Here is a 137,747-nt window from a genome sequence, read left to right on the forward strand (position 1 = left end):
TTAGGGCAATTCTGGATGAAGGTGGCAGAGGGAAAGGAAGGTAAAGATTAGAATTTTGATTGGAATTCTAAGGAGAAAGACATCAAAGAAATTATGACTTCCAAATGACACAACTTCTTTTAGTCTGCCTTAGAGACAGAAGGAATATTTTCACAAAACCAGTCCAGGGTGCCTTCCAAAAGACAAGGTCACCAGGCAGTTTGCCAGAATTTCACTTTGTCTATGGTATGTTTTGATGTGAGAGTCAGATACAGTATTCTCATGCTCTGAATCATGTGATTCACATCCAGAAATTCTGGAAGATTCTAATGACTTGGAGGAAAACCTAGTTACTTGTTTAGCTGTATAGTTAAGATTGTATTTCAGTGGGTCACCTTAGAGCCTCCCCCATCTTTGCAAAGGAAAAAGGTATCTCCTACGGTTCTATAGAGCCCATGTTGCGTGGGCTATTCCAACCTCCACAGCAAGTAAGGAAGGGCAAAAATGACTTCAAGGTTCTCACCCCAAGCAATTGTGTTATGCTTTTAAACTGCAAAATAGAATCAAGGAAGAGAAGCAGGTTTGTGGGGAAGATGAAGGTAAGATCATTAAATTGGGTTTGGGCAAACTGAATCCGAGGTATTTCTAAGACATTTTATCCATTAGGAGCCTTTTGGTTGTGGGTGGCAGAATCCATCTGAAACCGACGTAAGTAGAAGGAATGTCTGGGCTTACATAACTGAAAACTCGAGAGGTTCTGCTGTAGGCATGGCTGTATCAGGTTCTCACATGATGTTATCAGACATCTGTCTCTCCCCATCTCTTGCCTTCTTGTTCCTTATTATGTTTCCAGTTTAGGCTGATTCTCCTCTCCACGAGGCAGTGGTTATGACCAACAGCAGTTTCCAGCTTACCCTCTTCTGCCAGCAAAACTATACCAGCAATTCCACTCTCTCCAAAGTTCTGGCAAACATCTCAGGTCTAATTCTTTTTTTTTTTTTTTTTTTAACGCGTGCATGCTTTTGGTTTTTTTTTTAAATTAATATTAATTAATTAGGCTGTGTTGGGTCTTCATGTTGCTGCACACGGGCTTTCTCTAGTTGCGGCGAGCGGGGGCTACTCTTCGTTGTGGTGCGTGGGCTTTTCACTGCAGTGGCTTCTCTTGTTGCAGAGCAAGGCTCTAGGTGCGCGGGCTTCAGTAGTTGTGGCTCGTGGGCTCTAGAGCGCAGGCTCAGTAGTTGTGGCGCACGGGCTTAGTTGCTCCGCTGCATGTGGGATCTTCCCGGACCAGGGCTCGAACCTGTGTCCCCTGTATTGGCAGGCAGATTCTTAACCACTGAGCCGCCAGGGAAGCCCCTCAGGTCTAATTCTGATTGACTTTGATCAGATACCCATCCTTGAATCAATTATTGTTGTTTAATCAGCTCAGTCTTCTGTGGTTAACAGCCTCAGTTATGTCCCCCAGTGATCCTGCTTCCTAGATTCATACCCTTGTTTTATCTTCTCCTCTTGAGTAACTTACTTCTAAACAACAGAATATGGCAATGTTGAGGGGTCGTCACTTCTGTGATTAGGTTACAAAGACTTTGACTTCCATCTTGCTAGCAGACTCTCTCTTGCTGGCTTTGCTGAAGCAAGCTGCCATGTTGGAGACACCCACATTGCAAGGAACTGAGGGTGGCCAACAGCCACCAAGGAACCGAGACCCTCAGTCCAACAGCACTTGAGGAACTGAATCCTGCCAACAACTCTGAAAGTTAACGTGGAAGCAGCTCCTTCCCCTTTGAGCCTTCAGATGAGAACCCAGCCCTGATACTTTGACTGCAGCCTCATGAGAGACCATGATCAGAGGACCCAACCAAACCCTGCCCAGATTCCTGACCCACAGAAACTGTGAGAAGATAAATGTGTGTTGTCTTAAGCCACTAAATTTTGGACTAATTTGTTATACAGCCATAGACCTAATACACGTGGGTTGTGGGACTGCCCCTGAAGGGGTAGGTGAGGTCAGCCTCGTGTGAACCATGCGGAATGAAAGTAGAGAACAGCTGTCTCCCCAGAGGAAAGCTAAGGTGTAGTTACTAGAAGCAGGATGGAATTCAGGCAGGCAAGAGCACCTGATACCCACCTCATATATCTACTTGCGAATGTAAGGAAGCGGCTACAAACACACCTGGAGATATATTAGGTTGGCCAAAAAGTTTGTTTGGGTTTTTTCATGTTATGGGAAAACCCAAACGAACTTTTTTGCCAACCCCAATAGACTTGGGCAGCGATTCATGCACAGGTGATTGTTGAAACTGTAAAAATGGATGAAGTTGCCCTCAAAGAGAGAAGGGCCAAGGGCAGATCTCTTAGGAAGAGCAACAATGAAGGGGTAGATGGAAGAAGAGGCAAAGGTGAGTAGGTGAGGAGCAGAGGTATAGGATGATGTGCTCGATAGGGAACAAATTCAGCTTGTCTGGTCAGCAAGACAAGCATCTGAGGAGCTGCAGCACACTTAGAAGTCTGGGCTTTCAGTTCGGAAGCTGTACATTGGGAAGTCATCAACGTAAGTGAGAGTGTTAAGATCAGGTATGTGGATGATTCTGTCCAGTGAGAAGGCTTGAGGGGAGAAGAGGTCATGGACAAATCCTTGCAGAATGTGTATTTAAGCAGCAGGGGAGGGAAGAACACCCATGGGAAGGGACCTGAGGAGGAATAGTTGGAGACATAAGAGGCAGTTCAAGACTGGTCTAGTCTCCCAGAAACCATGAGCATTTCAAGACTGATACAGTCAAGAGAGGCAGAAGCTAAAGAGAGGTTGTGTGTGATGAGAATCGAGAAAAGAATGATGGGCCAGGGATGGGGAGGTCCGTGGTGGCCCTAGTGGGAAACATTCCAGGGGAAAGTAGGGGCAAAAGCCAGACTGCATAGGTTTAAGAGTGGGTGGGACATGAAGGGGAGACGTGGCAAACGGACCAGCGTTGTGAGAAGTTTCACGGTGGGTTATGGGAAGATTTGAGCACATGTGTAGGCTGAGGGGGAAAGTCTGGGCTGTGCCTTTCCACTCCCATCTCAGGGTAATTTCAGTTGACTTCCTTGAGTTCTGTTACAGCTTTCTGAGATGACAGGGTCCAAAACTGTCCACAAACCTTTGTTGTAAAGAGCCAGCTAGTAAATATACTAAGCTTTGCCAGCCGTAGGGTGGTCTCTGTGGTGACCACTCAACCCTGCCATTGTAGTGTGAAAGCAGCCATAGGCAATGTGTCACCAAGTGAGCAGGGCTGTGTTTCAATGGACCTTATCTACCAAAAAAAAAAAAAAAAAAAAAAAGCCACACGCACCGAAAACACAAAAAAACCCCCAACAGGCAAAGGGCAAGATTTCATCCGTGGGCTACAGTTTGCTGAACCTTGCTCTAGGCTCATGGAAGGGGATTGGAGATGCAATAAATGGGGCAACTGATGAAGCAAGGATAGCATCAAGACCTCGGGGAAATGGGTTTGCCTCCAAAAGAAGGTTCTTCCGTCTATTTGGACACCTGTCGTTCTCTGACTTTCCTCTTTATGTGTCTGCCTTGTAACCCTCAACTACGAGCACCTTGGGGCTAGGAATGTTTCCCAGCAATGATTCCAGAGGCTTCCACACAGGAAGCCCTCAGACACATAAGCAGCTGAGAGGAGACACAAAGGCGCCTTATTGTGGAAGAAGGGGAAAGGAGAGAGACACATATGGAAAGGCCTGTGTCACCTCTGAGTTAGAAGCCATGAAGCCAAGTTCCCTCCACTGATGTTTAAGCAGAGAGGGAACATGTCTCTAATATTAGTTTCAGACTGCGTCCTTCCGAGAGGCAGAGGACTGAGGTAGAAGGTCTTGCTGTCTCACAAGTGGTATACTGGAATCTGGGGAGGACTCCGGAGATTAGGGAGGAGGGCAAAGGGCCACCTCCAGAAAGATCCTGGACATACTGTGGGATGGTGAGGAAGAAAGGGTACTGCAAAGCCCAGAAGTGCTCTGGAAGTCCCGAGGGGGGAAGGGGGAGAAAAGAATATAAGAAGGGCTGGGGCCAAATAGCTCCTGGGTACCTGTGCATCATCTTAGTTCCCTGACCAGGGTTCGAACCTGTGCACCCTGCTGTGGAAGCACGGAGTCTTAACCACTGGACCACCAGGGAAGTCCCTTGGCCTCCATTTTAAACTCCTGAGATGGGATGGGGCTGTACAGAGGTTTAAAAGGTGGTAAGTGAAAAAGGAAGCCTTCTTTATGCAGCTCACACCTGGGCACAGGGAATCCAGAGACTGGAGACTGAGCTGAGAGGGACCAAAGAGAGTCCATCCCCTCGCAGGGAACCGGAGTCCACTCTGCCTTGGGAAGGGTGTTTGTGGAACACAAATGGCGGCCTTCAGACTACGGTAGAAGCTGCAGAAAGCTGAGGGTGGAGGCACTGGGGTAGCTTGATGAATAGGTAGGAGGCATCTCTTGGTAGGGGAAAAGGGTAAGGGCACCTTCAAGAAAAATGATGTCATTGGAGTTGAGCCGAGGCTAGAGGGAAGTGTTCAAGCCCTCCACAACCTTTCTCAGCCTGACTTTCCATCCTCGCTATTCTCCTTCCTATACCCTAGGTTCCTGCTGAATTTACAACCCATTCTAAGCACATACCACCATTTCCCCACCTTCCAGCCTTTGTGTTGTTTCCTCTTCTTGCCATTTCCTGGTCTTCCTTCCTCCCATCTTCTTGTCTTTAAATCCTTTCTGGTCTTCAAGTCTTAGATGCTACTTCCTCCAGGAAGCCTTCTTAGATTCCATTCCTAACTGGGAGCAATCGTTTCCTCCTCCGAACTCTTTATCTGTCTGTCACCGGAGAAGTCATTTAGCAATTTTCACCTGTAATAAAGAAGTGCTGAGGACAGAAGCCATTTTCCAGGCAGCTCTGTGCCTTCCCCTTACCCAGCACACATTACCCAAGCAGACGCCCTCCACAAGTGGGGACTGGACAAGGGTCTGTACAAGCTCAGGCAGGTGCTACAGTCCCTTTTACCAGCTCCTGGGGCTGTTCTGTCTGCTGGGTTAGGGCCCTGTATGCACCAAGCCTGTAGCTACCAGAATCCTGGACACCCTGCACCCCTCCTCCTACAGAAGCCCCAGCTGCTTGCTAATTCTGCTTCCTGCTTTTAACCCAAGGATAAACCCAGGCTCACTCTTCTGTCTCACGGCTGGCTTTCTCTCCTCATGGTGGGGAATGCCACAATGGGGTCTCTTAAGCACACTGATTTAGGAAACAGGCTCTGAGCTACCTATGTTCTTACAACCCAGGAGCTCTGGGTATTCACGTGCTGGTTGGACAGCCTGTCTGCCTCTCCCATGGAGCTGGCTATCCCTCGGTATCAGCCATATTGGCTGATTTCAACCCCAGTTCACTTTTGGCCTGGGCTAGGGAAGTGCATTTAGTGAATTAACTTAATAAAGTATGCGTGGTGGGCGTATAAGAGCTCCAAAGAGAGGCACTAAGTTTATTGTGTTAAATTGCTGTGTGCCCTTGGGCAAGTGACACCCCCCACCCTAACTCCTGTGGATATCTTGGCTTCTATCTTTGAAAAAACAAGAAGGTTGGGCAAACTTGCAAATCCTGCGAGCCCTAATCTTCCGTGTGTGTCGTGGGTGTGTGTATCTCAGCTCCCACAGAGCAGATCGACAATCACAAGAAAAGCGTTCCTGACAAAGGTGACAGGGATTCGGAAAAGCGTTCCTGACAAAGGTGACAGGGATTCGAACATTTCCTAGGCGTTGATGCCCTTGGTGATTCGCAATTTGCATCTGGGAGATTTTGCACCTGAAGACAAAGAGAAAGGATTATTTTTTTTTAAGAAGATGTTGGGGGTAGGAGTTTACTAATTAATTAATTTATTTTTGCTGTGTTGGGTCTTCGTTTCTGTGCGAGGGCTTTCTCTAGTTGTGGCAAGCGGAGCCGCTCTTCATCGCGGTGCGCGGGCCTCTCACTATGGCGGCCTCTCTTGTTGCGGAGCACAGGCTCCAGACGCGCAGGCTCAGTAATTGTGGCTCACGGGCCTAGTTGCTCCACGGCATGTGGGATCCTCCCAGACCGGGGCTCGAACCCGTGTCCCCTGCATTAGCAGGCAGATTCTCAACCACTGCGTCACCAGGGAAGCCCCAGGAATTTTTTCTTTTTTTTTTTTTTTCCCCCAGCAAGATTCCTGGGATGTTGTTCTCCAGCAGGACCACAGGGATTCTGGGCCTGCACTGTCCAGTATGGTGGCCACTGGCTACATGTGGCCATTTAAAAGTGATTAAAATTAAATAAAATTAGCCGTTTCCTCAGTCATAGCAGCCACATTTCAAATGCTCAGTAGCCACGTGTGGCTAGTGGCTACCATATTGGATGATGCAGTATAGGGCATTTCCATCTTCACACAGAAACTTCTATAGGAAGTTCTGGGTCAAACTTTTGTAAATCAGGAAACTGAGGCCCAGAGAGGCGACATGACCTGGCGAAGCATGTTATGGCAGATCTGGGCCTAGAACAAAGGTACCCCATACCCAGGCCTGACTCATTGCCCTACCCCCTCCTGCCTCCTTCCTCTCTGCCCCTCTGGGCTCCCAGCTCAGAGCCCCTAGTGGGTCCAGCACTGGGCCAGGCGGCTGCGCTGGTTGGTCCCAGGGGATGTTTGTGACTGAGCAGAGCTCCAGATGCTGCACATTCCTGGTAGGGTCAGACCTGCCCTGCGGCAATCAGGGAATTAGCCTCTCAGAAGAGCCTCAGATATTCCTTCCGGAGCTGCCCTCTTCCTGCCCGGCCCGGGGGGCTGGTTGGTTCAGGAGCGCTCTCGGATCGTCTTGGGTGAAGCTGAAAGGCTGCGTGGATTCCCTGTTGGAGAGGTACTTCTGCTCAAGGAGGGTTCGGAGACAGGCAGGAAATCGCACCTCTTGCATCTTCTAAGGTCTCCAGGTCCAGCACGAGGGGCATCTGGGAACAGGGTTTCTGCCAGTCCACCCTTGGGGCCGCATTTGGCGGGAACCGGATCTGCCCTCACCTGCAGCCCTGTGGCGGGTGTGATGTTAAGGGCAGGGAGACCGGCGTCCGGGGGTGGAGGTACGGGGGGCCGAGAGGCCAGGGGAGGGGGCGCCCGGGAGCGCCCTGACCTCGCCGGCTGCTGGGAGGCGGAGGGGATGGGGGTTGGGGGAGAAGAGGGGAGCCTGGCAGCCAATGAGAGGGAGGATCTCGTTTCAAAAGGGTTAACCCACAGCCAATGGGAGCCTGGGGGAGCGGATCCTGCTCCCTCCATTCAAGAATCCCAAGTATTCAAGATGGACGGCAGGGAGTGTGGAAGGAGAAAGGGGGCGAGGGGGGAAGAGCGAGATCGGCAGAGGCCAGGGCGCGGCGGCCGCTTGGTCCCCGGACCTACCTTGGTCCCGGCCGGCGGGCGGAGGGGCGGCCGCCGGGGATCCGAGCCCGGCCCGGGAGAGGAGCCGGCGGGGCGCGAGAGGGCGTGAGAGAGGGGGTGCGAGGCCAGGGAGGGAAGCCAAGAGGGAGGGAAGGGCAGAGAAAGAGCCCGGGAAGAAGGAGGTGGCAGGCAGAGGAACGTAAGGAAGCGCACTGTGTAGGTATCTGAGCGCCCTGAGGGGTAACGCCACCGATTTTCGGTTTTATTCTCTCGGTGAGGGGAGGGGGCTGGTCTGGGCTCTTCCCCTCGTCTACCTTCCCCCTCTTCGTCCTCCTCCCCTCGTGGGCATCTCTTCCATTTGTTCCTTTCGCAGCGCTCGTAACTGGCGAGCAGCAGGCACGTCGTGCTGGGGCGGCTTCGCGGTCCTTTTCCCGCGGGGCGGTGGTGCGCAGGGGAGGGCGGCTGCTGCCGGGCTGAGGCCGGGCCGTCTGGGGCCGGGCGTGCCGGGGACTTGGCGGGTGTGCGCAGAGGGAAGCGCCGTGGCCGAAGGGCTGCAGCCGGGCGGGGAGTTGTGCATCTTGAGAAGTTGTGGATGAGCCAAGGGGCTGTGTGTGCGTGTGAGGCCCGCTCTTGGGCTGAGAGTTGTGGGGTTTTGAGGGGTGTGTTCTGTGGAGCAGCCGTGGCTTCGCACTCCGGGGCTTCGCTGTTTGGGTAAGTGTGTAGTGAGGGCTGAGTTGTGCAGCGAGTGTGGCTGGGAGTTTGCGTGTGTGCGCGTGTGTGGTCCAGCCTCTAGGTGTGTGTGTGTGTGCCCTGGTGGGGGGGGCACCGTTGGGCGTAGAGGGCGAGCGCGCCCCCCTCCCCCTCCTCCCCCTGCCCCTTTCAGCCCATTCACGGAACGGGGCTTTCAGGACCCTCCCGGGCCCCTCCCCCTCCAGTCGCCATGGCTGCGGGGGGGGGGGAGGAGACAGTCGGGGCCAGCCCCTGCCCCTGGCGCTCCAGCTAACCCTCCACCTGCCCTTTCTCTCCCTTCCGCAGGCTGGGCCCCATCCCCCGCTGCTCCGGGGAGCAGGGCCCGGAAGATGGTGGCCAATGAGGAGGGGGAGTGGAGAGAACTTGAGCCGGGGCCTCCCCTCCCCCATTTCCTCCTCGGTCTCCACACCCGCCTCTGGAAGGAGCTGGGGGATGGCTCCTGGGCCCACGCTGGGGGACGGGCCCCGCTGGCTGCTGAATCGCAGGCCCCGCTCTGCAGTGAGTTGGGTGTGAGAGCCGAAGGGACCTTGGCCCCAGCCCCGTCTCCCTTCTCTCCCCCGGGAGAGCTCTGGGAACTCCTTGGTGAGGAATCTTCCCCTCACCTCCAGGAACTTGCTGGGCAGGCCTGCCTTTGCCCCTCTGCCCCCTGTTGGCATGATCCAGTTCCCTGCTGGGACTGCTTTGCTCAACCCAAGAGCAGAGGCCTGGCGACTGGCCCTAGTGGGGCCTGGGTCCCCGTTAGAACGTTTTGCAGATTACAGGAACAAACTCTGCCTAGGAAGGCGGGAGAGAGGCTCTCCTGCTTCCTGAGGGGGTGGGAGGGGGCCGGAGGGGAAGCCCAGAGGAAGAGCTCCCAACTGGGAGTCTGTCCGCCATTCCTCCGGCTGCCGGCTGTGGAAGGCGGAGGTTATCTCTCCTGGAGGCCTTCCCTGTTCGGTGCACCGGGGAGTTACCCCACAGCCCCCGACCCTCCGGGATGCACACGGTTCACCAGGTCAGAACTGGAGCTGAGCTTCCGTGGCCACAGCTCTAGCCAGGAACGTGCCACCCTAGAGCTCTGCCTGGCTCTGAACCTTTGGCCGGTGTCAGGCTTGTTTATCCAGGGTTTAAGCCCGTTAGAGCAGGCAGGATGGGGAAGTTCTGGGTGAGCTGAAAGCTCCCTAACTGGAGTCCCTGGATAAACAAGAAACAACTCGGATTCTGATCCCACTGCCAATGAAAGCCTATGTCTAATGGTGAGGGAATCAACCGCACCGTTTCGTTTAATGCTGAACCCATAAAGTGGATTTAATGACCTCCAGGAGGAGATGCAGAGGTGGGACTTTACCTGCAGCTTCTACCTCCAGAAGCACCTCCCCTTCCTGTGCAGCCTGGGGACCCTGCACCTTTTCTCCACCATCCCTCTGGTCCTGAAGGTTCATCTGAGGCTGTCCCCTTAAGGCCTAGAACTTCCCTTTATCTAAACTAAAAAGGAGAGCGAGCTTTGGCGTAGGGAGGAAGAGAGGGTTCTCTGGTCCTGGTCAGCCAGCTCCTCTCTGGAGGGAAGCTGCCGGAGATACAAATCCAGATGAACACAGCTTCATGTCACCTCCAAATCTGGGGGGTTTCTACTGCTCATTTCCTGTGAAGATTGAGTGCCAAGCTGCCTCCTTGGACTCTGTTCCCCCAGCCCCAAAACCTCAGGGAAAAGGTGGTCTCGATGCTAGGAAGGGCGTGAGGAAGAAGGCCAGAGGAGTGGAGGGAAAATAGAGGATCTACGCGGAGAACGGAAGAGAAGGGAGGAAAGCTGTACTGAAGATGAGAAAGGGCAGAGGGAGGCCAAGAGAGCTGAGTGGCCCGGGGACTGGGAGAAGGGGCGAGGAGGCAGGGCCGGCATGCCTCTGCTGCGGGCCGGAGCTCTTTTCACATTGTGCTACTGTCTGCGCCTATCACTAGCAGTGCAATGTTAAAAGGGCATTGGCCGCGTAGTGCTACCCAGCGCCAGCTGCCTCCTCAGCGTTGAGACTTCCTCACCCAGAATCCGCCCTACGAGTAGTCCTACGAATAGCTCACATTTATGGAAGCGCTTCCATGTGCAGTCCACGTGCTCGACACTAAGTACATTATGGTGGACCTCTAATGACTTTGGCAAGTAACACCCCCATTTTACAGATGAAAAAACTGAGAGTCAGAAAGGTTTCAGCAGAGCTGCCAAAGTTTTACAGCTCTTAAATTGCAGAGCCTAGATCTAATCGTAAGTCTGACAGCTCACCAGTCTCTTTGGAGAGGCTTTGAGTAGATTCTCAACTGAGATTGCCGGAGCTGAGGGCTAGAGGGTTTTGATGCTACCTGCTGGTTGTATGAGAGTATCTTCCAAAGGTTCAAGCCTTTAAGGATACAAGTAGTGGCTTGTTGGCTTAGAAGGAGGAGTTCCCAGACTCAGTTTGGGATTGGAGCGTGGGTGGATAAGATTGGGAGAAACACTGTTAGGACCAGAATAGACCTCCATGAGAAAAAGGGGATGCCCAGGAAAGGAAAAAGGGCTAACCTGAAAGGACTGCTCCCTGGGGACAGGAACTCGTGTGCCCCTGGCATTCCACACCTGCAGCTCCTTCCCTGGCTCTTGGGCAGGAAAAGGAGACCTCATCTCCACCTGCAATTCCCAGCATGACCCCTCTTAGTCACAGGGTATTTGACAGTGGTGCTTCTCCAGGGCACACCTGTCTGGGCATCCAAGATTCGGACAGCACTGCCCACGGCCTGATCTTGAAGATTAAATAGGATCCATTGAACCCAACTCGCAGAATGATTCTTCCAGGAGAGACTACAAAGAACGTGAGGGCAATGACTGCCAGTCACTTCCCTGTTTCCCACCGTGTCTAGTTGGCTTAATAAGTAAATTCAGAGAGAGGCAGATTTGGGGAGCTTTAAGAAGGTGGCTAGTTTGTGTCTGACATTCAAAGTCAGAGATTTTCAAGGACAAGCCTTCCTGAACTTCGGTGCAGGAAGTGGAACTGAGAGGGGCAGCGTTTCTGGGTCGCTTGCTGGAACCTGAGAGAAGGCTTTAGGCATCACCAGGCATGTGGGAACTGAATGATGGGACAGACCCCCATCAGGCTTCTCAGATGGGGGTGCTGGACATCATTCCTTCATGGCTTATTTGCCTTCATCTAGCACCTGTGTCTTCCAGGTCTCTTCCTCCCTTCTGCCCAGACAGCCTCTCCATCCTGACGCTGACAACAGTATTTGAGACGGTACAGTTAGCTTCATGTTCCTTTGTTTTCATTCTTAACATTTCTATTTGAGCCTCTTCTCTGGGCACAAAACAGCCATTTGGTGATGTGGCTCCACTTATTAAGAAACAAGAAAATTTCAGTGTTTCCTCAATGCCCTTGAGATGAAATTCCTAAGTGTATTATGGCCTCTGCCTATCTTTCCTGTGCTATCTCGTCTCACCCACTTGCATCTGGGCTCCAGCTTTGGAAACTTTCATTTCATCTAAACTTGAGCCACTTAAAACACAGTTCTCTCGGCCTGAAATATCCCCCTCCCTTCAATCTTCCTCTCTGCCCATGTAACTTCTTTTTTTTTTTAACTATAAATTTATTTATCTTTGGCTGCGTTGGGTCTTCCTGCCTGCGCGCAGGCTGTCTCTAGTCGCGGCGAGCAGGGGCTATTCTTCGCTGCAGTGCGCGGGCTTCTCTTGTGGAGCACGGGCTCTAGGTGCACGGGCTCAGTAGTTGTGGCGCACGGGCTTAGTTGCTCCGTGGCATGTGGGATCTTCCTGCACCAGGGCTGAACCCTTCCTGAACCCGTGTCCCCTGCGTTGGCAGGCGGATTCTTAACCACTGCGCCACCAGGGAAGCCCTGCCCACCCAACTTCTCATCCTTCAAGTGCCATCATAGTCATCACTCTGCAAAGCCTTCCTTGACTCCTTAAGTCTAGGCTAAGCCCCTCCTACAAGCTCCCGAGCTTACTCCCCCATCCCCGCTCAGAGCCCTTGTCACCTACTGGAATTGCCTGGTTCTTGTTTGTCCTCGCGCTAGACCGAAAGCTCCATGAAGTCAGGCCGTGGCTGCCTTGTTCTCCACTGCATCCCCAGTGCTGAACAAGGCCTGGCAAGTAAGAGGTGCGCTTACAAATAGTTGCAGTATCAATAAATGAAGCTGTAAATAACAAGCTAGCTTACAAAAACAAAGATTTTCATGATGCGTCCAATCCTCCCTGCAGATGTCGGTGACCTCACAAAAATAAGATCATGTCACTGCCAAAAATTGCACTTGCATCACATGGTTGCATTGATGCTGCAGTTTTGAGCTATTTTGTTCCACTTTGTATCAGCTGCCAAGGCAGCACCTTGGCTGATCGATTTTCCTTTTAGCTTTAAGTGTGGCCATGAGCCGACCAAAACATTCCAGAGCCAGGCTGAGAGGCAATGGGACCCAAGAAAACCCTTGTTCTGGAATAAACCTCTTCCAGGTGCCCGAACCAGGCACAAGCAGATTCACTGTCAAGGGCTCCAAAAGACAGGAGCTGTTTTGGATACTCCAGCTGGAATACCACTCACAAAAGCCATCTCTTATAAGCAAAACCTCACCTGAATCTCTGTCCCCTGGTGTCTTGCCATTGACGAAGCAACTGCTGCCCCCTAGTGGTGTGAAGGGACAGGCCTGGGAAGGGGGGTGTTATGTGACTGGTACGGTACTTGCACGAGGAAGAAAAGTCAGAGGACCGAGTGCCTCACAGTTGCTTTCCCCTTTTTATTAAAAATAGACTCAAACACTTTATGTATCATACAAAAGTTTCGTTCGCTGGTGGCAGCCACGAGGAAGCCTGGCCCCGTAGCACTGATTTCCCGCCTTCCCCCCAAGGGACTGGGTGCCAGGGAGCAGTGGCTGGGCCTCAGAGAACGCCCACAACGCCTGCTTGCTCTGGAATCTACCAGCTGGGGGTGAGGCTGTTCCAGGGCAACTCTCCCTACCCGACGCAAGGGTCAGATACTTGAAAGTGCCTCTTTAGTGCCAAGATAAACAAGTGGAGTGAAATGGAAACCCCTGTGATTCTTTTATTATTACCCAGGGCCTGGGATTTGGGATGTCCACCCCCAACGAATCCTTGCTTCTACAAACAGGGGTGGGAAACTTCACCCTTAGAGACTCCTGGTATCTCCCGGTGTCTGAGGCCAAAATTTCACTCCATCTCGAGCCTTTTCCCACCTGCTATTCTGTGGCCTAGGGTCTACCAGCCCCGTGACTCAAAGCTGGTCCTCTTCATTCACAGAGGTGGAGCAAACACCGATTCCTCCGGTGGTCCTCTCTGCCTGAGTCTACGCCCCGCCATCCCCTCAATTTTCAGGACCTTGGGGCTAGAAGGCCCCACAGCCAGCCCTTTCCCCCAGTCTGTCTCCCTGGCTGCTGCCCACTCCTGAGCCTTCAACACCCCTGGGGTACCCCAGGGCCCCGTTCCAAAGGGGCCTGGGAGTGGCGAGGTGGAGGCGGGGGAGGGGTTGGTGGGAGCCGGGTTCTCCCCAGGGGTGGGGCAGTACTCATGCTGGTATGGACGCTTGGCGGGGCCAGGGGACAGGGGTGGGGAGGGTGGGGCATGCGGAGGAAGGGCACAGCCTGCCGGAGCCCCTCAGTCCCAGCCGTTGTCCTTCACCATGTGTGACATTTCAATGATGTACTTCCCTTCTTTGTACTTCTGGCTCGTCTCAAAAGCTTGTTCCTGACGGAGGGGAAGCCGTGAACGCAGGACAGAGCAGTTCCCTCCCAGGCACTCCTGCTGCCACCTGTGTTACCCCTGATCCCCAACCCCGCTACCCCCCACCCAGTCCAACCCACTACTAGCTCCCTCTCCCCTCTGGATCATGCAAAGACCTAACATGTGGGCACTGGGGCTTGGAGGGCCATGGAGACTCCACTTCAGAGGGTGGCCCTGTCCCCCCGGTACTTACATATTTCCAGCCGAGGGTGGTTTTGCAGCTCTCGCAGAAGATATCAGCTACCGAGTGGAGCCCCGTGAGCAGGAGACGCTGCTCAGCTGGCCCGCAGCCCACGTTGACCCTGTCTCAGGAAACAGTAAGGACCCAGGACCCGGTGGGGTCGCTCTGTCAGCCTAGACCCCGAACAGCCCAAAGGACCTTCCATCTGGAGAGAGCTTAACCCTCCAAATGGAAGCCCCTGCCCTCAGCAATCCACCCTTTTCTGGCTAGTGCCTGGGCCTTTTTCTTCCGGTGCTGGGATTCCCCGCAGAAGAACTGTAGACCGAGTTCCTGAACCACTTCGCAAAAGGAGAGGCAAAGGCAGCAGGTGCAAAGCCCCCTTCAGATGGCTCACCCTGTTTCTCCCAGAGGAAAATTATTCACAACACAAGCACACATGCACAAGGAGAGAGGTAGACTCACACGGAGTTAAACAGGTAGGCTCGGCCGTGGCTCCCCTGGAAGGACTGTGGAGACATAGGACAGACAGTGACCACTGGGTAGCCCTTGACCCCAGGGTTACCCTTGCCCTGAGTCACCCCGGGGCGTGGAGGAGGGAGGCTGGACTTCGTTGCCTCACCCCTAGGTGATGTTTGGACTACCCTGGGGGGAGAGCGGAGGGGAGTGGCAGGCCCCCACTTGGCGTACCTTGGAAATAAGCTCATCGTGTTTGGCCAGGTGTGCACGGCAGTGGACGCAGCTGTAGGTGCGGTGGCAGCGGGGCAGGTAGCTGCGGAAAGTCTTGGTGGGGAGGCAGGCAGGGGCCGGGCCAGGGTCGCAGCTGGGCATGACGGGCTGGAGGACGATGCCCTGGCGGGCAGGAGGGGCTGGTGCCGTGCAGCTCCCACACAGACGGTCGCAGGTGAAGCAGCGGAGCAGGTTGGCTAGAGCCGTGTTTCAGGGCAGGAGAGATGTGGGGGGGCTGCCCGGCCAGGGCCCCCCCAGACGTGAACCAGATAGAAATGGAAGTCACCTGGGAAGAGGGGAAGGTGCATCAGGAGAGCCGAGACCACGTGAGGAGCCCCTCCTGCGGGGATGGAGAAGATGGGGCTCCGCTCACCTCCACCCCTACTTCCCCCCGCATCGCCAGCAACCCTCCTCAGCGTCCGGTCGCACCGTGTCTCCCTGTCCCCTGGATGACAGTCTGCTCTGGCAAGCCTGGCAGCGGATCCAGGCCTCTAGCCCTGGAGGTGGTGTCTCTCCCTCCTGGGGCGGGAGCAGCCTCCACCATTTTCCACCGAGAGCAGCCCGCCGGCACCAGCGCTGCCATGGGAGCAACGTCATTTGCAAGCGTTCTTTCCTTGGTTTTCAGTTCTTTTTTGAGGATCTGCGTCCCACGTGCACTGGTAGGCGCTGTGTCTCTGGAGCTCAGAGCCTTTAAAAAGTTGGGGGTGCCTGGCAGTTCTTCTTTCTCATGGCCTCCGTTTGCAATATAATTGGTCCATCACACATTTTGTGTGGGAGGGAGGGGCGTGATGAGAAAGGGAAGGAGAGCAGGCAGGCAGGTGCATACACTCTGCTCCAGCCCTCTTCTGGGGCTGGAGTCCTGCGTTCTGGGAACTAGAACTTGATGGATGTCTCATCGGGTACCAAAGACCTCAGACGTGGCTGCTGCCCGGTCTTGCACCTTGGTCCACTCATTCTGGCCCAGAAGAAACACTGGGCTTGTCTTCTCAGCCTCTGAGGCCCTCGGTCTCTCTTTCCTGCCCTCTGTAATTGCTGCCTCAGCCCTCGGTTAAGGACTTGGGCACCCAGCCTAGGAGAGAAACTCTCTTTCCTTCGGGCGCATCTGACAGCTGGAACCAATGGGCAACGGGGACTGTGTCGGGGAGGCCAGCGCTCCTGAGCTGTGTCTGTAGGGTGGAGCAGCGTCTAAGATGGGCAGCAAAAGTGGAGGCTCTTATTTTCAAAACCCGTGCTTTGGGGCCCAAGGCAGAGGGTGTTTCTCTTCACCTTCTCCCAAGGGCAGGACAAGCAGCAGTGACTCTGTGGGTGACGTGAGATAAAATAATTGCTGGGTCCTGATTAAGAATTTTGAGGAAGATGCCCAGACTCCAGACCCAGAATGGCTGAGGGTGCTGGATAACGAGGGAGGTGTCCCCTGTTGGTTCTGATAAGCAAGTGAGCGGCTGTCTTCTCCCTCCTTCATGGGGCCTTCAAGCCCGTGGTGGACGGTTCAGCCCAAGTCTGGTTCCGAGATGCCAGCTGGGTGCTTTGGCAATGCTAGGCCACTAGGCAGAGCAGAGGCAGTGGGACTGAGCAAGCCAGGGCGACGGGCTCTCATCCTGTCCTCTGCGGTGGCCGCCAGCACCCCTGCTGTTCCAGTGCTTCCTGGGGCCGCCAGGCACTCTCTCTACAAAGACCCCCTGGCAGAGACCATCTTCAGATTCAGGTCTTCTTCCCCTGCTGGGGCCCAGGAAGACACCGTGGGCTGTGTTGAGGGTGACACTGGGCTCTGGCTCTAGGAAACGGGCCTTCCTCACCAGCAGAACGCTCTTCAGCCTCCACTTCACAGGTCTGCCTTCAACTTTGCCTGCAGGCTCCCCTCTGACGCGCTCCAACGAACACACCTTCGAGGGGCCTGGGGAGGGGGCCGGGTCCTAGCTCTCAGACTCCTTCCCCAGCCTCCAGCACGCCTCCCTCCCTCTCTCTCCCCTGCTTCCCCATCCAGCCCGGGAGAGGCTGCACAGAAGGCCGGAGAGTCACTCACGGGAGGGGAGGAGGGGTCACTTCTCTCCCCATCTCAGATTACCGAGAGAAGCGAGTAGAGCAAATGACTGGGAAAAAAACAAAGGCAAGCGGAGTGCGGTGGAGAGGATGCTCCCCCAAGTGAGATGGGGCTGGACCGTGGGAGGTGGGGGTGAGGGAGGGCTGGGGGAGGGGGATGCCGAGCAACCAGCGCTGACGGCAGAGACGCCGAGGCGGAGGCTCCAGGAAACAGGTGCGAATCCCGTGCCTCTTAGGGGAACAAAAAGGGAGGGGGACACCTGCTCACAAAGGATTTTCTCATCTGCTCTGAGGCTTCGGCCCCCTCCGGGCTGGCATTCCTTAGTAGGGTAGGGTCCGAATAATTAGCGGCGCAGCCGGCTCCCAGGGCGGGCTTTGGGGGTCCGCACCAGCAGCAAAACAATAAACAGTGATGTCTGATGCTGCAGCCAGAGTTACCGGGAAATAAGTGCGGGAACCGTCAGAGCTTGGAGAGGGATGAAGGAGCTGAGAGAGGCGCGGAGGCAGCGGGGAGGGGGAAGGGAGGACAAAGGGTGGATGAATAATGCTTTTGCAAAGGGGAGAAAGCAACACGCAGCAGAAGGAGGAAATTTGCAAAGGGAAAAAGATTCATTTGGAGAAGGGCTGCCCCCTCACCTTGAGGTCTGCTCCAGAGATCTCCGTCTATCTCTCTCTCTCTCTCTCTCTATCTCTCTGCTCACTCTTCTCTCTTCTCCTTCCGCTCCTTCAATGGGGAAGGGGATGGGGGCGGGGGGAGGGTAGTTAGGGGCTCAAGACTGGGGCTGCAAAGCTGGCCAGCTGCTAAGGGGCCAGAGGTTGTCTCCCGTCTGTACCTCGGGCTGTGGGTGAATGTAGCTGTATGTTGTGGAACTGCATCATAACACTGTGAGTCATCCATCCCCCACCCCCCTCACCTCCCACGTCAGAGCAGGGCTGGGAGACACAGGAGGAGGGTTGGGAGGAAGGGAGCGCGCAGGCATTGAGGGATGGGGCTGGGGGAGTGATGCAGAGGGATGGGAGCAGAGGGGCGGGGCGGGAGGGGCGGGTGCAAGAGGAGAGGCTGGCTGCTCAGGAGGAAGGCGGTGTGGCCAAGGAGACTGCAAGAACCTGGGGGAAGGGCAGGACTGGGCAAGGATGGCGTACAGTACGGGTGGCAGGACTGGAGGAAAGGTGGTGGCTAGGCGGGTGACAGTGAGAGACGGGTGCAGAGTCAGGAGCGTGCGCGCACTTTCAAGATGATACATCTCCCATTTCAGCTCTGGTACCAGCCTTGACGCAGGGAAAAGAAAGACACAGTAATTGTCACATGTGGCATAGAGTGCCCCCAAGCTTGTACCGGGCACTTCCAAGCCTCAAAGCCTCCAGCTGAATACCCCCGAAGGAGTCATAGACCAAATATGACATCTCACATGAAGGAACCTCTTATCATCTACCTCCAAAATGACTTGTGCTACACCCACGTTACATAAGATTCTCTACTGGGCTATAAACTTTCTGAGACAGGTCCTCTGGGAAACTCCTCTCTGCATCCCAGGACTGCGATGCCTAGCGCAGAACTCTGCATACAGAAGATGCTCACAGAACAGCCGTTGAGTTGCATCTTCAGATGTTGTCCAAGTGTCTGGCTTTGGTCTCAGAGAGACCTGAGCTGGAATCCCGGCTCTGCCAATACACTTACCAGACACCACTGGGTGAGCTACTGATAAACTTCGTGACCCTGTTTTGCTCTTCTGCTAAATGAAGCTAATAATGTTTACCCCACGGAGACGTGAAGTAAAGCGAGACAACGTGTAAACACCTAAAATATGCCTGGCACGTGATAGGCACTTAGTAAACCATAGTTACTGTCATTTCAAAACAGTGTTCTCAACTTAATACCCCTAAACCCAGAGCAGATTTACTATTAAATTCTGATAGCTCAAGAGACACATGCCAGATTTATGTCTGATGAAGAATTTAACGTCTTTCTTGCTATTTTTGTATCGGTTTCCAGTTATATTTCAGTTGACCCAGAATATTTCTCATGGAGTGTTGCCCTGTGCAAGCTGCTAAAGCAGGTGGACACAGAATATAACCCTCTAAGATAAAAACTCCCATTTCTAACCAAGGCTAACATTCAGAAAACAAAGTACTTTTCACAAGCAAGGAGGGGGAAAAGTTAAGGTAGGGAAGTAAGGTTAATGGGAGGCAGTGCTAGCTGGGTCTGAAAAAGTGAAAGGAATTCTGAATATTTAATCAGGGAAGATTCTGGGGTTTAAGGTAAATTCTGAAAACACAGTGTGGGTATCTTGAGTGATGTTACCAGAGGTTTGGAATTGAGAGGTAGAACTGAGTAAAGACAGAGGGAAATATTCTTGCCTGGGCAACAGACGAGAAGGGAAATGTAAGTGGAGGAGGCATTTGTTGAGGAAAACAGTGGGAAGTGGGAAAAGGAAGGTGAGTAGTTTTTTAGGGCAAGGTTTGAAAGTGTGGAAGCAGAAAAGGAGGCCACTTAATTTAAATGAACTCAGGAAGAAAATTATCAAGGATTTAGCCGGAGAGGAGGATGAACAAGACATGTGAGGACAGTATTATTTGGGGGTGGGGTGGAGATGACAGGAGTGCTTGGGGAAAGATTGAAAGTGAGGAAGGAGAGTGTAGGGAAGCACAGATGCTTTCAATGTTCTGCCCTGACTCTGTGTTTAAGAAGCAAAATGGAGAGCAGTCCAAAGGAGGGGGAGGGGTTTCTTCTCCCTAAAGTCAGCTTGAGACGGCTGTACGATACCCAAATTAAGGCGACCTTCAGATAACTGGGAGAAATTGCCTCAAGGGAGAGGCAAAGGAACAAATCTGGGAGATAGACTGCCTGGAAACGGGAGAGGATGAGCTCACTAAGGGAGAGAATTTTGCAAACGGAAGACTAGAATTGAATTTTTGAAGAATGGTGAAAGATTAGGGGGTGCCTGGTAGTTCCCTGGAGAACTAATAGAGGCGCGGTGAATGAATTAAATACATGAGGCAAATCACCAAAGGAAAAGTACTGTGAGAAGTGAGGGACTTCCCTGGTGGTCCAGTGGGTAGGGCCCTGTGCTCCCAGTGCAGGGGGCCTGGTTTGGTCCACGGTCGGGGAACTAGATCCTGCACGCATGCCCCAGCTAAGAGCCCGCATGTCGCAACGAAGATCCCGCGTGCTGTAACTGAGACCCGGTGCTGCCAAAATAATTAAAAGGAGTGAGACGTGAGGAAGGCACTCTTAGGAAGGGAATGGTAAAATGGGGCCGGCCGGAAAAAGGCAACCCAGAAAATCTTACCAGGCTTTTCTACTCAGATTAACCCTGTGAGCTGGACTGAAAAAAGTACTCATCTCTCAAGCAGGGATGACAATTCCAGTGTGTACTTCACAGGCTTCTTGTGAGGATTAGATGGATTTATACCTGTAATGCCCATAGAACAGTGTGTGGCATCTGGCACTATGCATTTGCTATAGCGGCACTCAAACTCCAAAATCTTGGGTTTGAGTACTAGCTTGGGCAAATCGCTTCACCTACCTTAGTCTCCTACCTCACCTGAAATTGAAGATGATAACGCTGACTTTACTGGTGGCTGTGAAAGAGGATACCTGAAAGGGCTTTGGAAAATGTAGACTACAAATAGATGGCATCGTTATAGCTTCCCCTCCCCAACTTACAATAACTTAAGAGCTAACATCAGATGCTTTCTATGTTACAGGCATTGGGCTTAGCACTTTACATACATCATCTGCATACAGTCTTCAAAACGACTTGAAGAGGTTGGGTACTGTTATCGCTAGTTCACAGTCAAAAAACTGGGTCTCAGAGAGTTTAAGTCTGTGATTTGCCCAAAGAATACAAGATTCCAAAGTCCAAACGCATCAGAAGCTTAAAGACGTGGCCTAACCTGTTGCTTGTGGGGTTAAATGACTGACCTTTTATAACTGTCAGGGATTTAGGGCGGGAAATAGAGTCCCCAACAAAACTCCCCGCTCAATAGGACAGAGGTTGTTGGGTAATGATTGACTTGCAGAGTAACTGGAAGAAATTCTTGGACTTCTGTTCGTTTATTAAAAAAGATTTTTTTTAATGCTCTCTAGGGGGCAAACATTGTGTCGGGTTGGGGATGACAGTCCAGGTTACTCTCTGATAAGCTCTTTTCCTCCACTTTCCCTACCCCTTGGTTTCCTCGTATCCAAATGCGGTTCTGCTAATTTCCCCGTTTCCAGGCGATCGTGGGACCTAGACTAGCGAGTCCTCTTCCCATCCCGCCGCCCTACCCCTTCCCGGATGGCAGGTGAGCGGGAGAGAGCACCGCGGCGAGAGGCCCTGACCGCCGCGTCTCAGCGACCATTGGCCCCCTCTGCTGGTCCCCGCCCCGCGCGGGGGCGTAACCGCCACTCCTCCTACTCCGCCCGCCCCCGGGCTTCGCGAACAATGACGGCCGCCGCCCGCCCACCTTTGACGTCACGATCAAAAACAATCCATTAACTACAAGTCCCAGAAAGCCGAGCGGCTGCGCGAGCTCGATCGCTCGCGGCTGTTCCGGCACAACTACATATCACAGGGGGCACCGCGCGGCCGCGGCTTCTCCACTACGCAAGTGCGGAAACTCCTGAGTTTCCGGCGTGGGTCTAGGCGAGCGAGGCAAGCTGTTAGGCTGAGGTCTTAGTTAGTGAGGGCTTTTTGGTTTACAAGTTTGGACTCTTGGCAGTACAGGTAAGATAATAAGCTCAGGAACGCAATCGTCGCTTCCTTGGAGCCTGGGCAGATTTCGGTGCCTGGGGAGGCTGGGACAGATACTGGACCTAGAGCTGCGATCCGGGATCGGAGATGATTCTTCGCTGTTCCTCGGCGTTTTCTAGTTTATGTAGTGATTTTTTCCCCCACTCCAGCAATCGCTGTTAATCCCCAGAGCAACACTTTGTGTGAGGAAGTGTAAGTTCCTCCAGTTGACAACTGAGGAAAAGGTACAGAGAAGTTAAGTGATTTATTTGTCTAAAGACACTACCAGTGGTTGCTGAGCTGTTTTCTTATTGCTGTTTTGAGTCCGAAGCCGGTATTCTCTGCTTTGCATCCGGATTGCTGGTTCCCTTTCTTGTTGACTGAGAGGGTTAGGGATTGGGCATCTGTAGCCTTTTTAAGTCTGGAGTATCCCAGTAGGGCGATGAAGGTGATGTAATCAAGTCTTTCAATCTGTAGATACCGTTTTCTTACTCCGAGTCATGTATTCACTGGGTGTTTTTCTAGAGGTGCCTTTGGGTTGTCAGGCTGTATTCTAGGTACTAGAGTTACAGCAGCAAACAAAAATACCCCCCCCCCCTTACGTCCTAGTGAGGATAGACAGACAATAAACAAATACATAGTGAGACAGATGGTGATCGGAGGTAAGAAGAAGTATGAAGCAAGGTAAGGAGAAACGTCCACTGGAGGATTTAGAAGTGAGTCCTGACTTCTGTTTTGATCTGATATTTGTGTTCTAGGCACAGCAGCCACACAAAAAAGATGGGAGAGGAGGCCAATGATGACAAGAAGCCAACCACTAAATTTGAACTAGAGCGAGAAACAGAACTTCGCTTTGAGGTGGAGGCATCTCAGTCAGTTCAGTTGGAGCTGCTCGCTGGCATGGCAGAAATCTTTGGCACAGAGCTGACCCGAAACAAGAAATTCACCTTTGATGCTGGTGCCAAGGTGGCTGTTTTCACTTGGCACGGCTGTTCTCTACAGCTCAGTGGCCGCACCGAGGTGGCTTATGTCTCCAAGGACACCCCTATGTTGCTTTATCTCAACACTCATACAGCCTTGGAGCAGATGCGGAGGCAGGCGGAGAAGGAAGAAGAGCGAGGGCCCCGGGTGATGGTAGTGGGCCCCACTGACGTGGGCAAGTCCACAGTGTGCCGTCTGCTGCTCAACTATGCAGTGCGTTTGGGCCGCCGGCCCACTTACGTGGAGTTGGATGTGGGCCAGGGCTCTGTGTCCATCCCTGGTACCATGGGGGCCCTCTACATTGAGCGGCCAGCAGATGTTGAAGAGGGATTCTCTATCCAGGCCCCTCTGGTGTATCATTTTGGCTCCACCACTCCTGGCACCAACATCAAGCTTTATAATAAGGTCAGAGCCAGGGCCAGGGTGGGGTGGAGGGAAGGGCTGCTGTCAGGGTTGGAAGCTGTGCAGAAGTTTGCCAGTTAAAATTCTTTGCTCCCTCTCAGCTGGTATTATTGCCACGTGATTTGGAAAAGACGGTTTCAAAAATAAGTCAACGTCAGATTAGTACACGTTTCTATGGACCTGTCCTTAAGTGATTTATTAAATTTCTACCTAGGACATGAAACACAAGAGACAGAAGAAGCAACATAACATAAAAATTAAATCCACGTTATGGGGTCACAACCACAGCCATTAAGAATGTCCATTTTTTGGGCTTCCCTGGTGGCGCAGTGATTGAGAGTCTGCCTGCCGATGCAGGGGACACGGGTTCGTGCCCCGGTCCAAGAAGATCCCACATGCTTGCGTACCGCAAAAAAAAAAAAAAAAGAATGTCCATTTTTTTATAACTAATTCCACTTATTCTAAAGAAGGCTAAAAGAGCTGTGGGTTGGTTTGTTTCTGTGGGTTTTTTTTTCTTTTTTTCCCTCACCTCGATCCTTTCTTCTGCAGATTACATCTCGTTTAGCAGATGTGTTCAACCAAAGGTGTGAAGTGAACCGAAGGGCCTCTGTGAGTGGCTGTGTCATTAACACCTGTGGCTGGGTCAAGGGCTCTGGTTACCAAGCACTGGTGCATGCAGCCTCCGCCTTTGAGGTGGACGTAGTTGTGGTTCTGGATCAAGAACGACTGTACAATGAACTGAAACGGGACCTACCTCACTTTGTACGCACCGTGCTGCTCCCTAAATCCGGGGGCGTGGTTGAGCGCTCCAAGGACTTCCGGCGGGAATGTAGGGATGAGCGTATCCGCGAGTATTTCTATGGATTCCGGGGCTGTTTCTATCCCCACGCCTTCAATGTCAAATTTTCAGATGTGAAAATCTACAAAGTTGGGGCACCCACCATCCCAGACTCCTGTCTGCCTTTGGGCATGTCTCAGGAGGACAATCAGCTCAAGCTAGTGCCCGTCAGCCCTGGCCGAGACATGGTGCACCACCTCCTGAGTGTCAGCTCTGCTGAGGGCACAGAGGAGAACCTTTCAGAGACCAGTGTGGCCGGCTTCATCGTGGTGACCAGTGTGGACCTAGAGCATCAGGTGTTTACTGTTCTCTCTCCAGCCCCCCGCCCACTGCCTAAGAACTTCCTTCTCATCATGGATATCCGGTTCATGGATCTTAAGTAGAGACGAGCAGGAAGCCTTGCTGCCTGGGGCATAGAGATCTTCTGGCCATCACCTAAGGCAGATGGGCTGAGGTATGAGAATCTCCCGAGGCCAGGCTGCCTGGTAAATGGTGGACTACTCGAAAGTTTATATTCTACCTCTTAAAACAGGTGGTGGTAACCTAACTCTTCAGATCTTGAGCCAGAAGGAAAACCATGAGAATATAATTGGTTTCTTAGGTCACCTGAGTTGCCGCTTTGAATGATCTGAGTTCCAGAGAAGTCCCATTTTTTTCACTGTGCTTCCATGTGGACTAACTTACTACCGCTCTGTATTCTGTACATAGTACTTGTTAGCTTGTTTGTCCAGGATGAGAGAGTGAATTCAAAGGACTCCTTCCAATAAAGTTCACACTTGGGGAAAAAAAAAAAGATTTTAATAAACATTTTTGCCATATCACAGAAGTTGGTGTCATTTTTAAAATTTTTGTTTTTCCCCTAAGCATTATAGAAACATTATTGGCATGATTTATTGCTGAATGCCTAGAGGAGAAGAAAGCCAAGAACACCTGTGGGCTAAGCAGGTGAATTTTTATGATGAGTCCCCTTTCCTTGGCACTTAGGTAAATAGATGCTAAATCTGTTGTTTAATTGGAACCAGACCATAAGTCAAAATGTAAATTGAGCTTTCAGGTGGTAAGCTGGGAGAGCCCATTCTCTTTGATCTCTTGTAAATGATTGTCATTCCTGGTTTGGACTTGCATTATTGAATAAGTATGATGCCTTTCATCCATTCATTCTTTTTTTTTAAAATAAATTTATTTATTATATTTTATTTATTTTTGGCCGTGTTGCGTCTTCGTTGCCGCACACGGGCTTTCTCTAGTTGTGGCGAGCGGGGGCTACTCTTCATTGCAGTGGCTTCTCGTTGCGGAGCACGGGCCCTAGGTGCTCAGGCTTCAGTATTTGCAGCATGCTGGCTCCGTAGTCGTGGCTCACGGGCTCTAGAACGCAGGCTCAGTAGTTGTGGCACGCGGGCTTAGTTGCTCTGCAGCATGAGGGGTCTTCCTGGACCAGGGCTCGAACCCGTGTCCCCTGCATTGGCAGGTGGATTCTTAACCACCCATTCATTCTTCCCACACATTTTTATCATGCACCTATTATATGACAGGGACCATTCTAGATGGGGCAACAGGATAGATGAAGGCTTGCAGAGCTTACACTAAACATAAAAAGGTAAGTGCTATGCAGAGACTTACGGTTGGGTGATAGGAGAGAGTGGCTGGGAGGCTTTTTAGATTGGATGGTCAGGAAAGGCCTCTTCTGAGCACACATTTTGAGTTAGGACCTGAATGGCTGTGTGAAATTGGGGCAAAATCTTCCTGGTGGAGGAAACAGTGCAAAACCCTAAGAAAGGAAAAAAAAACTTCATGTGTTGGATGAAGGGAAAGGCCAGTGTGGTTGGAGTGTAGTGAATCTGGGGGAGAGTGGTAAAAGTTGAGGCTGGGGTTGGGGGAGGGGGGCAGCAAAGACCAGATAATGTAGGGCTTTTGTAATCCAAGAGCAGTGGGAAATGATGGGAGAGGGGTAATGTCTTAGTCCCTTCGGGCCGCTGTGAAAAGATACCACAGACTGGGTAGCTTACAAACGTCAGAAATTTTTCACATTTTTGGAGGCTGGAATGGCCAAAATCAAGGCACCAAGCATGGTCACGTTCTGCTAAGGGCTGTCTTCCAAGTTGCAGATTGCCTGTCTCAACTGTGTCCTCACATAGTGGAAGGGGCAGGAAGCTCTCTGGAGCCTCTTTTATAAAGGCACTAATCCCATTCATGAAGGCTCTACATTCATGACGTAAGCATCTTTCAAAGATTCCATCCCCTAATACCATCATCTTTGGAGATTTCAGCATAAGAATTGGGTGGGGGCACAAAAATTCAGGCCATAGCAGGTGGCTGGACAGACAAATGACATGATTTATCAATAATTTACATAGAAGAGATCGCTGCTGTGTGGAAAATGGGTTATAGAGGCAAGAGAAGAAGCAAGGACACAAGTTAGGAAACCTGTGGTAGCTTCAATGTGACAATGGATTAGAAGAGAGCAGCAGAGGTAGAGTTGGTGAGTAGATTGCCTTGGGATATTTTGGAGGTAAAATTGATAGGACTTGCTGATGGGAGAGGTGAGGAAAAGCAAGTGGAATCAAAGATGATTCCTACATTTTTTACTTGAGCAACTAGATCCGATCTGAGATGGGGGAAACTCTGGGAGAGGGGAAAAGGAAACCGCAGGAGTTCTACTTCGGCAGCGTTAAGTTTGAGCTATTAGTCATCTATAGGGGATGCCATGTAGACAGTTGGAAACATGAGTGTGGAGGGTTGAGGAGAGTTAGGGTTGTTGAAGGTTCGTGGGAGCTTTTGGCCTACAGAGGGCATTTAAAGCAATGGTAATGGATGAAGTCACTTAGGGACTGTGTAAGTGGAAATCAGAAGGAGGCAGAATAATGGGCTTTCAGGGCATTCCAAACATAAAAGGTAAATTATAATGGGAGCTAGCAAAGGAGACCTGACTATTGATCTGGAAGCATGGATGTCGGTGTTGACCTTGAAGGGTGTTGTCTTGGAATGGTGGGGATGAAATCCTGTGGAAATATATTGAGATAGATAAACAGAAGTGGAGATGACAACTGTAGAGAACTCTCAAGAAGCTTTGCTTAGAAAGGAAGTGGGGGTGGGGTTATGGAGTCAAGGGAGAGTTCATTGTTAGGTTTTTAGATAGGATGCCTCTCAGCATATCAACAGATTCTAGAGGGAGAGAATTTAATGATGGGTATGGGTGTGTTCTTTACATGGGTGTGTTTTTCATTTTTCAAATAAAATGTCAGAAAATTCAGAAGAAAATGAAGGGTGTGGGATCCAGAGCACAAGAGGGGAAACTGTGCCTTAACACAAGCAAAGACATTTCAGAAGGACAGGAGGGAAGGCAGCAGTATTTAAACATAAAAAGGTCTCTGGTGGTTTTGGTTCTGAAAGGGCATTCTTCTTTGCACCTAAATCCAAGCCTAGCATTTTGTTCCTGACTTCCTGTAAATACCAGAGAGTTGAACTAAAAAAAAAAAGACCCTGTAGTTTGCCATCTATAGACATGAGGAAATGCAAGTGGAGAGGATTTGAAGAAGTACAGATAAACTACACTAGAAAAAAAAACAAACTATAAGGTATTACTTGACATATATAGCAAAGTAATTTATTTGAAGTTCAGTGGTCTGGATATCTCATTGTTTTAGTCTAGATCAGTGGTCCCCAACCTTTTTGGCACCAGGGACCGGTTTCGTGGAAGACAATTTTTCCACAGAACGGAGGGAGGGGGTTGGATGGTGTTAGGCGGTGATGCTAGCGATGGGGAGCGGGGAGCGGCAGATGAAGCTTTGCTCGCTTGCCTGCCGCTCTCACCTCCTGCTGTGCGGCCCGGTTCCTAACAGGGGGTTGGGGACCCCTGGTCTAGTTTTTACTGTGCAGTACTTTTCAGAAGTGGCTGTCAGTTTAAACCTTATGTTCTATTAAACATCCTTTCCAGGAAATATCTTGCACGATCCTAAGGAAAACTGGATAAGAAAATGGAATCTCTCTCTAAACCTTGGGATAGTGATTATGCCACCATTAGTGCTCACCTATCTAAGAGCTTGGCATACAGTAATCCAGTGTCCTAGGGGAGTTTAGTATATGTGGTTGGTTGGCAGAATGTAGGATACTCATTCCTATTTAGCACTGTCTAGCCAAGAGACAAAACAATTTACAGGTTCTTAGACTGTTGAAAGTGGGAAGAGAAAGATCCCTAATCCGTGAAGTTGGGTAAATGAAGTCTTAAAATCCAAGAAAAATATACAATAGGAAAATGACATTTGATTTCTTCCTAAGGAAACAACCTGATTTACAAATAGAAAATCCTCTATAAATAAAACAAATATTGTATCTCCAATACCTTACCTTTACCTTCTATAAGTTCTAAAGTTTTTAAATTTTTCATTTTTTAAATGAACACTGTCATTAAAAGAGAACTCTCCAGTGTGATGCAATAAATGGCAGATTGAAGCCCTTTGCAAGAATGAACTAGAACCTGTTACATATGCCATGTCAGAGAAGGAACTAGACTAGACCTCAGAAAACAGAAGGTAGACTTTCTCCTTTCCCTTCCTGCTTAGTGCTAACTTATCAGAGCACAGTCAAACCATCAACATTTGACACCAAAGCCAAGAACAGACCACAGGATTTAGAATCACACTTTACAGGTGAGACACCGTGGCTTCAGAGAAGTGGCTGGTGGAACACTTTTTTGAAAGACTATTATGTAATAGCCAGAGCAGCTTTCAAAAGAGAAATGGCCTTGAGCGAAATGAGAGAACACCGGGCCTCGTTCTTGGGTTCACAGCTGTGTTGGGCTAATTAGGGCAAAATGTGGCGCTGTGAGCTAAGTAGAGCTGGCCAGCAGCTCGCCAGGGACTGGAGCTTCTAGAGAACCTTTTCCTTCCTGTCTGTATTCCCGGATTGGGAGAGGTTAGGCTTGGGGGCGTCCAGCCTTTGTGTTGCGGTGAAACACAGGGAAATAAGCGGAGCCAAGAGCCGGCTCTCATTCCAGGGGGCTGCCACCGCCTACAGCGCGTATTCCCTGCGCCTCCTTCCACGGTTGGCACTACGGCTCCAAGGCTCGCGGCCGCTCTCCTTCCTCTTCCTCCCGTGCCTTAGGCAGGAGCTTCGGCCCCCACTGACTCTTCCAGTCCCTGCGGCCCTTCCCTGCGGAAGCCACAGCCCAGACTTTTCCATCATCCTGGGATTCTGCTGGTACCAAGGAACTCGTCGGAGTTCCATAAAGATGCTCCATAAAGATGGTTTTAAATAAAGTTTTCGCCATCCAAAAAGGGGGGAGGGATTGGGGGAGGGCTATTTAGTGGCCAAACCGCATTGGCCAATGCATGAAGGGGCTGAAGCAGGAAGACGAAGGGGCCAGTGGATGATTGGTTACGTCAGAAGCCTGTCTAGACTGTACCATACTTATTGGAGGGGGGGGTTTGGCGAATTCGGGAGGGTAGCTGCTTGTTCTTGAGTACTTTCAGTAAACACGTATAATTATTTTTTACTTCTGAGGATTTCTGCTTCGATTCAGGAGGGGTAGAAAGCAGGACAAAGGAAAAAGGAATATTCGCTCGGCCATTTCCCCAGTTCCAACTCCTGCGCAGTACGCCCACCCTCCTCTCCCCGTTGCCTGCGGAGCCTGACGGCCCTGCGCGCGCGTTCTCGTTTTCTCGCGTGGTACGGCGCTGTGCTCCTGCAGCCAATCAGGCCGCGAGGTCGCCGCGGTCGCCAGGGTGCGCGCGCACGCCCTAGAGCGGAGTTGGGGTGGGGGCTATGGGTGAATGGGAGAGTGAGCGGGGGCGGGCACGGCGGCGCGAGCCGCATGAATGAGAGAAAAGTGCCCCGCGCGAGATGTCGCGCGCACCCGGGACAGGGAGCCAATGAGAACGCTGGGAGGGCTCGCGACCCGGCACTGAGGGCAACGGCCGCGCGCCGGCTCGAAGACGAGCGTCGCCGGGCGGGAGCGCGCGGAGCGGGGCGGGCGTGGAGCGTGCGGGGGCCGCGCGCTGCCTCTCAGAGGCCGGACGGCGCTGCTGAGAGGCGGCGGCGACTACGACGGCAGCGGTAACGGGAACCGCGCCGGGGGTGAGTACTGGGGACACGGGTCCTTGCGGAACCGGAAGTGCCGGGCCAGGAAGGTGGGAGGGGAGAGTGACCTCTAGGGAAGGGGGACCAAGGAGGGGGAGGTGGCTTGAGGCCCCATTCCTCCCCCGGGCCGGGTCATCCAACTGCGGCGGGACCCTTGGGCCCCGGAAACGGACGACGAATAGAGGCCGGGGATCCACGGCTGCCGGGGCTCAGAACGGGTTAGTGTCGGGCCGCCGGGTCCTAGCTCGGGACCCCGGTCCCTCCGCTCCCGGCGCCCAGCCGCCGCCCCTTCCGCCCCCGGCCCTGCGTCCCGAGGCTCTGTCGCCTCCCGCAGCCTGCTCCCGCAGCCCCAGTGGGCCCTGCTGCCGCGGATTCCGTCTTCTCTGTCTCGGCCAGCCCTGCCCCATACGGTGTTTCTCAGTGCCCCGGCTCCGCGCTGGGGACTGGATGCTGTTCCCTCCCTGCGTTTCACGTCCCCTCGCCCCATTCTTCTGATACTTATTTTGGCTCAAGCCTCATCCTGTTACCTGTTCTTTCGCATCCGTCCGCTTCCTCCCCTACCCCCACCAGCCGGGAGCTCCACGCTTTTAGTACTTTGTACTTTTTACAAGTGGGAACTCGAATATATTTGCCATTTTTTTACGTATAGGAATCTGTTATGGGACAGGGCAGGAAGTGTTTTACCCACTTGGCCGCATGAAAACATTGAAATGAGAACAAGAAAGTGACAGCGTTATGAAAGGAGGTGTAGGATCACTTATATGTTATACTCTAGACCATTTTTCTGCCTTGCATTTTTCACTTACTGGTTAATGCCATCTTGTCTAGGTTGACCTTATATTCTCATCTCTATCCTTTTATCCCAGTATCCCTTTGTACTATATTAAATCTCTTCAGAATATTCATTATCACCCGTTCTTTAAATGCTTACAAGATTTATATTGCCATGTACTTTGGTACCTCGGTATAAGATGATAATACCCATATTAAACTTCTGTTTGACTCTTCAGCCAGTATCTTGACATGTGCATTATTCCATGAAACGTTGATAACTGTGTTCAGATTTACTGTATTATACTATTATACCACTTTATTTCCACAAACAGTACTTTTGCTCTCAGTCATGCTGCCATGTCCATTTACCCCTTTAAGGAGGTACTTGTATTAAACGTTTGTTAAAGCCTTGAAATCACATATTCTATAGTTTGTGTTATATATACACATTACTATTGCATAGACTAAGCCTGAAATGTGTCATACACATTCTCGTACACCTTTCTTACACTGGTACGGATCCAGACTGCTGGCTCTGATGAGCCACACTCACCCTGCAGTCTCATCCCTACTGCCCACAGTACATCCTTCTGCTAAGCCTTGGTGCATCTTTATTATACCCAATACATTCTTAGGTTTTGTCTTGTCACTTCTAATGCATATGCCCTAAACATCTGAGACACGTATCTTTTGTTTCCCAGTAATGTACTCCCTAGATGCCGTGGCCTTTTATGTCTCTGAATTACTTTGGCAGTATTAGCCCATGTGACTTTTCTCCTGTCAGAAAATATCTGAAATAATATATGGTGTTTAAATGATATCCTACCCTAGATAAAATATAAGCAGTGCAATTTTCCATCTTCTCTAATCTTTGGGCTTTTGAGGGGCAAGTTTACTTTAATAGTACGTCTGTAAAGCAAGAATTTGCTTCTCATTGTTAACAAAGTTACTTAAGCCTAAATTCAGAAAGTTGGGTTTTGATTCCTGTAGGAATCAATCTATTCTAATAATGCTGTTTGGCCCTCTAAAACTCTTTTTTTTTTTTTTTTTTTTGAGAGAGAGAATGAATGAATCTTGAAGGAAGGCACCTTAGCCTTTCATGCCACAGAAAAGAGAGGAAGTGCTAAGTTCCAGGGTACATTGATATTTCACTATTCAAAACTTCTGGTATTTTAATTTCAGCCTTTGGAATTAAGGAAGCTATTACTCCTCTTAGGTGGAAAAAAACCTTAAGTAAATTTTTGGTCTGCAGATTCCAAGTTGTCATCACTGAGCAGGTAGTGTAGTGGATGAGAAAGAGGTAGAAAGGGTTTGTGTCGGCAAAGGGGCCTGTGGACTCTTGGGTTCTGAACCTGACTGCTCAAGTCATTCAGTGGAATGGCCTCAGGCGTTCTCTAGACTTCAGTTTTACCGAGTGGGATAAGGAACTGTGTCACCAGATAATGAGTTAAATGCTTTGCGATCACTAGATGAAAAGCATCCTATAAAATCCAAAGTGCTAATGTTATTTTGCTACTACCATCAACAGAAATAATTGTTATTTTTAATCATATAAGGGAAGGTGGGGCTCACTTGACTTCCTAATAGGCCAATGTAGGAATAAAAACTGTTGAATTGGGAAGAAAAAGACCAGCCCCCCCCCCACCTTGTTGACTCAGTTTCTCATCGAGGGCATCTCACCTTTCAGTGCAGGGACATTTCTCATCCAGCTCCTTTCATGAGTTATTTCAGAAGACCAGAAATTCAGCTTTTGCCTCTTTAAGTTTATAACTAAAAAGTATAGAAGGGTAAGAGTGAGAGAGACATACACAGAAAGGAAATGAGACTGTCCTAATTTCGTCCTACTTTTTTCTTTTTTCATTGTAGCAATAAATATTCTCTTTGTTCAAAGACAAGTCTCTTTTCTAGGACTGCCCTTCACTGCTGTGCCTTTGTTTGTTTTTAGACTTTGATATTCTTGGTATTTGTTACTGCCCATATGTGTCAGGTGAGATGGGCCCCATCTGTGTCAAGAGCTAGTTCTTTGATGACCTTAGGCCAGCTGAAGCCATGTTTTTCTTTTTTCAATATGAAGAGGACTTAGAAGAGTGAAGAATTCTGAACCCATTGTCCTCCCAGTTCTCAGTCCTTTCCCACATACCCATAGTGAAGTAGAAAGTAGAAAATCATCTTTCTTTCAGAAGGCACTTTTTAACAGAGTAGCTTGTGGGGTTTTAGCCTTGCTGGTCTTCAGAAATGCCATGAAAATGCCATGAAAAAACTTCTCTGATGAAGATACTTGTTTTTCTCCAGGTGAGGCACTGTAACAGTTGAAGTCTGCGTCCAGGAAGCCCAGGATTGAAGAGGAGACATCAGGCATTGACTAACCTGGGGACCGGGGCCTATTTGGAACTTTGCTTTCATCCACAGTAGCTTTTAAAAGTATCATCGAGTGGAATTGATTTCTTCATCTTATTTTGCTTACTGGGAAGAACATGGCTTCAGGGATTATATGTTTCCCTTTAGTTTTGCATGAACTCCATAGGAAGAGGAGCCCTTAAAGGGTTTGGGAGTAACAAGAGACTGAAGACAGGCAAGCTTGCACGAGCTCGGGCTCTCTCTCTGTTTTCCCTCCCCCTTCAAAGAAAAGGATTTACAACTCAACCTTGTAACAGCTGCTGCCCAGCTTTAACCATCAAGAGAAAGTAAATAAAATTAAACCACCATTGCCAGACTACAGGTCCTGAAGTCAAGGTGTGGGAGTGGTGGCATTGAGAAAGCTGCCTGAAAGGGACAAAGACTGCAGTAAAAACGGCTTCTCTTTAAAGCTGGAAGGGGCGCCAGGTTCCTTCTTGGATCGAAATAGAAACAGCTCTTTTGGGTGCTGCTCACATCTTGTGGAAGTGTGGTAGTCGTGGAGGTTCTGTAGTATCTCCTCCAAAGAATTTTTCCTTGCTTGAAGTGTTCCGTCCTACCCTGGTATCCTCCCCTTCTTTCCTTCGGAAGACTCGCCTCCCTCCATGAGCTGTTCCGTGATCTGTCTGACTGCCCATGTTCTCTACCTGCAGCCATTTTCATGTGTACAGCCTACTGTTTGTCTCCAGTTTTTAAGCTGTACAAGTTGTGTTTCTTAGTCTCTCCTTCTGCCTTGTTCTGGGGAGGTGGTTATTCATCATTTGGAATCACCTTTCCCCCTCCCATGTGCTTTCCTTCCTTTGAGATCTTTTGACCTTTGGTTTTATTTGGGAGGGGGAAGGGTGATAATTCTAAATTTTCTGCTTCCCTGGTTTCCTTCTGTACTCCTCTGGCCGTTGTCTCCCTCATCCCATTTTCTTGTCTGTTCTGCCGCTGTGTGGGCCTGGGCTATGCGGCAGGGCAGATCTTCCATCAGAGCTCCAACATGCCCGCGGAGTCTGGAAAGAGATTCAAACCCAGCAAGTATGTTCCAGTCTCGGCAGCCGCCATCTTCTTAGTGGGAGCTACGACCCTCTTCTTTGCCTTTACGTGAGTTTTCTCGCAGTGGTGGTATGGGCGGGGGTGGGGGAGCTCCATGGGAGGCGGGCGAGGGGGTATTTTTCCTCTGGAGTTTGGCTACTTACTTGCAAAGGCAAGTGACTGGGAGAGTTTGAGGTCTGATACAGGTAAATCCAGATCCCAGAGATGCGGCAAGAAGAGTAAGAACAGGCCTACCCTCTCGACCTTGTTAGGAATTTTACTCTGCTGACTCCTCTACTTTCCCCTGCCTCCCTTCCTTTGAAATCACAGATGTCGTCGTATTTTCCTACCCAGTTTCATCGTTAGATGATTCTGCACTAGGAAGGAAATGGGAGGGAATCACCAGAGTCTTGAAGCAGCCTAAGCAGTCAGTTCTGTGAGAGAACTGGACCAGATGAAAGGCTTTTCAAAAAGTGGTGGCTTTTCCCCAGGATATCTGAAGCTTAGATTTGAGACTGTGGGAACTGGGAGTACTAGAGAACTTCAGAGTTGATTTCGAAGGTATACCAGTAAGATGGTCTTGGCTCTTAGTGTTATCAGATGGTTTTCTCTGTATTCTTAAGAGCCGAAGGCTGGAGAAGTGAAGGCCACTGGGAAAGGGCAAGTTTTACTTAGGAAGAGAGTTCTAGAAGGCTTCCTTTACGTTAGTTCCTGCTGAAGGGAATGACAGTCATTTCTCCCATTCCCTGGTCCTATTAGGAAAAACAGTTGGTGTCGAAAGATTTCCCACTTAGGATATTCGGCCTTTGTTCGTCTGCTTGTTACTGGAGGAGACGTGAGTGATTTACATCTTTTTCCTTTTCCCTGGTATTTCAGCTGTCGACTACCTGGCAAGCGTCTTTGCCGTTACCTGTTTATAAATTAACAAGTACCAGGCTTCTGAGCCTTAAACTGTTGAGTCATTGAGTTAGTGTTCCGGTTGTAGCTCTTGGAACAATCAGAGCATGCTAGATTTTCTGGGGAGTTCACTTTGCTGTGATTCAGGCTCAGACCTAATGGTGGGGTGCTGTTTAGAGCCAGTGTGAGGTTGCTGGCAAGAAGAAGAGAATGAATTGACGTGGTAGGGAATAAAAGCAGTTTGGAGTCATTGAAGGATGAGTGAGCAGGAGTTGCTGGGGTACAGACAGAAATTAAATCTGAGATAGGAGGGAAGGGGCACCCGCCACCTCCACCCAAACAGAGCTTCTGATGCCAGAAGGAATTCTAAAAACTATGGGTCGTTTGGCCAAAAGAGTAATAATGCAAAAGTAAAGTAAATACGGTGTTTTCCCATTTAGTTTTTAAACAAGGAAAGAATGAATCTCTTATCTAAGGTGTGGGCATCCTCCTGCTTCCCACCTCTTCCTCTAAAGAGTAGAAGTCCTAGATTCTTCGGCCCCCAGCTCTTCAGCCTGAGCGTACCTGTTGAAACCCTCAAGGATTCCACTCCCACCCATAAGGAGTGAGTCTTCAGTGTCAGACTTGTTTTGGTTTCTGCTCTTATGACCACTGAGTGGAATCAGCATTTTAACCAAGGGACATTTATATGGGATCTTAGTATCTTTGTAGCTGTTGTGGTGCTGTGTCAGGAGGGATAAGTACAACACCAATTTGACACCCTTAGACCTGCTTGATTGGGGAGGGTCTGTTTTCCTTTAAGAGGCAAAGCCTTCGGGAAGTTAGGAAATTTGGGGAACTGGCTAAGTGGTTTCTCTTTCAACCCATCCATTCTTGAGTTTGGACAAGCAGAAACCTTGTTCTTAATTTGCTAATCTGGAACCATTGAAGTGTTTGGCTGGTTATACCAGTTCTGCCACAAAGAGTTGTCCTGACATAGACATTTTCTCAACTGAGAGTTGAAGCTGTTTAACCTACTTCCCCGTTGCCTGATGTTAGAAGAGTAGGGGGCCCTCCTTATTGCATGGTCTCTCAGCCCTAGGACAAAGAATTTTGGAGGACAGTATTGATTCTTATTTGGAATTACTGCCTCTAACCCAAAGTTAGAAGAGCCTTAAGTCTTAGCTAGGGTTCTCCCTGGCAGTTTCCTCAGGACACGTTTCTGGGCTGTCTTTTCCTCCCTAGGCTTTCCCCTGTCCACTTTGGGGAGACATAAGTACCCTGTTTATCTTACCTAGCTCTTGGTACCTCTGAAATTCTCATCTCTTCCTCGCCATCTGACCATAGCAGTTCCTCTGCAAGTCTACACCTGGGCTGAGGTGCCGCTGTTCTCCAGAGCTGTTCTGTCCCTTTTGATGTTCAGTTCTATGTTTAAAACCATATACCACCTAAAAAAGAATTACTGGTTTCAAATAGAGACAAGAGGAAGGCTCTTTTTGAACCAGCTCCTATTTGGGGCCTTAAACCTGTAGCTACTTTGTCATCCTCCTGTTCTCTTCTCTAGGCTACAGCTGTCTGTTCTTACATCAGTATAAACCCCAGGTGAGAATTACTTTAGGACCTATAGGACTGGAGTAGGAGGAAGAGCCCTTTCAGTTGGCAGACATAATTAGTGGAGGCCTGTGGGCTTCCACTAATTAGGAACAGTTTACCCTCCGAGTGTCTGTCAGGTAGGGAAGGCTATGAGCTGAAATTATCAGTTGGGCTTCGTCATCAAAAAAATGGTGATCCTCTTCTGCCCCAGAGAACCTCGAATAGAACAGTTGAGGTCTCCCCCTTTGTCCCCGTCCCTCTCATTTATAGGGTTTGTCCAGTACTAAAACTAGGCAGGAGTTATTGGGGAACCTGTGTTAATTCTTTTCCCTTTTCACTATTTGGGAAGGAGAGTGTCTGCTAAAGTAACCCTCCTGGTCCCCATTAGGTAACAGACACTGCATTTAAGATAATGGGCCTGGACCCTCATCTGGCTTAGTTTAGTCTCCTTTTGTGATTGGCAGGGGGCAGTGCCAGGTGAGAGGAATAAGCACTGTTTGGGGCAAGCTGATTTTGGTAGAGTCTGTTAACCTTTGTGGACCTCTTTCTTCTGTGTATAATGAGGAAGTTGACCTAGAGCAGTTTATTTAAGCAATATGACCTTTTTTTTCTCAAATGAGATCTTTTGGGGGAACCCCAGTATTTAAAATGTCAGAGTAGGGCTGCTCTGGTTCACGTGAGGCTGGCGCATAGAGGCCCAGACACTGCATCTCTCCTCTTTGCCTTCCTGGGGACCCCTGAGGCCTTCTTAGGGCTCCTGGCAATACCATTTGAAATAAATCGCAGACTTGTATCCCCTCAGGTCTCTTTGAGCTGTGAGTTAAGTCAGCTAGTTTCCCATATATCTGTTTCTAAAACTGATGAGGTGGGGACTTCCCTGGTGGTCCAGTGGTCAAGACTTTGCCTTCCAATGCAGGGGGTGCGGGTTCGATCCCTGGTTGGGGAGCTAAGATCCCACATGCCTCGTGACCAAAAAACTAAAACATAAAACAGAAACAATATTGTAACAAATTCAATAAAGACTTCAAAAATGGTCCACATCAAAAAAACAAATCTTAAAATAAAATAAAATTGATGGGGAGGACATGGGGGTAAAGTCTCCGCTGCAAGTGATCCTCTGTGGGAAGGCTGAGTCAGGGTTGTCCAGAAATCCGTGATGGTCTTTCCAGTGTCCCGTCCATGAAAGAGCTTTCTCCATTACAGTTTCTGCTTCTATCCCCTCTCAAGCATTTCATCCACAGAGTTGGGCAACCTCAGTGACTCTCCCTTCTGGCCCTTTTTTTCCATGACTGCAGAGGCGCTAGCACCTGATTTGAGTGGGAGCAGCCTCGTGATTTAGGGCATTAATTGAGCAGTGGTTGTTCTTTTCGTCCCCACGTTGTTTTCTCAACTAGGAATAAGCGCCCAAGTCCTATATCTTGTACTCAGCTGCTTGAAAGTCTGGTAAGACAGGACAAATCAAGTCTCTTACGAGAAATTTATCCACTAGAAGGGGAGAGATTGTTTTCCTGTGGAATCTTGAGGATCCCCAGGGGCAAGAAGTGGGATATTCATTCTAGCCTTGTCTCATCACCAAAGAACACTAGTCACAGTGTTCGTACACATAGTCAGAGTATGTGCTGGGCATGGGAGGAATGCATGGATCTGTTCTTGAGGAGCGAAGTGCCTCTGCTGTTAAATGTTCTTGGATCTAGTAGTTCAGAGGAGAGGAAGTGGAGTTAGCGATGAAGGTGGAGCTGGAATGATAATTGATGATGATGGAGATAGTTAATAATGTGGTTTTTTTTGTTTCTTCTATCCCATGAATGCTCAGTATTAAACCAGCTGGTTTAAAAAGAATTCTAGGCTCATTTAAGACACTGTTTCCTTCATTCTCGTACCTGTATTAGGTAGCTGACCTAACAAGCTTGGAGACTTTCCTGTGAATTACCTAAGGCTACAATAGCAAAGCATTGATCAAGACAGGGTTAAAATCCACAGCTTCTTGACTCCTACTTTATTTTTCTTACCAGGAACTTATCCATTTTTTATAATGGGCAGAGTTAGAGAGGGCTAGGAAACAGATTTGCAGGAGTGTGGGTATTGAAACCCACTCTCCCAATTTTATTTGGCCTTGAAAACCGGAGTGCTAAAGGGATGGGCAGAAGAGCCTGTTCTCCCTGGGATGGTGTAGGTTTGGGAGTCTCATCGGTGAGTCAGCCAGCCTTCTGGGCTACGGCCACTCCCTCTGCTTTGGAGCTCTGTGATTATTGCCATCGGCTAAGGACGAGCCCAGCAGCTCCTCAGCCCAGCCCTCCTCTCCATCCATCAAAGGCAACAGATTCAGATGGGCCACTTGGGGTGGTCACTTAGGAATCTGGCGAAGTTCTGTAGCAATGGCAAGCCTCTCCCGGAGCCAGGCAGAATGTGGGATACAGTGGGAGCAGGCTTTGATCTCACAGGCCTCTCCTTGGTGTGATGTTTCCTCAGAGTGCTCAGGTTGGAAGCAATGGTCTTTGACTTGAATCTAGGAGCGGCTGTTGCCTGTGAAGTTGAGTTATTTGCATCATTTCCAGATACTGCCACTGTGAGGGTAGGCTTTATTTTGGCAACAGATATTGGAACTTGATTCTAGAGTTACACACTTCAGCTGGGATGGGTTGATATCAAGAAGGTTGTAGGGGTAAAGTTCATTATCTAGGGGCAGGTCATTGGCAGGCTGTCCAAGAAATGGAGTGATTTGCTTTGTTTGGAAATGCAGAAACTGGAGGAAGAATGGGGTCAGAAAGACTGACATCTGGGCCTGCAAGGGGACTGATGTCTCATTCTCATTCACCTTAGTTTCCCTCAGAGATGGAGAATACCCTTATTTTTTCAGAAGCTCAAGAGGCCACGTAGCCAGTTCTAGGAATGAGACATTTAAATCACGGACACCTCAGTGTTCTAAGGATTTCATTTCTTTTTCCCTTCTAATTATCTTCCCAGGCTGTAGGAGTCAAGTGAGTCACCCTTTCTCCTCTTCCCTGGGTGGAAATTGAAGTGACAGCTAAGTACTAGGGAGGTGCTCTGACCTGGACGACTGGTTTTCAGTTTCTCTCCCTCCCTCTTAAAGAGCCTAGGAGGTCAGGCTTTGGGTGGGGCTGTGTAAAGACTCTTGCCTTCTTGCTTGTATTCCACCCCAGATCCTGCCAAGGTATGGGGACATCTTTTTTGAATGAAAGAACCCCCAGAGGAGGAGGCTTCCATAGGAGACTTTGGTAGAATAAAACTGGAGCTGTGACTGAAGGTCTGTTTTTTCCTTGAAATCACTGCCTGCGCTCTAGCTTCATTATTTTGTCTCCCAATTATGTACTGACCCATAAAGAGAAGCAGAGTTAATTGATAATTACTATCTAAAAAGCCTGGCACATCATAAATACTTACTTAAATTTTTTTTTTTTAATGAATGGCTAAATGGAATTTGAATAAATAGACGGTGCTGGTAAAGACTTGTGAGATGCTTTGTGACAATCAGTTTTACTTCTTATCATTAGTTTATTTTTCATTGAGGAGCTCAGTTCTTTTGCATTGTCCTGAATCACTATTCAGGGCTGTGCTTTTTATTATTTAAAATTTATTTATTTTTGGCTGCACTGTGTCTTCGTGGCTGCGTGTGGGCTTTTTCTGGTTCCGGCGAGCAGGGGCTGCGGGCTCTAGAGCACAGGCTCGGTAGCTGTGGCGCACGGGCTTAGTTGCTCCACGGCATGTGGGATCTTCCCGGACCAGGGCTCAAACCCGTGTCCCCTGCATTGGCAGGTGGATTCTTAACCACTGTGCCACCAGGGAAGCCCTGTGCTTTTTATTTTAATGGAGACAGATAACCTCTCAACAGAATCCAGGACTGCTGTGGATTAATTCTCCGGAGTCAGTTGCTGTCTTGTTCTCCTGGCCCCTTCTTCCTTTCCTTCACTGAACTCTTCGTTTCCTTCCGCTGGTCTAGATAAAGGGAACAAGGACAGATGCTGGCCTAATTCTGGAGATTAAGTTCTCAGCCACAAAGCAGATTAGGGTATTTAGCCACTGTCTTGTTATGGGAAGTTCTTCCTGAGCTGAGACAGGAGAGAGGGTGTTTGATACCACTGACCAAGCAAGCAGCACATCACATGTTCTTTTGACACTTCCAGCTCCCAGGAGCCATCTTCAGAGAAAGGGAGAGCTCTTGCAGCATTCCTGAGACATATATCCTGACAGAAACTGAGCTTAATCCTGGACTAGGTCACTATTTTGTCAAGGAAAAGTTACCTAAAGCATATCTCTTGATTTGAACCCTGTGGAATATTGGATATGTGTGGCCAGTTTCTTTTTCCTGCAGGATTTGGGGCTGCTTTGGTCTGATAGCTTCCCTTTTTTTTCTCCTCCACTCTTCTGCTTCATTTATTCATCTCGGGGTCTAGTCCTGTGTCTTGGTATCCTTCCTTACCTGTGAGTGGTTTCCTTTTCTTTACCTTGAGAACTAGCCTCTAGTTGAATAAAATTCTCAGGAATATCTGATGTATAATGTGTCTGGAGAGACTTTAGGCAGTTGAGAGTAGTTCAGAGCCAGCTGGGAGGAGGGAAGAGAAGCCAGAGAGGCAGGTGGTGTCCCATGCTTTGGGTGAATGTGCAGGTCAGTGGGGCATGGCTGGGGTCCAGAAGCCTCAGGCTGTTCCAGAGAAGGGAATGCAGCTGGTGTCAGTTACATACTTAGTCCCTAGCTCTTGTGCCTGGTTAAAAGGAGGTAAGGACAGAGTCCAAAACATGTGCAAAGATCCACGAGGTAAGAACACAGACTTTAGTGCAAAGGGTTATGAGTCTTGTACCTTGATCAAAAATGAGTATTTACTTATTTATTTTGGGCTGCGCTGGGTCTTTGTAGCTGCGCGCAGGCTTCCTCTAGTTGCAGTGAGTGGGGTCTACTTTTCATTGTAGTGCATGGGCTTCTCGTTGCGGTGGCTTCTCTAGTTGCGGAGCACAGGCTCTAGGCACGCGGGCTTCAGTAGTTGTGGTGCGTGGGCTCAGTAGTTGCAGCTTGTGGGCCCCAGAGTGCATGGGCTTCAGTAGTTGCGGTGCGTGGGCTCTAGAGCGGGCGGGCTTCCGTAGTTGTGCGTGGGCTCTGGAGCGCGGGCTCAGTAGTTGTGGCACACGGGCTTAGTTGCTCCACGGCATGTGGGATCTTCCCAGACCAGGGATCGAACCCGTGTGTCCCCTGCATTGGCAGGCGGATTTTTAACCACCGGACCACTACGGAAGTCCTAAAATGAGTATTTCTGTGGGAAACTAGACCCACTTGTTGGGAAGGATAAAGATAATTTGAGACTTAAAAGGTGAACCACACAAGATTTATATGTAGGTATGGGGACTGAATCTTTTTTTTTTTTTTTTTAATATTTATTTATTTATTTGGTTGCACTGGGCCTTTAGTTGCAGCTTGCCGGCTCCTTAGTTGTGGCACGCGAACTCTCAGTTGCGGCGTGCATGTGGGATCTAGTTCCCTGACCAGGGATTGAACCCAGGCCCCCTGCATTGGGAGTGTGAGTCTTAACCACTGCGCCACCAGGGAAGTCCCTGAATCTTTATAGGTTTTTTTTATGTGGTTGATGTCCAAAGTGTTAGAGACAGCCCCTCACTTTCTTTATTATCTGTGCAGCTGTCCAGGACTAAGCCTCTACGTGTCACCTGCAGTGCCCATCTACAATGCGATTGTTTTTCTCTTTGTGCTGGCCAACTTCAGCATGGCCACCTTCATGGACCCAGGGATTTTCCCTCGAGGTAAGATCTCCCTCCTCTCTCTTGGAAGTATCTTACTGCCTTTGAAAAAGAATGATTTTTGGACATTTATACATTTGGTCTGGGGCCTTAGGAGTCTTGGGTTTTGGGATACTTTTATAGTCTAATGATGAAAAGCAAGTCAGGATCTTAGGAATATATGTCATAACTTCTAGGCATCTGATCCACTTTGGGTCAACTCTTTGACTTTCAGTTACTCATTCAGCAGAAATTTATTTCGAGCACATGGGTTGGGCATTGTTGCTAGTTTTGATACTATCTAAGATGAATTAGAGAGTGACAGTGTGATAACAAACTGTAACGGAAGCATGAGAAAGGTTCTCTGAGACCTTAGAAAAGGGCACTTATATCTGCCCAGATAAATTGGGGAAATGCTGCTGAAGGTAGGGCAGAAGGACCTTTACCGAGTAGAGGATGGAAGGGAAAGGCATTCTAGGAAGAGGAAGCGGCATATACAGAATTGTAGCTGTGAAATGCAGAATTCAGTGGGTGGAAGTTAGAATGCGTGGTGGGGCCAGAAGGGGCAAGAGGTAAACCAGAGCCAAGTGTAAAAGACTTTATGTGCTAAATTAAATAGATTATAATTCTTCCTTTGGACAGCAAGACGTCTTTAATTGGGGGAATCACAGGATCACATTTTCTTTTACAATAATAATTCTTATAAGAATGTACAGATACCTTTTGGGAGGCTATTGCAATAATGCAGACCAGATGAGAACTTGAATTCAAAGCTGGATTTACAGATTTTTTATTAGTAGACCCAGCAGAATTTTTCATTACTAATTGCTTACTAGGGGAGAGTGAGAGGGTGAAGGAATTGTCTAGGGTAGTTCCAAGTTTCCTAACCTGAAAGATAGGTTGTATGCTGGTTCTTTATAAACCAAGACCCAAGTTATAGGACTGTTGAGTGGGTTTGGAGGGAAGACAGAGCATCTTAGACATGTTGAATTTGAGATACTTAATGGATCATTCAGGTAGGTACCCAGCGGGCAGTTGAGTAGTCAGACTCATGGCAGAGTCCTCAGCCACGTAGTATTTGAAGCAACAGGAGTAAGATCGTCTAGAGAAAGTAGAATGAGATTAGGAAGGAACGAAAGTCAGCCTGACCAGCACTGACATTTTAATAATGAGGAGAAGGAGGAGCCGCTGAAGAGCCACTGAAGAGGGACTGAGCAAGGAAAGTTAGGAAGAGGACAAACCGGACACAGTGGGAACTGAGGAAAGTTCATGAAGTAGCTGATGGTTGGCAGTATCAGAAATTAGGTCCAATAGTATGGAAACTCAAAGCTGCCCATTGTTTTAGTGTCTGAGAAATTAGTGAACTTAACAAGAATAGTTTGAGACATCCCTGGTGTTCCAGTGGTTAAGACTCTGAGCTTCCACTGCAGGGGGCATGGGTTCGTCCCTGGTTGGAGAACTAATATTAGATCCCGCGTGCTGCGTGGTGTGGCCAAAAAAACAAAACCAAACCAAAACAAAAAACCACACACACACAAGACTAGTTGTTTTTTGGTTTTGTTTTCATTGTTGTTTTTTTTTGGCCACATGGCTTGTAGGATCTTAGTCCCCGACCAGGGATTGAACCCAGGCCCCAGCAGTGAAAGCACTGAGTCCTAACCAGTGGACTGCCAGGGAATTCCCAACAAGAATAGTTTTAATAGTGTGTTTATGTATGTATGCGGGAGAGAGACAGTTAAATTACCAAAACTATAATGGTTTGGAAGGCAGTGAATAGGAAATGAGGAAGCAGAGTCAATGAGTATTAAGATTATTCTTTCAGGAAGTTAAGCAGAGAAGGCAGAAGATGGAATATCTTAGGGCAGAGGGAGGAGTTTTGTTTGTTTAATGATACAGAAGACTTCAGCATGTTGATAGCATGAGGAGGTGGAACCAGAAAAGAGAGAAGCAGGAGGTGATGAAAGAGGGTAATTGAAGAGTGGCCATCTGGAAGAAGGAGATGCTTTCCTCTGCATGTTGGAAGGGTTATGCTTACAGAAGTAGGCTGTTTCTGGAATAGGAGGTGAGAGTGAGGACCAACCAGCATTAGTGGAATAAGAGATAGAAAGAGAATTGATGATGGTTGTTACTGATGACATCTCATTTTTCTCTCAAATGTGAAGTTACCTTGTAAGAGTGAGGCAGGTGGGATTGCGATAGCAACTTCAGTGAGAAGAGGTTTTTCTGAAATTCACTGTGCTCACAAAGCCTGTGTCACTGTGCATGGTGACTTTTGTTTCAAAGCGTAGATTAACAAAAGGTGCTTTGAGTCCCTAAAGCCAAGGAAGGCTATTTTAATGAGTGTTTAATGTTCATTTATCAAATATTTATTGATTATTATGATATGGTCATTTGGAATGATTATTATGATGGTCAAATAGCTCGGTCTTGAAGGGAAGATAGAGAAGACGTTTACATAAATAAATACACTGTGGTAACTTTAAAGAGTAATCAAAGAACTGTAGTACTTTAAGAAGAGAAAGCTCACTTCTGATACATGATAGTGTGGAAGAATCAGGTATTTCAATGTAAGTAGCACTTGAATTTTTTTCCTTTAAAAAACTTTTTTTTAAAAAAGATTTTAATAAGTAGTGAATATTCATTATATAGAAAGTATAAAAAAGATAAATATCACCTATAATTTCCCAGCCCGGAGATAACTACTGTTAGTTACATTGTGGTATATTTCCTTCCAATCAATATTGTGAAGACTTATACATACAGTATTTATTTGTATATACCATAAATCTGTAGCATATATATGTGTGTTTTTATTTGTTTTCAAAATGGGATCTTTTTGTTTGTACAGTTCTTTACCTTGTACTTTTTCACTCAGTTACATTGTTAGCATTTCCCTAAGTCAGTACATGTGAAAACTTCTAATTCCTATACCATCACTTAGTTAATTTTTCCTTCTCACGGGTATTTTTTTTAGATTAATAATAAAAAATGAAAATTGCACACTATAGATGAGAAGGCAAATGATGTCCTTTAAGTTTTGAAGTGGGGTGGTGAGTTTCTGATAGCTGAAAATTGAAAGGGCATTCAGGTAAAGAGAATGTCTGCAACCAAGAAACAGTCCTGAAATGTATATAGGGAACTAGGGGAAGATCTTTTGGGCAAGGGTGTCTGTGTGTGGAAAAAAGGTTGATGTTAGTTTGTCCCTTCCTCTTTCGGATTGTTGTAGTTCAGTCGTGTACTTGTAGATACTGAACTGTTACACAAACTCATTATAGATGTACTTTGATATATAAAGTGTCTCTTTCTTTTGAAATATAGTATGTAAACCAAGAATAGCAGCATATGCATATCAGAGCCACCTCTGAGTCATATTCTTAAACCTCGTTTCCCAGTGTAGGATAAATTGCTTCCTCATCTGCGTTTCCATAGTGTTGTATATAGAGCTGATCTCACCGTATTAGTTACTAGTTCCTAGTCTCTCTCACCATTAGACTGTGAATTCCTCGAAGGCAGAGGCCATATTTTAAATACCACTGCATCCCTAGTGCCTAATACACAGTTCTAGCATAGTCATTTTTTCATTAACTTTTACTCTCTACAGCTGAAGAGGATGAAGACAAGGAAGATGACTTCAGAGCTCCCCTTTACAAAACAGTGGAGATCAAGGGCATCCAGGTGCGCATGAAATGGTGTGCCACCTGCCGCTTCTACCGTCCTCCTCGATGTTCCCACTGCAGCGTCTGTGACAACTGTGTGGAGGTAAGAACTCTGGGTGGGGTTAGCTGAACCTAAGTTATCTTCTTCCTACCCACAGAATAAGAATTGAATCCAGTGGATTCTTGGCCATGGATGAAAATGCAGCCCTGTCTGACTGCCTGGGCTGTGTTCTAGCTCTGGCAGAAAGTGTTAGCAACGATGTACACATGAGAGGTAGAGCATAAATACTCTGTTACAGGAGGGAGCCCAAGTGGGTAGGCATAGGCTTTCCCGGCACCATTAGTCATAGCTCCAGCCTTCCATCCCTCGGCTCATCTTTTCAGTTATTTGACCTGCTTAGTGTTCTCCATTCCTTCCACTTCATCATGCTCTTGCATTCAAACTTTACAATATATTTCTTTCTTCTGCATTCCTTGTCTTTTATTTTTAACCCTTTTTTCAGTGCGTTTTTACTTAGCTGTAAGCAGTTGCCTGCCAGATTTTTCTTCCGGGCCTCTTTTTTCATGAATCTTAATGTTTCTGTAAAGCCTCTGACATTTGTACCTCTCAGAGTTCCTTGGTCACATAGGATAAACTGAGAGGTGGCCTTGGCCTTTGATCAACCTCTGGAACATCTTCCTTATAGATTGATGGAGCAAGATAAACTGCATGAACTGTTTTTAAATTTTGTAACTAAATGGTGAACATGATGACAGATTATTAAAAGAAACACTTAAGTTCTGCTGTTTGTTCTGCTTGACAGAAATGATCTAGTGCCGTGGTCCAAGGATGCCGCTCAGTCTGTCTCATTTTGCTCCTAGGAATTCGATCATCACTGCCCCTGGGTGAACAACTGTATTGGCCGCCGGAACTACCGTTATTTCTTCCTCTTCCTTCTCTCCCTGACAGCCCACATTATGGGCGTGTTTGGCTTTGGCCTCCTTTATGTCCTCTACCACGTGGAGGAACTCTCAGGGGTCCGCACGGCTGTCACGTATCCTTCAAGGCCTGTGGGTTGCAGGAGTGGGAGGGGGAAGAATGTAGAAAGTTGAGTCCTGTGGCAGTGAGGGTCAAAGGGAAGATGGCTACAGCACGGGCTGGGGAAGGCGAGATCACGTTGCTCTGCTCTCCTTGATTGTCTGGCTTCAGAATGGCAGTGATGTGTGTGGCTGGCTTATTCTTCATCCCTGTAGCTGGCCTCACGGGATTTCACGTGGTGCTGGTGGCTAGGGGACGCACAACCAATGAACAGGTATGGGGAGAAGTGATGGGAGATCCCTGAAGAGCAGGGCACGTGTCTCTGGACCCTCTCGTTAGTGTATACTTTTTATGATGAGGTGTCCAGGTCCTCATGTAAGCATGAGAATGGGCCATTTCTTAGTTAACAAACATTATAGAATGTCTGCTGTATACTGGTCGATTTAGGCTCTGAGGTAATAGAAACAGTAAAAGACCTGGGCCAGCCCTCAAGAAGCTTATAGTCCTGCTTAAAGGAAAACAATTATTTTTGTGCCCATAACAATAGCTAACCGTACTTGTTCATTCTTACGTTATGTTATCTTAGTTTTCAATATTTAGAGAGCTATTTATCCCCATTTTACATAAGAAAACTGATGATTAGGGTCAGATAGCTACCATGAAGTGGACCCAGAATTTGAACTGATGACCCTGACTCTGGAGTTCCCATTCTCAGCTTATGCTTCTTCATGGTAGGACTGTATTTTACTCATTTTTATATCTCCCAGATAGTGGGTGCAAAATAATTTGTCATTGATTTGTGTTTTGGCTTTTGGAGGTCAAGGTCGCATTTTTTGACTGATCTGGTCCTTCTTCCCTCCCTCTAGGTTACGGGTAAATTCCGGGGAGGTGTGAACCCCTTCACTAATGGCTGCTGTAACAATGTCAGCCGTGTACTCTGCAGTTCCCCAGCACCCAGGTACACCTACCCCTTTGCTCTAGTGTTCACCCTTGGTCAACACTTTTGTCTTCTTTGGGTTTGTTCTGGCTGCCTTTTAGGGAGGGTTCTCTTAGAATGAGAAGTGCCTACAAGGGAGAGGCATACCATCCTTTAATGGACCCTGTGAGTTCAGTTGTATTCTTCAGATATTATGTTACTCTCTTTGGAGAACTGAGGATGAGATTTACTTGAGTGCCTTGAGCTAGGCGTATCTGCCCATAGGCCTGGTCTTGCTGTTGTTCTTGTTCTTCATAGAATCAAAGAACTCAGTTCAATGCTGATCTTTTCCCTGGCCTGGTAGGACTGTTTCTTGTATTTGTAAAACTGCTCTACACAAGGTAGGCAACCATTAGATATTTTGGAATGAATGAATGAATGAAAGCCCTCTCACTCTTGACACTCAGGTATTTGGGGAGACCAAAGAAAGAGAAGACAATTGTAATCAGACCACCCTTCCTTCGGCCAGAAGTGTCAGATGGGCAGATAACTGTGAAGATCATGGACAATGGCATCCAGGGAGAGCTGAGGAGAACTAAGGTGAGGAATTTAGGGAAGTAAAGCTAGGTAATTTGGGGGGTCTCACCCATGGCAAAGAGATGGAAACTTGCTTTGTTTACATCTCTCTTATAGTATTTATCGCTTTCTGATTTGTGTTAAAGTTACTTAAACACATATCTTCTTTTTCCCATTAGATTGTAAGTTCACTGACAGTAGAAATTTAGTCCATTCATTTGCATGTCTTCATAGGACTTAACACAGCAGTTTATAGATGGTAGGAGCTCAACAAGTAGATGTTGGTGAAAATAAATAAGTGACAGAATGAAACCCTTGTTGAAAGCTTTTCTTTCTCCAAAACCATCCCCAAACTGATCTTGTGTCCTGTCTTCCATTTCCAGTTCAGAAGTATGTGATGACTCCCCAGTGCCCCTCTTACACCAGTTTCATACTTTGAGTTGCCCTAACGCTCAGTTCTCCAAATCTGATTTTCCCTCATGTATCCAGTCTAAAGGAAGCTTGGAGATAACAGAAAGCCAGTCTGCAGATGCTGAACCTCCACCCCCTCCTAAGCCGGACCTGAGCCGTTACACGGGGCTACGGACACACCTCAGCCTGGCTACTAATGAGGGTAAGGGCAGAAGCAGGAGTGAGAATGTTATTATTTGTTAGCTGTGGAGATGACACAGGCAAGGGCTGGGAGATAATGCTTGTGTTGTGACTGAGAAAACCCAGCAAGTGGTACTTGAGCCACTTCTTTGGACAGCCGGGAGAAAGGGGATGACATAACAGTTAGCTATTGGCAGTGAGTTGGACATCTCTGTGTGTCTGTGTGTACTCTCAGCATCCGCACAGACCAGAGAACATTCTGGGATCTGTTTGGTACATTCACTCACTCTGTGTTCTGGGCTGGTATGAGTCTGTAGTCTTGGTTTCAGCAAAATCATTATGTTCCTTTGCTTGGTATATCTTTTCCTACCTTGTTCTCCCCCTGTACTTTAAGGAACTCTAGCCAGGTTAAGAGAACAGCTTGTAAAGTGGTGCCCCCTGGGCCTTTTTTTTCCTACAGAGAGCAGCCTCTTGGGCAAGGACAGCCCCCCCACCCCTACCATGTACAAGTACCGGCCGGGCTACAGTAGCAGCAGTACATCGGCCGCCATGCCTCATTCTTCCAGCGCCAAGGTACTGAGTACTCTCTGAGAAGTAGGGTTGTCATGTATGCCAGCTGTTCTGGGAAAAAGAAGACTGGGAGAAGGGGAGGAAGAAGCAGAGGGAAGAGAAGAAAACCAAAGGCATTTTACTAATTGTTGGCTTAGTAATAGCGTTGACAGTTTGTCCTTCATCCAGGAGAGGTCACGGTAGCATAATAGATAAAAGCATTGATTACAGCATCAGATCTGAGTTCAAAACCCAGTTGTGCCATCACAGAGAAGTTCCTTAAACTCTCTAAGCCCCATTTCCTGCATCTTAAAATGAGATATTATTTGTTCCTACTTACAGATTTACTTTAGGGGTTAAACAGGATAATGCATGTGAAAATTCTAAGCATATTGCTGGCACATAGCAAATACTGTTTTTGACTGCCTCCTTGGGCTCTGGGGCCTACTGTCCCAAGAGGGGACAAGAGGGGGAGCACTAAGAACCTGCTTTGCTTTTCTCCCTCAGTTGAGTCGCGGGGACAGCTTGAAGGAGCCAACCTCAATTGCGGAGAGCAGCCGTCATCCCAGCTACCGTTCAGAGCCGAGCTTGGAGCCAGAGAGCTTCCGTTCTCCCACCTTTGGCAAAAGTTTTCACTTTGATCCACTGTCCAGTGGCTCACGCTCCTCCAGCCTCAAGTCAGCCCAGGGCACAGGCTTTGAGCTGGGCCAGTTGCAGTCCATTCGTTCAGAGGGCACAACCTCCACCTCCTATAAGAGCTTGGCCAACCAGACACGTAATGGAAGCCTATCTTACGACAGTCTGCTCACTCCTTCAGACAGCCCTGATTTTGAGTCCGTGCAGGCAGGGCCTGAGCCAGACCCACCTTTAGGCTACACCTCTCCCTTCCTGTCAGCCCGGCTGGCCCAGCAGCGGGAAGCCGAGAGGCACCCACGTTTGGTGCCAACCGGCCCAACGCACCGAGAGCCCTCACCAGTCCGGTACGACAATCTGTCGCGCCATATCGTGGCCTCCCTCCAGGAACGAGAGAAGCTGCTACGCCAGTCACCCCCACTCCCAGGCCGTGAGGAAGAACCAGGCTTGGGGGACTCAGGCATCCAGTCAACACCAGGCTCAGGCCACGCCCCTCGTACTAGTTCCTCCTCAGATGATTCGAAGAGATCACCCTTGGGCAAGACTCCACTGGGACGCCCAGCTGTCCCCCGTTTTGGCAAGCCAGATGGGCTAAGGGGCCGGGGACTAGGGTCCCCTGAACCAGGCCCAACTGCCCCCTACGTGGGCCGATCTATGTCTTACAGCAGCCAAAAAGCCCCATCTGGTGTCTCTGAGACAGAGGAAGTGGCCTTGCAGCCATTACTGACACCCAAGTAAGTATTAGTCCATCCTGGCCCCCAATGGACTTAAAAGTAGCGTAGTGCCCTGCAGAAGGTATCAGGGCTTCACCTGTACATTTTAGTACAAGTGGACCCAGGGTTATCGTGCTTGTAAGATAGCCCTTCATTTTCACTCTTACTCCAGCTGCCTTCATGGGCTATTCCTGTTAAGAGACTGAGGATTAATACTTTTTTCTTAGTCCTGTCTTCCTAAAAAGTAATTTATTTGCCTGAGAGTGAAAGGAGTAAGTAGAGGAGAGAGGGAATCAGGCTGCTTGTAAGCAGGGCAGTAAAATAAAAGGGAATCTTTGTGTAAGAAAGTATATATGTAGAAAGCATATTTTTTTTTCTCTTAACTTTTTAAACTACCTCCCTTTTCGGTGCTGTGTGTCCCACTTCTGACACCTCTCTCTTCTTTTCTTCCCAGAGATGAAGTACAGCTCAAGACCGCCTACAGCAAAACCAACGGGCAGCCCAAGAATATAGGCTCAGCCTCCCCTGGCCCAGGCCAGCCACCTCTCAGTAGCCCCACAAGGGGAGGAGTCAAGAAGGTGTCAGGGGTGGGTGGCACCACCTATGAGATTTCGGTGTGAGCTTTGGGCAGCTCCCCTCCCCCACACCTCTGCGCCTACACCAAAGGGCCCCAGGTGGCCACCTTCCTTTCCTCAAGGGGCTCCCCTCCCCTGCATGGACATTTTTTAAACAACCGATTCCAAGAGGATGAGGACATTTTATAAAATGCAGTGGGGTTGGGGAGTTGGAGAGTTGGGGCCCTGAGACTGGGGTAGCAACCCCCTTCACCTTTTAAGACCTTCCCCTTCCTTAAGCCCTGGACCAGACTCAGTGGACATTTGTGCAATTGCTCGCCTGGAGGGAACCAGATCATTTTTAAACCAGAAATAATTTTTTTTATTATTGTTACGGATTCTATTTTTTTCCTCTTCTGCGTTACCAGGTGTGTGTGTACACTATATATATATATATATATATATATATATATATATATATATATATAAAATAAATATCAAAGAAATTATATATCTATCCTGGGATGGGAAAATGAGGGAGGGATATGTATAAGGAGGGGGATTTTACTCTTCTTATTCCTCAGACCAGCAGGAAAAGAGGGGAGACATGGATTGAAGTCTTCCTTTCCCCCGTGGTTCCCTCTCTTTGTTCCAGTTACCATCTAAGGAAATAGCACCCCCTGTTGTTGGTGCTAAGTGACCAGGAAAGAAACCCAGGGAGAGGCGCGTCTGGGTGGGGTTCTGGTCAGAGGAGGGAAGGACCTGGAGAGGAGAGTTTGTTTTCTAGGCTCACTGGCACTTAGTTTCCCCCAGGGAAGGGGTCGCAGCCCCATGACTTTGGTGGTGGTGGTGGGGAGATCAGGACAAGAGCTTGGCTGAGCTCCAGAAACAATACTGGATAATCCCCCCTTCTTGGGGGAGAGGGATTATGGTGGGCTTCTTCAACTGGCCCCTCAAAGCCTTCCCCCAACTCACACGGTTGACATTATTTTTAAATTCAAGGCCGGGAGAGAAGAATCCAAAAAGCAATATTTCTCATCACATGCCAAAAACGGGATAGAGAGAAGGAGTGGCAGGCCTAGGCCCCTCCAGTTGTCCCTTGGGGGTTACCCCTCAGCCCACCTCAGTATGGTGCTGGGTAGAGGGGATACCTGGGTTCTAACCTTTAAGTAGGGGAGACCCCAGCCTCTAAACAGAAGCCCTTTTATTTTTTATTCTGATTAGCCATTTTAAACCAACAAGGAATAAAAAGAAATCCTGATCTAACCAGCTCCCCCTGACTTGTGTTATTTTGTGTGGTTAAGGCAGGGTGAATGATCTCTGATGGGAAGTTAGTTACAAGGAAAACCGCATAAGCGTCTCTAGAGGTCCTGGTCCAACTTTAAGCAGGACTGTAGTGAAAATAACCACTTAAAACGAGAGGTCCTGTTTTTATTTCAGTGATTTAGATGTTTCAGAAAAAGGTCTTCTGGAACCACCAAAACTTGTCATTCCAAAGCTTAAGAGAGCTCTTGACTTTTGCCACAGTTGTTCCTTAATACAGAATTTTGTCTCTGGAAAATAAAGCTCATTTTGGATGTAGTCAGAGGTGAGCCAGTGGATGATCACAGTATGGAAGCCTGTTAAAGGCAGATAGGCTAGAGGGATATATGGGTGGCAGTCTGACATCTCATACTGTCTCTTCCGTTGGTCAAAAGCAAAAGGCTGTGCCCTAATCTTAAAAAGGCACCATCAGATACTAAATCTCAGAAAACTGGCCAGAACCCTTTATTTTCACTGTCCATAACTTAAGTATTTAAACTCTTGCTCTGAGATCCTAGTTAAAACGAGCTGAATGAGTGGTTTTCCACCTGCTGATCAAGGTGAACAGTCTTGGCTCACTGCAGCAGATTTTAACTGTTCTGTGTCAAATTGAGCTTAAAGTCAGATTACATTAGCTTGTTTTCTCATGGATGTTTCTGGTTATCTGGCCTGCTGCAAAGACTGAAGGGATTTATTTTACATTTTGCTAGTTTAGGCTACCTTTTTTTTTTTTTTTTTTCTGTCTTAGAAATGTTTTCACATCGGCCAAGTAGTTTCATTGTCTTAAGGAATGAGGCAGGTCAAAAGTTCTTATTATAAAGAGAAGCATTTACCTTTGCTTGCCAGAGGTTTATTTCAAAAAATGATAGGCTTGACCAAGAAGCAACCCTGCTGAAATATGTTGGTGACTGGGGGTGCTTTTTCCGTTGGCTACTCTGTTTCAACACAAAACTGACCCAGAACACAGCTGAGACCTAAGCGAATCCACTCCTTGAGACAGAGCCTGAAGATCATCCAGGTTACTGGTTCTCAACATTACAGGCAGAGTGCTATGTGCCTGCTGTGGAAAGGTATTAGCAAGCTCTGCCTCGCCTTTGGACCATGTTCCCCAATCTCATTTTGGTTGTTTCCCTGCCTGCTGATGAGATAATGTAATACAAGACCCAAATCCCCTCAGATCTTAGCATGCCTTGGCTTAAACCCTGACTCTCATAGAAAGGCACTTACCTCTTAACAGGCAGCCACACTTCAGCCAGTTTGATAAATGCAATTTTAAGAAAATAAAAATCCTAAAAAATCAGATAAAGTCCTAAATCAGACAAATGGCACAAAAGAGATGAAAAGGAAGCTTCCTGGGAGAGGAAGAGATGTCCATGAGAAAGCAAACTGGGCTGAGGCTTACGAAAGCAGAGCCCTTCTCTCTTACAGTGCGTTCATCTTAACTGAGCACAGCAGGAGCTGGCTTCTGTCCCAGCGGCAGGGGATGCTCCCAAGGCGGTGGCCAAGAGCCTGCAAGGCAGCTTTGTCAGCGGGTTCAGTACAGCAGGAAGGTCCTCCTGGCAGAGTCCCCTGGTCCTGCTAGCGGAGGCTGCTGCTGCTGCTGGCCTGAGAGCTGCCCACGCCTGGGTGGTCGGGGCTGTGCCGGTTCTGGGGAAGAAAAGTGAGCAAGAGTAAGAGAGCCGGACTCCACCTAGGATGAGTAAGACGGGAAAACTCACCGGGCTGCAGACACCAGCCGCTCCCATACCTTCTTTTTCTTCTTCTCTTTCTTCTTCCGTTTCCGTTCAGGATCCTCTTCTTTTTTCTTTTTCTTCTTCTTGTGATCTGAATCAGATGGTGTTTCTGTAGGAGAGACGAGGAGCCTATCACCTGTCGAGCTCAAAATTCTCCACCGCCGTTTTGGAGGCACTGCTTAAGCTCCTGCCCCAAGGTCCTACTTGCCCAGGAGACCCACATTATGTCAATTTCTTCTTTAAGGAGCATCTGGGAGTCCAGGGCTCATAAGGAATTTGACTGGGTTTTTAACTGAGGAAGGTCAAAACAGATTCAGAATGTCCGGTTTTCCGGCTTTGAAGAGAACCACTTCTTACCTGGGGGGACCGGATCCTGGGTACGGCTCTGTTTGTGCTTCTGCTTATTCTTCTTCTTGGGAGGCTGAATATGCATCAGACGACACTGCTCTGGCAACTGAAGGAACCAAAGGAAGGTCCAGGTGAGTAGAGGGAGGGAATCCCCTGCTCCCATCATCTGTTCTGCTCAGTAAGTTATGAAGGAACAGAGGTAGACAGAAAAACCACCTCCGTGCCTCTCAGGCCTCCCCATGAGGGGACTCACCGGGCCTGTGTGGAGGCGGAAGCCAGCCAGCATGGTCCCTGTGATAGGATTAAAGGAGCCACCAAGAATAGGGGGCTTCTCAATGAGGGAGCGGAGGCTGCTGTTGTCATGGGAACCAGGCAGATCAATCATCCCTGGCAGGTCAGGCAGGAAGTTACTTAGCTTCTCCTTCACTTTCTTCCCACAGAATTTGTTATAGGCATGTTCCAGGTTGTAGTGTGTGATCAGATTAGTGCTGCCTGTCAGCTCTGTGCTGCCTAGAAGATACAGGGAGAATAATAAGAAGAAAAATTAGTACCAAGAGGAGAGAATTTTTTTTTAAGTCATTGCCCCAGAAGGGAAAGTAATCTTTTAAGTGAGAATTACCAAAAAAATAATAATAATTTAAAAAGTTATTTTTAAAGTAAGAAATAGCAAAAGTAGGGCTTCCCTGGTGGCGCAGTAGTTAAGAATCCGCCTGCTAATGAGCAGGAGACATGGGTTCGATCCCTGGTCCAGGAAGATCCCACATGCTGCGGAGCAACTAAACCCATGCACCACAACTACTGAAGCCCACGGGCCTAGAGCCCGTACTCCGCGACAAGCCACTGCAATGAGAAGCCTGCGCACCGCAACGAAGAGTAGCCCCGCTCACCGCAACTAGAGAAAAGCCCACGCGCAGTAACAAAGACCCAACGCAGCCAAAAATAAATAAATAAATAACTTTATTTTAAAAGTAAGAAATAGCAAAAGTAAATAACATACAATAAACACTAAAAATACAATACTATAGAATGGTAGGTTGGAATGAGAAGGAGAAAAAATAGGCAAAGATCCAAATAGGGCAGCAGTGGAAACTGCTTTAACCCAATGAAGGATACACTCGGACTAACCAGAGTAATAACTTACACGGTGCTTATACTCTGTGTTAAGCACTGTGCACTGTTCTGTGTTTCATAAATGTACTAATGAGAAATTATACTTTTGGCCATGACCAGAATAATACAACCTCACAGCTCTGCTACAACCGAACTTAGGGTCAAATATGACCCAGTGGCTTGAGTGTCTTGCTTCCTTTTTTTTTTTTTTTTTTTTTTAAACTAGCAAGAAACACTAATCACCTTCACAGAGAAGACCAGGAGATTTTTCTAGCTACTGCTACATAACTTTTGTTACCACCATCTTTAGTCTCCTAATAATACCAAATATGATAGCTTTGCCTAGAAGAAAGAAATGTTTGATTAGAAGCTGGGCAACTAGACTTCTAATCCTAGCCGTCCTCTATGTCTCAGTTTCCGCTTATCTATGGAACGGAGTAAAAGCTACCTTAATTACACAATTTTTTTAAAGGTTCAAATGAAATATTGAAAAGTATAAAGTATTATATAAATGGAAGGCTTTATTAGCATAAATATTTCACGGCTGGCTTTTTTGAAAGAATACAAACTTATGAGTAATTTAACTAGGGTCCAGTGGCGAGGGTAGAAATATCTAGCCTACAATTTCATGTATAGTTACGATGAACACTCAGGGTACAAATGACAAAAGTGACTTGTTTATAATCATTCACTTGATAAAACTCAGGTTCTGAGCTATGAGCCCACTGAGGGCAGAGAAAATGCCTTGTTCATTCGTACCACTGCTGCTCAGCACACATTAAATGAACAATGTATTTTTCCTCCCCACCTTCAAGCCTTACGTTATTCCTTTCCTTTGTCTTCCCAAGCCAAATATCTCAGAAGAGTGGTCCATGGTAATGGAAGGAGACTCAGTGCCCCCGTACTTCTCATAACTCAGCACTGCTTCCTGCCATTAAGAGTATCCTGATTTTTTTGCCCTCTGTCAGCTCTCCTTCCAGATGATTACTCTCAAGGCTCAGGTGAAAAGGCACTCTGTGCTTTTTTGTAAATTCTTTAAGAGTCCATCCAACTTTCTGTTTTGCCCATCAGTTCTATGAAGATGACTTATAAATCTCTCTTCTTCAGTTTCCTCTCCCGACAACTAACCTTCCTTTTCCAACATTGTCTTAGTTAATTCACTGCAGATTTAATTTTTTTTAACTCCAAATCTTCCCCACCTCACTCACGGTTCCTTTATTCTAGTACATGGCACCCACATTCTCCAGATATCTTTAGAAGCAGTACTCAGTTCAAATATCTCAATGGTTTCCTATTCCCTCAGGAAAAAGCTCAAATCCTTTTGACTGTCACTCACGGTTAAACACATCTTACTGTAACTTAGCTTTGGGGCCTGACCAACTGCTACTCCCCTATGTAAAATTTCTGATCCATCCAAACGGGTATCCATCATCTCCTGAAAAAAAAAATACCCCTCGTATTGTTTCCTTTTAGAAAATTTCTTTTAGAAAAATTGACCTAATTAGAGGAAAATTCTTCCTAATTTTCCTCACCAGTATGAATTCTTCAAAGTCCAGCTAAAGTGACAACTTATTCTTGCTGTCATGTTGAACAAGAAACACATTTTGAAAACCATTATGCAGTTCTTAGTAGTTGTATGTGAGGTATGACCAGAAAATAATGACATTGATCCTGACAAGAAATAACAGTCGCTACTTTATCTTTAAACAACATACTTTTCATCCTTAAGTAAAATTAGCTGCTTAAAAGCAAGGACCAGGCTTACTGATCTCTCTTCCCTTCTCATCACATGCTCCCTTTTTACACACCCAGTGTTTGCCCAGAACGGAGAGTCAATATCTATCAAGTGATTGATGTAAATAGGTACAATCAGAACAGGTTGAGGTTAAAGAAACTGCTGGTAGACATCAACCACTAATTAACTAAAGTCAAGTCAACCTCGCTATGCTTCAGGGTTTTTTTTTTAAGATTTAAAAAATATTTGGCTGCGTCGGGTCTTAGTTGCGGCAGGCGGGATCTTCGTTGAGGTGCGCGGGGCCTCAGTAATTGCGGCGCGTGGACTTAGTTGCCCTGCAGCATGTGGGATCTTAGTTCCCCGACCAGGGATTGAACCTGCATCCCCTGCATTGGAAGGCAGATTCTTAACCACTGGACCAGCAGGGAAGTCCTTGCTTCAGTTTTTTCAACTATAAAATGCAGATAACAATGCCTATCTCAAGAGACTATTTAAGTATTAAATACTATAATATAAATAACTGCACTGTGAACCTCAAAGTCTGTAACAATATTCATTATTATTTCCCTCAGCTCTTGATGTAGCAGTAGGACTTGGGATGAACTAAAAGGCATCCTGGAGACTTAACACATCCAGAATGACTTTTGAGGATCTCCCTGGTGGTCCAGTGGTTAAGAATCCGCCTGCCAACGCAGGGGATATGGGTTCGAGCCCTGGTCCGGGAAGATCCCACATGCTGCGGAGCAACTAAGCCCGTGCGCCACAACTACTGAGCCTGAGCTCTAAAGCCCGCGAGCCACAACTACTGAAGCCCACGCACCTAGAGCCCGTGCTCCGCAACCAGAGAAACCACCGCAATGAGAAGCCCGCGCACCGCAACGAAGAGTAGCCCTCGCTCGCCGCAACTAGAGAAAGCCCGCGCGCAGCAACGAAAACCCAACGCAGCCCAAAATAATTAAAATAAATCAATTAAATAAATGAATTTATTAGAAAAAATTCTAATCACTTCCAACAGATGAGGAAACGCCGAGGCCCAGATTAGGAAGGAAGGCAACACGCCCCAAACCAACAGGAAGTTTGAGGCAGATTTGAAACTAAGTTCGCAAGGATATTAAATCTGAACTCTCAAGTTGCAAACTCAAACTCTGGATAATTTTTAGGGAGCCATAAACCACTGTCAGGGACAGGGGCACGATAGAGCGTGAAAGGTGGTCACGGATATCCACTCTTCTCATTCCCAATCCATCCCAAGAATTCATATCATCCCTCTGCTTGTGAATCCTCAGAGTCTCAGAGTCCGCTCCGACATACAGCTCTGGAATCCCCACATGCGTTGCCTACTTTACCCCTCACCTCCGCCAGCCGGCTGAGAGGCACGCCCACTCCCTCCTCGTTATGATCTGACTGGCTAGCTTTGGCCAGGCCTCGAACTCACCTGGCAGTTCCCGCATTAGGTAGAAGGGGCCACAACCTGCCGCTGACTTGTCAGCGCCGGAAGGGGCCGAGGCCGCGGTTGGAGGCGGGGCGGGGCCGGGCCCTCCACCCGGAGGAGGAGGCGGTGGGGGTGGAGGTTTTCCAGCTCCGAAGCCGAGTGCGGTTGGGGGCGGCGGTGGGTCAGCCTGAGCCCCGAACAGCGCCGTGAAATTCTCCATCGTCCCCTCTGCCCCGGCGCTGTCCCGGTGTCTGGCGTTAACGACTTTCATTGGTCAATCTTTTCCCGGGGTACTGCCCCCTTCCTCCAGGAGCCTCTTACCATTGGATTGCCTCGGGCCCTGCCTACCCGCTTCCGGTAACTACTTCCGGCGCCTTCTGAGAACTTTCCGGAAGTATTACCTACCTTTATTAAATTCTCCTCCTACCTCCGTTCACCACAGTCGTATATTCAATAATATGACACATAGAAAAAGCGACAGCTAGGTTAGCCAATAAAGTATCAAATCCCTTTCTCAGTTTTTAACCTGCCGTAGAGGCCAATCAGATATCTAATTCCGGGTCCAGAGGTGGTGCATCCGACACTGGGCCCAATGGAAGCCTCAATGGTGGGAGAGGCGGGACCAGACCTACGGACGCCGAAGAGCGGTCGGCGCCCCAAGGGCCGGAAAGATGGCGGTCCTGGCACCTTTAATTGCTCTAGTGTATTCAGTGCCGCGACTTTCACGATGGCTGGCCCGACCTTACTACCTTCTGTCAGCCCTGCTCTCTGCTGCCTTTGTACTCGTGAGGAAGCTGCCCCCTGTCTGCCACAGTCTCCCTACGCAACGCGAAGACGGTAACCCGTGTGACTTTGACTGGGTGAGCGACCCCCGCCTTAGGACCCCGCGACCTTGACTGTCCCTGCCCCTGCCCCTGTGATTGCATCCGGGAGCCCCGAGGTTTACCTTTTTGAGAACATCTGAGGTTCCGAGCCTCTAGCGGACTTAACAGACTATTAGGAGTGTAGGGCGTGGATCGTCATCGAGCCTAAACCTCTTGTTTAGAATGGGAAAACATCCGGTTAGCCTGCACAACAGCCCGTCTTCTCCCTTTTGAGTCCAAGCTCCTTTCTGTCTCACAGTTCACAGTCGACAACAGACCTACCCAAACTAGGCAAGTACACTGTTTGCCAGAGCTGCTCATTATGTAAAGCCTTTTGAGGAACCAGTGAGTTAAACAAGGCAAATAGTATACTTGTTTTATTGATGAAGAAATTGATCTAGGCGTGGTTAGGCGACTTGTCCAAGGTCACACAACTAGTGAGTGACTAGGACTTGAAACCACTCTTCGGCTATGGTATCAGCACGCTCTGTCAGCCATTGCTTAATTCAGTTAACAATTACTGAGTGAGGATTGTTAATGCTACGCACTGTGCTGCATCCTGGGGATGTAAAAATGAATAAAACTGTTAGGGCTATTGAAATGGAATTGTAAAAAATACATTGCAGAGAAATCTATCTCACGCCTCTTGCAGTATTCCCTGAGCTGGAGTGGAGAGACCACTCAGAAAAATAAGTTGAAGCTCTCTGACCTCTGCTGTGTAGCCGCATCTGTGTTCTGGGAAAGGAGGATCACCTGAGTTTTTGTCCTTTTTTCAAAGCCCCAAAATGAGCCTTGACCTTTAACAGAGCCCACTTCCTTACTTTTATTGTCCATCCCTTGTTTACTTTTTCATACTTCCTCTGTCCTTTCCCAGTGTTATTAATTAGCTCAAATGTAGCCATGCTACTTCAAAAGATTCTATTTTTAAAAAAAAAAAAAAAAAAAAAGATTCTATTTTTATCTATACCACTTTAACCAAAATGAGACTCAAACATATAAGTGGATAGTAATAAAGATTTTAATAAAAGGAGGGACCTTTTATACAATAAATTTCTCTGTATTCTCTTGTCTTAATTATGTGCAAAATACTGTGTAAGGTTTTATATTTTCATATTACTCTGTTTTGTTTTTAAACTATGTAGGGTTTATGGCCAGTGTTTGTTTTCCTGGAAAATCTGTGTTTTGCTGATTTACCTTGGTGATTTGTAAATTAGAATATAAGGTAAATAATGTTAGCAATAACAGGTAAACTTCAAAATTTCAGTGGCTTAACAGAATAAAAGTTTATTTCTATTTTATTAAATAAAAAGAAAGAATCAAGTATTTTGCTTTTCCTCTACATACTGTCAGAGTAACCAAATAATTGATACAGAAAAATTTGAGCTAATGCAGAAGGAGTGATAGCATTTACAAGTCATGTAGCATTCTCGAATGCAATAATACATGTAGACAATGATCATCTAAAGCCATCAGATGAAAGGTTGCTATGTCCTCTGAAGTGATTCAGTAGGGAGTACCTAGTACCTCCTATGATATATTTTTGGCAAAAGATTTGGATTTCATCGTATTCACATCTCTAGATTTCGTTACCATTTTACAAGAATTATGGGAAATAGAGGATCATCATCGTCAGAACGCACACCATGAGTATTGCCAGCAGCCAAATCCAAGAAAGTCAGACAGTTGACAGTGCAAATGACTCAAGGTCTTCAACAGATAAATAGCCTGGGATAGAAAGGAAGAACAGGTATCCTTTCGAGATTAAAGAAGACCAAAGAAACACATTGGCCAAATGCAATTTGTGGTTCTTGCTTGCTTGTTCCTGATTTGAACAAACAACTGTACAAAGTTGTACAAAATCTAATACTTTGTTCTTTGAATTTGAATAAGGGCCAGGTATTAGATAACAATAAGTAATTATTGTTAATTTTGTCAGGTATGATAATGGTGTTTTGGTTTGTTTTAAAAAAGAAGTCCTTGGGACTTACCTGGTGGCGCAGTGGTTAAGAATCCACGAGCCAGTGCAGGGGACACGGGTTCAAGCCCTGGTCTGGGAAGATCCCACATGCCGTGGAGCAGCTAAGCCCATGCACCACAACTACTGAGCCCACACGCCACAACTGCTGAAGCCCATGTGCCGCAACTACTGAAGCCCGTGTGCCTAGAGCCTGTGCTCCACAACAAGGGAAGCCACTGCAATGAGAAGCCCACGCACCGCAACAAAGAGTGGCCCGCCACTTGCTGCAACTAGAGAAAGCGCGTGCGCAGCAATGAAAACCCAGTGCAGCCAAAAATAAATAAATGAATAAAAATTTTTTTAAAAAGTTCTTATCTGTAAGCAATACATACTGAAGTATTTACAGGTGAAATGATGTAGTTGGAATTTGCTTTAAGTTCCTCCAGCAAAAGAAATGGGTAGCATAGATGAAATTGAACCATATTGGCAAGATATTACTATTGAAGCTGAGTAATAGGGGTTTATTAAGGTATTGTAGGGGTCAGAAAAGAGTTTTCCCTTTACCCTTCTGAGGTCTTGCCTGAGACCCCCTAATAAAAGACAGATTAAAGACAAATACAAACAAGTTTATTAACATGTATAACTTGTATACAGGGGAATACCCAGGGAAAAATCAGTAACTCAAAGAGGTGGCTTCCAGCTTATATGGCATCTTCAACAAAGAATAATAAGTTTGTGGAGAAATGACAGGATGAAGGAAAGAGTTTTAGGCTTGCAAGAGCAGAAAACTGTGGAAAGGTAAACTAATGGTAGATAAAGGCTAGTTTGTTATGTAGATTCCTGTGGTGCCGTCTCCAGGTTGATAGGGTCTAAAGTTATCTCCCCTGATTAGTTTTGTCCTTGGTAAAGGTTGGAGGGACAGCTTTGAGAATTTACGTCCTACCTTTCGACAGATAGGTAGAGGGCAGGGAGCTTTTCTTTATTCTACTTCTGAATTGCCTTTAGGCTCAAAATAATCCTTATGTCAAAGTGGCATATTTTGCTACCCTCAGTATCCTCTTTGCTTTTGTGTATTGTTTGAAAATTTCCTTAATAAAAAGCTTGAAAACAATGAATAAACAAGTGAACAACCAAGGGGGCTCAGGTTTATATAGTTATTCTGGAACCCTGTATCATGCTGTCTTCAACTGATGGCCTTAAGATCATCCCAGCATCATCAAGTCAGCAGATGAAGAAAGAAAGCTGGACTGCAAGGGCATACATACCCTTTCTTATTTTATTTATTTATTTTTTGGTACACGGGCCTCTCACTGCTGTGGTCTCTCCCGTTGCGGAGCACAGGCTCCGGACGCGCAGGCTCAGCGGCCGTGGCTCACGGGCCCAGCTGCTCCGCGGCATGTGGGATCTTCCCGGACCGGGGCACGAACCCGTGTCCCCTGCATCGGCAGGTGGACTCTCAACCACTGGGCCACCAAGGAAGCCCTACATACCCTTTCTTAACCACCTGGGCACAGAAGAGGCACATCACTTCCATTCACATTCCATTTAGGAGTACTAGTCACACGGTTCTCCCTAGATCCAAGGAGGGAGTCTACCTGCAGTATGCCCAGGAGAAGAAGGAAATAAGGTTTGGAGTATACGTGGCCAGTCCTTACCACAGACCCATTCTCTCTCTTAAGAGTATATTCCTTTTAGTCCTATCTCTGGTCTCCTGATTGGCCATACTTCCCTTTTTAAATTCATCTTTCCATAATTATAACTGCCAATTCGAATCCAGCTTCATTCTTGAAAACTCTTCCTAATTTCTACTCGGATGTAATATTTAGTAAGGTCTGTCACATTCCCTACCCCCCACTTTACATGTTCATTTCTAAATCGAGTCAGTTGCTTTTTGTTGGAGATTGGGGCTAAAAACCTAAGTCCCTGATTGCTAGCTGTAAATCTCAGTTAATTGGTTCTGTCTGAAGTAAAGATTTGGATCCCTGTATTATAAACAGAAAGGTATGGAAAGCCTCAGACGCTCCCCCTATACTTTCTCTCACAAAGTCCTTGTTATTCTTTTTTTTTTTTTTTTTTTTGCGGTACGCGGACCTCTCACTGTTGTGGCCTCTCCCGTTGAGGAGCACAAGCTCTGGACGCGCAGGCTCAGCGGCCATGCCTCACGGGCCCAGCCGCTCCACGGCATGTGGGATCTTCCCGGACCGGGGCACGAACCCGTGTCCCCTGCATCGGCAGGCAGCCTCTCAACCGCTGCGCCACCAGGGAAGCCCTGTTATTCTTCATTGCAGTCTTTACTCTTTGAAATTATGTCATGTTTATCGTCTGTCTCACTCATTCACACGGAGCTTACATTCTAGAAAGAGAAAGAACAGTAAGCCAAGGGTACTGAAAACGATCTTTGAGAGCTTTGAAAGGCCTCCTTCAGCTCTCAAATTATATTAAAGGTGCATGGATTATCACTATGAATATTAGGTGGAGAGGAATGATTTAACTTAAAAAAAATGGAATAACCATATGTTGTATGAATGGAATATTACTGAGAAAGTTTACCTGGAAAAGTTTTATTTTACCAGGGTCACACTGAGTTGATTGTAATATCTACAGTTTTATACCATATACTTTATATTAACTCTTTCATACTCATCTTATTTAATCCTCACAGCACCACTTTGAAATATTCAATCAAAGAAACCAAAGCTCAGAGGTTAAGTGCTTTGCTGAAGGGCACCAGCCAGTTTGTGGCAGGGATAGAACTGGAATGTAGATCTTCTGACTGGTGTTTTCCCCACTACACCTTAGCTGACTCCAGTTATTTCGCTATGGTTACCATTCCCAGTGTGGATCTCTGTTGGTTTTTATTACATATTTGGCTCCCTTACTCACCCAAATCATTTCTGTTCATGGCATTCCTGTCACTCTGATTCTGTTCCAGAGAGAAGTAGAGATCCTGATGTTCCTCAGTGCCATTGTAATGATGAAGAACCGCAGATCCAGTAAGTGTAGCCTGCTTCTCTGTCTCTCAAGATTAGGACTAGTGACCTCTGAGGTGCTTTCATCCATGTTATGAGAGGGGCGTTATTTGGTGAACTTGTCAATCATTCCGTGCCAAGGCTGAATTTGATCTTGGACTTTCTTTTTTTTTTTTTTTGCGGTACGCGGGCCTCTCACCATTGTGGCCTCTCCCGTTGCGGAGCACAGGCTCCGGATGTGCAGGCTCAGTGGCCACGGCTCATGGGCCCAGCCACTCCACGGGATGTGGGATCTTCCCGGACCGGGGCACGAACCCGTGTCCGCTGCATCGGCAGGCAGACTCAACCACTGCGCCACCAGGGAAGCCTGATCTTGGACTTTTATCCTCTTCCCCCTCTCCCATTTCAAAATACTCCAGGAACAGGGGCAAATAATAGGTCAAAGGAGCGTGCAGCCCAACCTGACCTGTGACATCTCTGTGTTTCAGTCACCGTGGAGCAACATATCGGCAACATCTTCATGTTTAGTAAAGTGGCCAATGCGATTCTTTTCTTCCGCCTGGATATTCGCGTGGGCCTGCTTTATCTCACGCTCTGCATAGGTAAGGAGACCGCAAGACTTGGTTGTGGGAACCAAATTCCATCCCCAAATCAGGTTCTCCATAACCTTCTGCCATATCTTATACCTAATTAATTATGTGTGAGCCTCAGATGATAAGAATCTACAGAGATTTTAAGAGGAAGGGAATGTGTCTGTGTATGTCCACAAAATGCACTCTTTGGTGCTTGAAATCTTTGAGTTGCTTTGAAAGTAAATCCCCTGCCCAAGGCCTTATATGTTTCCTGTGACGACTTTTTTCTGTGTTTAGTGTTCCTGATGACATGCAAACCCCCGTTGTATATGGGCCCTGAGTACATCAAGTACTTCAATGATAAAACCATTGATGTGAGTACTCTTTCTCCCTCTGTTTCTTGGGTCCCTTGTGGGTGATTTTGTAGTTGTGCTCTCTCCTCACTAGGAGGAACAGCAGTGCTTCAGAATGGAGGTCAAGGGCACTCGTTCACTGTGGCATCTAGAGGAGAGGTATAGGGAAGCCAGGATGAGGAATTAGGTGCTAAAGTTGAATCTTTCCAGGAGCCTGTGTAATCCGGTTCACTGTTTGTTTTCTGTGTGTGACAGGAAGAGCTGGAGCAGGACAAGAGGGTCACTTGGATCGTGGAGTTCTTTGCCAATTGGTCTAATGACTGCCAGTCATTTGCTCCTATCTACGCTGATCTCTCCCTCAAGTGAGTAGGACAAAGGGAGGGATGACCTTATACCTTCCCTCTTATTGTTTTTGGCCTTGATTTTTGCATATTGCAACCAAAGGCACTCCCACCCCCATCCCCAAATATCTGTACTTCTACTTCATTGATTCATTCTCTTTTCTTTCACCGTGTTAAATAATATATTCTTCTCAGGTACAACTGTACAGGGCTAAATTTTGGGAAGGTGGACGTTGGACGCTACACTGATGTTAGTACACGGTATGTAAGGGCCTGGGCAGGGGATCATTCAGAGTGATATACACAGATGCATTTACAGAGCACCTTCTGGGCCCTGTAGGTACCAAGTGAGCATGTCACCCCTCACCAAGCAGCTCCCTACCCTGATCCTATTCCAAGGTGGAAAGGAGGTCATGCGGCGGCCACAGATTGACAAAAAAGGACGAGCTGTCTCTTGGACTTTCTCTGAGGTATATGCAAGAGTGGGCAAGTTTTGGAGGAGGGTGTGGAACAGTAGGTAAGTTTTAGAGCCTAACCTGGGTTTAATTCCTAGTTCTGCTACTTGCCCATAAACGTTGAGAGTGTGGACTAGTTATTAGACCTCATTCATGAATTCACTTAGCAGATTTATACTGTTTCTACCATGTGCCAGACATGGTAGTACTGGGCAACAATTATTTGTTAAGATTTAGTCTCAATGGCTCTTGTACCTATAGTCTTTTTCCTTGGCAGTACATTGGAGATGGTAGCACTTGGCTCACAGGTTTTGTTTTGCAGGTTACATTAAATAATGTAACCATAATTCTTGGCACAGTGACCGGCACATAATACGTATATATCAGTTGAGTTTTCCAGGTACCCAAAAAAGGACAGCTGGGTTAGAGTAGATTCCTGTCCTTTGCTTCCTCCTTTCCTAGACCATGTCTAAATACAATTGACCCTTGAACAAATGGGTTAGAACTGTGTGGGTCTGCTTATGTGGACATTTTTCAATAGTAACTACAGGGCTTCCCTGGTGGCTCAGTGGTTAAGAATCCGCCTGCCAATGCAGGGGACACGGGTTCGAGCCCTGGTCCGGGAAGATCCCACATGCAGCAGAGCAACTAAGCCCATGCGCCACAACTACTGAGCCTGCGCTCTAGAGCCCGCGAGCCACAACTACTGAGCCCACGTGCTGCAACTACTGAAGCCTGCGCGCCTAGAGCCCATGCTCTGCAACAAGAGAAGCCACCGCAACGAAGAGTAGCCTCCGCTCACCACAACCAGAGAAAGCCCGTGCGCAGCAACAAAGACCCAACACAGCCAAAATAAATAAATAAATTTATTAAAAAAAAAAAAAGTAAGTACAGCACTACACGATCTATGAGGTTGGTTGAAGCCGCCACACTTGTGGAACCACGGATTCAGAGGAACTGTGGATACGGAAGGCGGACTCTTAAGTTATAGGTGGATTTTTGACTGTAGGAAGGGTTGGCGCCCCTAACCCCACACCTTTGTTTAAGGGTCAACTGTACTTACTTCCCAGACATGACACCCCCTTCCAACCTGAACCCTGATGTGTGCACCTCTTTTGCACAGGAGAATGTGATCCGAGAATTCAACTTGAATGAGCTATATCAACGGGCCAAGAAGCTATCAAAGGCTGGAGATAATACCCCCGAGGAGCATCCTGTGGCCCCAGTGCCCACTGCAGTGCCAGATGGGGAGAGCAAGAAGGACAAATAGGATCCCTGCCTTCAGTACTTCATCTCCTGTCAGTCCCAGGCACCTCTGAGGCCCTGCCCTTTCTGTAGCCACAAGCGTTGCCTGAGGCCTTGGCCTTTTTTTTTTTTTTTTTCCCTGTTTGGCTCTGCCTAGGAGGGGCAGGATATTGCTTCTGATTTTTAAGAGGCATCCAGGGAAATGACAGGTGTCCTCCAGGAAGGCCTCTACTGCTGTGGTCTGCTATTTGACTGGAAGGAGGGAAAGATCTTATATGGTGGAGGGAGAAATGCTTTCCTTCCAAGCTTGGGCCAGTGTGTCAACTGCTGTGTGCTGGCCACACATCTCCATCACACGCTGGTTTCATTATTCCTCATAGTGGATATACACAGCCTGCTTAGATTAGATTAAACCCTAACATAACAGGCCAAGATGCAGAGTTAGTGCTAAGATTTTTCCCTCAAGACTCTTGCTTCTTTAAGCCCTTTTGGCTTGGTCTGTGGCCTATATTTAAAAAGTATAAGCCTGTCACTGGTCCCAAGGAGAAACCTTTAACCACAGAGTTTTCTTATTGAAAATAGTATTGAATAATCTCCCTATTTTATGGAGATTGGGAGGAAGGGGAATAGAAGTTTGAGACTTCCTTTGTGTGGTGGGCCCTGGAGGAGAAAGCCCCTGGGCAGGGTCTCACTTACCCTCCTGCGTCCTCCCCACACCCAGTTGATGGTTTTCCATAATAAAGAGACTGGAATTTACTTTTGATTGCGCCTTTGTGTGTTATTCATGTATTAGAAAAGCTAGGCAACTGCAGAGGAGTTGTCCATCTTAATTTCAAAGGGCATCCTGATCAGTTTCACCAAGTGCTGTACGTCGGTCCCCAGGATTGCGAAAAGCTGGAGAAGGTTTAGATTCCCTAACCCTAGAGTTAAGTTGTCTTGGTTTGGGATTGGTCCGCGGGTCCCCGGAAGGAGGTTTTGGGTAGGGATCGTGATGCACACCATTTAGCTGGTCGCGCGGTTACAGAAAAGCCTGTGTGAAGCCAGGCTCGTTGTCAGAGCTGCCCGCCCCCCACAAGCACTGGTGGCTCGGTCTGGAGCCTACCTCCCCCGTCTCTACGTGCTGAGTGGCTCTGCCCGAAGGCCCCGCCCCCAGGCCACGTGGGCGCCCACCGCCACGCTTTCTGCAGTTTAAGAGGTTTTGTTTGGAGAGCCGAGTGGGTTGCGGTTTGGATCTTGGAGCTTGGCTGGCCTCTCCTCGGTGGCCGCGTCTCCACCCTATTCCCGCCCCAGGTCGGCTCGGTTCCCAGCCGGGCTCCAGGCGCCATGGCTTCCCGCGGGAGGAAGCGGAAGGCCGAGGCGGCGCTGGCCGCAGCGGCCGAAAAGCGGGAGAAGCCGGCTAGCAGCCAGAAGGGAGTGGAGGAGGCGAGCGTCGTTATCGAGCATTGGTGAGGGGTTCTGGGGGGTAATGGGGGGCGGGCAAGGGCGCCGCAGACCAAGGGTCCCAGTCTCTGACCATCCCCATCTCTCCTTAGCATGAGCTGACGCGTCTACGGGCGCAACGCCGCGGCCCTGAGCCAGGCGCTGCGCCTGGAGGCCCCGGAGCTTCCAGTGAAGGTGAACCCTACCAAGCCCCGGAGGGGCAGCTTCGAGGTGACCCTGCTGCGACCCGACGGCAGCAGTGAGTGAGGGCCCGGGGCGGGGCGTTGGGGGGCATGGATCCGAGGCGAGGAAGCGCTGGTCTCAAACCGCCGCCGCCTCATGATTTCGGGGACTTGCTGGTGGATTGCAAAGTAATTTCGCTTCACGTGCACTTTTCCCAGGTGCGGAGCTCTGGACTGGGATTAAGAAGGGGCCCCCACGCAAACTCAAGTTCCCTGAACCTCAAGAGGTGGTGAAGGAGCTGAAGAAGTACCTTTCGTAGGGAGGTTTGGGCAGAAGTCCTCACGCTGAGGTTTGATATGGGAAATGGGGGAGAGTGGACTGATCTTGGTGTGGCTATTGGCGGAGCAGCACTTACTGTTAAACCCCTTATTTCACACAGGACCTACATTTTCATAATTCTTTTCTGCTCTCAGGATTTCCTCTAGTGGGAATACCTCTTCCCCTTACTGGTGGGAAAAACTGAAGTCCGCAAAAAATGATTTCTATCCAGTGTGCCCTTTGCTAATTCCATGTTTCATTTCATTGTCTTTGAGCTAAGTCGTGGAATACCGATGGTAATGTAAATGATTATAAAAATGCAAATTGTGTCCTTAGACAATGCAGTTAATTGTTGCCCTTGGGGTGTAGACCAGTTTTACATATTTAAAAAAACTCATTTTCCCGTAAATCCCACTTATTTATTGGGGATTCCCTTATTTATCGGTAAGGGTTATAATTCTCCCCTTTCCTGATCAAATCTTTGTGTAACTTCAGGTATGCCTACTCCTGTCCTCTTGTCTTTTTTGTTACTGGTGTGTTGTTTCTGTTACCACCCCATGTAATAACCCTGCATTGTAGTCCTCTCACGCCTGGTCACAGGATTTGACCTTGTCTTTATCCCTAGTGCTTTATAGAGTGCTTTGGCATGTTGTCAGGCACTTGATACGTTGAGGGAGATGTGGGGGGAGGATGCAGTCCTTGAGCTCTCCTGGGTTTGTGGGTTCAAGGGAGGAGGGCTGGCCATATGATTGCCTGGAGCCCTTCTCTAACTTTTTTCCCACTCTCATTTTCACAGCCTCTGTCCCTGGTGATGTTGGAGCATTTATGACGGGACATGGCCAAACTTCAGTCATGTGCCTGAAGCTGTGGTTTCTTCTCCAGAAACGGTGGTTCAGTTGTGAGGCAATCCTCTAGTAAGGCACTGAAAAGTTCTTGGATTGGTTTCATAAAAATTAAAGTATTTGAGTTTGATACCTATGAGTAATGAAGTAAAACTTAATCTTATGGTAAAGGGATGCCCTAAGCCAGCCTTATGGGATTGGTCCCCCTTGTGTTTTTCATAACCTAAGGTCACCAATTAACCTGGAACTCCTGTGGTCCCTGTTAAAGCATGTGAAATACTTGTAAAAACTATGGGGAAAAACTAAATTTCTTTTTAAAACAGCAGCTGTTATCTTTTTCAACTCACTTCTCCGAAGTGATGATGGAAGTACATCTTCCTGGCCCCTGTGGAGGTTCTGGCTAGACTAACCATACTGGCAGTGACTAAGCCACGCACATTAGGTACTAGACAATATCCTGTCACTCCCACCCACTTAGTGTTCCATCCCAGCATTGCTTCACACCTCCTTGTGGAACATTTTCTCTCCCACAGAACCCCCACCACAGAGGGCTGGTCTTTCTCAGCTCTTCCTGAATCAGTTATTAGATGCCTCTTGACCTGGGAGAACTGGCTTTGGCTGTTGGCTGTTACCTATGACCCACTAGAGTTGTGACACACAGTTTATTGTTTCACTTGTCACTAACTGCAAAATAGATTATAAAGAGGTAAGATGGTTCAAGTTCATAATTTTCTACTCATGGAACGATTTTTGCCTGCCTCCAAAAGCCTGGGGAGGGAAGAAGAGCTGGGGGTATATCTGCCTCTTGTGCTAAGAGGACAGGGCATGTGCCAGCCCGCCCGTGTACCTTCTGTTAGCCAACATTTCCCACCCTCCCAGTCCCTCTAACCTGCCCTCCCCACTCCATTACGTTAGTATGTCCACCTCTGTTTCTGACTCTGAGGAAGGGTCGGGCCATACGGAGGGAATACTCATGGGCTCAATCCCCTCTGACATCGAGTCCACCACATCAATCTCTTCCTCTTCAGGGCTAGCAGGAAGTGGATCCAACAACTCAGAGTTGCCAAATCCCTCCTTGCTTGCCTCTGGAGCAGGGTATAATACTTCATCCGTAGTTAGGGACACTTCCAGCCCAGTCTCCACCCAGTTTGAACAGGGAGGTGAGAGGTCCCCATAGGACCTTTGGGGAGGGTCAAGGGAGTTGATGTGGAAAAGTTTGTCTCTCTGACCATCCAGTGGCTGGGAGCTGGGAATTTCCAGGTCTGGAGTCCAAGAGCCTCCCATTGAAAGCACCTCCCCTTCACTCACCTCAGAGGGCATGACAAGGGGGCTAAAAGGCTCAATTGGCCCTTTGTTCTCACCAGCAGGTTCCTTTTCCAATCCTGTGATTTCCCTGGGCCAGAGCTCCACGTCTGGCAAACACCATTCTTCCCCTTCAATCCAGTTCTTTCCTGTTTCTGTCAGGTGATAACTAGGGGTCCTGCAGCCCTCAGCCCGGGGACTCTCCAGAGACCCTATGGGTGGCTCAATGTCTGAGCCACAGAGCATGAAGTCCAGGATTTCCTCCAGCTCACTGGTGGCAGCAGCACTGGTGATTCGGTACTCCTCAGCCTCGCACGGCTGCCCGAGCAGGGCTGTGTCAAATGCATAGGGCTCTCTGCAGTCAATATCCAATCCCGGTTCCTTCCCTATCAGCTCTGGACTGGACCCAAACCCGGACTTCACCACTGGGTTGTCTGGGGAGCGGCCAGCACAGAGCAGAATGTCTTGTAGCCTAGAGTGCATGGGGGAGTCCTCACACAGGTCTATTCTAGCAGATGTCACTTCCTGCTCGTCACCTGAGGATGGCTGAGTCCCTGGAGGCTCTTTTGAGTCTTCAGGTTCTGGGATCTGAGGGCTATCTTGAGAGTTTTTGAGGGGAGGCTCTTGAACTACCTCCCAGCAGGTCCCGTTGACGATCTTGCGAAGCTTCACTCTGCCGACCTGCCCCTCTGCAGGGTCTGAGTTAGGTGCCCTGACCTCAGGGCTCTGCTTCCTGTTCCCAGCCGACTTTCCAAGACCAGATTGGCTTGGGGTGCTCTGTAGAGGACTAGTTCGCCCTGTTTTCTGCTTGTCCTCTGGTGCTTCTTTCTTTATACTCTTCTGCCGCCAGAGACGCCGGCCAGGGGCTGGGGGTACTGAGCTGGGTCCACTTAAAAGGCCGGCAGGCTTGGACGTACAGACATCAAGAGACAGCTTTGAGCGGCTCAGCCTGATCTTCCTGGGCAACAGTCGCTCGTTCACAGAGGCGTACAAGCTGGGTGGGGAAAGTGCTGTAGGACCAAGGGCAGGGTAACTTTTGTTTTCTTTAGGTCCCTGACTGTGGCTTGATGGTGAAGAGCCTTTTTCTTGTGGAGTTGGGCAGGCTCTGGCCTTCCTCTTGAGCAGAAGCGTGCCCGACCGGTTCTCTGTGTTCTGTCGGTTGTTCTCCTGGGGCCCCTCCTCCTTCCCTGAGGACTTCAATCTCATTGCCCCAAGAGGACAGGGAGTCTGGGTAACAGGTAGTGGAGTTCGTGGGCGGCAGATGGATGCCACCACCCTGGCAGAGATGGGAGCAGCACTTGGAGGTTGTAGGCACTCCCTGTTCAGTCTTCGACCCTGAGGGGCCTTCACCAACTTCCCACCCTCTAGATGGAGGGATTCTAGCTCAGATACACGGAGCTGCCGGGCAGCAGAAAGCACATCCTGGGCTTCTTCTCGAGATACTTCCATCTCTGAGGTATACAGGAAGTCCACCAGCTTCCTAAGTGTCCTGATCTTCAGGCCCCCCAGCTCGAGCACCACCTTCCGACCCTGAGCTGGCCTCTCCCGCTCCAGGCGCTCTGTGAAGAAGGGGCTGCAGGCCGAAAGGATGCAGCAATGGGCTGGGACTGCCTCACCTGGAGGGAAACCCAAACACTTTTTATCTGTCTCATGCCGACTGGCATGTTCACGGGTTAAGCACAGACATTACTACCTAAATGTGCTGCCTCTTCTCTCAGTTTCCCTCCACATTAGTTGAAGGATAAATTTAGTTCTGCCTGCCTGGAACATTCTGCCATTACCTAGTTAACTCAGTTTTTACCTATTTTAGGCTTTCAGAAAGGCTTCCCCCACCCTACCCTGTCTGGGTTAGGTGCTCTGCAGCTATCGTAGCATTCAGCTATCTGCGCTGTAAGTGTCCATCTCCTTCACTAAACTGTAAGCTCTGTGAGGACAGAGACCGTGTCTGTCTTGCTCACTGAAGTATATAGCCCGTGCTTGACACAAAGTAGGGGATCAAATACTTGCTGAGTAAATGTTTTTGACTCACACAAGAGTTTAAAGCTTTCTATAGAAGCTGCTTGTGGTCTAACAGATCATGAGCTCTGGATATGGATGATCAGGGCTCAGTTCTCTCCTGAGCTCTCTTCACTGCCTGGTATCCACTGTCCTGAACAACCGTCTCATTTTATGGGCACTTCATGGGCAATTTCCATCTCTCCAATGGCGTCAGTTACCAAAGGCTTGCTGATGACTCCCAGATTCTACACCTGCCCAGGTATCTTTTCTGAGATATTAAGCATGCCGTAGCCTGCATGACTACATGGAGGTCCCACAAGTACCTCCAATGTAACCTTTCTAGAAAGTGAACTCATCATTCCCCACACTCCAAAACTTCCCAATTTTTACTTCAAAATAAGATGGCACATTCATCCAATTACCCAGGCCTGAAAACCAGAAGTCATATTTGATTCTTTTCTCTTACCCACTGCATCTAGTCAAACATTAAGTTTTTTAAAAAAGCTAATACTTCTTGAGTCCTTATTATGTGCCAGGCGTCTGAGGATTTTAGCAGCATTAATTCATTCAATCTTCACTGCAACCTTGTGGGGTAGCTGTCATTACAGATGAGTAAACTGTGGCATAGTGAAGTAACATGCCCACAATTACAGTTAAGGAGCAGGGACAAGGTTTGAACCTAGGGCTACAGTCTATGCTCTTAACTGCAGCAAGTTTTGTAAATTCTCTTGAATAGCTCATAAACTATATATTTCTTTCTATTCTCAGTGCCTTAGTTCAGGCCATTCCCTCTCTCCTGGATTCCAAAATAGCCTCCTATCTGGGCTCAATAACAATCTAATAATTCTCATTGCAGCCCCAGTGCTGTTTCTAAAGCAGTTAGGACCTTCTTGAAACCTTTAAATACATTTCTCAGTGTGCTGAGGATAAGACCAACTTCCTTGGTATGACACTTAAGACCTGCTGATCTCTCTAGCCACACCTCTGATCAATACACTCATAGTCTGTGCTCTAGCCATAATGAACCACTCGCAAATCCCTGGTCACGTGTGCACATCTCTGTACATGCTGTTTTCTCTGCCTGGGAAAATCTTACCCATTTCCTCCTACTTCTATGTGTCCTTCACAACTCACCTATGGGGTTATTTATTTATTTATTTTTAACAGTTGATTTTTTTTTTAATTTATTTTTTGGCTGCATTGGGTCTCCGTTGCTGCGCGTGGGCTTTTCTCTAGTTGTGGTGAGCCGGGGCTACTCTTCGTTGCGGTGCGCGGGCTTCTCATTGCGGTGGCTTCCCTTGTGAAGCGTGGGCTCTAGGCGTACGGGCTTCAGTAGTTGTGGCACGCGGGCTCAGCAGTTGTGGCTTGCGGGCTCTAGAGCACAGGCTCAGTAGTTGTGGCGCACGGGCTTAGTTGCTCCGTGGCATGTGGGATCTTCCCGGACCAGGGCTCGAACCCGTGTCCCCTACATTGGCAGGCAGATTCTTAACCACTGCGCCACCGAGGAAGTCCCCTATGGGGTTATTTCCTCCAAGAAATTGTCCCTAACACCCATCCCCCAACCTACTCAGGTCTGTGAAGGATGCTCCTCTTTTGTGCTCCTGTATCAGCTTATACTCACCCCAATGTTATACTGCCCGGTTATCTGGATGCACTGGTTATTTGAACGTCTCCCCTTTACGTGGTTTCCTTACGAGGATGGACTTACCTTCATATATGCTATATGTATGGCATAAATATATATATACCTTCATATATACTATATATACTTCATATATACTATATGCCATGCTAGTAAAGTACACCGGGCAGTTGATACTTTTTATGTTTATTTTGAATTAAGGAATGCATCCCAACTCTGCACTTCCTAAGAGAACCAACAGACAAGTCACTTAACTCTCTAGGGCTCAATTCACTCATCTGTACTGCTGGAACCATGTAACATTCCACATCTCACAAGGCTGTTATAAGAATCAAATGAGACACTAAACTGTGCTGTATGTACTCTGCAAACTGTAGAGTGTTACACAGTGTTGGCTGTCATAATCCTTTTTGATAAATGAAGAAAGTGAACTGGAAAGAGGTGAAGTTACTTGCTCATTTGTTACTGTTAGTAACAAAACTAGGACTTAAACTCGGACTCCTAGTCTTAGGCCTTTTACACTATACCAGGCTCTACCCCAAGCTGACTTAACATTTCAAGTGTAAAGGGAAGGGGTGGAAATAAGCTATATGTTTTTAGGTTTAACAACAAAACAATAAAAGCCATCAATTTGAAGACAAGAAAAAAGGAAAATATGTAGTAGTATCATTTAAGTAAGTATCTAATACTTACATTGTGCTTCGTACGTTAAAAGTACTGTTCTAAGTGCTTTACTTATGTTAACTCAACGTTCACAACCATCCCACTACGGTGTATCCATGTTTTACCGAATTTCTGTGCTTACAAAACTTTATAATTAGTTTCATTTTTTAAGAGAAGGGGCATAATCTCACTTTCACTCATTGAAAAATGTACCTGTCCTAGAAACAGCTCTTTACCAAATAGCTTACAGCACTCAAAGGCAATAATTACACACTTTCCTGGTTTTGTCCTTCACTGCTTGGCCCTGAAGTCATTTTATCTTAGTCTATGGTGAGTTTTCAATTGAGTCCCTACTAGTCTCTTACCTTCTGCCTGCAGAAGGACATCACAGAACACACCACTCTGTTGCTGGTGATGAAGCTGCAGAAAAGCTAGCCGGAGGAACCGGGGATTCCTGTATAGGATTTTGGGACTGGCAGGAGAGGACATGTTGGTCTCTTAACAAACCTAGGTTTTCATGGATCAGATTCCTGTGGGTGAAATAATACCTTTCAGAAGCACAATTATACCTAATTTTTTTTTTTTTTTGTCTTTGAAATGACAGGGAAATTTTGAAAGTGGGAGACAAAAGCATGAGTTGAGGAACCGTAAGCCCAGGCATTGTGCCAAGGGTATCTCAAGAAAGAACATCCTAGTGGTTACAGGTGGGAGCTCAGAAACAGCCTAGATTTGAATCTCAGCTCTGTGATTTATTAGCTTAGCTGTATCATTTCAGGCAAATGACCTAACTTCTCTGGGTCTTACTTTTCTCATCTAGGAAATGGGAATTATAACAGTCCTGTACTTACCTCGTAAGGCTGTTTTCGAGATTTAATGAGTCCATTTTACCAAACTGCTTAGTACTGTGTCTGGCACGAAACTAGCACTCCAAAAATGGAGTTGTTATTATCCTTAAACCTTCCTCATTCACATTGCCAGAAACTCAACTCCTATGGCGCTCACTACTCATATTCTTCCTGAGCACCACATTTCTGAGTTTCATGGGTATATACTTCCCCAATTTAACACATTTTAACAAAACGCTATGGAGTATTAAATGACCTCTAGGAAGCCGTACACACCTCCTTTTCTCTGCGCTCACTCTATCACACTAACCAGCAGAGGGTGCACAGTAAGGAAAAGAAGCTGCTGGACTTGGCGGGAAGGTCTCTCACAGCAGTAAGAATATTGCCACCGTGGGTTCGGATGTTCTTGACCGAAGTGAGCCTGACTCCACCTGGAAATGGGCAAAGAATCTGGCCTTTAGGTTTGTCAATCTGGTCAGTTCTCTGGCTAACAATAAAGCAAGGATAATTAAGCGTTCTACCCCTCCCAACACAAGCTGGGTATTCTGACTTCAGGCTCACTACGTCTCCAGCTTTTTGCACTGAGATCTCCACACTCACTGCACAGCTGGTGCTCCTTCCCTGGCACGCAGTTTTCTGTCAGGTGGCACAGAAGCTCCAAACAGTTCACGTCAAACTATCAGGAAAGAAAAGAGTGGAAAGGTAAATAAGAAACTGTAGGCTCAGTTCCATCCCAGCCAGATAGATGGGGATATGGAGGATGGCAGCTGGTGCAAGGGCCCAGAGGTAGGCCCTGGGGAAGCTTCCCAATCCACCAGCACTGGGCCTTGTCCCCAGACCCAACCTGGAAGAGCTCTGCGGCAGGAGGTGCTCCTGCTGTCCTCTCCGTGCTTGGGTCCTCGGTCCGGCCTGCCTTGCTTCCTCCCAAGGTCCAGGCTCTCGCGGGACGCGGCTGGGGGTGGGGGTGGGGTTTAGCAAAGCTGCACAACGTCCTGAGGGTTCTCCCCATCCAGAACCAAGGGAATCGGGGTTGGCGGGGGAAAGCAGGGCTTCAGGGAAGGCCCTGCAAAGCTGGGCGCCTCGGCCCAACTCCTTTGAAGAGAGAGCTCTCGGCGCAAAGGTTTCTGGGAATGGAGCGTGGGGATCCCGGAGGCCCTAATTCAAGGCTCACCCAACACCGTCACCTCCGGCCGCACGGGCTTTGCAGCCACTCCCTGGTGCCCTCGTCCTGCCGCAGGCTCGGGGATCCTTATGCACTGGGAAGTGGTGACAGCGAAAGCCTGAGGCCACGCGGCCGGTGCCACACACCTCGCGCCACCTTTCCGCTCACCGCACGTCGCGGCCCCGACGTCCTTCCTCCTCCCCCAGCTCGCGGGCCTACGTCTGCCCGAATACGGTATCCCCATTGGCCGAGGCTCCTCAAAGAGCCAATCACAGGACGAGCGCTTTGGGCGGGAGGCTAAGTCTCGAGGGACTTGGAGGCTGCGGGAAAGCGGTAGGGCTGCAAGAGGAAGGGGGAAGGGCCCGCTCGGAAGGAATTCTTCTGGAAGCCAGCCTCGTCCTCTGTACCCGATGAAAACACACGGAAAAGAGGCTCAGGACTCCCAACAGGGCAGGCTCCAAGGTGGTAGAAGGGCATCTGCGGCTTCCCTTTGAGGAGGCTGCGAATGGCCTCGGCCTCACTAAGAGTACCCCAGGCGTAATGGAGGAGAAGGCCTCTGGATGTCTCCAGTCGCACCTTGTCCCCCATGTCTCTACCTAGATGTCTCCTAAGGCCAGGAATGTTCTGGAACAAGGTCCTCGGGCTAGTTTCTGAATTCAAATTTTTCACAGATTCCACTCTAGCCCCGCATCTCGGAGACCTGGTGACCCAGGAGGTGGCAGAACTTTCCGTCTGGAGGGGGTCACTGGTGTTGATTTCCTTCGCACACTTCCCGACTGGAAACAGCTGTTCTTAGGGATGATATCAAAAATTAAAAGATCTCGAGATTAAACATTTAGAGAGAATGCCAAGCCACGTTAGAAATCTGGACAGCTGCTCTCTCCCCCGTGCCCGTTAGGACCCGGGTCCCGGCTTCGGGTAGCTGCCTGGTACGTCCAGCGCTGGACAGAGCCGGCTGAATCCAATGCCACTGGGGACAAGGTGTGGTGAATTCGCCCGGAGCAGCCCCCGCAGAGGCCAACTGGAAGCAGGAAGGACGATGTCTGAGAGAAGGGGAACCTGCCCACGGACAAAACGTAGAGGGGTGAGTAGTACAGGGCGCTCAAGTGTATCTTTATTGATATTTTACACCTTTTCAAGAAGGATTTGAGGTGGTTGATTGAAATATGCGGGGTGGGGGTGAATTTCCAAGTCAGGTAATATTTTCCCTAGTTTGAGGCTCCTGCTCTTAAAACGAAGAAAGAAACAAGGAACAGAAGACATTTTTGGTTGCCGTCATATTTTGAAGAGGTAGCAATTCGTGAAAGGACATAAAACTTAGCAGAAGGACAGGTTTTAGATGTTGTCAGCACCCACACACACACACACAAAGCGAGCAAGCAAGGAAAAACAGGCAGAACAATACTTGTTCACGCATCTGTTACTGTGGAATCAAGACTAGATTACGCAGGTGCAATACCACTATAGGTGAATCTTTGGCGTTGTAAAGAAAATATAAGTATTACATCTCCTCGTGAATATATTATCAGGATTAGATTAATTTTCAAGAGGTACGAGGACACACTTCTTGGTTTTATGTGTTTTTTTTTAAAATCCAATTTTAGTTACATCTTGTGTTAGTAGATTTTCTAAAGGGAATGATAAATGGCCATCCTTCGCAGGGCTTCAAAAATGACAAACTTTGTATGGTAATGTGTTGTCATCAGAGGGTAGAAAAGAGCAAAAATGTTTTGTTTTCCTTTGTATGGATAGCCAGTGTTTTTTTGGAGTTGGATTTTTTAAAATTTCAGGGCTTCCCTGGTGGCGCAGCGGTTGAGAGTCCGCCTGCCGATGCAGGGGACATGGGTTCGTGCCCCGGTCCTGGAGGTTCTCACATGCCGCGGAGCGGCTGGGCCCGTGAGCCATGGCCGCTGAGCCTGCGCGTCCGGAGCCTGTGCGCTGCAACGGGAGAGGCCACAACGGTAAGAGGTCAGCATACCGCAAAAAAAAAAAAAAAAAAAAAAAAAAAATTCTTCTCCTTGGCATTTATAGGTTTAGTCTGTTTTAGAAGTAGAGCCATCACAGCACAATGCTCTACCCTACATAATATTTTAACACTTTTTTTTTTTTTTTTTGCGGTACGCGGGCCTCTCACTGCATCGGCAGGCGGACTCCCAACCGCTGCGCCACCAGGGAAGCCCCCAGCACTTCTTTTTTAAGTATAATTTTATTTCACGGCTCTTCTCTAATTTTTCACCATTTTATGGTATGTTTTCTTTGTGTGTATGTGGTGATGGTTGTTGGTGGAGCAGTTAAACTTTGAGAGCTGTAAGAGTGAGCACTGACTGTAGTCTTCCATGCATAAAAAACAAAACCAAAAAGCAAAAAAGGAAAGAAAAAAAAAGCCCCAAACAAAATCAACCCTGTATCTCTGAACACATCCTCAATCCATTGACTTATCTCCATTTTTACTGCTACCGCTGTAGTCAACTCCATATCACTGCAACTTCACCTTCAAACTAATTTCCTTGCTTTCACTCCTGACCCTACCTTTTAAAATTATTATTTTTTAAAATTTTTATTTATTTTTGGCCGTGTCGGGTCTTCATTGCTGTGCACGGGCTTCTCATTGTGGTGGCTCCTCTTGTTGCGGAGCACTGGCTCTCGGTGTGCGGGCTTCAGTAGTTGTGGCTCACGGGCTCAGGCGTTGTGGCTCACAGGCTCTAGAGAGCAGGCTCAGTAGTTGTGGTGCATGGGCTTAGTTGCTGTGCGGCATGTGGGATCTTCCCGGACCAGGGCTTGAACCCGTGTCCCCTGCATTGGCAGGCAGATTCTTAACCACTGTACCACCAGCGAAGTCCTCTTGCCCTTCCTTTAATCCATTTGTCACATAAGCAGCCAGATCTTTTCAAAATGTGGACTGGATTATGTCATTCTGCTGTTTAAAATCCCCTCAGGTTTTCTTCTACCTAAAAATAAAATCAAAACTCCTTTCTCTAACCTATAGAACCCTTCATATTCTGATTCCCACCTATCCCTCCCTCCTCATTTCCAACATGCTCTGCTGGATCCAGTATGTTTCAGCCCCACACTTTAGGGCTTTGGCATTAGTAGTTGCCATTGCTTATATTTTCTCATGGTTGGCTGCTTCTTACCATTCATATTTCAACTTAAATGTCATCTGTCCAGAGGGACTGTCCCTGACATCCAGTCTAGAACAAGCCCCAAGTCGTTCTCATCAGTCTGTTTTGATCTCTGCATAATGTTCCATCTGACATCTTATCTGTTAATCTTCTGCGACCCCCCCCCCCACCACACCACCCCAACTAGAATGTAAACTTGAGAGCAGGAAACTTGTCTATTTCATTATCCTTGACGTCTGGAAGAGTGGGATGGTGCTCAGAATAACCCAGAAGGAGCTAGTCTTTTTTCTGTTCACTGAGTATAAACAGTTTTTCTCTCAGTGAGTATTAATCCTTGTGATTCTTTATTTGGAGATGGCTGTTTGAGATAAATTTAAAATTTAACAACTTTTTCACCACTGAGTTAACTTTTTTGACTTGTATATAATTTTATTTTGAATGTTATCTACAAATTCATTAATGTTAAATGGCTTGTCCAGGATTATATAACTAGTAAGCTAACAGACTTCATTCATTTATTCATCTGTTGCTAAATATGAGATACAAGGCTGAGCTCTGGGGATACACCATAAACTAGAAAGACATTTTTTATGCCTTCATGGAGCTTATCTTCTGGTGAGGGAGACAGGAACACACACACACACACACATACATACACATGAAAAAAGGAAGGCAAAATACTTGCAAGTTAGTGGTGGTGTGAAGGAAACAAGCCTAATCCATCTCTAGAAAATCATAGCATATTCTAGATAATGGCTCTGATCTAGGAACCAGTGAATCAACAAACATATGTGTTGATTGTTTTCCTTTGACAATCATCTTTGGCTTTTAAACTTGCTATGTAGGACTAGGAATAGATGGAAAGTAGAGGTAGAAGATGTGATAAGGTAACTGGAAAAGATTCTTAGACAATGAGAGTTAAAGGCTGTTTGTTTCTCTGTCAAATGTATTCATTTCCTATTCTATTACAGTTTGTTTAAACCCCATCAGACAAGTGCTGTGATGTCTGTTACGTCTTCCAGCACTTCTGAGAGAAGTCCTTTTTGGCCACATTACTCCAAATATGAGGGTATATGAGACAATAGACCAAATATGAGGGGGTGGATAATGATCAGATAAACCTGATTAGAAGGGCACTTTCATCCTGAGGAGGAGGGGAATTCCAGTTTAGAAAGATAAGGAAAGGTCAGATTATGGTTAATAAGTGTTACTTTAATGTATTGGATGAATAGATATGGCATCTTGAAAACAGACGAGGAACTTGGCCTTTATCCCGACCACAGTGTAAGGTAATGGAAAGAGCATGGGCCTTGGAGTCAGACTGATGAGGGGCTCACTCCTTAGCCAGATGAGCTCAGGTTAGTTTCTTAACCTTGCTGAGCCTTGATTTTCTCGTCTCTAAACAGTGGTAATACTATCTCCATGGTGGTGTTTGAGAAGTTAGGGACGGTGAGTGCAAAGTGCCCTCAGGTCATAGATGCTTCATTTATTCGTTGCTATTATTGGGCAGTGGTGAATCACTGAAAGTTTTTTGGTAGGGTAGGTATTGGTAATAATAACTCATTCTTATTGAGTTTGTACTGTATGCCATGCATTATTTTAAGAACCTTATGTGTATTTTAATTCTCACAACAGTCCTGTGAAAGAGATATAGCTATTATCTCCATTTTATAGTTAAGAAACTGAGTCACAGAGAGATTATATAACTTTTACAAGGTCACAAAGTATGTAGTACATTTACTTGATTAAGTATACTTACAGAAGAGAAAGGTTTGAAGCCAGTCAGTCTGACTGCAGAACCTATGCTCTTAACTATTTTAGATTATGAAACTGTTATGAAGATTCATTTGGTAGCAGTTTACAGGATAGATTTTTCAGTAAGAAAGAAAATTTTCAGTTTATCAGTATGATTTTCACATAGCTAATCCCCAAATGACCATAAAATACTAGTCTTTGTCAAGCATGTAAAAAAAATTTTTTCAATCTCTGTCCTTCATGGCCTAATAGTCTAAGAACATATTAAAGATAACTCTTAATTCAGAAAAAGAATACTTGCTATAATCCTTTATTTAGGTCAAGCATAAACAGAATGTATGAACTAGACAGTCTTAAGCTCAAAGTTAACAAATAAATTGAATTTTCTAGGTATGAGATTTTCTTTTCCTTACACATGCTCTCGTCTCCTCCAAATATATTGTTTATTGGATATCATTTACTCTCCCCCTCAAACCCACATTATTTTGATTTGGGGACAAATGGGAAGACAGTGATTTTCCTCAACAGCCTAGTGGATTCAGCTTCCTTCTGGTTGAAAGTATAGACACTGAAAATTGTTAACAAGTCCAAGCATTAGGTTTTCTAATTAACTCTAATGCATTTAAACCAAAACAATAAAATTGAGAGTTTACCTCAGATATCCCCTACCGTCCCAATCAACACATTGTAGTCCTGTTTCTAGCATTTCACGCTCCTTCCCTTCCTGTCTTCCTTTGGGGAAATGCTTTGGGGTAGAAAGCAACAAACCAAATAGCAGCAGGCAAATAAAATCAGCTCTTTTTTGCTTCCCCACCCGGAAAGGAAGGAGGGAGCAAGAACCCTACCATCAAAGAGAGCCGAGGTTCTTAGGCATGCCATTCTGAAAACCCCTTATTCCTTCAGTCCCCTTTCCCCGACCCCTCCCAGCTCTGCATAATTCCTCAGAGATCATATAGGTCTCCACTTTAAATATAAATATATATATAAAACTTCCCCCTGTCTTTTTCTCCTCCTCTTGCTCTCCCCCCCTTTTTTTTTTTAATTTCCTATAATAAAGTTTCCTATTGGATAAAATCAGCTCCCTGATTTATGCCCGGCTCCTATTGGAAGTTCTCAGGGGCTGACATCACTTAGGAAAGCGAGGGGGTAGGGCTGCCAGATCAGTTTGTCACCACCCAGGCTCCCTAGCCTTTGGCTGGGTGCAACTTCCATTTTAGGTGTTGGATCTGAGAGAAAAAAAAAGAGGGAGAGAGAGAAAGAAGAGCAGGAAAGATCCTGAAAGGAGGAAGAGGTGGCGAAAAATCAACAACCTTGCTGGATTTGTCTTTCTCAGAACATTGACGAAGCCTTGGTTTTCTTTCTTAAAGGACTGGTTTTTAGAAGTCCACATTTGAGGTGTGTGCCTTTTTAAAAAATATGTGTATAGACGGGTAAAGGAGGATAAGCCAAGTTGAATTTTTGTCTTATGGTAACCGAGGGAATTTAAAAACGAGAGGGTCTGTTATGCTGACGGGTAACTTTTAAGCAGTTAATTTTTCTTTCTACTTATTTTGGGGAATTTTGGTATTTTATCATATTTAAAGCAAAGTAAAATATTCAAGACCCAGAAACAAACTTCTGGTCTCTCTAATATAGGGAGATGAATAGATTCAGGGGGGTGAGAGCAATTCCATAAATTTACATTTTGGTGTGTTCTTTGATTTTATGTATTTTTTTTTTCTAGGTTAGGCTAACAAACTTCTGTTTTCAGAGCCCAAACCAAAAGTTGTTTTTTTTGGCATGTTGCATGTGGGTTGGGAAAGGAATTTGTCCGGGTCGGAAGCTAGTTATACAGATGGTTCTTCATACGTTTCAAAACTTTTTTTCCTCCCTTTTATCATTAGATTTGTGGAAGTGGAAAGTTGCAGGAAGCTTTGCAGCTTAAATGGTGATATTTTTTTCCCATAGAGAGTTTGAACGGCCCAGATCGGTTTCAGCCCTGCTGTTCCTGGGTGGATCCTTCTTTTACTTTTCCAGGTGTGGTGGGTAGGAGCCTCATTCTCCTTCTAGACTTAGCCTCCCTGCTTTGCCTTATAAAAGAAAATAAATGGATCCATGGTAACTGAATTGCCATCCCCTTACTTCTAAAACTACCTTTGCTAGCAAAGATTTGTGGAGGTATTGTATGTTCAGTCTGCATATACGATAACGTTTGGTTTATGTGCTTAAAGGAGTAAGGAAATTCTAATCATGCTTTTTAGTTCACCTGAGTAAAGTGGCACATGTGAAAATATTTTCAGCTTTGTGCTCTCTGAAAGGGCCTTGGATTAAAATAAGGTTAGGCTAAGAGTAAAACACTTAACACAAACTTTAGTGTTTAGGATGCAGTTGAGAAAGCTCAAGGGGAATTCTTATTTTTAAACCAAACTGAAAGTTGTTTTTTGGAGGTGAGTTTTTTATTTGGTTAATTTGCCGTGAAATCAGAAGTTTTTAAGATCTGAAGGCCCATGACTGCTTTCATATCTTATATTTAATTGTAAGATTTGTTTTTGTTTTGCAAACACATTCTTGTAAAAATACTGATGCCAGATAACCATATAACCAGCTCATCAGTGGCTGAAAACTGGATGTTCTCTTCCTTCTCCCTTTGAAAATGCGAATCATTTGAAAATTAAAACTGCAGTAGATACTGCCTAATTGTAACAAGATGGGTCTTAATATGTAAGCTGCTCATTAGCTTTAAACTGGTATGTATCTATAATAATCCTCTGATTTTGTACCCCCCACCCCTTAATTCTTTTCAGACTAGAACACTTCCTTGAATTTCTTTTCCAGACATGAGTATTTCTTGAAAGCTGATTTCATTCTTGTGAGGTTGTGGCTTCAGAGGAAATGGAACTTTGTTCCTTCTTTTGATGTAATTTATGCAAGGGCTACAGTAAGATTTTAATGTCTGGATCTCCTAATTATAGAAAGTGCGGTTAAAAAGAAAGAAAAAGGACAGTGTGTACAGTTTGTTGGGCTGTAGTTCTTATTTCATTTCCAGATTTTCAAATGCTCTTTCTGCCTTGACCCCAGCCTAGGGGTTTCTTGGTGGATCTTTGGAGAATTGGTCATGTTGCTACCAGAGTGTCAGTTTCCCACTCAGCCTTTAGGGGGAGGGATGAGGGAATCTGAAGAAGGAGTACAAAGGCAGTTTGAAAATAGGTTCTGGATGACTGAGTGGTGGTGGTTTGGATCCAGCTTTAAATGCTGGGCTTTGTGTAGCTGCAGTGAACATCCTAGTTATCTAGTGTCCAGGACTGTTTCACGAACTGAGGCATTGTTTTGACTGGTGTGTACTATTAGAGCCTTTTGGATGATAAGATGGAAGATTTGTCTTTTACCTCACCTCTACTAGTTCTTCCGGGAAATATAATAAGGGGTGTGAATAAGTAAATCTTTTATTTTTTGTTTTGCTTCCCATTTTGGTTTTGGGGTAAAAAAAGACAAGTAAGTGAGAGTTGTGCAGATTTTTCTTTCCTTGTCTGACTCCTATATGCTGTTGGTTTCTTTGTTATATGACTAAGGTATGGTATGTTCCAGGTGGGGGCCTCCTTTGGGTGCTTAGAGCCCTAGTGCCTTACTTAGGGTTCCAGTTATGGAGAGTTAGAGGGGTTAGAACATGTTCTTTCAGCTAGGATAAAAATGGGGACTATTGGAAATCTTAAAAATAAAAAAAAGCTCCAAGTAATTGCAATTCAGCCTTGAATTGGGTTTATGAGGTAGTTGCTCTCTAGGGATGAGTGAGAGAGGATGGATGCAAATAAATTAAGCATAGATCACTATTCAGTTGGAATAGCAAAATGATTAGCTCTGTAATAATTTATTGCTTTCTATTTTGGTACCTGGTGGTCCCTTGTTAATAACTGCCCACCCTCCTTCCCCCACCCCCCTCCTTGTTTTTTTACTGAGTGCTAAGCATTTTGCATAAACTATTGTATTTACTTAATTTCCTACAACAACTTTTTGTTTGTTTGTTTCTTGGTTTATTTTTTGTTTTTTAAGGAATTTGAGCCTCAGAGAAGCTGAGGTTTGCTGAAAATTTCAGTGCTTGTAAGTGGCCAAGGCCAGGATTAAACCCTGGTCTGACTAACTACAAAGTTAGTGGACTTAACCACTAAAACACTGCCATTCTCCACAGAGAATAGAAACAAGAGCCAGAACTTAAAATGAGCCCTTGCTAGAGGCTCATCTTGCTGAAGGTCAGTGCTCATTTAGATTTCCAACCCCCTCCGTGTTAGAGTAATGTTCGTAAAAAAATCCATTTCCCCGTAAAGCCTGTGGGGAGGTGGGGAGTGAGATATGTTAGAATGGATATTATTTCAATCTTTAGAACAGGAGTCTTTCCATATGCACACCATTGCCCTCCTCTAATTTCTTAAACTTACTAGAAATGTCTCAAACTTCATTTGATTGTCAGTGAAATTTCTTCTTCCAGAGAATTTTCTGGCATGTGGTTTGGAATGATATTGCCAACTTGCAGGGAGAGGTTTGTAGCAGGTAGTTCAAATAATGTTTATCACACTGTATTAAAATTGTCTATTTTTTGAATTTTTGAATTTTATTTAATTTATTTTTTATACAGCAGGTTCTTAGTAGTTATCTATTTTATACATATTAGTGTATATATTGTCAATCTCAATCTCCCAGTTCATCCCACTCCCCTCCCCCCACTTTCCTCCTTTGGCGTCCCTACATTTGTTCTCTACATCTGTGTCTCTATTAAATTATCTTTTATTTTTGTCTTTCCCTCTGTACTGACCTGCTTGAGTGTAGGTAGTTTTACCTCTGTATCCTCTTAGCATCTATCTTAGTGTCTGGGATATGTTGAGGTGCTTAGTAAGCTTTGGTTAAATAGGCACTATGGGAATCAGTGAGGGACTTTTGTGGGGAAGGCTGAAAGGAAGTTGAAATAGGAAGCAATTCAACAAAGATTAATAAAATTGCAATGTAATTTTGAAACTTTAGTCTGTAGTTTCAACCTTTTACACATCTCCCACCTTCCTTTTTTTGTTTTTGCGGTACGCGGGCCTCTCACTGTTGTGGCCTCTCCCGTTGCGGTGCACAGGCTCCGGACACGCAGGCTCAATGGCCATGGCTCACGGGCCCAGCTGCTCCGCGGCATGTGGGATCTTCCCGGACCGGGGCACCAACCCGTGTCCCCTGCATCGGCAGGTGGACTCTCAACCACTTTACCACCAGGGAAGCCCCACCTTCCATTTTTAAATAAAATTTCTGGAAATAATTGAAGATTTAAAATTTTAATTTCTCTTTAATCCTGTTTTCTTTCTGGGCAGACGGTACAAATAATAGTGTAAAAAGTAAGGGTCCGGGACTTCCCTGGTGGCGCAGTGGTTAAGAATCCGCCTGCCTGTGCAGGGGACATGGGTTCGAGCCCTCGTCCGGGAAGATCCCACACACACCGCGGAGCAACTAAGCCCGTGCGCCACAACTACTGAGCCTGTGCTCTAGAGCCCGCAAATCACAACTACTGAGCCTGTGTGTCACAACTACTGAAGCCCACGCTCTTAGAGCCTGTGCTTCACAACAAGAGAAGCCACCGCAGTGAGAAGCCCAAGCACCCCAACAGAGTTAGCCCCTGCTCACCGCAACTAGAGAAAGCCCGTGTGCAGCAACGAAGACCAACGCAGCCAAAAATAAATCAATAAATAAATTTTAAAAAAAAGAAAAAAGTAAGGGTCCTGGTCAGTTCATTTCATACTATAGGCAGCTGTTAACTTCAACCACTGAAACCTTAAATGCAGCCATTTTCTTGGGGAGAGGAACTCATTACCCGGAACATATTAGGGCAGCAGCAGGGAAATATTGCTTCCAGCCATGTTGGAAGTGAATGGTTTTTATACTTGTTAATAAAAACAAAAAAGTTGGGAACGTAGTGTTTTTTTTTTTTTTTTTTTTCTCGGTACACGGGCCTCTCACTGTTGTGGCCTCTCCCGTTGCGGAGCACAGGCTCTGGACGCACAGGCCCAGCGGCCATGGCTCACGGGCCCAGCCGCTCCGCGGCATGTGGGATCCCCCCGGACCGGGACACAAACCCATGTCCCCTGCATCGGCAGGCGGACTCTCAACCACTGCGCCACCAGGGAAGCCCGGGAACATAGTTTTGAACATTAGTGCTTCAAAGAAAGTATGTTTGGATATCATTGTACTTTTTTCACTGCTTTCACTATGAAACTTCAGGAGATTTTGTTCACAAAGTGGGAAGTTTATGAGTTTAAGAACCCAAATTAATTTTCATGGGAAATTTGGAATAATAGTAACAAGAAATTTGCCTAAAGAACGAGCCATAGGTTATCAGTATGTGATTTCATGTTCTCTTCCCTTGCAAAAGGGGTTAAATGCTTTGAGAAGCTGAAATAGGAATTGCTCTGCCTAAATGCAGCTGCCTCCAAGGCTTGCAATAGAGGGCATTGATATAGCCTGGCAGGGAGATTGTGAAGGCGGGGAAGAAAAACTGTTCTGGTTAGAACTAACAAGTGGGATATAAGGGTATGGATTGATTTGTATTTAGTTATATTGTATAATGTATTTTTAGAAGTAATTTTTTCCCACTAAGTCTACTTGGAATTGCGTGTTCTTGATTATTAAATATTGAGAACGGGGCCCACATTTACTATTCTGGCTCAGGGACAGTGTTCCCCATTTTTAAGGCCATTTCCTCTCCAGTGAGTTCTTAAGCCTTTCTGGAGTGGTGTGGGCAATTTATTTTATTTCTTTTTAATTAATTAATTTATTTTTGGCTGTGCTGGGTCTTCATTGCTGTGCGCAGGCTTTCTCTAGTTGAGGCGAGCGGGGTCTACTCTTTATTGCAGTGCGTGGGCTTCTCATTGCGGTGGCTTCTCTTGTTATGGAGCATGGGCTCTAGGCGCGTGGGCTTCAGTAGTTGTGGCACGTAGGCTCAGTAGTTGTCGCACGTGGGCTCAGTAGTTGTCGTTCGCGGGCTCTAGAGCACAAGCTCAGTAGTTGTGGCGCGTGGGCTTAGTTGCTGCGTGACATGTGGAATCTTCCCGGACGAGGGCTCGAACCCGTGTCCTCTGCACTGGCAGGCGGATTCTTAACCACTGCACCACCAGGGAAGTCCCGGGGTGGGCAATTTAATCAGGCATGTAGTGGGAACATTATAAGGATCCATAGTTTTCTTAAAGCCTTCTTTGATGGCTAACAGGTAATTTGGGCATCACTTTCACAAAACTTGTGCCATTGTGTGATGATAAAAGAAACTTTAACTTTTTATTTTGAAAACATTTCAAGCTTACAGAAAAGTTGGAAGAGTAGCACAATAACTCCTATATACCTTTCATTCACCTTGACACCAATTGTTAAAATTTTGCCACAAATGCTTAATTCTGTATTTTTTGATCAATATGCTGACTAAACAGGGAATTTCCAATCTCAGTGTTCCATAAATGTAGCGAGGCAAGGCAGCTTTGCATGGTTAAGAGCATGGATGCCAGAGCCAGACTGCCTGGGTTCAAATCTTCTACCACTTAACTAGCCAAGTAACCTTGGGAAAATTGTTTAATTGCTCTGTGCCTTGATCTCCTTGTTTGTAGAATAAGGACAATGATATTAACCATCTCACAGGATTGTTGTGACGATGCAGTGACTCAATACGTGCAAAATTCATAGGATGTTGCCCAGCTCATGGGAACACCTTGTGTTTGCTATTAGAATGGATACTTTAAGTGAACTCAAACATCATTTGTCTGTTGGACTAAGTTCCCTCTAAGGTGTCTTAAAACCTGACACTCTATGGTGTATATAGATGCTTATATTACAGAATAAATGGGCATCCTGGATGGATAGGCTAACTTTTTTTCTTTAATGGGGAAAAAAGTGCCTTTAGCAATAGGCAGGTTTGGGGAGTTACATGGGCAGGGTTGTCCAAAATATGGGTGCTAGGGGAATGGATAACCCTTAATAAAGTAAAGTAAGGTGTGAGTGAGGGAGGAGAAGCTGGTGGCAAAGCTTGAATCTCTTGCAGTCATTTCTTAGGAGTCTTGGATACTTTAGGGGAAAAAACAGCAATACAAGTTTCTCCCACCTTTTTGTGTCTACAAGAGACAGAACTCTAGCACCCAAGGATAAACTTCCTTTAATCTTGGCAGAGAGTGGGTTGAAAAAGCTCTCTTTGGGTTTATTATTCTTGACTTTGAACCAGATTCTTTTCCTTGCCGTCTCACTTGCCCAACCAGGATTTTTTAGGATAACGTTAGTTTTGAATGTACAGGAAACAGTTACATAGCAATGAAGGCAGTTTTTTTTTTACTATGTCTTTCTTGAAATAAACCTCCCTTTTTTATGTTCAGGAAACATCATTTTCTATTTTCAACCTTTATTTAAACTGAGACTTGTAGAAATTTTGAGTTCATCAGTGCTTCCTATGAGAAGTGTGCCTCTAAGAAAAAAGTCTGCTCTTCTATGTGGAAAAGCTAAACTGTGGCCTGTGGGAAATACATATGTGTTAGATGCAGCCTTGCCTGGAAACTTTTGGTTTCTTCCAGCCTAAGATTTTCCTTCTTTTTTTTCCTTCCCTCATACTAAATAACCCATGAAACTAGTGTTCTGAATAGTATTTAAACTTAATTTCTATTGACACTCCGTAGCTTCCTGTCATAACTCCTTCACCCAGCTCTCCATATTTTTTTTAAACCCCCATTTCCCTCTACTGATTCTCCTACATTTTCTTCTTTTCATTTGCTTTCCCCTTTTTATTTGGTGTCTCCCTTTGTCTTTTTGCCTCCCCGTCTTTTTTCCCCTTAGATTGGTGGTCTTCACGGGCATCACTTTGCCTCACTGACACGTAATGTGGAAGAAATTTCTTTTTTTTTCTTAATTTATTTATTCATTCATTTATTTTTGGCTGCGTTGGGTCTTTGTTGCTGAGCGCAGGCTTTCTCTAGTTGTGGCGAGTGGGGGCTACTCTTCGTTGCGGTGCACGGGCTTCTCATTGCGGTGGCTTCTGTTGTTACAGAGCACGGGCTCTAGGCGTGCGGGCTTCAGTAGTTGTGGCACATGGGCTCAGTAGTTGTGGCGAGTGGGCTCTAGAGCGCAGGCTCAGTAGTTGTGGCGCATGGGCTTAGTTGCTCCACGGCATTTGGGATCTTCCCGGACCAGGGCTCAAACCCGTGTCTCCTGCATTGACAGGCGGATTCTTAACCACTGTGCCACCAGGGAAGTCCTGGAAGAAATTTCTAGTTCTTAAAATAGAATAAATTGTACTCATGTGGTGAAGGTACAAGTATTAGGATACTGCTTTTGGTTTATTTCAATTAGGTCTAGATTAGGATTAAATGTTATGATTCAAGAAGATTGATTTCTTCTAGTAATTAAGATTAGGTTTTATTTTTTCAATTTTCAAATCTCATCCACATTTACTAATTAATTACTCATTTTGGTTCAGTTGACAGTAGAGCAAAAGATACTTAGTTTTCCCAAAGTAAATTGTCAATTTTGTGTGTGCTTCCCACGTTCTATATTGGAATGTGGTCTCATATTGAGAGGTCTCTTTGTGGAGTGAAAAGGTTTTTGTTTTAGGGAGCTTATATTTGAAAAACCAAAATATATTCTGGTGGTTGAGGTTATAAGACATTGTTAAAGAAATTAAGTCAACTTCTCGGTACTTTTATCAAGGCACCTACAGTTCCCATTTCATTGCAAGTGAAGTAAATCTCATTGAAATAAAGTAGCTGGTGTATATTCAGTACACTTTTAAAAATAGAGTGGTCTATTTTAAAGGAGAAATTGGTGCCAATCTGATTTCTTTCCGTTGTTTCTTTGTTGGAATGGGGGAAGTACTGTAACCTCTCTGTTGTTCTCTTCTCTGTTGACTACTTTGTAAACCAGGGCAGAATTGGCCATTTGAATGTCTACCCCGCTGAAGGTCAGCCAAATTTGCAGGTAAGGCTACTGGAGACCCCAATTGATGGGCCTAAGGTCACAATTAGAAAAAATGTGTAGAAAGAAAAATGAAATAATACCGATTTATTTTTCTAAACTTTAACTTTTTGTTTTCATTAAAAAAGTAAAACATCTTCATTCATTCATTCAAAAGAAATTTGAGAGCCTGCTATACACCAAATAGACCTCACAGAGCTTACGTTCTAGTTGGAAGAGATAGATATTAAGTAAGCAAGTAAATATATAGCAAGTCAGAGTGTGATAACACTATTGAGAAAAAAATAAAGCAGAATATGTAGGGTGGTGAATAAGAAGTGCAGGGGTGGGAGTGAGGTTGTTTAATACAGAGCGGTCAGGGAGGGCCTCACTTACAAGGTATGTTTGAAAGAGACTTAAGAAATTAGAGATTGAAGTCATGTAGATATGGTGCAAAGGCCCTGAGGCTGGTTTGTTACCAGCAAGCAAGAGAGATGGGGGCAGTATATGTGTTCAGAGAGGTCCAATGGGTGTGTGTTGGAGATAAGGGGGGACACAGTGTAGGACCTCCTCCTGCACTATACGGTACCAAGAAAAGTCTCCTCACTTCAGACCCCAGAGACAACAGCTGTTAACGATTTTTTGTGTAGGCTTTGTAAGGAGTTGAGGGAACACCTGGCCCAGCCTCCATCTTCGTCCCATTGTAGAAGTTGCATGTGAGTATAGTCAGCACATAATTTGCAAAGTAGCAGAATTTGCATAGGTTGATGACCCTTGTCTTGGAGAATGATAAAAGTAAGGCAACTACTTAGAATAAGCTTGTATGTGTTTGGGATGGGAGATCAAAATTTTCTTCCCTAGAGAAATCTGTTTCTCCACCTTCTTATCTACAGATTCAAATTTCTATGAATAGTAGAAGTGACAGCCTTCTTTTTGAGTACATTGAGTTTCCTTTTGAGTACATTTGTTGATTTGGTTTATGACCAAATATTATGCCTACCCCGCTTATCTGCTGCTTTTCGTTTTGCTCATTAGACCAAAAAGCTCCCGCTTCCCCGCAGCCCTAATCATTGGAAATAAATGGCTTCAGGTACCATTTTATAGGTCACCGTATCCATATTTCTGCCTGGCACATCAGGGGACATGATCAGTCCTGATAACTAACTGTATGTCTCTTTTCCCTTTCTATATGTGTGTTTAAGCAGTAATGGTTGTTAAAGCGTGTTGCTGAACCACTTGGCCTGGTTGGCTTTGGTGGGATTGAAGAAGAAGCACCAACTGTTTAGTGATTGATGTTCTGTGGCAACCCCATAATGGAAAGTAAAAGGATATTTGATTACCAGAGTAGCTGTGTCTTGAATCACCCATTCTTACTTTCCCTCTCAAGATTTCTGGTTTAGCTAGCCTGTCCTTCAGTGAAAGAATTTCTCTGTCTCTCTCTGTTAGGAGTTTAGCCCTAGAACTTGACCTGGTTACCCTCTATTCTTCTTTTTAATTATAACTATCTAGTTGTCATTCTGTTACATAGTATCATCCTTGGGCCATGACCTCAATCAGGAAACATTTTTCCCCCTTCCATCCGCTTCCTCTTTGGTCAGGTAACTGTATATCATCTTGCAGGAAATACTCTAGGCAATCAGATTCCCCCAAATTTTGAAGTTGCTTTAAATAACTGCTTGATGTGTATTACTTCAGCATTTATAGATGTTTGTAGTTGTCTTGAAAGTATGTCTTTCCATGCCATTCTTCTTTCCTAAGTCTTCAGTGACATGCTTCTTTGTGGAAATATTTCTCTTTATGCCTCTTCTAAAAACATCTTGCTACTCACTTGTGCTTACTCAAACCAGAAGTTAGTGACTTGGATAAGTGTCAGAGGTAACACTTGAATCCAGAGTTTCTGGTTACTTCTATTGTCAACTGGGCTAAAATTATCTAGGGTCTTGAATGCTAGATTTAGGACTTCGGACTTCTTTGGGGATGGAATGTGGAACAGTCTTTGAAAATGTGGCACAGCTCTTTTGTTCCTTGGAGGAAAGTTAAACTGAGTCATTTAAAAAATAACTGGGTTTACAAATTGGTACATTGTCTTCACAACAGTTGCAGGTTACATGGTGGCACATTTTAGATTATTAATAACTCGTATTACATTTAAATATGTACATATGTGACAAGATGCATGCAGTATGAAATTATATTGGCAACTAGATGAACATTGAATCCTAGAGTTGTGTATGGTTTCATTTTTATAAAAACATTTAATAAGATTTGGTTGGATTTTCATATTATTAAATAAAAATTCTAGCTCTGTATGTTAAATTTAAAAAAAAAATAGTTGGGTTGTCCAATCTGCAGTGCAAATAGGGATGTCCACCACTGTAGCAACTCAGGATTCCAAAGTGAGACAGTTCTTCCTTTTAGGTTCTGAGTCTAGAATACAGCATTTAGGATTGTGTCATTCTGGCCATTTATATATTTAAATCCATGCTTTCAAATCCAGACTGAACAATGAGCTGTCTGCTGAATAGTAAAGCAGGTCCAAATAATGTATTTTATAACTAATGCTTTTTGGGAGAGGAGTGTGGTGGTCAGAAGGTTGTCAGGGATAGGCCAGTACGGTGGTTCCCAATAGCTGACTCTCAGAATCACTTTGAGGGCTTTTTGCAAACATGAATTCTGAGGCATTCCCTCCAGAAATTGAGGCATGAGGGTTGGGGAGGTAGATTTGGGAGACTGTATTTTTAAAAAAGCTTCCCAGGTGATTCTGATCACTTAGGCTTGAGGACCACAAAATCTGAACATTTGAGTTAAACTACATATCTATATGATTTCTCAGATGGGTGGTTATTTACTTAGTATAAGAAGTAGAGAAGAATAGTTCGTGGTAGTAGACACGGTAGGAAGGTGACTAATTTGAAGTTTTCTACCTCTGTATCCCGTATTATTTTGGAATTACAGATGTCACTGCCTGATTTGGGGATTCTGCCAGCACTTAGTATGGAATTGAGGACTTGCCTCTTAGGGGGAAGGGAAACTTTTAGACCATATCTCCATTTCCCCTCTCCATTTTGAAATTGTGGAACAAATTCAGGAGAGGATGTTAACATTGAAACTCAGCTGGACAATTTGTTTAAAACTCGACAGGAAGGGCCAATGTTACTTCCTGTCTGAAAAGGAAGTGCTGGCTTCCTTCCCTTCCTCCTTGGCTAATGCTGGTCAACTTAGAGTATGGGTGGGGGAGGGGCTGATCACATTAATACTTCAGCTGGCTGTTCGTTCCATGGGAAATAGGGCTATCATCAATGTTCAGTAGCCCAAGCATTTGCTCCCTTCTTTCCTTGCTTGTAACATGGTGATGGGTGCTCTGTGGGCTCCTGTCTACTTGCCCTTATGTGATAGCCCTGTGCTAGGTTTGGCTGTTGCAGTGCAGGAAGGCTTCCAATCTCCCAGACATTATTTTACATTCAACCTTATACCTCCCCTGTATTCCCTGACATTTGAAAATAGATCAAGGAGTTGTAGGGAAGAAACTGCAATCCATTTGACACTGAGGGGTAGGTTGTGGAAAGGAGAACATAATTGGGCAGAGGGGAGTAGATGACAAAAGTTTCTTATTTTAAATTGAGCCAAGAAAGCATTCCTTCTAAGTGGGGCCAGTTGGCACTCTTCCTGCTATTTTAGTTCTGGCTTCTCCTTCCTACTGGCCAATTGTATTACATGTTTGATGTGAGTTTGAACTGTGTTCTCTGGGGTTGGGGGGAGGGAGAGTGGTGGAAACAGCTGGTGCCTTCATCAAGCTATCTCAATTATGCTGCTTTTCAGGGTGCTTAGGGGGAGGGTGGTAGAGGAATTGGATGTGTGTTAGCAGAGTCCTAGCAACTCTCAGTAGTGGGATTGGATTCTTGGGCACTCTTAATGCTATGTGGGATGTTGGCTACTTGGAATGTAGCAAAACCTTTTCCCAATCACATTCTTTTCTCTGCCTCCCCTCCCTCCAGTTCTTTCAGCTTTGGGCCTGACTTGGAGAGAAAGGGGGTACGTGGGAAGTTACATAGCAAAACAAATCCATACTTTTCCAACCATTGAGTATTCAGCTTAAGTCTTGGGCCCTTCTGTTGACTTTCTCCTTACCCATTTGTTATTCCTTTGGTTGGGTTTTCTAAATGTCTGCAAACAGCCAGAGATACAAGTAGACCAGGACTTTTGAAGAAGTTGTGCTGAACTGCGATCAGTTGGCGGTACTGGTCTCCTTCCCTCCTTCCCATCGTGGGTTTCTATGTTTCTGAGCCAGCATGCGGTTTGTCTCACCTACTCAACTTGAGGCAGAGAACCTGCGGAGCATCCTTTTGGAGTAGCAGTAGCAGCATTGATACGGATGTGTCCAGTTTTGTCTGGGGTGTGTCTTTTATAACCCTCTTTTTTTTTTTTAAGTATCTCAGAAAACTCTTCTACTCTACTATTTTTATCTGCTTTTTATATAACCATCTCACACAGTAGTACTTAATTGACTGATTTATTTGGCCTGGGCTATGAATAACGGAGAATTGGATAAGAATACCAACAATTGTAACTAATTTTTAAAATTATTCTTGAGTGAAAAAGGGAGTTAGTCCGATTTAGTGCTAGGTAAGAGATCTCTAACTTTTTTTTGTGTGTACTTCAGTGATAGAGTTTGTAGTGGCTAGGACCTGCTGTTAAGTTCTGTTCTAAAGTGTAGTGTTGCTCAATATTCTTTTTTCTATCCAGTTCTAGAATGGCTGACTATTGTGTATATACCTGCCCCACTTCCTCCCATCTGGTTATATCATAGCCAGATATGGACTAATTCCTTCTAATTGTGCTGTTTTAGACTTAGCTCCTTTTGCATCAGCAAGTACTATCCGAATCAGGCTTCTGCTCTGAGTACTTCTAGCAGATCCAAGAAGGGGAAAGGAGTGTAGGAGAAAGGGAGGAGAAAAGATGAGAAATGATAGTGTATTACTAGTTAGTTGCCTGGAATGTCCCTCTGGTTTCAGAACTCTGTGCTGAGCCTTATACTAGGCTTTATGCAAGAATTGAGCCCTGGGGGCAAAGGGTGTTGTTTTGGATTTCAAGAGTCTGGCTAAATAGAGCTTGACTTCTATCTGCATCTTTGCTTCTGAAGTTTCGAGCTAAGGTCCAGTGGACTTGTTTAAGATAGCAGAAAAATGTATCATTTATCCCATTCTTGGTGTCAGCTGTGGACCCTTACTAGGAAGGGAGGCTTTCTTTTCTGATGAGGTTCCAAATCTACAGCCCCTGATCCACTCCAGGGGGAGTAGTGAGCGGGAAAAGCTGTTTGTTGTGTTGACTTTTTTTTGCTGCAAGAACTACTGTGCAGTTCCTAGTGGGCCTCCTTTCATTCCCTAGGGAAGTAGAGAACTTTGCTCCTAGCATCTGCTGATACCTATTCTGCCTCTTCGTAGGGTGAAGTCTGCTGCCTTTGTTTGTTCTATTTGGGGCCTCTTAAAAAATCAGCTTTATGCTTGTGGGGAAAAGAGTTTGAAAGATTTTGAAAACAGTAGAAATGGGTGATAGAGAAGTTGACAGAGGATGTGTCCTAAAGTAGTTTTTCCAGGTGGGAATATTCCATTGACTGAATTCAGGTTGGTTATCAGATTGCCATGATGAAGCTTTCTATGAGATATATCACACGTAGCTGAGCTGAGTATAATACCAGTTTTAAGATCCGCGGCCTCCAAAGTGAAGAAACTAGCAAAGTAGGAATCTTGAAAATCCCCTCAGCCCCTCTGAACTCTTAGATCTTCACACAGTATCTTTCTGATGATTCTTAAAGGCCTGAGCTTTGTCCTATGTAGTGTTGGCTTGGGTCGGGGAGGAGGGTTGTTTTCCCTGAACATGATAAGGAATTGAGCAGGGCAAAGTGGGAGCTCTGGCTGGTGATTGGTAGACAGGATGCCCTGGAATGCAGTTGGCTTGAAGCCCAGAATCCAGCACTTTGTATTTGTTTGTTTCTGGGAGACTGTGGTCTGGTGCTACTGTGACAGGAAGTGAGAAAGCTGGGAGTGGGGGAATGGAGAGGGGCTATGTCTTTGTGGTTCTCCTGTGAAATCTCTTTGTCCCTGGAGAGCAGCCCTGCTACAGGGCTCTACTGAGAAGAGAGCAGCCTTTGTGTGTCTAATGGGTCGCAGAGCATCTAGCTACTCCCAGGGATTAGGGAGTGTGAATTCTGACTGTGGCCTCTTGCGTTTTAGCACTTGAGTTATATAAATGGCTTCGATCTCGTAGTATTGGGGATCTCACTGACTTTTATGTGTGCTACTATTATTTATAGATCTCTAGGATTTAATTAAGAAAGGAATTTTAGAAGGAGATAGATGTTTATTTATATTACGTTTATTCACTGTGTATACTGCAGATACCTTGTTGAGTCTGAAAGGGATAGAGAGAACCAGGCAATGCCGGACCCCTACATTTTAGGTCTCATCCTTCCAGTTGACATCTTACTACATACAGAGCTGGAGAAACCTACCCATTTTTTATTTTAGTATTGAGAGGTACTGGCAATTCTCTGTTTGCGCTTAACTAGGGAATGGTTGGTAGTTTCCTAGGATTTTTTTTTTCTCCTCTGTCTAGACTGAAATAGCACCTGTAGCACTCTCTGTCCCCGCCCCCCGCCCCCCACCCCCTCCCGCTGCCTTTTCCTCTTGTTTTGTGTTTTCCCTGCCCTCCATTCCAGCTGTGAAACAGGCATCTCTTCTCACTTTGTGGATTGGGTGGCTGAGTCCTCAGCTTCTTGCCAGGCTGGCTAGTCCCTGAGCACACACACAAGCCGGCCTTTGATTACCCAGGAGGACAGCTGCCCTAGAGGCAGATTGCTAACATACCGCTAGAACAATCCCTCCCCTCTGTTCTGATGCTGGCTAGCACAGTCTTCCCTGCTTCTAGTTCCTTCTGTTTCCCACCCCACTTCTGATCTGATCTTTGCTTTTGGTTTAGTGAGATGTCACGTTAAAAACGAGAGTAGGGGTGTTTGTGATTAGATTTCTTTCTTGAGCTGTGATTAGAGAATGTGGCAAGTAGTCGGATTTCTGTAGCGGGCCAGTCAGTGGAAAAGTAGGTGATTGTGTACCAAGTAATACTATTGCTTTTGCTCCTCTCGCCTTTTCTCCTGAGTTCTTTTTCCTTTTAAAATGGGAAATCTAAGGTATTTCTCAATTCTGGCTGTTCTTCTCCAGAATTGAGTGAGGTCTTGCTCTTTAGAATGAAGGCAATACCCAAAGGTCTAGGTGCTTCCACCTCATCCTTTCTCACTCCCCTCCCCTCCTCCCCCCAAAGTTTACTTTTGGTCACCTTCTCTATTTGAGTTAGAATGACTTTTAACCACAGGAAGCGTAGAAAGTTCATACTCATTTCACTCTATCAAGGAGAAGGAACATGGACCTGGAGTAGAAGAGATGCATTTCTACCACTTACTAGTTATATGATGACCTTGAGCAGGATAGTGAATACTTTTTTTAAAAAATGAATTAAATTTAATTTATTTATTTTTGGCTGCATTGGGTCTTTGTTGCTGCACATGGGCTTTCTCTAGTTGCGGCACGCAGGCTTCTCATTGCAGTGGCTTCTCGTTGCAGAGCACTGGCTCTAGGCACAGGGGCTTCATTAGTTGTGGCATGCGGGCTCAGCAGTTGTGGCTTGTGGGCTCTAGAGCGCAGGCTCAGTAGTTGTGGCACACAGGCTTAGTTGCTCCGCGGCATGTGGGATCTTCCCGGGCCAGGGCTTGAACCTGTGTCCCCTGCATTGGCAGGTGGATTCTTAACCACTGCGCCACCAGGGAAGCCAGTACTTCTGATGCACAGTTTACTCACCTATAAAAGGGGCCAACATTACCTCAGAGGTTGTTGGGAAGAGTATCTGTGATAATTTATAGGGGAAGGTCAGTAATTAATGACTCACAACTTCTCTCCCCCTGTAAGGTCAGATTTTCTTCTTTTAGATAGGGAGAAACATTTCCTTCAGCTATCTGCCCTGACCTGAAATAGGACCTTCATATTTCCTATGATTTCTTCATAGACTCACACCTTCTCTCTCTTGCTTGTCTCAAAAGGGAGGCATACTCTAAACCTAATGGAAGGGGTGTCTTGTTGCTTTTTTCAGGGCTCAGGGCTTTCTTAGAAAGCTGGACTGTAAATATGATTCAGTTACATGCTTTCAGCTTTTCCAAGTCATCTTCAAATGATGGGCAGAGAGATGGTGGGAATGCCAGAGATAGAAAGTTAGGAGGTTTGGTGAGAAGCTGCCACTTTAAAAAAGGACTGTGAGCTCAAACGGTTGGGTGGCCTCTAGTAAACCTTAAGGTTAAGCTTTTTTTCCATGAATTTTTCCCCTCTAGCCTAGGGTAGGGAAGAGTGTAAGGTGTCCTAGTTAATTTTAGGATTTCTCTTTTATGACAGGAGTTAAACAATACTGTTCCATTTTGACTAGACTTTTGCTAATTTCCCATTGTATACCTGACCTCTTCTCTTTTCCCCTCATTTTGTAGAATGGAGAAAGGCATTTGGCCTCTCCCCTTCCTCCAGTCTGACACCTCCCTCTGTTTTTTGCCCCTCCTTCTTATCTTTGTTTCCTTATTGGCCTCTCCCTAAAGCTCTGCTTTCTCCTTATAAGGCTGCGTGAGGTACCTTTGGCAGGGTTGCAACAGGGATACAGGTAAGTAACTTGATGTGTCTCAGATGCTCAGGATTGAGAGAAAATTCAGTGTTATCTGTCCCAGTGGAAGCCCTTGGAGAGGCATGTGGGTGGTGGGGGAGGAGAAGGAGGTGGCCTGGCCTGAGAGATCAGAAGGGCTTGTTAGACCAGTCCTGTGTGTGTGTCATACACTCTCCAGAGAGAAGCAGGTTTTGTTTCTTTCCATACCCTTTCAGTCCTGGGCCCCCTCAGAAGCTGAGAGCCACACCCTTCCTTTGCTTCAAAGCCAGTCTAGCATTTAGACATTTTAGTATCTTATGGTTTGGGGGGTTCCCAGAATACTTGGGAGGGGAAAAGAGAGGAAGAAGAATGTTCCACCTGGTTTCTGAATTTAGGGTCAGGACGGTGGAGGTGATTTTTTTTTTTTTTTTTTCCTTTTAAAGTCACAGTAAAAACTTTAAATCCTGACAGGAAACTAGAATGTTTAAGGTGTCCTAGTGACCTATAGAGATTGCTAACTCAGCTGCCTTTTAACAAGTATTTCTTTAAAAAAAAAATCCTTTCATATATTTATTTTCCCTTTTTTCTCTGAAACTCCAATGAGATAGAATGATCACTCTTTCCTAAGAGCAGGGTGATTTGCCGGAGACTCCCTTAATTCATCAGATTTGTGTTGGACACAGTGAGACCTAGTCCTTCCTTGTAAAACCGAGACTCCTTCAGTCAGCCTTTTGAGTGCTCTTAAGTGGAGAAGCTGAGCCTATCATAAAGCAGATCCCCAGGGAAGCACAGAAACTGCTAAACACCTAAGACAATGCCATTTCTGGAATGTCAAGTTTTGTAATTCTGAGAAGTGCCCAGTTGACATGAGATTGTGAAGTGAGCAGAGTCCTTTCTCCATCTTATTGCAAGTCACGTTCAGAGACTTGGGGTTAGTGTGGGAGTGAGTTTTTCCAGCAGGGAGAAATATGAGAGTTGTTCTGACTGAGCTTTGAATTGTTCTAAGCTTTGGATGGTGGAACTTCAAGTGGTGGGTGGAGTACTAAGACTTTGGACTTTGGTATAAGCACTCTGTGATAAGAAGCCATAGAAAAACTATTGACAAAACACATTCCTTTGGATTTAAAAATAAGGTGCCAATTTTCTCCGTTTGTGGTTGAACAGCATTAATTGCTTTGAACTTGCGGCAAATGCCAGTTAAGGCAAATAAATGCCTTTTCGGTGTTTGGACGACCTACCTTTTTTGGTTTGAATGTTATGTAATACAGTTCTGTAGTGTTACAGGTGCTATATTTTATTGATTGGTATTCTTTAATAGAAGGCTCAGTGTGCTTTTTTAAAAAGCAGTTTGAAATCCCTAGGGTGATGTAGAAGAGGAATTTTGCTTATTGCATTTAGAGGGAAGGGATAACTTTCTGACATTGGTTTTGATTTCATAATGAAGAAATAGGAAGAAGCGAAGAGGGCTGCATTTGGACCTGGCTCTACAGAAGATAACACTTCTTTCCTAAGAACCCAAAGACTATTTTTCGGGGTTTAGAGTTCTCCATCTGAAGACATGTAACTTTTCTGCTTTCCGCAGAGGCCTCTATGCCTGATCCTGCTCATCTCTTTGGATATACTTACCTGAAGTGCATGGAGGTGGCAGGCACGTTCAGAGTTACCCAGCCTATAGTTTTACATATATTAGCCCATTAAAGCTAAACTCTGAAAAGTAATAAAAAGTAAAACTTACAGGGGTTATTTATAACTTCTCCAAGGTCTCACAATTTGTTTTTGGCAGAGCCAGGACTTGAACTCTGGGTCTTTTGACCCCTGGCCTGGAGCTTAATTTTTTTTTTTTTTTCCCTTTAAGAGTGTGAAGGATTCCTGTAGTTTACAGAGCTACAGTAAGTGGGAGAGGGGAACACGTGGAGACGTGTGGTTTATTCAAAAGCCCTAACAACACGACCAAAACTCTAGTCTCTTGTGTTAACTGTTTGTAATAGTATTGTATTGGTAGCAGTAGCTTTCTGTGCGTCAAGACATTTTCTAAGTACTTTCCATGGATTGTCTCGTTTAATCATCACAACCACCCTGTGTATTTTATTTTTCCCATTTTACAGAAAAGAAACCTGAGGATTAGAGAGATTTGCCCAAAGTCATATAGCTAAGAAGCAATGGAGCTGGGATTTGAACGCAGTCAGTGTGATTCCAAAGTTTATGTTCTTAACCTCTAAAAATCATAATTTCAAATTATATTTCTATGGCTAGTTTACAGTAGAACAAGTCATTGTGGGGATTGTGCTATTGGCAAGTGACTTTCTTCTTTTCCTCTTTTACCTGGTTGGCATTGTCAAACTGTTTGGTCTTTCTGGGTATTTGATTTAATTCAACTTCTTCTGGTTCAGAATTCTTACAGAAGAGATTGAATGTTTACTGTTGTCATTGCTTGAATGTGGGAGCCTTGTCGTAGACTCGTAGGTCTATAGGACCTATGGCTTGATAAGAGTAAAACCAGGGCTTCCCTGGTGGTGCAGTGGTTAAGAATCCTCCTGCCAATGCAGGGGACCCAGGTTCGATCCCTGGTCCGGGAAGATCCCACATGCCGTGGAGCAACTAAGCCCATCTGCCACAACTACTGAGCCTGCGCTCTAGAGCCCGTGAGCCACAGCTACCGAGCCCTCGTGCCACAACTACTGAAGCCCACACACCGCAACTACTGAAGCCTGTATGCCGCAACTACTGGAGCCCATGCTCTGCAACAGGAGAAGCCACCACAACGAGAAGCCCACGCACCGCAGCGAAGAGTAGCCCCTGCTCACCGCAACTAGAGAAAGCCTGCACATAGCAGCGAAGACCCAAATGCAGCCAAAAATAAAAAAATAAATAAAATAAATTTTTTTTTTAAAAAAAAGAGTAAAACCAGTTACTCTGAGAAAATCTAGTGTTAGGGGAATTGCAAGGTTCACTTGTTCACTTTGCTCCTCTCCCTCACCTTGGCAATTCCTTGATGATCTTTTTTTATTTTTTGGCTGTGCAGCTTGGCTTGCAGAATCTTGGTTCCCTGACCAGGGATTGAACCCGGGATCAAGACAGTGAAAGCCCCAAGTCCTAACCACTGGACCACCAGGAAATTCCCGATGAACTTTTTTAAGTGAGAACAAGTGTAATCCATTGAAAATAATAAGTGGCCAGCCTGTAAAGATGTTGGCCTGTAGTCTTAAGGCTTTCCTGATTCTAACTGCCAAAATCAGTTAATGGTTTGCAGATTCTGGTCTATAGTATAATTTTCTTATGATGTGTATGTTTGGCATGGAGAAGACTCTCAAGTCTCTGAGCTGTGAGGTGGTGTACTATATATCTTATCTAACTGCTTCATTCTCTTCCCTCACACATGCTTTCTCTTTCCTCCCATTTACTTCTTTTCTCCCACTTACTTCTTATTTGTAGACATTATGGATAACCCTTTAACCTAAAGATAAATGGAAATTTTTTTCTTTTCCCTTTTTCCTGTGATGTTTGGGTAGAAAGCTCTTAAGAGTTGTAAGAGAGAGGTGCTGGACTGTCCATTTTATATTGGACTTAAGTTCAAAATTTGCTATTAACTGAGACCTTGGGTAATTTCTACACCTATAGCCTGTTTTCTCATTTGCAGTAAAACTTCCTTAGAGTTGCTGTAAGGATTGCCAGGATAATAAACGTAAAACATTCAGTAATTGCTAGTTCTTTTCACCTTCCCTTTCTCCTTAGTAATGAACTGCTAAGGCCTCATACAGGGAATCGAGAGCTCATTATAGCAGATGTGTAATTCTGTGATAACTGCCAGGCACTTAGGAGAAGCACCCTATGTCCCAGAAACACTGGTCTAGGTGGGACCTCCTAGTAAATAGTGTTGGAGTAGGGAAACCAGCCTCATCCTCTCCTTAGAACCCAGTTATGCACTTGATCCAGTTAATTTCGTCTACTAGTTCACAAAATAGTTTTGGGCTGAGGCATTACTATTAAGTAATGTAATTGGAAGATAGAAACTAACTCTTGAAACAACTTAATACCTCACATTTGTATAGCATTAAATTCTCAGCCGATCCTCACAGCAACTCTGAGTTAGACGGGGCTGGTGGTATTGGCATCTTACAGATGAGAACGCGGCAGTGACTTACTGCCATTGTTGGCTAGTGGCAGAGCCAAGACTGGGACCTGTCTTCTGAGTCCAGTTCTGTCCTACAAAGCTCTGCTTCTGCCCTCTTTCAGGCAGAAAATTTCCCCCATGCTGTTAGGCCTAGGAATCTGATCTTCTTTTTCTTAACTTTCCTGCCTTCTTCTCCAAATTAGAGCCAGGTGGTCAGCTTTTAAAGCCACGAAGATGGGAGAAGCTGATGTTTTCCAGATATTGCTTCCCGACCTAGAGCCCTGGGTAGAGGCCCTGCTACCCTTCCTAACTCCCTGTATTGTATTAGCTAAAGTTGTGGGGGCAGAAAGTGGCAATTTTATGGAAGGGTGACAGTTTCTCTGTGCAACAGGGAGCGTTGGCACTGTATGCCTGATAGTAGTGGTAGTTTGGTCTTTTATTAGCAAAGAAGATTACAGGGCAGAGACTGCCAGAGTGCTAACTACAGTTCAGACAGACCCTGTTGAAACCCAGAACTGGAAGAATCTCCCCAGCTCCGGGTCCTCTTGGTGTGGAAGGTTCATAGGTCATTGTACATAGCAGATGAGGGCAAGTGCAAATGAAGTAACAGAGATGAAAAGGGAGCAACATTCAAAAAAAAATAAGGCTACTTATTAAAGACCTTTGAGTGGCCTGTTGGAGTGCAGGGTGGGAATTGAGAAAGTGACAATGGGCTTTGGACCTAAAGGAAGAACAGGAGTTGATAAGTGACTGCGGGAGCCCAGAGCCTGGGTAGGAGGACTTTGGAAAAAAGACTGCCACATTCTTGGATTTGGATCCACTGGAAGGAGTCTTGGTGATGGAGAATTAATTAAGGAGTTTATTGGGCACCTATTTATCGGTTCCTCTGGGTACTCTTGCTTGCTGAATACTACATATACTCTAAAGCAAACAGGCCCAAGCGATTGTGCTTGGTGTAGGGCTCTGGGGAGCGTGGGAAAGGGAACTGAAGCTACAGACTTAGCCTAGGCTAGTCCCCACATGTCTTCCCCACGACGACTATTGCATTGGTTTCTCAGTATCTTTGTGGGCATGCTGGGACTGGGCTCTGAGGTTTCTGCCTTAGGGGTGGGAAGGAGGGGGAAGGGCATTCCAACAGCAATTTTTTTTTTCCTTCCCAATTTGGTTGCTGGGAACAGGGGGTAAGTGAATATATATCCATATTATGACCTGCTCCTGGTTCTCTACAGAAACACATGTAGAGGAACTCTGACATGACAGTAGAATCCAGGTTTTAATGAAAACTACGACCAAGGTCCAGGTATTTGAAAACAGAGCAAAGTCCAAAGGGCATTTGTCACATTAAGCAATTCCAAGTCGTATTTTAAATTACTCCCTTCCATTCCCAGATTGTTTTTTCCCCAACACCTGCCCTTGCTGCTCTTTTTTTTTTAATGTATTAGGTATATTTTATTTTCCTCTCATTCCTATTTTTCCTCCAAATATTTCTACAGCTCTCTTCTTCCTGCTTCCTCCTTGCTGTGGTGGCTGGGATGCTTCTCCCATGATATTTTGAATCTAGACTGGGCTGTTCTCTGTTAAACCAATCAGTTACGACCTTCTCTTAACAGGTGTGTATGTAAATATGTTTATTAAGAATAAAAAAAAATTTTAAGTGCCTTTTTTCTGGAGGGGTTGAGGAGAGGGTGGGGAATAGGGGAGAGGGTTTATTCTAAAACCTGCCTTTCAACGTGGTATATCTTGGACTGACCAGAAAGTCTCTTATAGCCAACTTATAAGAGAGAAACCCTACTAAATCCAACAGTATGACTACAATGCCCCTCCACTTACTAGCCAGCTTGCAGATTATGTAATAGGGTATGGGGAACTCTTCGCTTTTGAATATCATTTATTGTGGAAGTGGTACACATAAACCCTCTAGATACTTGGATATTTACCCTTAGTTGGAATATGTAAAGAGGTAAAAATGTAGCCTGTTTAGAGCTTTCTGCAGGGTAACAGAGATGTAGGAGGTTCCAGCTATTAATTGAAGGTTAGAATACGAACTACTTCAAGGGGTAACTTTATAATTTAATATAATGCTCCTTTTCCTACTCCACAAAGAGATGTGAAGGTCACTGAAAATGTTGCCTTTTTACACATAGACTTTTTTATTCTGTTGCTTTCTTGCCTCTGTTAGCCAAGGCGCACATTCTGCCCTCAATATTGTAGTATAGCGTTTTTTTTTTTTTTTTTTGCGGTACGCGGGCCTCTCACTGTTGTGGCCTCTCCCATTGCGGAGCACAGGCTCCGGACACGCAGGCTCAGCGGCCATGGCTCACGGGCCCAGCCGCTCCGCGGCATGTGGGATCCTCCCGGACCGGGGCACGAACCCGTGTCCCCTGCATCGGCAGGCGGACTCTCAACCACTGCGCCACCAGGGAAGGCCTGTAGTATAGTTTTTAAAAGTAGAAAATCCCTTTATAAATGTATCCAATTTGAGGGCCTTAGTTTTATTTCCTGCCTTTGATGGTGGGAATTTGTTTTACTGCATCCATTTCTTACCGGCGTTTTAATTTAGCATACTCATTTAGTATATTTTGCCACCACTCCAGCAGTTTCAGTGTTCAGATTTGGGAGAGGTTAAGTAAGATCTGTGCTGCCCCCGTATCTCAGAGGTGGCCTGCCCCAGCAGGAGAGTGTGTGCTTGTCTATACTGTGGAGTTACATCTTTCACTGAGTTGATGCCAGCAAATTCTTCCAGGGGAGAATAACCTAATTTTAAACTCATGTCATGACTACAGCCCTTAGGCACATTCTCCCTTGGGTCTAGTTGCACTTTTCCTTTCAATAGGTATTTCTTGTGGGGTGTTAAAGAGGGTAATGGCCAAAGGATCCTGCTTGAACAGACACTGGTGGTGGGTCCAGGCTTGGTGGTGGCTCTCTTTCTGTGCTGCAGTAAAACCACGAGAGGGCATCTTTGGCTCTGGGATTAATAATTCATCTGTCTTCTCTGACCTGTGACCTTTTCTTTCTCTCCTCTCTCTTACCTTTTCCCGGTAGTGTGAAGTGAGGGGGGCCTTCTCCCTCCTTCCTCCTCCCCCTGTGATCCACCTTCCCTTTTTACCCTGCCCTGCGGCGGCTCTGCCCCTTACCTTCATGGACGACTCAGAGGTGGAGTCGACCGCCAGCATCTTGGCCTCTGTGAAGGAACAAGAGGCCCAGTTTGAGAAGCTGACCCGGGCGCTGGAGGAGGAACGGCGCCACGTCTCGGCGCAACTGGAACGCGTCCGGGTCTCGCCACAAGATGCCAACCCGCTCATGGCCAACGGCACCCTCACCCGCCGGCATCAGGTAACCCCTCTCTCCATCAGACCTGCAGGTAGGACTTTGGCATGGTCATAGAGAGACTATGATCCTTCTTGGGAAACTACTCTCCTCGTGGTTATGGGCTGTCCAGTGCCCATGCCTCATGATAACCTTTACAGGCGTGATGAATACTGATTAAGAGATAGGGAATATTGCTGCTGTGCTGAGTTGGGTGGACTTATCTCTAGAAGCATCCATCTGACTTCTTGTCTGCTGGAGTGGGGTTTCTGGGTTGGGATGCAGTTCTAGTAATGGCAGATCATATAATTTGAAGCTGTACTCAGGTTACTTGTTTTTTTTCTTGTGTGTTCCCCCCCCCCCACCACCCCCATATCAGAAATTCAGGAAATTAAATGCCTGCTTAGTGGTTGGGGAAGTTGGGCATCTTGTATCCTCCCTCAGAGAACAGTTTGCTCAGAAGGTGTGGCAGTCAGTGTGCATAAATTGTGCATTCCTGCTCCACGCTCTTCTTGTTGGCTGTGCAATCGTTTCTTGGAGGAAGGGGTTATTGTTAGTTCTCTTGGTTAGAGTTGGAGAGGGAGCCCCATGCTGCTGTTTAACCCAGATAACCACAGGAGCCAGTGGTCTCTGGGTTGGCTGACTCTGCTGTGGCTTGGGAGAGTTGGTGTTAGAAATGAGAAGTATCTTGTGTTTCCTATGGTTTCTGTAGTCTGACTTCGCTGTGATGTAATCTGTCTGAGGTGTGTGTGTGTGTGTGTGTGTGTGTGTGTGTGTGTGTGTGTAGTAGGCATTGCCTGATAGACTTCATTTTAAGAGATCTCTGATGGGAACGAAGAACAGTGTTCATGCTCCAATAAGTCCTTTCATTGATTACTTATTTATTTTTTAAGATGGAGAAGGTCCCTCATGCTAAGGAGCGTGTTGAGTGAGGATATAATTCCAATTGGGGATGACCAGGAATTTGGAAGCAGTGTGTTTGCAGTGTTCCTAGGATTTTTATAGGAACAAGAATAGAGGGTTAGGGTTGAGGGAGGGGTATGTATTGAAAAGGAGAGCGGGATTGCTCAGCCTTGGAGGTGGTGGGGAATTCCAGGATTTAGTACGTGGATTCTCTCTCTCTCTCTCTCTCTCTCTCTCTCTTTCTCTTTTATTTTTAACTTCTGCTCAGCAATGAAACCACACCCTTCCTTCTTCCTGAAAGTAATGTTTAACTTCCTTTCCCTCCAGCATTACACTCCCTATGTAATGGGAGTAGGGTGGGGGAAGAGTCTCCCAAGGTGGCTGAATCTCACTGTATTCTTTTTGAAGGGGAGTAGTCAAATGTATTTTTACGTAGTATAATGTTATTAGATTATTTCCTGCTGTTTAAGACAGAGCAACTTAAGAATGACATTTTTGAACGTGTTCTGTGGCTCTAATAATTGGTGATGAAGATACTGAGACATCTGCTTGAGGGAAGTTGAGATACTTGTTTTCTTTCTACTTGGAAAGAGAAACTCATACTTCTTGCCTCTTTCTCTAAAAAGCTGCCTGGTATGGGAGTTTCCAGTGGTTGTAGAGCATGAAGATGCGTGAAACAATAAAGAAGGCTTTGGAAACCCCCCAACCTAGGCTTTCCAAGTTTCCTTATGTTCTTATGGCTTTCCAAAAAGATTTCGTGGGGAGCTTATCTGAGTCTCTGCTGTTTATTCAGAAAATAGTTTTTGAGTACCTATTATGTGCCAGGCACTGATCAAGGCACTAGGGAGACAGTGAACAAAACTGACCAAAAACAAAACACAATAAACGTCTGCCCTCATAGAGCTTACGTTCCTGTGTTCCAGAGACCCAGTCTGCCAGAGTTCTAGGCCCGGTTCCAGTTTTGAGGTGTTAAGTCTAAGGAGTGATGTGCTTCTTTTATCTGTACTGACAGAAGGACTCCAGGCCACAAATGTCTTCTTGAAAGGCCTTTTCCTGTTTGGAACAAAGATCATTTGTGTTTGATAGAGCAAATGAAGGCCACAAAATGAATTGTCTTCTTGTGGGCTATGTTTCAGAACGGCCGGTTTGTGGGCGATGTTGACCTTGAGCGACAGAAATTTTCAGATCTAAAACTCAACGGACCCCAGGTAATTCTTTTGGCTCAAGGTCTGGGTTGCTTATTCATATCTTTCTTACTTCCTCAGCTTAAGAGCATATTGGTGTCTTCTGAAGTGCCTGGCACATTGTAAGCTCCCATTAATTAGTTTCTTTCATTTAGGAAAATTAAAAAATGGAGTTTCAAAGTATAAATGTAGTTTTATTTTGGAATTAATTGTAATGACCATTGATCCAGTATTTGATCTCTCAATTACTGCATCCCTTTTCTAGAATGGGTGTGGTTCTACTTTGCAAAAAACCATGCCTAGAATCTGGCTGACCTTGAGCCTTAGGCATGTCTGAAGAATAGCATAGAGCTATTCAGAAGATAGCTCTTATTGGGGTTTTCTGGTTCATCTTAAAAGTTCTTATTGGGTGAACTTTTTTTTTTGAAGGATCCCTCAGATGTAGATGTAGATGTAGCTGCAGCTTCACACAGTTCATACTCACTTAGATGACTAGGACTGGGAAGTTGTATCTGCTGTCTCTGTCACTTGGGTGTTGATGTAGCTGTAGTTAACTCAGTTCCTGTTTGTTAAATGACTAGAACTGGGAAATTATGTCTTCTGCCCTTTTGTACAAATTCGAAAGTGGGAACAGGCACCCCTTTAAAAATCCTGGGGCCCATAGAAGGTGCAGTGTCTTTAGGGAGGCAGTGCCTCTCGTTGGGATGGATTGTTAGTATATATGGCTTAATAATAGCTCTTTCTTTTTTCTCTTTTCCATGTAGGATCACAGTCACCTTTTGTATAGCACCATCCCCAGGATGCAGGAGCCAGGGCAGATTGTGGAGACCTACACGGAGGAGGACCCTGAGGGAGCCATGTCTGTTGTCTCTGTGGAGACCTCGGATGATGGAACCACTCGGCGCACAGAGACCACAGTAAGCTAAGACTTGTATAAGGTCTGGGATGATGGAGAAGTTCTTCCTATGGTCTTTATTAAGGGGAGGGGCTAAGCACTTAATTAGGGTGGATGAGGAGCCACTGATCTGTGGTAAAGGCATAAAGAAAGTGACCTCTGGGTAGACAGAGAAGATAGAAGAGATATGGGAAAATCTAATGGAATGAGGAAGAGTCTGCAGTAGCTTCCCTTAGAGGCATAGTTAGCTGCCTGTGCAAGTTTCCTGCCTGGAGAATTCCTATAAGATGGAGAGGAGGGTAGGTGGTAGATTGCATGGCATTTCTAGGTAAAGCGAGCTGGGGGTAGAGGTTCGTTTCTTGTCTTAGAGTGGTCTAGAATTTAAGCTTAATTTGTTCACTTCATTGATTTTTCTTTTCTCTTTCTTTACTTGAAGGTCAAGAAAGTAGTGAAGACTGTGACCACACGGACAGTCCAGCCAGTCCCTGTGGGACCAGACGGGCTGCCTGTAGATGCCTCATCCGTTTCAAACAACTATATCCAGACTCTGGGTCGCGACTTCCGCAAGAATGGCAGTGGGGGCCCTGGCCCCTATGTGGGGCAAGCAGGCACTGCTACCCTTCCCAGGAACTTCCACTACCCTCCTGATGGATATAGCCGCCACTATGAAGATGGTTATCCAAGTAGCAGTGACAACTATGGCAGTCTGTCCCGGGTGACCCGCATTGAGGAGCGGTATAGGCCCAGCATGGAAGGTTACCGGGCACCCAGTAGACAGGATGTCTATGGGCCTCAGCCACAGGTTCGGGTAGGTGGGAGCAGTGTGGATCTGCATCGTTTTCATCCAGAGCCTTATGGGCTCGAGGATGACCAGCGTAGCATGGGCTACGATGACGTGGATTACGGCATGATGTCTGATTATGGCACTGGCCGTCGGACTGGGACACCCTCTGACCCTCGGCGACGCCTCAGGTAGGCAAGAAAAAGGGAAGAAAAGGGACTTTCAAAGACAGCAAAAAGGGGTTGCTCTTCCTTCTCCGTCTAAGTGCTTTTTGGGATCAGAGGTAGTTGTGGCCCCCTCCTCTGCCTGTTTTTGTGGAAGACCACCCTTTTCTTCCCTTTTCTGATTTTACTAAGTATTGACATGCTTTTTTGTCTCTTTTTCATTGTAGAAATCATATATTCTAATTATAGAAAACAACTTGTGATGGTTATTGGTCTGTGTTCTGAAGAGTGGCCTTTGTTTCTGTGCCAAGAGTTTCTATATTTTCTGCCTAAGATTTGACCCCCTTTTGGAACCTGGTGTCTGAGGCTATGGAATATTTGCTCTTGTGAATTTCTTCAGCTTCTGGTTTGGTGTTAAGAACAAGGTTGAGGGTTTTAGGCCAGAATAGATAGTTAAGGGTATATATAAGAACCTTCGCTGTGATGGTTTTAATCTCAAGTGAAAACAAACCTTGATCTCACAAAAACCCTGACGCTTTGTGCTTAGGTTCTTACATTTGATTGTAAAGTGAAATGGGGGTGGCTTCCTTAGAGAGTGGTACATTGTTGACACTCTGAAAGGTCACTAATTCCGACTTTACTGTTTATCCCTGGGGATTCTTTGGTGATGTGAAAAAGGTAGTAATTGACGTTTGGACTGGTAGATGGTTTGCCTTGAAAAAATGCTTTAGAATGCGAGTTGGCAAACCTTTTCTGTAAAGGACCAAATAGAACTCATTTAGACTTTGCAAACAGTATATCGTTTTTGTTGTATGCCGTTGTTCTTCTCTTTACAACCTTTTAAAAATATAAAAACCATTCTTAGTTTAGTTTTGGGACTGTACAGAAAACAGGTTTGGCCCATGGGCTGCCAATCCTGCTTTAGAATAAAGACTGTTATTTTATATAGAGTCTCTATATTTTATATAGAGACTGTTTTCCGGGCAAAGAGAAACGATAAGAATGAAGGGAGAAGATTTATGGATGTCTTAATGGTAAGGATATCCTAACAGCTGTTGCTGAATTTCTGTATGAGGTCATGACTTTCTAAAACAAATGCCTTGGTGCTCATTTTACTTATATTACGTAGCTTTGGTGAACAGCAGACTGGGCTGGGCCCAGGAGTAGAGGCCTCATTACCTAAGCCTGAGTCACGCACCTTTCAGGTGTCTTTTGGACAGCAAATCCAACTCCCATGTGACTCACCTTTTATTCCTGGGGTGGGGGTGAGGGGGCACATCAGGCCTTAGTTGGTGCAACTTGGAGCAGTGGTAGATAACAGCTATCACCAAAGGAGTCTGCCTAGGGTGTTGGCTTCTTCTCTTTGTTGACAAGTCTGCTTTTTCTGACTCCCTCATTAGTAGAGGGATTGGATCTAGGTGGGTGCTGGTGGCCAGGTCATTCTCTGTTGTCCCTTGCTGTGGCAACTGACAAAGAAAGAGGGCTTGGGCTTGGTTCTTGGGTTTATTCCAGGGTGATACTGGACTCGGAAACCTGCTTGACTAGCAAGAACATTTGCTGCTTCCTGTTCTGGGGCTAGAGTAATACAAGGTCAAACGAAAACAGTAAGGCAGAATAATTTGTAGAAAAAGCACTGAACCAGAAGACCCTGGTTCTAGTTGTGCCTTTGCCACTAGCTGTGTAGCCTTAAGCAAGTCATTTAATCTTTCTGGACACAGCTTTGTTATTTGTAAGACAAAGGAAAGAATGTCATGATCCACTTGTAAAAATAACTTGAGTGGCCAAAATCTTCGTTATGGTAATTGTTTTGTAATTGCTTATATTAAAATAATAATAAAAGTAAAAACATCATCACTACAAAACTAGATAGGCACACCGTCCATTGATAAAGAACTCCTGTTAACATTTTGATGCTTTTCCTTTGAGTTCTTTTTCTTATACATGTAAACACACTCTGACTTTATTTTTTCCCTACTGAAATGGAATCTTAATATGCTGTTTAGTTGCCTACTTTTAAAACTCAGCTATATAACCTGCTTATTTTGTTTCACTGATATTGCAAAATAGTGATTTTTTTACTAACTGCTTTGTCCATTTAAATCACTTTTGAGTGGTTGATGTTGACAGCTGTGAGGCAGGCCCTCTGATCAGGCTAAAACTTTGAGGGTTTGGTGACAGTGGGAGTGGTTTTGCGGAACAAACGACGGGCTTATTTGGAGAGTTCCACACAATGGATTCTCCTCTCTCCTGTGGGAGCCACAGAGTGAGATGAGCTCACTGATAATGGGTCTCTTCCTTCCTGGTGGTTATGAATAAATAATAGTGTGACAGACTCACCCTCTAGTGGTCGTTGGTAGTACTGAAATAGGAAGCAATATCTCTGGTTAGATGTTTTTCTTTACCTTCAGTTGCTCTGTCTGTTGCTTTTCATAGTGACTGGGTATCCCAAATGTGATGGTGGTCAGTAGTGTCTATTTTGACAGAGTTGGAAGTATTGTCTTTAGAAATTGGAGACTAGAAATTATGTCTCAAACACATTTGTTGAGTAGCAGAGATGACCTTGGGATGAACTAGTGCAAACTAATGTTCAAGCTTATACCTCATCGATACCAAAGCCAAGTCCTCACATGAGGTATTAAGACATCCTTTACTGCTTTTACTCTATCATCTCTTTTTTAATAATTTCCAAAGTAGGGTAAGGAGAGACTTAAATGTGAAATGTGTTTAAGGGTCTTATTCCACCAGCTCTTTCCTGTGTGTAAGTAAATGCCTTATTTTCCCTTTAGTCTAAGGCCTTATGAGAGCTGTTCTCAGACATTGTTCGCTAATTTCTGTGGTACCAAGTCAGTTGGTTTCATTAACTCTGCTGTCTGAAGGTTTATTTCAATCTCTATCTGGAGAAGTTTAGTAGGTGTCAGATATCGTTCAAACACTAAGCAGTCAGGATTTGGTTCTTTTTTGTGATTAACTATCCGAATGCTTGTTGCTCCTCCAAGCTAGTAAACTTCACAGAAAAAAATGGCAGTTTTAATCTAATTGCAGATGCGTTTAAGATTATTGCCTTATCTCATTAAGAAAAATTGATCGGTATGTTTTTTTATGCAAAGGAGAGATAAGATCTAGTGTACTAGAGCTGGGGTTACTCATTCCTTGAAGATGAGGGGTAATGGGAGCCCTCCAAGAAACCAGGCTTAACAACTTAACGTATTCCTTTTTTCTTTCTGGTTCTTCCAACACTGCAGGAGCTATGAAGACATGATTGGTGAGGAGGTGCCATCAGACCAGTACTACTGGGCTCCTTTGGCCCAGCATGAACGGGGAAGTTTAGCAAGCTTGGATAGCCTGCGCAAGGGAGGGCCTCCACCCCCAAACTGGAGACAGCCAGAGCTGCCAGAGGTGATAGCCATGCTAGGATTCCGTTTGGATGCCGTCAAGTCCAATGCAGCTGCATACCTGCAACACTTGTGCTACCGCAATGACAAGGTGAAGACTGACGTTCGGAAGCTCAAGGGTATCCCAGTACTGGTGGGATTGTTAGACCACCCCAAAAAAGAAGTGCACCTTGGAGCCTGTGGAGCTCTCAAGAATATCTCTTTTGGGCGTGACCAGGATAACAAGATTGCTATAAAAAACTGTGACGGTATTCCTGCTCTTGTGCGATTACTCCGAAAGGCTCGTGATGTGGACCTCACTGAAGTTATTACTGGTGAGTTCTAGGCCCGAGGGGAACTGCTAGGTTAGGGTCACTGTTATCCCTTAGAGAGACTGAGAGCTAGAAGGATTTCTAGTCCTTTGACTTTTGATTAAATGTTGTGGCCTTTGGGTCAAATCCATCTCACAGATTTGGATCATGCATGGTTTTCCAAATTTTAAAGCATTGTTTGCTAATGTTTTAAACGCAGAAGATTTCACTTAAAATTCCAGATTCTTGCCTTCTATTTTAAACGTGCGGGAACTGGTAGCAATGGATCTATTTTGCTACCTGGCAGTAGTTGGTCTGAGCTGATTGGGGCATGTGCTCTCCAGTTCGCAATGATTTCCAACATGTTATCTCTGACCAACTGCCACCACCTAGGAATTTGTCTCCCCAGAATCGAAGCTGAGTGTCAGTTGGCACTTAACCCATATTCTTGTGATTTCTTTACAATACCTGCTTGTCCTGACTCACCTGCCTGGCATGTATAGGCATTTGTGCTTGTGGTCCTTGCTTTAGAAGAGTGGTTTTTCAGATTGTGGGTCATACTCCATTAGTGTGTATTGAGCACAACTTTGTGGATCACAATCAGTGTTCCAAGAGAAAGCAAGAAAGAAAGAAAAAGAAATAGCATAGATCATTAGTTCTCAATTGGGGCTGATCTTGCCCCCCCAGAGGAAATTTGCAATGTCTGGCGGTATTTCTGGTTGTCATAACTTGGGGAGGTTGGGAGGGAGTGCTATTAACATCAAATGAGTAAACGCTGGACATCCACTAAACATTTAATGTTGGGCAGGACAGCTCCCCACAACAAAGAATTATCTGGCCCAAAATGTCAGTGGTACTGGGATTGAGAAGTGGGTGTAGATAGCCTAGAGGGTATGGCTTATAATAAGTATTGTTTTATGAAACCTTACTTCATGGTATGTATGTTTGTATTGAGCCATAATGTACAATATATTATTGTGGGTCACAGACTAAAGCTTGAATATCATTACAAGGTATTTGGTCATTAGAGAAGACTGAGAAATGTTGGAATAGGGGATTCTCTTTGGTATTCTTCAAACATACCGTCTCGGGTGCTGGAGAGCTATCTGATGCGTTGTCTCTGCCAGGAACCCTGTGGAATCTCTCATCCCATGACTCAATCAAAATGGAGATTGTGGACCATGCACTGCATGCCTTGACAGATGAAGTGATCATTCCGCATTCTGGTTGGGAGCGGGAACCTAATGAAGATTGTAAGCCGCGCCATATTGAGTGGGAGTCTGTGCTCACCAACACAGCTGGCTGCCTTAGGTAACGTAAGGGCTCTGAGAGTATGAAGATAGAATTTTTGAAGACTAACTTAAATTGCTTTTAAAAAAAGTTGAAATTCCTTAGCCTGTCACTCAGCCTCGGGTCCTATTTGTATCGCATACTGTGACTTCAGCCTGTTTTTCTACCTTTGTCACTACTCCCTTGCATATCATATATGCCTTATGTGGGGAACGGCAAGTAAACCGCATATCTTCCTCACTTCTGTGCCTCTTTGACTTTGTTCGTATAATTTGGTAAACATTTGTTCAATACCTACTGCACGTAAGGCAATCGTCTAGTCCTAGGCTTGTGTGTACCTGTGTTCTTGCCTTCAATTATTTGTATTTCAAGTCAGGCTGCGATAAATGCAACAAATGGAGTACAAACTACTAGAAGGATAGAGTGAGGAAGAGCTCTTCCTCTGTCTGCAGTGCCTTTCTCTGCTTATTTATCTTTTGAAGCTAAACTCAAGTGCTTTTATTTCATGTAAGTTTTCCTGATTTCTTTTTCTAATACCCTGTAAATGTACAATATATTCTTTCTCTCTGTGGAATATACCCCTATGTGCTCTGCCCCTATTCTTCACTTGTACTTCCACACAAGAAGTATCTATTCTGTCTTAAATTATTGCTGTTGGTATACTTTATTTATACACCCCTCTCCCTGGCCTGGTTATAAATGTCCTGAAAGCAGGAACTGTTTTATTCAACTTCCTGTCAACTCCAGTGCCTTCCTTATAACAGGTACTCGTTATTTGTTACAGTGAAAAGAAAAGATATTAAGGGGGCTTGTAGATGTTAAGGATATTAAGAGAGGGTTTCTAGATTTTAGTCATCTTGAAGCCTCTCCTTTTTCCCTCAGGAATGTCAGCTCGGAGAGGAGTGAAGCTCGCCGGAAACTTCGGGAATGTGACGGTTTGGTGGATGCTCTCATTTTCATTGTTCAGGCTGAGATTGGACAGAAAGATTCAGACAGCAAGGTAGGTTAATGGGTGAGAATTCCATTCACGACAACCATGAGGTACCCATAGTGCAGACCTATCATCTCAGGCTTTCTAAATAACATTAGATACCTATACCAGCCCCCACTCCTTAAAGTGGGCGTTCACCATAGACAAAAACTGTTTTCTTTAGAATTTCATTCACCTATATATTTTAAAGCTGTTTAGCCATACTTAACATTTTTTTTCTGATTAGGAAAAAAGTCAGAGTGAGCCTGAGTTTTGTGTTAACACACCAAATGGTAGCAGAAACCTTCTGTTAGCCTGAGGCTACAAGAATTTTGAGAAGCGTGGGCACTTGAGGTATTGTGAGAGATGATGAATTGGGCTGTGCTTTTGAGGATAAATATTTTAATACGTGAATCATGGAAGCCTGTACTTGCTAGGAAATCACTATAGTCGTTCTTTTCTCTCATTGAACCTTGTATTTTGTGATCCCAAGCTTGTGGAGAACTGTGTTTGCCTCCTTCGGAACTTGTCGTATCAAGTTCACCGAGAAATCCCACAAGCAGAACGTTACCAAGAGGCACCTCCCAATGTTGCCAACAGTACTGGGCCACATGCTGCCAGTTGCTTTGGGGCCAAGAAGGGCAAAGGTGAGTCTTGGTTCCTTGTTCCTTGCTCTTTAATGTAAGGATGGGGAGAGGAAGGAACACGTTTAGCTTTAGGTACAAAATACTTGCCGAGCAAGTACAGGAATCAGGCTAGTCAAGGATGTCTTTTTGCTCTGCTGCTGCTTCCCCTGTGTCGTGTGCTTCATGGTGGTGACGGTGGTGGTGGTGGTGGTGGTGGTGGTGGTATTGGCATCAGTAATTGGGCAGTGAAGGCCGAGAACTCAACTAATCTGGGGCCTTCTCCCCCATTCCTCCTTTGTGTTTCCTGTGTTTTTCTTTTCCTCTCTGCTTTCCTGCTTATTTTCCCATGATCCTGTTGACATCTCTCTGCCGCATTTTTCTTCCTTCATTTCTCTCCTCTACTTTCCACCTTGGGTGATGCGCTGGAAGATGAGTGGTTCTCCAGAGGTGAGTGGAATCTTTTAAGGCGCTTACCTACTTCTAATTTGCATGTTTTGGTTTTAGCTTCCCTGGTATTTCTTTGCCTAACCCTTCCCTGTGGATGCATGTAGGAAAGTTCAGTTGAGGATGGCCACTGAAACAAGTTTAGCTCTTCTGAGCTAATGGCTCATGGCATGCTATTTCTGGACAGCAGCCCCAGTTATCAGGACTCAGGACGGCAGCAGCAGTAGTGGTTATCCTTGTCTTACCCACGTGCTGCCTGTTTTCTCTTCTTGTATCTGATAGGGACAAGCTGGGGATCCTGGTTTTTTTGTTTGTTTGTCTGTTTTCTTGTTTTTTGCCCCTCTTGATGCATCTCTGATCCAAAGATTTTGACTGAAGAATAAAAAAATATACTGGGTGGACTCTTCCCTTTCTTAAACTTTTTACCCCTTCCCCCTTTTTTTAATTTCCAAAGGGAAAAAACCCACAGAGGATCCAACAAATGATACAGTGGATTTCCCTAAAAGAACTAGTCCTGCTCGAGGTAAGTTATCTTTTTCTTCTCAGGCTCCATAGAGCTCATAACCATAGTCCACAGATAGGTGTTTGGCCGCCTAACAGTAGGCTATACAGTATGTTCACTGTTCTGTCTTCTCTGACCTAAGGATTTGAAGTGATGACAGAAGTATTTGGAAACTAATAACAGTAACTTTCAAAGGACTTCTTGTTACGGCAACTCTTCAGATTACTTGAGGATAAGGACCTGATGGTAGTTTAGACCAGAAACTTAAGTACCCTAAGTAGCCACTAGTTCTTGGGACTCAAACTTTACTTGTTATAAGAAGTCTCTTTATCACAGTTTGGATCTTTATATTCATCAATATGGTGAGTCCAAAATTCACAGCTCCCCGTGGATATAAAAATTCAGATGTTATTAAGTTTGAGCCCCTTTCACTTAATCATAGTTCAGGTGGGCAGAATGACTCAGTTAAGTTAGAAATAATTCATCTGAGCTGAGGAATCTTTAACTCTGAGTGCTATCGATGAGTAAATGAATCCCTTGAGTGCCAAGCAAGGTCAGAGTAAACTGTGGGAGGAGAGAAGAGGCTAGGAGGAGGGAGAGACAGGAGTTGCATATGAGTTGATATCTGTTTTGCTCTTGCCATGGTTGATTTATTCTTAAGGCTACATTCTTAAGGCTACATCTGACAACATCAGATGTAGTAGTCAGATCTCTTGAGTTTGCTGTTGGGTGGGTGGGAGGGTTTAGAGAGTTTACTGGTATTGGAGCATAAACCCATTAATCCAGAGTACTAACACTGGAGTTCAACCAGCCAGAGCCTGGTTTGTAGGTGCTGAAAAGCATCCTCTGCTTTCTTGTCCTTTCTTGTGCAGGCTATGAACTTTTATTTCAGCCAGAGGTGGTTCGGATATACATCTCACTCCTCAAGGAGAGCAAGAATCCTGCCATCCTAGAAGCCTCAGCAGGGGCCATCCAGAACTTGTGTGCTGGGCGCTGGACGGTGAGTCCCTTTTACAAAATGGATTTGGAGATGGGAGGACTTAGCTAACTAGTTTGCTACCATTTATAATCTGTTCTGCTTCTTTCCACGTGCTCCTTGCAGTATGGTCGATATATCCGCTCAGCTCTGCGTCAAGAGAAGGCTCTTTCTGCCATTGCTGACCTCCTGACCAACGAACATGAGCGGGTCGTGAAAGCTGCCTCTGGAGCCCTGAGAAATCTGGCCGTGGATGCTCGCAACAAAGAATTAATTGGTGAGGAGCCGTTACCTTAGCATCTAGTACAGCACCTTTGATCCAACAGGTGCTAAATAATTTATTTGTTGAAAGGGCTGAGGAAGAATCCTAGTCCTCCGTAGTTTGTGAATCTGGAGGTTGGAGAAGGTTATAGTTTAATGGTTCTTGGAAAGACAAGAGGGGCTGATTCTTCAAAAATAGAATATCTGTCTGTTGAGCATGTACTTTGTTACTAGGGATTGTTAAGCATGTCTGTATATTCTCATTTAAATGTCACCACTTTACAAGGGTCCATTTTAAAAAATTTTTTGTTAGAATAAGGAAACTGAGGGTCCGGGAAGTTAAGTAATTTGTCCAGAGTTAATATAGCTCATAAGTGACAGAGCCCAGTTTTTGTTTTTCTTAAATTCACAATGACTGTTCTATTAAGCTATAAGAGTAGTATAGTATTCAGTGTACTATTTTCGTTAGACTATCTGAATGGACTGTGTAGCATATTTGAGATAAAGTATTCAGATTGTTTTAATGTGACTGAAAGAGAGAATAAATAAAAGAATAGGAGGGACAATATATCCATGGCTATTCCAGGTCCTTTGCTCTTTTGAAATGATAATCCTACAGGAGAAGGAAGTTGATTCATGTGGATAGTATCTGTGCTTGATATGAGCAATGCGATTACGTGGAGTGTGAGGCTCCTAACAGCCTGACTCAGCTTGTTCTCCCCGCACACGTTCCTCCTGTCTCACCGCTACAGGTAAACATGCTATTCCTAACTTGGTAAAGAATCTGCCAGGAGGGCAACAGAGCTCTTCCCAGAATTTCTCTGAGGACACTGTGGTCTCTGTTTTGAATACCATCAATGAAGTTATTGCTGAGAACTTGGAGGCTGCCAAAAAGCTTCGAGAAACACAGGGTATTGAGAAGCTGGTTTTGATCAACAAATCAGGGTGAGATTAACACTTAAAATTACAACTGGAAAAGTTTGAATATGAGAGAGGGGTTGCTGGGAAGGGGCTTTCCCCTTTTGCTTTTTAAGGTTATTTTCCCTTATTTACATGGAAAGTATAAAGAGGTATTGCTCTTTTTTCTGTCTTAATGTTGATCCATAAATTGATAAGACTCTTACATCAAACATTTCTTTGTGTCACCGTTTGAGTTAAAATATGGGACTTGACGAATACTTGATCTTGCCCGTTTGGGGATTTATATCCTTACATTACATTATATTAGAGAGTACAAGTTTTCAGCTTCTTCCCTCGTCTTACATCCAAATTCCATCTGGTGTTACTTTCCTCAAAAGGAACCGCTCAGAAAAAGAAGTTCGAGCAGCAGCGCTTGTATTACAGACAATCTGGGGATATAAGGAACTGCGGAAGCCACTGGAAAAAGAAGGATGGAAGAAGTCAGACTTTCAGGTAGAATAACTCTTGGGACTGAGACTTTCACCTTTTTTTCCCCTTGGTCTCAGGTAATGCTTTTGTCTTTGGTTCTTCTATTTCACTGTCACACTGAGTCTACTTCTTTGTTTTTTTTCTTTTGTATTTTGGCGGCATGTGGGATGGTTCCCCAACCAGGGATTGAACCTGGGCCTCCGCAGTGAAAACGCTGAATCCTAACCACTAGGCCACCAGGGAACTTCCCCTGAGTCTACTTTTTTTTTTTTGCGGTACGCGGGCCTCTCACTGCTGTGGCCTCTCCCGTTGCGGAGCACAGGCTCCGGATGCGCAGGCTCAGCGGCCATGGCTCACGGGCCCAGCCGCTTCGCGGCATGTGGGATCTTCCCGGACCGGGGCACGAACCCGCGTCCCCTGCATCGGCAGGCGGACTCTCAACCACTGCGCCACCAGGGAAGCCCCACCCCCTGAGTCTACTTTTGCCCCAAGTCTCTGTGTGTAAAGAAATCATTTATTAACGTTTCCCCCAAAATGGTGCCTATAGTTCATTTGCTGCTGAAATAGCTCTGGTCTTCCTCTGTGTCATAGCACAGTGTAAATGCCAGTGGTAATGAAGGATGATGGCCTTTTTTGACTTTTCTCCGAATCTGCCTTAGCCCTTTGAAGGAGTTTGCCATTTTCTGAACTGTCATTTTCTGAGACTGTATCTCCTTGATAGCGTGAGTGTTTGATACCTTTGTAATCTGTTCAGAACACAAATAGAAGCCTAATATCCTAGTTTCTTTTTTGTTTTTTAAATTTATTTTATTTTATTTATTTTATTTTTGGCTGCATTGGGTCTTCGTTGCTGCAAGCGGGCTTTACTCTGGTTGCGGCGAGCGGGGGCTACTCTTTGTTGTGGTGTGCAGGCTTCTCATTGTGGTGGTTTCTCTTGTTGGGAGCACGGGCTCTAGGCGCGTGGGCTTCAGTAGTTGTGGCACATGCTCAGTAGTTGTGGCTCGCGGGCTGTAGAGCTCAGGCTCAGTAGTTGTGGCGCACAGGCTTAGTTGCTCCGCGGCGTGTGGGATCTTCCCGGACCAGGGCTCGAACCTGTGTCCCCTGCATTGGCAGGCGAATTCCTAACCACTGTGCCACCAGAGAAGCCCTAATATCCTAGTTTTGTTTCACTATATAGGTGTTTATTTAACCCTTACGAGTTACCTTTTGGTAAGAATCACATTCGGGAATAAGGACCTGAAAGTCTTATTTCTTATTAAGGAATAAGATAAGGGTGAATTCAGTACTCTGTGACATTATTGTGTTTTGTTTGCCTCCAGGTGAATCTAAACAATGCTTCTCGAAGCCAGAGCAGTCATTCATATGATGACAGCACTCTCCCTCTCATTGACCGGAACCAGAAATCAGGTACAGTAACCAGGGGACATACCTCTCTGCTTTTATTCCACTTCTGCTATTCTTTTGTTAGATGGCTTACCATCTAATGAAATAGCATATATATTTATTTCTGAATGAGCTTGTCTTTTGGTGGAGGGAGAGTAATACTTCACCTCAGGATTATAACCCAGAAGCTGGTAGACGGGAGCATCAGCAAATAAGACAGGCAGTTAGCCTGCGTGTGACTCCCGCATCTTTGCTAGTGGACTTAAAATGACCAGGGAGCGAACCCCACTCTGTTTTCTCTATTTAAGATATACTTGGCATATAGTAGTGTATAAATTTAAGATGTACAGCATAATGATTTGACATATGTATATAGATAGTGCCTGACTTAACGACGGTTTGGCTTATGATTTTTTGACTTTGTGGTGGTGCAAAAGTGACGTGCATTCAGTAGAAACTGCATTTCAAATGCTGAGTTTTGCTGTTTTCCCTGGCTAGCGATAACATGGTGGGACAGCGTCTCACACTGCAGCATTGGCTGCAGCTCCCAGTTAGCCATGCAGTCATGAGGGTGGACAGCCGGTACACTTACAACCATTCTGTTTTTCACTTTTAGTACAGTATTCGATAAATTATATTATGAGGTATTCAAGACTTTATTATAAAGTAGGCTTTGTGTTAGATGATTTTGTCCAACTGTAGGCTGATGTAAGTATTGTGAGCACGTTTAAGGTAGGCTGGGCTAAGCTATGATTGGTGGGTTAGGTGTATTAAAATGCATTTTCAACTTATATTTCCAACTTATGATAGGTTTATCAGGATGTAACCCCGTTGTAAGTCCGAGGAAGATCTGTATATTGCAAAATGATTTCTTTTCCCTTTTAAATTTTCATATACTACCAAGTAGTATGTGTTTACTGTTGAAAAATTAGAAAATACAAACCAGAAAAATGACAACAAAAAAGTCACTTATTTCTGTTATCCAGAGATAACCACTCCTATTCTGTATCCTCTAAGCACTGCCATGTGAGCAGATACGTTTTTCTTCAAAAGACAAATCATATATTTAGTGCTTCTTATGACCCTTTTAATCTTAATGACACTTGGGTTTTGCCTCGGTCAGGGTTCTTAAAATGTGGTCTGAGGATCGCCACATCTGTTGACGTTTGTGCTGATGGTGCATAAGCAGTGGTGGTGCTTTATTGCTGGAGGCTGAGTGTAAACCAGGGCGACGACACCAAACCAAACTAGTGGTTGCAGTCTTCGTTGCCATGTACTTGCAGTTATAAGAAGGGCCAGTTTCGGGAGGGTAGGACGAAAAAAAGGAGCCAATTTCACTTAAGAATGTACTTGATGGAACGGTAGCAATATTAATTTTCTTGTTTCTGCTCTTGAGTACACAGCTGTTTAATAACCTGTGTTGATGATATAGGGGGTACTCATAAAGCACCCTGCAGCATGCCAAAGCATGATGGTAATCTTGAGGAAAAGCACTTGTGCTATTGTTGGAGTTACTAGGTACACTAACCACTTTTTTTTTTTGGAAAGCTATTTTTACTTTAAAAAATAGACATTTTCTTGAAAATGAACACAGTGAGCTTGTCAGTTTGAGGAAAAATAACTGACAGTACTTGCCTGAAATTTCAAGTGAAAATTTTATTTTTATTTATTTATTTTTAAAATTTATTTATGGCTGTGTTGGGTCTTCGTTTCTGTGCGAGGGCTTTCTCTAGTTGTGGCAAGCGGAGGCCACTCTTCATCGCGGTGCACGGGTTTCTCACTATCGTGGCCTCTCTTGTTGCGGAGCACAGGCTCCAGATGTGCAGGCTCAGTAGTTGTGGCTCATGGGCCTAGTTGCTCCGCGGCATGTGGGATCTTCCCAGACCAGGGCTTGAACCTGTGTCCCCTGCATTGGCAGGCAGATTCTCAACCACTGTGCCACCAGGGAAGCCTGAAAATTTTAATTTTGGAAGAATTGTATCTGTCACTGTGAGCCTGGTAACATCCCAACAGTTAATATACTTTTAAATGAAATCAGTGGTGATGTTAATGAATGTGATTTTTTTGATATTATATCATGAAATGTGTTAACATTTAGAAAATCTGCATAACTCTGTGAACCAGTATTTTCCAAGTGACCAGTGCATGATTTTCAAAATCATGCATGAGTAACTGATCCATTCAAAGTGTAAGACAGAGCGATAGATATTAATTTAACAGACTACGAAGAGAGCATTAGTTTGGATTCAGATTCCTTATTGCGCTAACCTTAAAGAAACTCTCCTTGTCGAGTATTAGTGTACTATCAAAGAATATCCACAGTTATCTGAAAAGACTAATAAAGTTCTCCTCCCTTTTCCAACTTCTTATCTGTGTGATGCTGGATTTTCTTTATATAATTCATCCAAAATAGCATCACAACGGATTGAATACAGAGGCAGATATGGGAATCTAGCTATCTTCTCTTTAAAGATGTGCAAAAATGTAAAACAGTGCTTTTTATTTTTTTTGATAAGTGTGTATGTTTTATAAAGCCATCTTGAACGATTTGGTACACTATCCACTGTGATGCTACTAAATAAGAATCAGTTTGATTCTATTTTTTTTTACTTTCTGGTGAGAAAAAAGCATTTTTAATTTTTATCCTTTTTCTTATTGGAGTATAGTTGATTTACAGTGCTGTGTCAGTTTCTGCTGTACAGCAGAGTGAGTCATTTATGTTCATCCAAAATAATATCACAACGGATTGAGTACAGAGGCAGATACGGGAATCTAGCTATCTTCTCTTAAACCAAACTTTAAATATGTGCAAAAATGTAAAACAATGCTTTCTTTAAAAAAATTAAAAGTATTATTTATGTTAACGGAATAAGTATTGTTCTTTTAAATGAAATATTTAAAATAAATTTTAAATGAAATAAATATTTAAAAGCACTGTAGCTATTAATACATGTAGTCTATACCAGTGAACATTCTTTGGATCCTCATAACTTCTAAGAATATAAAGGGGCCCTGAGACCAAATAATTTGAAACCTGCTGGCTTAGAGTGAATCGTTTCTTATGTTAGAGTCTGTAGGAAAGGGATCTCTTTAAGTCCCATGAGGGCTTTGTCTAGAGCCTGGCACTTGTGGTGGGTGCTTAGTAAAAGTTTGATGGGAGGGAGGGGGAAGGGAGGACAGACTAGAGAGCAGTTTTTATGAGTTTAGATTTTGAAGAGTTGGGTTTTGACCTGGATAACTTTCTGACTCCCTGTAGATAAGAAACCTGATCGGGAAGAAATTCAGATGAGCAGCATGGGATCAAACACAAAATCATTAGGTAGGTGATTAATCCCTGCCTAAGGATATGGAGCAAGCCATATTATCATATGGGATGAGGAGAACTGTCTGGCTCTGCAGCTCTTTCCAGCACCCGCACCATTCACCTTCCTGGAAGGACACTGGCTGGACATTCCATTGGGAAGGATTCAAGGAAATGTAGTAAAACCTGATCTGTCTACCTTTTTCCACATTCCCAAATGCTCAAAGGTTAAAAAAAAAAAAATCTTCATATGCCTCCCGCATTAATACAGAATCAAGCGTGTGTCCCTAAACTGTTGCTCACGGCCTTTCACAGTCTGACGCCCGGTTCACTCTGTCTTACTCTGCATATACTCTGTTTGAGCCCACCTAGTCTACTTGCTATCCTGTCTCTTCACTCTATACTTTTTTATCTTGCTCTTGTAATACCTCCTATTGGAATGTCCTTCCCACTTGCTTTGTAAATGGTCTTCATCCCCAAAGGCTTGGCTGAATTCCTGTCTACTTTGTTAGGTCCTTCCTAACTATTGCAGCTCACCTCACTATCTTCTAATTCCAGTACCCTTCATAGATCTCTTCAGTTTAGCTTTATTATCATATATGATATATTTTGCCTTCCCAGTTAGATGTAAGTTTTTTTATGTCAAGGACCACCTGACCTTAATGCCTTTGGTAAAGCTCAAATGCTTTACCAAAGAGGTGCCTAAATCACATTTATCTGCTTAATACATATTTTACACTAGAGGGGAACATCATGTCTCTGTACTTCTTTTTTTTTTTTAAACTAGATAACAACTATTCCACACTGAATGAGAGGGGAGACCACAGTAGAACACTGGATCGATCTGGGGATCTAGGCGAAATGGAGCCATTGAAGGGAACGCCCCTGATGGTAAATTCTCTTTATATACTCTTGTCCTTCTGAGGCTAGTTCTGTTTTGAAGCCTGCATGTTCTGTGAAATAGGAGAAAAGTACTTAGTGAAAGACAGCACCTTTCCTTGTAGGGGTTTTCAGGGAAAAAGTAGGAGTTTTGATTCACGTTGGGATTTCTGGTGCCATTATTCTGCGATGGTCGAGATGGGAGAAAGAAGGCTATAAATGTGTTGCTTATGTGACTAGCGCCAGCTGATCTATTCTCGCATTACTCTCTTTCTGTTCCTGCCTTTTTCTGAATATCTTGCCCTTCACTTACTATTACCTTGTTTTGTTTGAGTTTACAAATTTGGGGATTTTCCCTAGATCTGGCACGCACTCACGAGGTTCCTGTTCTCTTACTCTCATACTAACACATTGCATGTGTTCACAGCAGGACGAGGGGCAGGAATCTCTGGAGGAAGAGGTGGATGTGTTGGTTTTGGACGATGAGGGGGACCAAATGTCTTACTCCCCCATGGTATGTCCTTCAGCCACCCCCAAGATCATCCTTGAGGAAGGAGGTCTCTGTGTGCCAGCAGTTTGACAATCATGCTGATCTGATCAGTCTCAGCCACACGGGGCTTAGGGGTGCTGCTTCTGTGATTGTTACCTCTTAAGAGGCTGGGACATGCCACTGGTGATCTGATTCTCCATTATGTGCTACTTTCTTCCCTTCAGATTTGCTCAGCTCTCTTCTGGTTCTCCTTATTCCAACCCTATTAACGTCTCTTTCTCTTTTTTCCCTACAGCAGAAGATTTAGCACCACTCTCTCCACTACGTCTGGGCTTATAATATATGTACTTTTATTTTTTGGTGGTGAAATGGACTGATGATTTTTCCCTTTCTTCGCTGGACTGTTGTGCCCACTGCCACACCGCCTCCTGCCCTTGTAGCCCTAAGTGGCTGCCTTCTTTCCATCAACTCCCTAACTTCTTCCAGTGAAGCTTAATTGTCCCTCCTCCCCCCTCCAGATCCCCTGCAATTACTCCCAAGAAGCCTGACTCAGTTATATGCATATCTTGAGAAAGTGCTGCGGATTAGCTCTTTTTGCCAGCTCTCCCTGGAACTCTTGGCCTTGTGTGGAGGGAGGGAGAGCGTGGGAAGCCTCACTGGAGGCTATGGGAAGAATTGGAGGTTATATGCTATATACGCAGTGTCCAGCAATCTGATAAACCCATGATTCTTAAGCAAGATTTTTCTTCTCTTGGTGGGGAAGGGACCTTTACTTTTTTGGAGAGTGGAGGGCGTGAGCTCTTCCTTTATTCCTAATGACTATTTTTGAAGCAAAGACGGCCGGCGACATTGGCACATACCACTTGGCAAGGGCCCTTGAGCAAGTGAAGGTTTCCTAGAGCGGAGATTAAGAAACCTCGCCCTCCTCATCTCCAGGGCAGGGACCATCAAGGACCTACAGACTCCATCTCTTCTCCAAGCCTCATGCCAGCCCTGGGCTGCAGCTACTGCCCCTTACTGAGGCTGTCCTTAACCCTCCACTCCCATCCTGTGATGATAATGTCTGCTGACTTGGCCTGGCCATTTTCAAGAGGCTGTAGAAAGAGGAGAATATGTCAAGGAAGACTTCTTGGGTGAGAAGGAGCAGAAAGATGTCTTCTGGGGAGAAGAGCCTCTAGAGGAGCGAGTAGGAATGTACATGAATCATTTAGTCTGAAACTGTCAGGAAGCTACAAAGCTGGCTTCCCCCTGCCCTTATTTCTCCTTTTTCTCACCCTTATAGCCCCATCCTCCCCTGCTTCCTCCCTGGATTGGCTGGCTGACTAAAGGACTTGATGTACATACTCCTGCCCCCTTTACCCTTAAAAAGGTGGGGTTCGCCCCTGGCTTTGCCTCTTCTTTGTGCCTTTGGCCTGGGGTGCATCTCCTCCTTCCCTTCCATGTGCCTTTCTTTGCCTCTGCAGTCTCATTTCTCATGATTTTGCAAATTATATTTTGTTGCTTTCTTACCTACTTCTTGGCCCTAAATAGCAGAAAGAAGAGGAGGGGTGACCTAGAGAACCTCAGTCTCTCCACTGGGAATTGGAATAGCCTCTAATTTTAGCCATAGAAGGTTTTTCTCAACTGTATATGTTGGGATTTTGCAAAAATCCTGTTCTGATGAACCTCCAAATGAGATTGGTGGGAGGAGTGAGTGGTGTGGCTCTTGCTCCTTAGTTGCCCAGAATGATAGTCGTCTCTGAAGGGGGTTATAGGGAAGTCATGTCCATATCCCCCTCCCCGACCGCCCCCCCCACCCCTGTTCCTCCTCCTTTTAGTTTAGTGTATATTAGCAGGTTGGGCTAGAGGAGTCAGCTGCTATGCGGTTGATTTTTTTTTGTTGTTTTTAACCCTTTCCCTTATTTGCCTTTTACTCCTCCCCTTAATCTAAAAGCTCTGTTTAATGCAACTGGAAATCTTTATCCTCCTCTCTCCCCCTTCCTTTATATATTGAGGCTTTGGGGTAGGAGAAAAGTGCACAACCCACCACCCGCCTTCCCCTTTGCATTAAAATTCCTTATTTACCCCTTTTCCCCTTCACATTTCGTCCCACTCCTTTTCTGGCAAAAAGGAGCCTTTTCCTTTCTGTGACCCTAAGAGCATACTGCACAGGGGAAATCGCCCCCATCCAGATGTGGCTCCACTCTTGGTTTCTCTTGTCGTCTTCTGCTCTTTTCCTGGTGCTCTTTTTGTCGGTGGGGTGTGGGTAATAGAACAGCCATGGGCTTTTGGGGACCTTTAACTGTTTGTTTTTTCCTTTTCATTTATAAAAACACGAAACGTTCAATTTCAGAGAACCAAAAATCCCACCTTCCCACCGAACACTACTAAGGGGCATGTCTTCTGCTCCACACCTTTTCTGTTTTTCTTTCTCTCTTGTTAATGCTTTTAAAAACAAATGAGTTTTTTTATATAAATAAAGTTTTTAAAGTGTGTATGTGGGGGGGTCTGTGTCATTTCTTCACTTTAAGCTGTATCTCTTTTCTCCTTTTCATCTTGGTTACTTCCTTATGTATCAGTGTCCTTTTTCTCTGCAGAGCAACTAGAAGGGGATTGTACCAGGACTGATTTATTTTGAGCTCAATCCCAGCTCTTAACAAGGAACATTCTTTTTAATTATATATGAAACATTTTTCCTCTGAAGATTCTTAAAAATTAAATGTGGCTAAGTAGAGCACGGGAAGCTTATTGCTAACTTAGAGATAGGAAACTGAAGTATAAAGTATTAATAAGTCACTGGGATTCTTTTGCGACATTTGACAAAACTAACGTTGAATAAAGCTCATTGCAATTCGTGACCCTCTTGAACATTTATGGGTAGAAGATTAGAAACTACCAGCTCCAGCTATCATCCTAATAAGTCTGAATATGTAGAATTAAAAGGCTCGCTAGGCCATGATGTGGCTTCTCAGGCTATTTGCAATCTTTTAGTAAGATGATAAGGGGCAGACCTATAGCTGCTTCCTCTGTGTCCTCCCAAGTAGTATGTGGGTGGGGAGCAAGTACTCATTGGATTACCAGGGGTTGTCTTTACTGTAGAGGCCAAGGATTAAGACCTACAGAAAGGGGCTTATTTCTCTGGGGCCCATATTTCCTGTTACATTATTAAGACTCGAGAATATATGTAAAATGCTTTCTGTATGCCCGGTCTTTAGATTAAAAATATATAGCTGCTTCTGGTGATGCTCATGTCTCAATTTTGTTGAACTAGGTCTTGGGTATGAAAACTTTCTTGGGCTAGTTAAGACCAGGGAATCTAAGTATGGTAGCTGATAACCTTTTAAAGCTTGATTTGTGTCTGACAGTTGTAGTTTTAGAAGGATGAAGCACAGAGCCAAAAAGCTATTAGAGTTTGCTTTGCAGAGAGGTTTGGCAGACGTGCTGGAGATTTTTTTTTTTTTTTTTTTATAATGTAGAAAAACCTGGCTACTGGTGAATAGCCTTTATTTCTGTCATATTCTTTATTATGCACTGGCATTGAGCTACATAGAAACCTTACTCTTCTCTCGATTGGTCCATTTGTTTTATCTCATTCAATAAATATTTCCCCAGCATCTTCCATATGCCAGGCATTGTTGTGTATGTTAGGTTTAGATTAGAGAATGAAACAGATGGACCCTTTCTCATGTGCAATCCATGAGAATTCTATGCAGCTGAGGTCTGTGGTCTTTTAAAAACATTTTTCTGCCCTTAACTAAAACAAAGTGTTAAAAGAATGATTTGTAAAGTCCCTGTATCTCGTTTCTTGACACTGATTTAGTAATGCTTTTGAAGGTTCTTGGTATCTCTTAATACGAACTTTAGGAATCCTGTGTATTTTGTCAAGATTTGCCCATTTGTTCCCTGATCCTTTAGAGCCTGAGTTTTTTTTTTTTCCCTGGAGGCGGTTATAGATTATGCTCAACCACTCTTCTGCCTCAGTGAGCCATTTTTGTGAACATGTTTGTGAAATAGCGGCAATGAGTCTTGCTGTGACATACTTTCTGACAGCTCAGAGCTATGGGCTCGCTTGGCCACTTGCTCTTTCTTGCTGAACTAATGCACTTTGTTACAGACTAGAAGTATCTCACCCAGGAAGAGCTAAGGACCAGTTACTCTAGATCGTTATTTTTCATTTTGTCTGTCTTTATATCTGAAGTACAGGATAGTAAAGGTTTATCTTGGTATTTTCATAGATAGAGTTACAGACGACCTACACCCAGCCTTATAGATCTGAGCAAGTACACAGGAATTACCTGGGAAGCTTGTTAAAAATGCAGATCTCCATGCTGCGTTTCCAAAAATTGCTTAAATAAGTGGGACTCAGGAATCTGAAATCTTAAGTAACCTAGGTTATTCAAATGCCTGTGGTGAGTTAATTGCAACTTGAGACACTAAAGACTTGCTTAAGAATTCAGCTTCAAACTAGAATCCAGGATGACTGGCTTCGACTCCCCTGGCAGTGATACTAGTTTCATGGTGTGTGTGGTGATAACCACAAGAAAGGAGTGTTCATATAGGAAACAGTGTTTATCTCAAAGGAATGAATGATTGCTGTAGAATCTGAGATGACAGTGACAGGCTGACATGTAGCATGTAGGTAGGAGAAACTTTTGTAAATCATGTCATCTATATAACGCCCAAGCTGATGAGAGGTGAACTTAGCCCTTGATATGGGGCCCTCTAGGGCAATAGAGAATTCCCTAGAGCCGATGGCTCTAACTAAAGTGTCACTTCCGGCTACAAAGGGTACCTCAGCTGGGAAGCAAGTGGCCCCGTTGGCCAAAGCCAAGGAGGTGTGTCTGGAAATTTAAATCACTCCTGAGGGACAGCCTATGCCAAGAAAGCGCGCGCCTGCGTGTGCCCACACGCACGACATTGTAGGAGCTAATTTCTTTTTTTTTGGCTGTGCCCTGTGGCTTGTGGGATCTCAGTTCCCCACCCAGGGATTGAAGCTGGGCTATGGCAGTGAAAGCCCGGAATCCTAACCACTAGGCAACCAGGGAACTCCGCAAATTTCTTTTTCATGTAAATTAATGAAGTGTTTTTTTTTTTTTTTTTGGCCGCGGTGCGCGGCATGTGGGATCTTAATTCCCTGACCAGGGAGCGAACCCTCGCACCCTGCAGTGGAAGCACGGAGTCTTAACCACTGGACTGCCAGGGAAATCCCAACCTATGACCTCTTGACTTTGCTGCTGTCTACATCACTTAAAACACGAGTTCTTCAGCTGATCCACCCAGAATTTAGGGGCAGACGTGGATGGAGAGGAAGCTGGAGGAAATGAGGTAGGGGAAGCATAAATGAAAATAGTCATTTTGGTCTGTCTGTATTATATCCTGACTATTTTTTCCCTTTTTATGTAGTATGAAATGCAGCCATGAATGGATTGAGTCAAGAGCATTACACCTGTTAGTGTAATTGTAGGAGCCGTAAATATTATTGTAAGCATGTGACAACTAGCTATTTTGTTTTATTTTTAGCTGAGGAGAAACTGCTATGCTTCTCACTATATACATTTCTATCTTTATTGTTGAAAAGGACAGGTTCTTCCACTTTTATTTAGGATACAGAAGGGATTACTATCTTGCTGTCTTTGCCCAGGTATTTGTAGTGCTAATGGACAAGTAGTCTGATGCCATAAGGCATTTGTGCCTGAGGAAAAGAAAAAGAAATATGAGATATTCACGGTAAGGTGCCAGGCACTTAACACCGCTCTCGTCTTCAGTTCTTTTTTGCTCCACCCTTAAGGCAAAGTTAGCATCGGGCTTTTGCAAACTTTGCACTCTGGGCCTTTTTACAACCCAGTCTGTTAGAATCAAGGGTGAGGGGAGTATAGTGTGTATAGTTGGAACTAATTCAGACTTCTGTTTTTTGGCATTGTGGTGGGTTGGACACTCTGAAAAGTACTTTCAGCAGAAACAAGATGCTGGGTCAAATGTATTTATTTAAAAAATAGTTAAAAACATATTGCTGAACAAGCACAAAAGTAAGGAATCCATAGATCTTCAAAAATGAAGTGAAAACTGGGATTGTAGGAAGTAAGCAACTGCTAGAGCTAGCTTTTACTCAGCTTTTGCCAAAGTCAGCAGGCTTTCAGCATCTATTTTAGTGACTATGCAGGGTATGGGAAACAAAACGAAGGTGACTCCAAGTAAAGCCAGGATACCCTCAGTGTAAAGGTGAACAAGAAATCAACTCTTTGGAAGAGGGCAGCAAGGAATTTTATGTCTCAACCTTGATATTACCCCAAAACTGGGCTCACGTCTTGGTGGGTGTCAAGCCAAAGACACAGCCAAGCCAAAGATCAGGAGAAAGAAAGATTTATTACTTGCAGCAAGTAAGGAGAACACCAGGGATCTTTCCCAAAGCAGTGTCTCTCCGGATCAGCAAAATGGGGGAAGTTTTAAGCTAAGACTACGTGCATATTCATGAAGGAGCTTGGGCTCAGGAGAGTTCACCATAGAATTGGGGCTAAGGTTGACAGAGTACAAGCTTTAGTTGACTGAAACCAGAAAAGGTCAACATCACCATCTAGGTTCCAGTTGATCTGGTGGTTGAGTGCCCAAGGGGATGTTTAAATTCTGAAAAACAGCTCAAGAAAGTGCTTCAGACTAATCTTTACCATTAAAACAGAACTGGGAGTCTCTAGAACTCATTTATTAGCCTTGCTGTTGTTACTTCTCTTGCCCAGTAACAATTTGTTCTTTTGTTCCCTTAAGATCATTATTACTGAGACCTGTTCAAGGGCAGGCATTGTGGCCAGGCTTAGATCATAAAACGGCTTAGGCCTAAAATGGCTTCTCTTATGTCAAAAAGCTATATCTGGTTCTTTTCTGGGCTCCCTACTCTATCTGCTAACAGTTGGTCATGCCTTCAGGTGATTTCCAGAAGCAAGTGCAATCCCTTGAAGGCCTCAATTCCTATATATAAACACCCAAAGCAAATCCTGCTTAAAAATTTTAAGATGCACAAAGAAATAAGATGCCACAAATGGAAAAGGGGCTAAAAAGTCACAGAAGCTGATCCTTAAATACTTCCGATGATAGCACTGTCACACAGACTAATGAAATAACTTTTTGATTAATGAGCTAATACAAGTTTGAAGCTAAGAGGTGACAAAAAACAACCCAGCAGATTTTTTGGGGGAAAAAAAGCCTTTCTGAATTAGAAATGAAAAATACAAATTTGAAATAAAAACTCAGATTAAGTTGATTGGAGAAATTGAAGGGGTTCTAGTGAATTGGAAGATCTCAAGAAATTATACAGAATGCAGTCCAAAGAGAGTGAAAGGAAGAATGGAAAATGACAAAGAAGTTGAGAAGCAGACGGTAGAGGACAAGTGAATGAGAAGATCTAATGTACTAAGGTATCTGGAGCTCCAGGAGGAGACAATATCCAAGGAGGTAACCACCGATCAATTTTCAGATTTGATGAAAGGCACTAAACCTCAGATTTAGGAATCCCAGTGAGTTCGCCAAGCAAGATAAAAAGCAACTCGTATCTAGAGACTGAGGTAAAATGCTCTGTATCTTGAGCAGCTAGAGATAAAATGCAGACAAACCTTAGAAAACAGCCTAGATGGGTGACTTGTCAGCACCAACTGTGAAAGCCAGGAAACTGGAATTCTTTCGCTGCATCCCATTAACAAAAGAAGTTATCATGGAAGTTGACACTCGGTAAAACTTTTTTAAGAAAGAGGGCTAATGAGAAACATTTTCAGACAAAAGCAGAGTTTGCCACAGGTAAGCCAGGATTCCTGAGGCAGAAGGAAAATGGTCTTAAATGGAAAATCTGATTCAAGAAGGAACACTGAACAAAGATACTGGTAAATAATGTTGGTAAGAGTAGGTAAGCATTAAGTGTAAAAACTGTAATTTGTGGGAGGGGAATATGAGCTAGAATTAAACTACTGGACAACAATAACATGTAACTTGGGGTGACTAGAACACTAATTTTCATGTTCTTATATTCAGGAGGAAAGTGAATGTATTGATTAGCTTAAGACTTCTGTGAAACTGTACATATTAGCTAGAATAACCACTAGAGATCAGAGCATATCACCTTCAAGTAGAGAGGGAAGAAGGCAAGAGGAGGATGGGGGGATCAGATCTGGTACTACCTCTGACAGAACAATCTAAACTCCCAGGGTACCAGTTATAGGAAGTGGTGAGGAGCCTACCTGTGTATCACGGAACTGGGACATAGTGTATGCAGAAAAAGAACAGTGAGTGAAGTGTAGGAGGGGACAGAGAGAAGAGGTCCAAGATAGTTTCCATTAAAGCAAAGTTAAAATTTAAATAAAAATTATTTGCTGGGTTGTGTGTGAATTGGTCAGCCTGACTTAAAGATAGGAGGTTAGGACAGAATATTTTCATATCTTGCCCACTGAATTGCTGATTCCTGGAGTCCTTCAGGATATGGAACCTTAGTTTTACATCAGAGGAAGAAGAGTTAAATGAAAATTGAATCCATGCCCTCTATGTTTCCAGACCCCAGACCCCAGACCAAGATCCAAATAAACACTAT

At 45.5% G+C, this 137,747-nt stretch overlaps 8 protein-coding genes across 31 annotated transcripts; 5 read left to right on the plus strand and 3 right to left on the minus strand.

Annotated features, from left to right (window-relative positions):
* Window positions 1–11,941: 11,941 nt before the first annotated feature.
* On the minus strand, window positions 11,942–17,795 carry YPEL4 (yippee like 4). 2 transcript variants are annotated; one of them, XM_032638702.1, is made up of 5 exons: window positions 15,132–15,195; window positions 14,720–15,044; window positions 14,495–14,538; window positions 14,045–14,153; window positions 11,942–13,815 (listed from the first exon to the last, which is right to left on the minus strand). In XM_032638702.1, the coding sequence occupies exons 2-5, from the start codon at window positions 14,858–14,860 to the stop codon at window positions 13,726–13,728; spliced, it is 384 nt and encodes a 127-aa protein (XP_032494593.1). In that variant the 5' UTR covers window positions 14,861–15,044; window positions 15,132–15,195; the 3' UTR covers window positions 11,942–13,725. The 2 variants fall into 2 exon arrangements, with proteins under 2 accessions (XP_032494593.1, XP_032494592.1); XM_032638701.1 differs by lacking the exon at window positions 15,132–15,195 and adding an exon at window positions 17,435–17,795 and having other exon boundaries at window positions 12,842–13,815.
* Window positions 17,796–21,396: 3,601 nt separating this feature from the next.
* On the plus strand, window positions 21,397–24,555 carry CLP1 (cleavage factor polyribonucleotide kinase subunit 1). 3 transcript variants are annotated; one of them, XM_032641935.1, is made up of 3 exons: window positions 21,397–21,507; window positions 22,272–22,899; window positions 23,446–24,555. In XM_032641935.1, the coding sequence occupies exons 2-3, from the start codon at window positions 22,294–22,296 to the stop codon at window positions 24,115–24,117; spliced, it is 1,278 nt and encodes a 425-aa protein (XP_032497826.1). In that variant the 5' UTR covers window positions 21,397–21,507; window positions 22,272–22,293; the 3' UTR covers window positions 24,118–24,555. The 3 variants fall into 3 exon arrangements, with proteins under 3 accessions (XP_032497826.1, XP_032497825.1, XP_032497827.1); XM_032641934.1 differs by having other exon boundaries at window positions 21,419–22,197; XM_032641936.1 differs by having other exon boundaries at window positions 21,419–21,758.
* Window positions 24,556–29,504: 4,949 nt separating this feature from the next.
* On the plus strand, window positions 29,505–52,687 carry ZDHHC5 (zinc finger DHHC-type palmitoyltransferase 5). Of its 3 annotated transcripts, none has more exons than XM_032640002.1 (12): window positions 29,505–29,806; window positions 32,876–34,066; window positions 42,111–42,232; window positions 45,810–45,967; window positions 46,726–46,898; window positions 47,054–47,156; window positions 47,749–47,840; window positions 48,266–48,398; window positions 48,864–48,987; window positions 49,426–49,538; window positions 50,022–50,881; window positions 51,315–52,687. In XM_032640002.1, exons 2-12 carry the CDS (start codon window positions 33,963–33,965, stop codon window positions 51,478–51,480), a joined length of 2,148 nt encoding a protein of 715 aa, XP_032495893.1. In that variant the 5' UTR covers window positions 29,505–29,806; window positions 32,876–33,962; the 3' UTR covers window positions 51,481–52,687. The 3 variants fall into 3 exon arrangements, with proteins under 3 accessions (XP_032495893.1, XP_032495894.1, XP_032495895.1); XM_032640003.1 differs by lacking the exon at window positions 29,505–29,806 and adding an exon at window positions 29,894–30,027; XM_032640004.1 differs by lacking the exons at window positions 29,505–29,806; window positions 32,876–34,066 and adding an exon at window positions 34,814–34,832.
* A 470-nt stretch (window positions 52,688–53,157) lies between these two features.
* Window positions 53,158–59,423, minus strand: MED19 (mediator complex subunit 19). The gene is made up of 5 exons (XM_032640005.1): window positions 59,078–59,423; window positions 55,051–55,307; window positions 54,807–54,903; window positions 54,464–54,558; window positions 53,158–54,363 (listed from the first exon to the last, which is right to left on the minus strand). The coding sequence occupies exons 1-5, from the start codon at window positions 59,343–59,345 to the stop codon at window positions 54,295–54,297; spliced, it is 786 nt and encodes a 261-aa protein (XP_032495896.1). The 5' UTR covers window positions 59,346–59,423; the 3' UTR covers window positions 53,158–54,294.
* A 196-nt stretch (window positions 59,424–59,619) lies between these two features.
* TMX2 (thioredoxin related transmembrane protein 2) lies at window positions 59,620–68,592 on the plus strand. Of its 3 annotated transcripts, none has more exons than XM_032641789.1 (8): window positions 59,620–59,934; window positions 64,827–64,887; window positions 65,352–65,465; window positions 65,733–65,809; window positions 66,044–66,150; window positions 66,325–66,390; window positions 66,470–66,599; window positions 67,708–68,592. In XM_032641789.1, exons 1-8 carry the CDS (start codon window positions 59,746–59,748, stop codon window positions 67,852–67,854), a joined length of 891 nt encoding a protein of 296 aa, XP_032497680.1. In that variant the 5' UTR covers window positions 59,620–59,745; the 3' UTR covers window positions 67,855–68,592. The 3 variants fall into 3 exon arrangements, with proteins under 3 accessions (XP_032497680.1, XP_032497683.1, XP_032497681.1); XM_032641790.1 differs by lacking the exon at window positions 67,708–68,592 and adding an exon at window positions 67,181–67,701 and having other exon boundaries at window positions 59,720–59,934; XM_032641792.1 differs by lacking the exon at window positions 67,708–68,592 and having other exon boundaries at window positions 59,688–59,934; window positions 66,325–66,379; window positions 66,470–66,562.
* A 374-nt stretch (window positions 68,593–68,966) lies between these two features.
* Window positions 68,967–70,723, plus strand: SELENOH (selenoprotein H). The gene is made up of 4 exons (XM_032641793.1): window positions 68,967–69,274; window positions 69,362–69,507; window positions 69,650–69,780; window positions 70,546–70,723. Exons 1-3 carry the CDS (start codon window positions 69,153–69,155, stop codon window positions 69,748–69,750), a joined length of 369 nt encoding a protein of 122 aa, XP_032497684.1. The 5' UTR covers window positions 68,967–69,152; the 3' UTR covers window positions 69,751–69,780; window positions 70,546–70,723.
* Window positions 70,724–71,481: 758 nt separating this feature from the next.
* On the minus strand, window positions 71,482–76,685 carry BTBD18 (BTB domain containing 18). Its single transcript, XM_032641794.1, has 2 exons — window positions 76,562–76,685; window positions 71,482–73,509 (listed from the first exon to the last, which is right to left on the minus strand). The coding sequence occupies exons 1-2, from the start codon at window positions 76,683–76,685 to the stop codon at window positions 71,498–71,500; spliced, it is 2,136 nt and encodes a 711-aa protein (XP_032497685.1). The 3' UTR covers window positions 71,482–71,497.
* A 7,552-nt stretch (window positions 76,686–84,237) lies between these two features.
* On the plus strand, window positions 84,238–132,418 carry CTNND1 (catenin delta 1). 17 transcript variants are annotated; one of them, XM_032641795.1, is made up of 21 exons: window positions 84,263–84,475; window positions 107,270–107,386; window positions 108,819–109,109; window positions 111,122–111,193; window positions 111,934–112,086; window positions 112,501–113,036; window positions 116,252–116,715; window positions 117,819–118,002; window positions 118,864–118,981; window positions 119,445–119,598; window positions 120,007–120,024; window positions 120,476–120,544; window positions 121,396–121,523; window positions 121,626–121,776; window positions 122,513–122,705; window positions 123,059–123,173; window positions 124,469–124,556; window positions 127,789–127,851; window positions 128,621–128,724; window positions 129,140–129,226; window positions 129,498–132,418. In XM_032641795.1, the coding sequence occupies exons 3-21, from the start codon at window positions 108,915–108,917 to the stop codon at window positions 129,507–129,509; spliced, it is 2,904 nt and encodes a 967-aa protein (XP_032497686.1). In that variant the 5' UTR covers window positions 84,263–84,475; window positions 107,270–107,386; window positions 108,819–108,914; the 3' UTR covers window positions 129,510–132,418. The 17 variants fall into 17 exon arrangements, with proteins under 17 accessions (XP_032497694.1, XP_032497693.1, XP_032497698.1 ...); XM_032641803.1 differs by lacking the exons at window positions 120,007–120,024; window positions 129,140–129,226 and adding an exon at window positions 92,969–93,022 and having other exon boundaries at window positions 84,238–84,475; XM_032641798.1 differs by lacking the exon at window positions 129,140–129,226.
* Window positions 132,419–137,747: the final 5,329 nt, after the last annotated feature.

This window comes from Phocoena sinus, chromosome 8 (genome assembly GCF_008692025.1).
Source record: "Phocoena sinus isolate mPhoSin1 chromosome 8, mPhoSin1.pri, whole genome shotgun sequence".
Classification (NCBI taxonomy): domain Eukaryota; kingdom Metazoa; phylum Chordata; class Mammalia; order Artiodactyla; family Phocoenidae; genus Phocoena; species Phocoena sinus.

What these genes read in the sequence shown, in the direction of transcription:
- YPEL4 (XM_032638702.1), bottom strand. Translation starts at nt 14,860, where the DNA reads ATGCCCAGCTGCGACCCTGGCCCGGCCCCTGCCTGCCTCCCCACCAAG. An exon ending in ACGATGAGCTTATTTCCAAG is followed by an intron (nt 14,539 to 14,719) that starts GTACGCCAAGTG and finishes ATGTCTCCACAG; the next exon opens with TCCTTCCAGGGGAGCCACGG. An exon ending in GCCTACCTGTTTAACTCCGT is followed by an intron (nt 14,154 to 14,494) that starts GTGAGTCTACCT and finishes TTCCTGAGACAG; the next exon opens with GGTCAACGTGGGCTGCGGGC.
- MED19 (XM_032640005.1), bottom strand. Translation starts at nt 59,345, where the DNA reads ATGAAAGTCGTTAACGCCAGACACCGGGACAGCGCCGGGGCAGAGGGG. An exon ending in CCTAATGCGGGAACTGCCAG is followed by an intron (nt 55,308 to 59,077) that starts GTGAGTTCGAGG and finishes TGTATCTTCTAG; the next exon opens with GCAGCACAGAGCTGACAGGC. An exon ending in AAGAGAAGAAGAAAAAGAAG is followed by an intron (nt 54,364 to 54,463) that starts GTATGGGAGCGG and finishes TTTCTTCCCCAG; the next exon opens with AACCGGCACAGCCCCGACCA.
- CLP1 (XM_032641934.1), top strand. Translation starts at nt 22,163, where the DNA reads ATGGTGATCGGAGGTAAGAAGAAGTATGAAGCAAG. An exon ending in AAGAAGAAGTATGAAGCAAG is followed by an intron (nt 22,198 to 22,271) that starts GTAAGGAGAAAC and finishes TTTGTGTTCTAG; the next exon opens with GCACAGCAGCCACACAAAAA. An exon ending in ACATCAAGCTTTATAATAAG is followed by an intron (nt 22,900 to 23,445) that starts GTCAGAGCCAGG and finishes TTTCTTCTGCAG; the next exon opens with ATTACATCTCGTTTAGCAGA.
- BTBD18 (XM_032641794.1), bottom strand. Translation starts at nt 76,685, where the DNA reads ATGTCCTCTCCTGCCAGTCCCAAAATCCTATACAGGAATCCCCGGTTC. An exon ending in TGTCCTTCTGCAGGCAGAAG is followed by an intron (nt 73,510 to 76,561) that starts GTAAGAGACTAG and finishes GTTTCCCTCCAG; the next exon opens with GTGAGGCAGTCCCAGCCCAT.
- ZDHHC5 (XM_032640002.1), top strand. Translation starts at nt 33,963, where the DNA reads ATGCCCGCGGAGTCTGGAAAGAGATTCAAACCCAGCAAGTATGTTCCA. An exon ending in GGGGTCCGCACGGCTGTCAC is followed by an intron (nt 46,899 to 47,053) that starts GTATCCTTCAAG and finishes GTCTGGCTTCAG; the next exon opens with AATGGCAGTGATGTGTGTGG. An exon ending in TGCAGTTCCCCAGCACCCAG is followed by an intron (nt 47,841 to 48,265) that starts GTACACCTACCC and finishes CTTGACACTCAG; the next exon opens with GTATTTGGGGAGACCAAAGA.
- TMX2 (XM_032641789.1), top strand. Translation starts at nt 59,746, where the DNA reads ATGGCGGTCCTGGCACCTTTAATTGCTCTAGTGTATTCAGTGCCGCGA. An exon ending in TTATCTCACGCTCTGCATAG is followed by an intron (nt 65,466 to 65,732) that starts GTAAGGAGACCG and finishes TTCTGTGTTTAG; the next exon opens with TGTTCCTGATGACATGCAAA. An exon ending in TACGCTGATCTCTCCCTCAA is followed by an intron (nt 66,151 to 66,324) that starts GTGAGTAGGACA and finishes TATTCTTCTCAG; the next exon opens with GTACAACTGTACAGGGCTAA.
- CTNND1 (XM_032641795.1), top strand. Translation starts at nt 108,915, where the DNA reads ATGGACGACTCAGAGGTGGAGTCGACCGCCAGCATCTTGGCCTCTGTG. An exon ending in GACCCTCGGCGACGCCTCAG is followed by an intron (nt 113,037 to 116,251) that starts GTAGGCAAGAAA and finishes CCAACACTGCAG; the next exon opens with GAGCTATGAAGACATGATTG. An exon ending in GTTTTGATCAACAAATCAGG is followed by an intron (nt 122,706 to 123,058) that starts GTGAGATTAACA and finishes TTTCCTCAAAAG; the next exon opens with GAACCGCTCAGAAAAAGAAG.